Here is a 144,179-nt window from a genome sequence, read left to right on the forward strand (position 1 = left end):
GCCTCACACAACAACTCTCCAGTCCAAAATGTTAATGTGGCTGAGGTGGAGAAACCTTGTTTTGAAAGATAACTGTCTAAGGCAAAAAAAATAGTAACAATGCACTGTGTGTTTATAGCATATGTAAGTGTAGAAGGTACAATAGCAATAGTACAAATTATGGGAGAGAGGGAATGAGACTACAGTATTGTAATGTCCTTATACCACACAGGAAATAATATTCAAGGTAGACTTTGTTAATTAAAGATGTATATTTAAATTGTTTTTTTTTTTTAAGAATATATTTTTTTTAATGTTTATTTATTTTTGAGACAGAGAGAGACAGCATGAACGGGGAAGGGTCAGAGAGAGGGAGACACAGAATCTGAAGCAGGCTCCAGGCTCCGAGCTGTCAGCACAGAGCCCGACGCGGGGCTCGAACTCACGGACCGTGAGACCATGACCTGAGCCGAAGTCGGCCGCTTAACCGACTGAGCCACCCAGGCGCCCCTTAAATTGTTTTAATGAGAGAGAGAGAAAGAGAGAGCACGAATAGGGGAGGGGCAGAGAGAGACGGAGACACAGAATACAAAGCAGACTCCAGGCTCTGAGCTGTTGGCATAGAGCCTGATGCAGGGCTCGAACTCATGAGCCATGAGATCGTGACCTGAGCTGAAGTTGGACGCTTAACGGACTCAACGACTCAGGCACCCTTAAAGATGTATATTTTAAAACCTATGACAACCCCTCAAAAATAATGGGGATAAGTGGAATCACAAAATACACTCAATTAATAAAGAATAAAGCTGAAAAGGAGAGAAAAATTACAGAACAGATGGGACATGTTTGCAAGATGGTAGATCTGAATCCAGCCATTTCAACCATCACATATCACAACCATCACCAATCACATTTTATCGGCCCTCCATTACCTTCATATTAAAACTAAACAAAGACATTACAAGAAGAGAAGAACTTTATGTTAAATCCCTCAGGAACATAGACACAATTATCCTCAACAAAATATTATCAAATTGACCCTAGCAATATTTAAGAAAATGATCCTGTATAATCAACTGGGGTTTATCCCGGGCATGCAATACTTGTTCAATACTGAAAAAAAATTAATCTATGTAACTGAACATGTGAATAGTTTAAGGAGAAAAACCACGTGGTTATATAAATAGATGTAGAAAAAATATTTGACAAAATTCATCATCTGTTCTTGATAAAAAGTCTCAGCAAACTAGTAATAGGCAAAAGGGCATATATAAAAAACCCCACAGCTAACATTATTCTTAAGGATGATAGACTGAATTCTTACCCTGTAAAATCAAGAACAAAGGAAGAATGTCATTCTCACCACTTTTTTAATTTAGTACTAGATGTCTCAGCCGGAACAATAAAGTAATAACAAGAAATAAAAGCTATACAGATTGAAGGAGGAAAGAAAACTTGTCCCTATATGTGGATAACATGCTTATTTATAAAATCTCAAGGAACTTGCAAAAAGGTTTCTAGAACTTAAATGTATAAAAATTGTAGGATACAAAGTCAACACACAAAAATTAGCTCTATTTCTATATGCTAGCAATAATCAATTAGGAACCATAATTTAAAAATGATATCACTTTCAAGACAGTATGTACTGGCACAAAAAAGGACACATAGAACAATGGAACAGAATTAGAAGACCCAGAAGTGAACCTGCAACTATATGGTCAATTAATTTTCAACGAAGCAGGAAAGTATATCCAATAGGAAAAAGTCTCTAAAACAAATGGTGTTGGGAGAACTGAACAGCAATATGCAAAAGAATGAAACTGGACCACTTTCTTACACTATACACAAAAATAAATTCAAAATGGATGAAAGACCTAAATGTGAGATAGGAAATCATTAAAATCCTAGAGGGAAACACCGGCAGTAACCTCTCTGACATTGGCTGTAGCAACTTCTTACTAGATATGTCTCCTGAGACAAAGGAAACAAAAACAAAAATGAACTATTGGGACTTCATCAGAATAAAAAAGTTCTGCACAATGAAGGAAACAGTCAACAAAACTAGAAGGCAACCTATGGCCTTGTTAATTTTAATGGATAAAATTAAGAACACTGGAAACAACAGGCATTGGTGAGGATGCAGAGAAAGGGGAATCCTCTTGCACTGCTGGTGGGGATGCAAACTGGTGAAGCCACTCTGGAAAAAATATAGAGGTTCCTCAAAAAATTAAAAGTAGAACTACCCTATGACCCAGTAATTATACTGCTACCTATTTACCCAAAGGATACAAAAATACTAATTCAAAGGGACACATGAACCCTGATGTTTATAGCAGCATTATTATCTATAATAGTCAAATTTTGGAAAAAGCCCAGATGTCCAGCGATTGACGAATCAGTAAAGAAGATATGGTGTGTGTGTGTATGTGTGTATTATATGTATACAATGGAATATTACTCAAGCATAATAAAGTATGAAATATTTCTATTTTCAATGATGTGGATGGAGCTAGAGAGTATCATGCTAAGTGAAACAAGTCAGAGAAGGACAAATACCATATGATTTCACTCATGTGGAATTTAAGAAAGAAAAAAAATGATCAAAGGGGGGAAAAAGAGGGAGAGGCAATTCAAGAAACAGACTCAACTATAGAGAACAAGCTGAAAGTATTGAGGTGGTGGTGGTGGTGAGGCAATGGGTTAAACAGGTGATGGGGATTAAGGAGGGCATTTGTGATGAGCACCGGGTGTTGTATGTAAGTGCTAAGTCACTAAATTCTATACTTGAAACTAATATTTCACTGTATGTTAACTAGCTGGAATTTAAATGTAAAATCTTGGAAGAAAAAATAAATAAAAATGATATCTCTTACTAAAGCTCCAATAAAATGAAATACTTAGGTATAAATCTAAGAAAACGTATAAAATCCATTCTTGAAGCCTATAAAACACTGATGAAAGAAATAAAAGAAAACCTAAATAAATGGAGAGACATATTGTGCTCGTGATTGGAAGATTCAACATAGTAAAGATGTCAGTTCTCCCTCAAATGATCTATAGATTTAATGAAATACTAGTCACAATCCCAGCAGGATTTTTTCTGCAGATATAGACAAGCTGATTCTAAAATTTATATGTAAAGACCGTGCAACTAAAATAGCTAAAATGATTTTGAATAAGAAGAATAAAATTAGATGAATCTTGTGACCAAATTTTAAGACAATAATTATAGTGACGTATTAGATACGTAAATCAATGAAACAAAAATAGAGCTACACAAATATGGCCGTTTGACTTTGGTTAAAGTGTAAAAGCAATTCAGTGGAGAAAGGATGGTCTTTTCAACAAATTGTGTTGGAAACACTTTTCATTCATATGCAAGAAAAGGAAATTTTACACCAGGAGAATTAATTCAAGTGGATCATAGATCTAAAGGTGAAACTTAAAACTATAAAACTTTTAAAAGAAAATATAGGGGACTCCTGGGAGACTCAGTTGGTTACATGTCTGACTTTGGCTCAGGTCATGATCTTGCGGTTCCTGAGTTTGAGCCCTGCATTGGTCTCTGTGCTGACAGCTCAGAGCCTGGAACCTCCTTCAGATTCTGTGTCTCCCTCTCTCTCTCTCTGCCCTCTCCCCCTTACACTTGCTCTCTCTCTCAAAAGTAAATATTTTTTTTTTAAAGAAGAAAATGTAGGACTACAGGATCCCCTTTTCCCTGTTGTTCTTTTCAGAGGGAAGTATTTTCTCTCATACACCATTGCTGTGATGGTCAGGCTAGCTCAAGCCTAGCAGCTTCCTGACTGGGGCTTGCCGTAGCACCAAGCAGGGAGAATAAAAAGAGGAAAAAATTGGGTATTCCCACATTCTCCATCCCAGAGGGGGCCCTCTTCCCAGTCTTGTAATTAGAGACAGAGGGTTTCTCTTGGAGCTTTTTCTTTCCCCACTTGCTGTGCAGTCACAGGACTCAGGTTGCCCTGGGGCCTCAGCTGGGATATATGGAATGGAAAAAGCCAGGAAATTTGCCACCGTCTGGGTTGGTTTTCAGGATTTGATTTCCCTCACAAGTATGCCTCTTATTTATTATTTACTCGTCAGAGTTCCAAGAGGCTTGCTTTACGTGTCCTGTCCAAAGACTTATAATTTCTGAGGTAGATAGGATAGAATGTTCTTATTTCATCTCCGTGGAACTGGAACCACTAATTCTGCCCTCTGTTTTTTTTTTTTTTTTTTTTTTTTAAACCTAAGAAGTCAGTTTCATTTTGCTGGTGATTGGTAAGAAGTGTGAACCAGCACCGAGATCTATATACGGAGACATAAGGGGGCATTTACTTGAGGCTTCAGGGAGAGTGCTTTCTCCCTGATAGAGAGAGTCATGGAGAAGTTCCACTCTTCTTGTCTGCCATTGGATGCTGTTGTATAATGGTGCCTGGAATCATGGCTGCTATCTTGCATTTCTGAAAGAAAAAAGATTATACAGAAGCCAAATTACAACCAACACACGTCATGGGGCAAATAAGCTGGACCTGGGACATTTATTTATGTGGGATCATAAATTCCTAATTTTGAGTTGATAGCTTAGTTACTGATTAAAAGATTTGACATGTAGGAAAAGACTGATGTTATATTTTAGAACTGTAAAGCCAAAAAAATGAATATATAGCTTCAAAAGAAGTATGGATTATAATAGAATTATTCTGGGGCGCCTGGGTGGCGCAGTCGGTTAAGCGTCCGACTTCAGCCAGGTCACGATCTCGCGGTCCGTGAGTTCGAGCCCCGCGTCAGGCTCTGGGCTGATGGCTCAGAGCCTGGAGCCTGTTTCCGATTCTGTGTCTCCCTCTCTCTCTGCCTCTCCCCCGTTCAGGCTCTGTCTCTCTCTGTCCCAAAAATAAATAAAAAACGTTGAAAAAAAAATTAAAAAAAAGAATTATTCTTGATTCTTTTGTGGACTTGGGGATATGTTACAATTCTATTCTTTATGTTCCTTTATTCACTATTCAAAAATATTAATAGGGTCCACATTACATGCCAGAAATTTGTTCTGGATACTTACAGTACTAAGATAAGCCAGAAATAATTGCTGCTTTTCAGTGGCTTACAGTCCACTAGGGGCTACAGATGTATAAAAGCAAATGCTGTGGTTAAAATGCAGAGGGATATAAACTAATACTGTATATGGAAATATACCAAATTATTTAGGAGCATAAAAGAGCTATTTTTGTGGTATAGTTTTTTCTGTTTTCTGATAATGTATTTTTCTCATATTTGAGTACATTACATTTGTTTCAGTTTTAGATTATTGGGTAGTATACTATGCTTTAGGTTTGATGATGTGAAATTTTGAGGGAATATTTGCTCTTTAGAAATGAGCCCATGATGGACCCTGTATATTGCCTCCTATAGTGTTAAAGTCTTCACAATGAGTTTCGACTATTAACTCAAAGCCAACTCAAATTCTTGTGTATCTAACTTCTTTAAGTGGAGCTCGAATAAGCATATTTTCAGCCATTTACAGTCTGCCGACTTTGTGTGCCCTGCAAAACTGCACCCAGCATCTGCTAGCTGTAGATAAAGCCAACCATGTGGTTAGAAAAGACCCCAAACTGCAGCTGCCCTTTTGAGCTCTCTGACCCAGAGACCTCCCACTTTGCTGCCGGGCAGTATCACCTAGTCACATCTGGCCCCTCATGGATTCTCCCCTCCCTTGTCCTGTTCCCCTTCTGGGAAGTGGCCCCACTCCACTGACTTTGGAAGGTCACCTGCTGTGAAAAACTTTCCCTCCTCTGCAGCACTGTATCTTGTGGTCCTGTTTTTGCCTTGATAAGCCCACAGATCCTCAAACTTACCACGTTTCTCTATTATTTTTATTTTCGTGTTCCTTTTTAAAGGTGTACTCTTTGCAGTTCTCTTCTTTGTATATCCACTGGGCAAATCCTCTCGTTCTTCCTTTCCTTCTGCCCCCAACTCTCCTCCATGAGTCCTTCCATGACCTCATTTTCTGATAATGCAATCTGCTGTCCTTCCTCATCTCCCTGCATTTCCCAATCTCCCTATTTTGTTATATTTCATTATTTTTCTAGTACTTGTCACCTTCTAATATGCTTTACTCGTGTTTAATGTTTATTGTATGGCACACTCTGTTAGAATATTATTTCTTCAGAATTTGAAGATTTGTTTCATTGTCTTTTTCACTTTTAGTGTTGCTGATGACAGAACAAGATGATTCTTATTCCCTTTTAGGTAACCCGGTTTTGCCCCCTAATAGCTTTAAAACAATTTTTTTTAATGTTTGTTTATTTTTGAGAGAGAAGAAAGAGACAGAGCACAAGCGGGGGAGAGGCAGCGAGAGAAGGAGACACAGAATCAGAAGAAGGCTCCAGGCTCTGAGCTGTCAGCACAGAGCCTGACATGGGGCTCGAACCCACAAATGTGAGATCATGACCTGAACCGAAGTCAGACACTTAACCAGCTGAGCCACCCAAGTGCCCTGCCCCTCCCCCTAGTAGCATTTAGATTGTTTTCTTTATCTAGCAGAGTTCTGAATTGCACGGCGTTTTTTATAGATAGTTTTGTTCTTTCTTCCTGCTTGGTACTTAGTAAGAATTTCATTCTGAAGACTTGTGTCTTTTTTCATTTGTGGAAGTTTTCCGTATGTATACACACATACACATAATAATACAGCATGCACATACACATACATATCATTCTCTATGTGTAAATACGATACAATACACACATATATATAATACATACATGCATCATTTTCTCTCCATGTGAATATAATGTATATCCCCATCTACATGCCTATAAAATTCTGTGTATATTATATATACTTCTTTCCTCCCTGCCATTGTAGAGCTTATAGATCTATTTCCCATGCAACTCAAGCCTTATCTCATATTTTTCACCTCTTTTCGGTTGTGTTCATTTTTTTAAATGCTTTGTGGAAGAATTCTTTAGTTCAGTTTGATTTTATCTATTATACTATTTTGCCTATCTGTTGAGTTTTAAAATTCATATTTTTAATTTCTTGGATCTCTATTTGTGATAGTTTCATAGAACCCTTGTCTTATTTCTCTGAGGGTATTAACAGTCCTCATTTAAAAAGTTTCTTTTCCTTTGTGTTTTGGGCTATTTGTTGAGTTTGGCTCTTTTCTTTTATGGGTATTGATTTTCCTCAAATATTCAGTGATTCTTATTTAGTTGCTCATTTTTATTTGAGATTCTCTTTTTTTGTTTTTGTTTTTGTTTTTGCCTATTTGTGGCTTTGCAAACAGAAACCTATACTCAGGTGTTTGGGGGAAGATGGGGTGTGTAGCCAGGTAGGTTGTGTGTGGCCATAATCTCAGGTGTTGTCACTCAGGGATTATGAGTTATGGTGGAGTGTGGTCATACTCGCTGACTGAGCCAAACTTGAGTCCTGGATCTCCTCGTGAGCTGTGCTCAAACCAGAGCCATTTGCTTCCTTTCCATTCTCTTCTTCCATTGTTGTCTATGTGGAAGTTTAGCATTACTTTGCTCTCTGCTCCTCTGTTTTCAGTTCCAACATTTCTACTCAGACTGTGATTCTCAACTTTGCACACTGGAATCATCTGAGTAGCTTTATAAACCACTGAAGACTTTGTCCTACCCCAGAGATCTTGATTTATTTGGTCTGGGGAGCAGCCTGGCCATGGGGATGTTTTTAAAGTTCCCCAGCTGATTCTAATTTACAGCCAAGGTTGCTAACCATGGTGCAGGGAAGTGGTGTCCTGCAGATCTTCCACGTAAGTGTAGAAAAAGGTTCTTAATGTTTATCCTGGGGCAGAAACCTTTCTTATCTGTTGCTCATTGAGAAGCAGGAAGGAGACTGTCTATATGGCACTTTATGACACATCTCTTTAATTCATCATCTTGTTAGTCCCACAGCCCCTTCTTTTTTGGCTTCTGTTGACTTTAACCTAACTTGAAGTATTTAGAATTGCTTTATGTCCATGGTTGTTTTTATTTTTTCTTAGTTCTTTTCAGCTAGAGTTTCTCTGTCCTTTTACTCTGCTGTCAGCGATGCTTCATTTCTCAAGATTTTTCAAAATTTCTGGTCAACTGATTAACACTATGGGTTTTTCACCACTGTTGTAAATGTTTTAAAAATTATTTTTCTTGTTATTTTGGTGGATTTGAAGAGGACTGGATAGATCATGTTGAAAATTCTATCAAATGTATTCTGTCTTCCAGTTTCACTCTTTGTCTTTTCCCCTAATAGATCTATAAAATGAGGAAAGAGATGTTTTACAATCTTGCACAGTAATTCTATTTTTGTTTTACATAATTTGCTCCTTTTATACAAAGCATAAAGGTTCATGGTTATTACAAATTTTATGTAGATTTTGCCTTTTATGAATATAAAATGGCCCTCTTTTCCATGGGAACCTTTTTGCCATATATTAAATTTTGTTTGAAATAAAAAGGGTCACACTGCTGTCTTTTTAATTTTATTTATCTCATAAGCCTTTTTTCTAGCCTTTAAAAACATTTCTTGTCAACTTAATATGCTTCTTTGAGCTTAAACAGCATATGACCAGATTTTAAAAATCTTTTTTTAATGAGGAATTGAAATAATTTAAATTATCATAACTTGTACACTTGGTCTGGCCTCTGTCATCTTGTTTTATATGTTTATATTTTATTCTTTCTCATTTTTTTCTGGATTTATGTCTTCTACTTTGAGTATTATGCTTTGTTTGATTTTACCTTTTTCCAATGTTCTGAGAGATAAACATCTCTCTTAAAATTTTTGTCTCTTGGCTTTTGGAAAATGATATTTAATCTATTATTAATCATTTTTTTCAATCAGTTCTTATTTGTGAATAACTGAAACTGACTTGGGTTAAATTAGGCAGAAAAGGGATTTTTTCAGAAGGAAGAGGAGGTGTTCACAGAATTTTTTTTTTTAATGTTTATTCTTGAGAGAGACAGCATGAGCCAGGGAGGAGCAGAGAGAGGGAGACATAGAATCCGAAGCAGGTTCCAGGCTCTGAGCTGTTAGCACAGAGCCCGACGCAGGGCTCGAACCCACGAACCGGGAGATCATGACCTGAGCTGAAGTTGGATGCTTGGCCAACTGAGCCACCCAGGCACCTGGAGGTGTTCACAAAATTGATGGGAAGGAGGACAGGCAGGAAGGATCCACTGGCACCCAGTCCACAGGGCAGGCCACACCCCAGAACCAGTAGCCTTCTGAATGCCTCTGCTGCTGGTACGTTCTCTGTGTTTCCTTAACACTCCCGCCACACACTTCCTCACTTACCTGTACTGCTACCCTTCAGGACACTAGACTCTCCAGCTGCCTCTGCCAGATAACTTCCGGGTGGCCTCTGCTTCTGGGCATTGTTTGCTTCACATTATTGTCCTAAACAGGAGCACTCGCTGGGCTGAGCTTAGCTCTCCAGGCTATCACAGAGCTGAAAGATGTTTGAGAGGGAAAGTTCTGGCCTTTTCTGCTCTGTGCAGAGGCAAGGTCCTGCTTACACCATTCACCATGTCCCAGAAATCTGGGATGGTCCTCTTCAGTTTTATCAACGTCTCAGTATTTTGTAAATGATGACCAAACTAAAAAGTTAATTACTGCTTATACACACTTCATGAAATACAGGGGTAAAGAGAGAGGAAAGGAGGGGTGCCTGGGTGGCTCAGCCAGTTTAATTGGTTAAGCACTGGACTCTTGATATTGGCTCTGGTTGTGATCTCGTGGATGCAGTCTTCTGGTGGTGAAATTGAGCTCTGCATTGGGATCTGTGCTGAGAGTAGAGTCTGCTTGGGATTCTCTCCCTTCCCTTCCCCTGCTCATACCCTCTCTCTCTCTAAATAAACTTACAAAAAAAGAGAGAGGAAAGGAAAAGGAAGTTGGTTAAAATAAGGATAGAAATTATGATTTTTATTTCATTGGTTGGTCTTATGACTGTAGCTCAGCACTGTCCACTATGAGTTTCTGTAACCGCAGAAATGCTTTCTACCTTAATTGTTGAATACAGGAGCCACTAGCCACATGTGGTCAGGGAATACTTAAAATGTGGCTAGTGGAGCTGAGAAACTAATATTTTAATGTATTTGATTCAAATTAATTTAGATTTAGATAGCCATATGTGGCTGATGGCTACAACATTGTACAGCACAGCTATAAATAAAATTATGTTCCCTTTCCCTTCATCCATACCTGAGTGAATTATTTGGGCTCTTTCCCAGTCCAGCTCTTTGTCTAATTTCAGGATAACCCTGAAAGCTGGCTACTCTTGTCTGCATAGGGTTTAGTAGTCATCCACTTAGAACTGACCATGGAACATGTTAGGAGAAGGTTCAACTGTATTCTTCTCTATACTTATGGAGAAAGACCGTTCTTACTTGCTTTTTATCATTAGTGTGTCAATTACCAGGCAATACTGTAACAACTTACTTTACCTATTTATCCAGTGGCATAGGGAGGACAAATAGCCTGATAGTAATTTAACAAGATGGTTATCTCTTTCCTTGCAAACAAACATTCAATACTGTGGATAACAGAGTTATGAGATGAGAATGTGTCAAGTTTTTGCAAGTACATTATTCGATATAATTCTTGGAGGTACAACAACACCTGCCATCCCTGATAGATGTTCTGACTCTAGAACAAACAGCATTCATGATATCCTTAAGGACTATGCTCTAACCTGGCAAAGTATTGTCTCTCAGCTGGAGTGACTCAGTCTTCCACGGCTCACTACAGTGTTCTGTAAGCTCAGCTGTTTTCAGATGATGAGATACCAGTAGTTGTTTTATTGCTTTTTTCCTTCACTGTAAAGAGAGTTCCTTGCTCTGAAACAATGTTATGTGGGACACCATGTTTTTTATAAGACATTCATTAGGGGTAGTATTTGTACAAGTATAGGAAGGAGGGAAAACCAACCCAAATCTTAATAAGTAACATCAAATTGGTACCTTTACCAGAAAGGAAGTTTTCCAATATAGTTTACTTTGTTTGTTTGTTTATTTATTTATTTATTTATTTATTTTTCAACGTTTATTTATTTTTGGGACAGAGAGAGACAGAGCATGAACGGGGAGGGGCAGAGAGAGAGGGAGACACAGAATCGGAAACAGGCTCCAGGCTCTGAGCCATCAGCCCAGAGCCTGATGCGGGGCTCGAACTCCAGGACCGCGAGATCGTGACCTGGCTGAAGTCGGACGCTTAACCGACTGTGCCACCCAGGCGCCCCCAATATAGTTTACTTTGTATGAGGCAAATGGCTGGCCCATGTGTATAGTATTATGCTGGGGACTCAGGCTTGGTCTTCTAGCAGGATAGCTGAACAAAGGATAGCTGGTCAGCCTTTGTAATGGGAAGTCCATATTGATGGACCCACACATAGTTTCATACATGCTACCATAAACTGGAGGTGCATTTAAAGTGGGAAGAGGGGGCTGGCTGTCTACGTGATCACTGAATGGATCCTTGACAGTGGACACTCAGGCTGAATACAAATACTCTCCCCTTCTGGGCCTTTCCTGAAACCCCTCTAGAATAGCAAATGAAATTAGAGTTAAATCTGCTTAAGTTTTGATAATCTACTTTAATTCTCTAAGCCCAAGACATCTTCAGCAGGGTCTTCTTTCTTGCTTCCTAATATTACTACCATGCCTCTGGAATTTAGTGCCCAGTGTGGCCTCTGTCACCCTCAGATCTTCCAATTTTCTTTAAAATTAGGAAACTTTTTTTTTTTTTGCATCATCTTCCAACAGTCTCCCTGCTGCATAAAAAATGTGTCTTGCATGCTTCTCTGAGATGCTTATATTCCCTTTGCTCTTGAATATAATGGGGTCTTTGTGAAGGGGGTGTCTTCTGGGAGCTATGCAGAAGATGGAATGATGCAATGAAAAGGCAGGTTACCCATTCTAAAGGCTTTCAGCATTCCACTTTTCAAGCTCCTTGAATTTCTCCTACATCATACCAAAGGAATTTTGAGGTCTCTCGAATCCATTTGTTGAGCATCCACATGTGAGCCTAGAGTTTAGTTGACAAAATAGGCAAATAACTATGGAACCATTCGGATGCTTAAGCTATTATTACCAAGACTACAGAATGCCAGTAGTGATAACTATATTAATAAATACAGCCTGATCCAATGTCGTCTTCCTTCTTTGTCCAAGTACTGTCTAAATCCATTTACACATATATTCCTTATTAAAAAAAAATCAATTTAAATAGGCAAAGTCCTGCAGTGTGTGGGTTGTGTTTGGAAGCAAGCAAGTTCCTCCTCAGCTTGATTTTGACTTTGTAATTAGATCCCTAGGACATACTTAGATATGATTCATATGAAAGGCCTGGGGAACCTGAGGCAAGGGAAATACACCATTTTTTAAATAATGTGTGCAGAGCTATATCAAACCAGACACTGAGGGTTCTTCTGTCTGGCAAAGAAGGGTTGCCGTAAGTGAATGATTCTGAGTAAAGAGTTCTCTAAATAGTTCCACCTGTCACCATTCCAGGTCTTGAGACTGCAGAATTTCTTGACCTATGCTTTAATTTTACATAAAAGAGATAGTGACACTGAGAATTCAACCAATAACTGTATTTACAGCTTTTGGGAGCAAACTGTGTTTTGTGTTTTATGACCTTTATATCACAGCCACAGGAAATAAGAGATTCTTTTAACACAGTAACAGAATATCTCTAAGTTTCATAAGAGTCTTAATCCAAAAAGTTAGATTGTCATTCTCTTTCTTGACCCCATTAGGTGCCACCTGAAGCCATTTTAAACTGTCCCTTCTTTGTGTCAGTTTCTGCAGATTTGAAGTTCTGAGAAGGTGCAAATGATTGCCTCAGTCCACAAGGTAGCCGTTACATTCTAGAGGGAGCCAACAACTTGCCTTCACATCTCCTGTCGTGGGAGGTAAACTCCTATTTCTTCCCGCGTATGGATTTCCTAAGCACAGAGAAAATGGCTTAGTTGTTGGAAATCTAAAAAAAAATTCAACTACTTTTATTTATGAAAGTTAGGAACAAAACACTATTTCTGGTCTCCCCTGTAAACCGTGAAGAACACTAATTGTTACTGTTCTTTACTTTGTCTCCTCCTTTCCTAAATCTGGGTTTAAAATCAAAACTGTTACTACTGAGTTGTTATGTTTTTAAAAAACTAATTTCCTTTAAGGATATATTTGGATATTTCTATTAATTTTAAAAACAAATTTCAGAGTTTCTGAGTGTGTAAGTGGTTTCAAAGCATATGGTGATTGTTTTATAACACAACTTCTCTTCTCCAAGCAGTACATTTAATTAACCTTTCAGTCAGTACCAATAAATCTGTAAGCAATTATTTTCAAGAAGGTTTTTTTTCCAACTTTTATTTTTTGAAAACTTCAATCCCATAGATATGCTGAAAGCATGCTCCAGGTGAATACCTAAATAAATTTCACCTTGATTCACCAAATTACCATATTTGCATTCTTTCTTTTTTTTTTATTTATGAGAGACACAGACAGCATGAGTGGGGATGGGCAGAGAGAGAGAGGGAGACACAGAATCCAAAGGAGGCTCCAGGCTCTGATCTGTCAGCACAGAGCTTGACCTGGGGCTTGAATTTGCAAACCACAAGATCATGACATGAGCCTAAGTCAGATGCTTAACCGACTGAGCCACCCAGGCGATCCATGCATTCTTTCTTTCTATATGTGTATGTACATATATGCACATAGATTTTTTTCCTGAGCCATTTCAAAGTAAATTGGGTCATCATGATACTTTACTCCTAAATACTTAAGCATATGCATCCAGTTCATGAGAAATGCACTTCTCCTACATCCATAAAATGATCACATTGGGTGCTATATGTTCTGACCTCTCGGACATGATTCTGTTTGTGGTTTGATAGATTTTGATGTGGGTTAAAAAGGGTTTACCAGGGAGACCAACTTTTGACAAATACCATGAGAAGCGCCATGGACCTGCTCCCAAGTGAAACTGGTGAAAATTATTAAAATAATAACAATAGCAACAACAAAACAAACAACTATGTAAATTTTCTGAAAATGATCCTAAGGACATACAACTAATGAATAAACAGCTATTCAGTAACATTCTATAAAAATTCAGTAAAAAAAGGTGAATGTCTGTGGTATTTGGACCCAGATCCTTTTCTTTCTCCCCCTCCCTGCTCATTGAGAGGGAAACTCCACTCTGGACCAGTGCAGCCAAAACATAGGGCTTTTTTCCCCCAAGCATCCAGTGAGAGGGCCTTACCTGTTGCTAAGTTCTGAATGAGTGTGGAGAGAGATGGGGGTTCCCTTCTTACGCCAGCCCTAACTCATAGAACAGAGGCTCTATCATAAGTGAGGCACCCCTGAAAGCACTGGGGCCTGATTTTCCTGTGTCCTAGTGTGTAAGGCACTGGTTCTATGCTCAGAGGGTAAGCGGAGAAGTTGGGGTTTACTGCACAGTTGTGCATAGCGTACCTGCCAAATGCTTAGTTCCTAAAGTTGAGTCACTCAGAAACACATCACTGTCTCCACACCCAGTTCGAGGTCCCTGTGTCAAAGAAGAGAGAAACAGGTCATAAAAGAGATACCTCCTGGTCTCTTCTACAAGGGACTGATTTCATTTGAAGTAGAGCATGGAGAAGTTGGAGCATAAGGGAACTCTCAAAAACAGTGGAGGTTGGGTTGAAAGACAGTTGGGAAGAGAGTGGTAAATTCCATGATGATACAGCCTGTGAAATAAATACATTCCTAGATTAACAAAACCCAAGAGCATTTGAATGCAGCACACTCACCCTACAAGATAACACTAAAGGGATTTCTTCAGGCTGAAAGTAAGTGACTCTAGATAGTAATTTGTTTTTTTTTTTTTTTTCAACGTTTATTTATTTTTGGGACAGAGAGAGACAGAGCATGAACGGGGGAGGGGCAGAGACAGAGGGAGACACAGAATCGGAAACAGGCTCCAGGCTCTGAGCCATCAGCCCAGAGCCCAACGCGGGGCTCGAACTCACAGACCGCGAGATCGTGACCTGGCTGAAGTCGGACGCTTAACCGACTGCGCCACCCAGGCGCCCCTCTAGATAGTAATTTGAATTCACACAAAAAAACAAAGAGCAACAGTAAAGGTGAGCAGGTAATTACAAAATATAGTGTAACTGCCTATGTCTTCTCTTTTATTACCTGATTTAAGAAGCAATTGTACAAAATATGTGTGTAATGTATTCTTGGGCCTATAACATGTAGAAATGTGATACATTTGTCTGTAATAGCACAAAAGAAGCGAGTGGGAGCAGAGGCCTTTTGGGCTAGGTAAATTATTCCACATGGTAATTTGAACCCAAAATACAATGGAGAAAACCAGAAATGATAAACAGGAAGGCTAATATAATAAGACTAAAAATATAGATTTCCTTCCTTTCTTCTCTCAGCTCTTTCAAAAAACCCCAGATCATATAAAGTAATAATTATAATATTGAGTTGTTGAGTTTGTCATATTGACAGATGTAATATGTATAGCAATAACACAACCAAAAGTAGGAAAATTCAAAGAGCTGTATAAGAGTGACATTTCTATATTATACTGAAATTAGTATAAATTTGAAGTTGATTCTCATAAAGCACATATGAAAACCTATGGCAACCACTAAAGAAATAATTATAGTGAAAAAATTTAAAACATTTTTTTTTAATTTTTATTTTTTTTAATTTTTTTTTTCAACGTTTATTTATTTTTGGGACAGAGAGAGACAGAGCATGAACAGGGGAGGGGCAGAGAGAGAGAGGGAGACACAGAATCGGAAACAGGCTCCAGGCTCTGAGCCATCAGCCCAGAGCCTGACGTGGGGCTCGAACTCAGGGATCGCGAGATCGTGACCTGGCTGAAGTCGGACGTTTAACTGACTGCGCCACCCAGGCGCCCCAAAATTTAAACATTTAAATGCATCATTAGAAAATATCTGCTTAACGCAAAAGAAATCCAGTAAAGGAAAACTAGAGGAAGCAAAAGACATGAGATTCATTGAAAACAAAAAGTAAAATGATGAATATAAATCTAACTGTATAATAACAGTACATGTGAATGGAATAGGTAATCCAATCAAAAAATAAGACTGGATAAAAAGCAAGGTCCAACTATGTACTATCTAAAGGAAACACACTTTAGATTCAAAGACATAAAGAGATTGAAACTAAATGGGTAGAAAAAGATCTATTATGCAAATAGCAGCCATAAGCAAGGTTGAGTAGCCATACAAGTATCAGATAGAATAGACTTTTTATTTTTTATCTTTTTAATGTTTGGCTATTTCTAAGAGAGAGAGAAACAGAGTGTGAGCGGGAGAGGGGCAGAGAGGGAGACACAGAGTCCGAAGCGTGCTCCAGGCTGTGAGCTGTCAGCACATAGCCCGATGTGGAGCTCGAACTCATGAACCGCGAGATCATGACCTGAGCCGAGGTTGGACTCTCACCCGACTGAGCCACGCAGGCACCCCATCAGATAGAATAGACTTTAAAAAAACAAACTAAAATGTTACTAGAGAGAAAGTGGGGGATTTTATAGGGATGAAAGGCTCAATCTATCAGGAAAGTACAATAGTTATCAAAAGTGTTTCATTGGTTTTGAGAAATTTTTTTCCCAATATCTGATTAAATATGGCTTTTAACCCATTTTCTCTCTTTCTTCTGGGACTTCACTTATTTTTTTAGGTCTTCATGAGTCCCATTTGTGTCTAGCTCTCTTTTCTGTGTTTTCCATTCTTCTACCCTCCCACCCCCTGCCCCATTTCTGCTTTAGTTTGATTATTTTCTATTGATGTGTTTTCCATGTGACAGATCTTATATTCTGCTGTGTTACAATGTGTTACTGAACCTAGCTAACAAGTTCTTAACTTTTAGATAGCCTTTTTATGTTTTAATTTTTGTTTTTTTTTAGTTCTAGAATTTCCATCTGATCCTTCTTTATAGTTTAAATGTATTGATGAATTACCTATTTTAAACCTCTCCATTTTCCTCTAGTTTCTTGGACATATTAATCATTGTCATTTTTGAGGCTACTGATTGGCTCAGTTGGTTGAGCATCCGACTTTAGCTCTGGTCATGATCTCGTGGTTCATGAGTTCAATCCCCATGTTGGGCTCATGTTGTCAGAATGGAGCCCACTTCTGATCCTCTGTTCTCCTCTTTCTCTGCCCCCCCCCCCCACATGCTCTCTCTCAAAAATAAATAAAAACATTTTTAAAAAGTAAACATAGTCATTTTAAAATCCTTGTTGTCTGACTTAAAATTGGGATCACCCTGGGGTGCCTGGGTGGCTCAGTCGGTTAAGTGTCCAACTTCAACTCAGGTTATGATCTCATGGTTCCTGGGTTTGAACCCTGTGTTGGGCTGTGTGCTGACTGCTTGCTCAGAGCCTGGAGGCTGCTTCAGATTATGTGTCTCCTTCTCTTTCTACCCCTCCCTTGCTTGCGTTCTGTCTCCCAAAAATAAATAAATGTAAAAAAAAATTTTTTTTTTTTAAATTGGGATTACCCTGTAGGTCTGTTTCTATTAGTCACTTTTCTCTTACTCTTTGACAAATGAAGGGATATTTGAATGAATGGCAGACACTGTTAGGTAAAAGAAATGTAGAGGCTTCAGATTTTTGGGAGGCTTACTCCTCCTCTGGACAGAGTGGTGATGAATTGCCTTAATTCAACAAGGAAATGTGATGAGTCATGGGAGCCTGGCCCTGCATATTTTCATCTAGAATTCTGGTATTTTTTTAGGGGGCACTCTTTTTTGTGGGTCTCAAATTCTAATCTTTGTGTTATGAGACTGACAAAAGAGCTCTGTTTTGCTCTTCAGAGGCTTTCTACTTATGTTTTTGTCTCTTGCCACATAATGCTTGAGCGTTCACTACCCGTTTGGGGGGAAAAACCTGCCAATGCTTGACACTTCCCCAGTTTCCCTAAAACTCTTCTGATTTATCCTTCCTCTGCAGTAGCACTACCCCAGGTGTTGCACTGGGATCTTCAAGAGCCTCATCTCTTGCCTGTATTCAAATCCCCCAGGGTAAAAGCAACTGCAGAAGCCAGTAAACTTCTCTGTTCCTTTCTTTCTAGAATATTAGTTCATTTAATTCTTGTTGCCTCAGAAACTCTCTTCTGCTTTCAAAATACAGCTTTTGTGTTCCATTTGGATTTTCTAGCTCTAGATGGTAGCACAGGTCTTTGGACAAATGTTACTGCCTACCTGGAAGTGAGAGAATCTTTATATAGTACGTATTTTTTTTTAATGTTTATTTATTTTTGAGAGAGAGAGTGAGAGAGAGCATGAATGGAGGAGGAGCAGAGAAAGAGGGAGAGGATCCCAAGTAGGCTCTAGGCTGTCAGTAGAGCAGTTCAGAGTCTGATGTGGGGCTTGAACTCAGGAACTGTGAGATCAAGACCTGAGCTGAAGTCAGATGCTCAACTGACTGAGCCAGTCAGGTGCCCCAGTATGTATTTTAGAATATCTTTCTGCTTATTCATGCTTGAGTTGCAGTGTAGCTGATTTCAGAATTTTGGGCACATACTATTTTTGAAGCTACAAATATAATCTCATTTTGTTACCATTTTGGCATTTAGAGTTTGATGAGAGTGATTTTTATTCCTTTTGTGAATAAACCCATTTAAAAAACCTGTTTTTAAAGATTTATTTATCTCAGTGAAAATAATATATACTTTTCTAAGATGTCTCTTTATGTGAGTCTCTTTTTAGACTTTTCTTTTCAACTTTGAACAGTTTGTGATAAGCTCTTTACACTAAGTTTCCTTGACAGTTGAGTGAGGTGTTTTTCAGTTGAGCTTTAGTTTTGGCTTTTTTTCTAGTTGCTGTGACTATTGTGGGGTCTTCCTAAGAATTCCTGAAACTTTTATCTTCAATCCCTATTTCCTTTATTCTTATTTTTATCTTCTCCATCAACCTTTTTTTTTTTTCATTTTGGATCTTTGTATTGTATTTTGAAAAATTTATTATTTCTATTTGACTAGAGTTTTCCAAGTTTAGTCTTATGCTTCGTTGACTCAATTTGCATTTAAATCCTAATATTGTGATTTATCTTCCATAATATTATACTACATTGTGTCTTTTTCCTTCTTTTCTATTTATATTAGTTTTTTATTCTTGTTTTTTTTTTCTTTATCTGGATTTATGCTACTGTTGCATAGAAGTCATGGATTCTACTAAGTATGACAAACATAATTTTTTTCTCTTTAGCAAATCATTTTCAGAGATTTGTTATACTTGTACAATTTTGGGGTGATCTTTACTTTCATTGCAGTATTTTAAAAATAAACTTTATCAAGGTATAGTTTACATTTGTTAAAATGTATTCATTTTAAATGAGCACTTCATTGGCTTTGTCTGTTGTATATGTCCATATATCCAACACCACAATTAAGAAATGGAATCCTTACACTTCCCTAAAAATTCTTTGTATTTTTCTTTTGTAGTCAGTACCCTAGACATCTATCTTATGGAATCACTGATTTGATTTATATCACTATAGATTAGTTTTGTTTATTCAAGAATTTCATAAAAATTGAATAATCTTGTATGTACTTTTCTTCCTAGCTACTTTTGCCCAGGCTATCATTTAAAAAATTCATTCATGTTACATATATCAGTGGTTTGCTTCTTTTTATCACTGAGTATCCACTGTGTGCATGTAATACAATATGTTTGTCTGTTCTTGCTATTAATGGAATATTCACATTCCCCCTCCAAATTGATGTGTTGAAACCCTAATCCCATTGTGGTGGTATTTGGAGATGGGGCCTGTGGCGGGTGATTAGGTTTAGATGACGTCATTAGAATGGGGTTCCTATAATGTAAGAAGAGGTAGAGACCAGAACTCTCTCTCTATCATGTTAGGATATATAGCAAGAAAGTGACTATGGCTATCTGTAAGTAAGGAAGAGGGCCCTCACCAAAAACTGGACCATGCTGGCCATCTGCATTTGGACTTCTCAACCTCCAAAACTCTAAGAAATAAATTTGTTTAGGCAACCTAGTCTATACTATTATGTTATAGCAGCCTGAGCAGACTAAGACATTTCTCCTAGTGATGGATGCTTGAGTTGTTTCCGGTTTGCAGCCATTATGAATAAAATTGCTACAAGCGTTCATATATCAGCTTCCTTTTGTTCATGTTAACTTTTTAAGTCCTTGTACGTATTTATAATCACTATTATAAAGTCCCTGCCTGCTTATTCAGTCATTTCTGTCTTTTCCTTGTCCATTTTTGCTAAGTGACTTTTCTCTTGGATAGGGTGACATTTTTCTGTTGTTCTACAGGTGGCATAATTTTCATTTAGATGTTGGACTTTGCTGAGTGTCTGGACCCCCACCCTCTGCCTTCCTTTAAAGATTTTGGAATTTTTCTATGTCATGAAGTTAATTTACTTTCTAGATCATCTTCATACTCTTAAGATTTATTTCTGGGTTTTTGTAGTGTATGCAAGGTCACCTTTACTCTGGGGCTGTTTTAGCCTTACCCCTAGGTATGGACTTTCTGCAGTCTCTGCAAGTGCTCCTGTAGTTCAGCTTTCTCATTTCCAGTGGGTGTTTTCTCCTGGATACTTTTCTTCACCCAGCTTCCTCATCTCCCCCTTGCACATTGTAGGTCACCATATAGGCAAAGACTCAGGGAAGCTTTTCTGCAGCGTTCTGCAGTTCCCTGTCTACAGAATTCCTCTTCAGTGCTTCATACCACATGAATGAGCTGCCCCAACCTCCTTCGACTCTGATCTCCATTTCCGCAGCTCACAGAGACTGCTCATCTCTGCCTCGTTTTCCTTTCCTTCTTCCAAAGTCCAACAAACGTCTCCAGGTGGAAAGCTGCGGAATCATAGGGCTCACCTCTTGTGTTTCCCTTCCTCCAGAGAACACACTCCTGGGATGCTGGTTATCCAATGTCTGACAATAGTTGTTACATATATCGTGTCCAGACTTCTAGAGGTTTATGATAGGAAACCTAGTCTGGTACCGGTACTTCATCATGTCTGAAAGCAAAAGTCTTATTGTAGTATTTTCAGGAGGTATTTTTAAATTAAAAATTTTATCTAATTATTTTAAAACAAGAAATTATTAATTTTCACGATTTTTTTTGCAGTCCAAGTAAATGATTTGCTGTGGTACCACTCTTTGTTCTTTTGAAGAATGGCTAAAACCTCTTCTCATATAAATAGTTACACAGCAAATTGATTTTACCATCCTTAGTGAAAGTCTCAGTGATTACTTGTCTTGCAGAGAATATTGCTGGGCTTGACTACATGAAATATTATAATCCACAGATCCAGAGCTTTGGCATTATGAATAAATCTTGCGTGAAGCTCTGTGGGTCCCAGAATGTCAGGGATCTTCCTCTTTTTATTCAGAGGGAAATTTTCATTGCTCTTCTTTCAGAGCTATGAAGTAAGACTTTCCCTTTCTCTCTTTCTGAATAATGTGTCTGAAGATGTTATATCTGATATTGCTTCAGCAAATTTGGCCTCATGACAGTAGGTAGAAGGATAGGAGAGATTCATCAGTGATGCATCACGGCAAATCACCATTGCCCTGAAGAATCAAAGTAACCCTGAAATGCATACACTCTTTATATTTTTGAAGTTACAGTAGTCATTTTCCTATATTTGTTGTTTAAAGCATTTTGAATTTTCTGTTACTTGCTGTTGGGAAAGGCTGTTTTCTGCATGTGGTCTTTCAACACCCGGACACATAAGTATGGGCCTTGAGCCTGAGACACTTCCTTACCAAGAGATAAAGAGCCCATACAGCCCGTGCCAGGCTTATTGCCTTGTGTGGGAATATCCCTGTTTCTAGCTCAGTATATACTCCTTTGTTCTGTTTAAGCATGTATGTCAGTGGCCTTCAGGCATGCCCTCAGCTTCTGTCAGTGTTTCAGATTCCACATGGGAAGGGTGAGGTCCTTGCATTGCAGTATGAGAAGGGTACGTGTAGGTAAATTGCCCTGCATTAGCTACCGTGAGCGACCCATGATTAAACCTAGTATTGCTTTGTCTCTTTTCTATGTAAGTAAAGCATTGTTTCATCCAATGCTTGACTGCATTGGGTCTTCCTTGGGAAGTCTGGTACCAGATACAATGTGTACGAGCGTTTGGAATCCTCTCTTGGGATTGGTGACTGGGACATGATGTTCTGTTGGACAAGCGCAAACAAAAGGCATCCTAACAATCAGAATATTTAGTTGGGTTAAACACTCCTATTGCAGTTTATTGCTGCTAATTCCCCTTTCCTCTTCTAATAAAATTCTTGCCTGGCTGCTTTTTAAAATATCTGACTAGATGGATAAGAATTTAGTGATCCTTTACTATGTATCAAGTACTTTTCCAACCACTGTACATGTATTGAATCATTCAGTCCTCAAAATGACCTAATAAAAGTTAATGCTACTATTATCCCCCTTTACAGTTTAGGAAGCTGCGAGCTTTCCCAAAGTTGCATTGATTGCCAGTAGGTGTGGAGTCGGGATTTGAACGTAGGCTCTCTGTTTCCAAAGGCTGAGGTTTTAACCACAACGCTACTCTATGAAATGCTTGCTTTTGTTGATTCACTATATTGTGGATATACTCTCACAACAGTATTGTCAATTGCCTCAGTGCATTCAGTCATTTGGATATTATGCTGTATTTAATTTACACCCCCCCTTTGTGCATTTTTTTTCTATTTTTTTCTTTCAATTAGTGACCTGCCATGTATATCATTATATATTATTTTAGAAAGTCTATGTAATTATTTCTTTTCTTTTTAAAATTTTTTTAATATTTATTCATTTTTGAAAGACAGAGAGCACAAGCAGGGGTGGGGCAGAGAGAGAAGGGGACACAGAATCTGAAGCAGGCTCCAGGCTCTGAGCTGTCAGTACAGAGCCCAACACAGGGCTCGAACTCACAAACCACGAGATCACTACCTGAGCGAAGTCGGACGCTCAACTGACTGAGCCACCCAGGCGCCCCTCTGTAATTACTTCTTTAGAAAAATTTTTAGAAGCAGGACATCTTGAACTAATGGCCAGTATATTTTAAGTTGAAAATCACAAAGTTGGACTCCAAAAAATATTTATCAATTTATATTTCTACCAGGAGTATATCTTCTTTGATATTTTAGCACAAAGTTTGGGAAGCATTGCCATTTAAACTAGAAATACCTTTAATTGGTTTTTCATATGGATTTTTCTGTTCCTAATTACTTTATTTCTCAAGGTGATTTTTCTCCCCACCCCCCCCGCCTTGTATAGTACCTATGAGAATTGTATATTTTTAACATAGATTTGAGGTTTTGTTTTGTTTTTTGAAAGAGACAAAGCGCGTGTGTGGCAGGGGAGGGGCAGAGAGAGAATCTTAAGCAGGCTCCACGCTCAGTGCAGAGCTCAGTGGTGGGCTCAATTCCTGGACTGTGAGATCATGACTGAGCTGAAATCAAGAGTCAGACACTCAACTGACTGAGCTACCCAGGTGCCCCCATATAATTTGAATTTTAAAGGATTATTCTGTGAACTTGCCGTGTATTTAAGTTTTTTTTTTTTTTTTCCCTGAGACCATGAGACCTTACTAAGATTTTCACTTGATAGGGACATTAATGAGGGAAGTAATTACTTAGATATTGTGGTTGAAAATGCTATTAGAAAGTAAAAAATGTTTTGGGGCTGGAATCACTTAATTTGGCAACTTACTTAGATCTCATTAACTAGTTTCCTGTTTTCTTACTTTTTGTAAGTTTAGATATCATAGTGACATTTAAACTCATGTTCATAAAGGAAAGCAACTGAACAAGTCCAAATAGTTTATATTATTATTAATAATAGCATGGTTTAAGTTAAGGGATTTTTTTTTTTTTTTTTACTGACATTTCATCCTGTTTTCACAGATATATTGCCACGTAAGGACTTCTCTTTCATACCGGTGGTGAAGTTGGCTCAGTTAACAGTTTTAAAAACTAATACCTGTGATCACAGAATTGATTCTTACCTAAACTAACAAATTTCCCCAAACTGTTTATGGATTACTAAGACAATATTTTCTTCTTTATTTTCAGCTGTTAGAAAGCAAGCTTTAGGGTGAAGTAGAACCAGCATAAATGAAGGTAACTACAAAGTTAATATTGATTATGCCTTTTTCCCTACCTGTCTTTCAGATTATTTTCTTTGCATGTCTCATATCTCTTGTCCCTGCTTATGCAAGGCACTCTCTCTTGCTCTAGGCTTCTCACTGTTTTGAGACATAAAAGGGAACATCAAAGCCTTTTATCGTGTGAATTTCAGATCTAAGTGTACACTGATAATATTGAAGGACTCAGTGTCACACCAGGCTTGTGAGTTTAGTTCAGCAGTGCCCTTCATTTGTACTGATCGTAACATTTCATCCCTGCCTGAATCTCAGATGATAACTACTGATGAGAGACTTTGGATTCATCGTTGGAGTCAGAAAATCCCAGATAGTGTCTTTTCTTGGGATATTTTATTCTACTTTTTGAAAACATTCTGAACAAACATACTTTTCTGGAAATATGATGCCTAGGAATGTAGATCATACTGGGAAAAATCATAATGAATAGTAGAAAGCTCTAGTCACATTGTGCTTTTGTGCTATTAGATTGTATATAAGGTTATTTACTTCTTAAGGTGAAGAAGTAAGCTAGTCAAAAAATAGCTCTCTGTGTCTCAAATTGATGAACTTCAGGGGCACCTGGGTGGCTCAGTTGGTTATGCATCCGACTTCGGCTCAGGTCATGATCTCACAGCTTGTGAGTTCAAGCCCCACATGGGGCTCTGTGTTGACAGCTCAAAATCTGGAGCCTGCTTTGGATTCTGTGCCTCTCTTTGCCCCTCCCCCACTCGTGCTCTGTCTCTTTCTCTGTCTGTATCTCAAAAATAAATAAACATTAAAAAAATTGATGAACTTTAAAGTTTGAGATGCTCTAGTCAAATATCTTGCTTCAGAAGGTGTTGTTTATATTCCAGTCATTTTTACTATTATTCGTATTGTATATATTTCATGTTTTTAGAAATGAAAGTGTTATTGGTTATATTCTTATAACACTTATAAATGCTGATGCAAAACTAGCCAAGGTGTGATATCTTTACAAATTAAGTTCTAAATTAAAAAAACAAGAGGTCTGTGTTTTTGAACTTTCCCAAGGGAGTATTCTTAGGTAATTTATTCATTTACTGTTCCTTATAAAGACTGAAAGTTTTCTCTGTTTATAATTTGTGGTTTCTGTTGTCATATCTGCAGGATTAGGGAAGTTGCCCCAAATCTTCCCTTACTTCTGACATTAACTGTAAATTTGGGGCTACCCAAGAACATCTGCAGAGTTGATAATTTGCTAGAAAGATTCACAGGACTTGCTGAAAACTGTTAGACTCATGCTTAGAGTTTATCACAGTGAAAAGAAACATACTAAATGCAGCCAAGGAAAGAGACACATGGGACAGAGTACAGGAGAGCTCACAATGCAGCGCTGCTGGTTGTCCTCTCCCAACAGAGTCATGGCAGTATTAGCTCCACCTAGGATGATCGGTAACATTAGGCACAGAGCATTGTCAGCTGTGTGTATGTTGTTACGTGTTCCTCTGGAACATTGAGCCTTGGTGTCTAGGGTTTTTAATGGGGCTTGGTTATGTAGACATGGTTGACTAACCTCAATCTTCAGCCCCTCTGGAGGTTGAGCTGATACCATATTACCCAAAGCCTGCACCACAAGTCACAAGGCTGGACTATTGGTGGTTGCTGGGGTTCAGATAAACAAGGACACTCTTATCAGTGAGGACATGCCAATGGCTTAGAGCTTGCTTCTCAGGAGTGAAGGGCAGAGGCAAGACCACTCATTGAGCAAGGTTAAATTTTTTGTACTACACACTCATCAAATTTAACAGCTATCTTTTCAAACACTTGAATGGATAGTGAAGGATGCTTCCCATATATTAGGGGTAGGAATAGTGTGTGTCATTTCAGGAAGGTGACAGGGGTGTGGTTTGTGTGTAGGTTAGGATGAGTCAGCTGCTGTCTGGACCTGTAGGTAGTTTTGAGGCCACCAACAGAAGCATTTATCCTTTGGCCAATACTAGGGTGGTTGCCATCAAAGGTCAAGAGCCTACAGCATGCCTACATTATTCATAAGACAATAAAGAAACCTTTCTGAAAGCATATTAGAGTAAATTCTATGGATAGGGTAGCATATTTGCTTAAGAATTAAGAAAAAAGTAATATCAGTTTTATATTCTACTTAAGCATATTTCCATTTGTTTGAGAAAACACCTCCATTATTTAGCTATGAATCAACTTTTTGAGTGAACAGTGAAGGATCAGATAGACAAATGTGTTCCTAAAGTTTTTATGGGTAGAATTCTACAACAGAGACCTGTTTGTTCCTCACAGTTTTTTCTGGTTCTGCGAATATTTTATGTCATCTCTCTCAGAGCTTCTCTCTCCTATTAGATGAGAAGACGTACACCAGGCCGTGTCCTGCAGTCTTAGCCATCTTGATTCAGCACAGCTCCATCCTTCCAGTTGCTCAGGCCAAAAACCTTTAGTTACTATTGCTGCATAACAAATCACTATAGCCTTACTGAATTAAAACAAGACCCACAATTCTATAGATCAGAAATCTGGGCATGGTATGTATGGACTGTCTCCTCAGGGTCTCACAAGGCCAACAAACTCAAGCTACATTTTCATCCACAGAATGGAGTTTTCTCCCAAGCTCATTCAGGTGGTTGACAGAATTTGGTTACTTGTGGTTATAGAACTGAAGCCATTTTCTTGTTGGATATTTGCCATAGTTTACTCACTCTGAGCTCTTAGAGGCCTTTCTCAGGTCCTAACCATGTGGTGCTCTTACAAGATGGCAGTTTACTTCTTCTGCCTGGTATTTTCTAGTCTGTTAAGATGGACTTTTTATATAATGTCACATACTTACTATAGTGACTATCCAGTTATCTTTGTCATTTAATGCAACCTAATCAAATGAATAATTGTCCATCATATTCATAGTTCCTGTCCACACTCAAGATGTGGAGATTATTCAGGGTTTATGTACCAGGAGATGGGAATCTGAGAGTCACCTTAGAATGCTCACTTTCTCATCTTTGTATTGTATTATTTAATTAAATAATCACATGTTGCTGGAGGACCAACTTTGAAAGAAAAAAATTTAGGAAGTAAAAATAAGCCAGAGACTTGAAGCATCCAAAATTTGTAGAGGAAAGAAAATTTTAAAGTTCAGTGTATCCAAAAAGTTAGGAAAGGAGAAAACAGGAAACAAATAAATTGCATGGTTAAAAAACAAAATAAGATGGTAGAAATAAATTCATATCTATCAATAACACCACAGTGTTCATTATCAAACCTGCTATGAATAGGAAGAGATTCTTTCACTGGATAATAGAATGCAATCCAGGGGCACCTGGGTGGCTCAGTAGGTTGAGCATCTGATTTCGGTTCAGGTCATCATCTTAAGGTTCATGAGTTCAAGCCTTGCATTGGGCTCGCTGCTGTCAGTCAGCACAGAGCCTGCTTCAGATCCTCTGTCCACAACCCCTACCCCCCCCCCCCCACCCTTCCCCTGCTCACGCTCTCTCTCTCAAAAATAAAACATTAAAAAAAATGCAATCCAATTACATGCAGTTTAAAAAGTTCCTCTGAAATGTAGTGATAGGGAAAGGTTTATCCACCAATTAATTGAGCTAATGTTTATGCAAGATGGTTTCTAAATACTTTCAGCAAATCCAAGTCCCTTCCCTCATGAAGTTCACATTATAGTGGGGGGTGTTGATAATAAACAAATACACCATATAATATGTTAGGGAGTGATCAGTACTACAAAGCATAGAGCAGAATAAAGGGATATAGTGTAGTTTGGTGGGTGGGAGGGCCCTCACCTTTCACATGGGCTGTTCAGGGATACCTGTGTGAGATAATGGGATCTGAATGGCTTGAAAGAATGAACCATGTGGGTATCCGAAAGCAGAGTGAACATAGAGACCTTGAGATGGGATTGTGCTTTGTGTGTTTGAGTAGCAGCAGGTTGGTAATGTGGCAGAAGCAGAAAAGGCAAAGGAGGAGGTGCTGGGGGGAGAGAATGGCAGGGGGCAGATCATGTAGGCTTTAAATGAAAAAGAAATGGCTGGAGAAATTTATTGAGCACTTATTTTGTACCATACTTAGTACTTAGTTGTAGAAATACTCATTGTAGACAACACGTACGGGTCTTGTTTTCTTGAATCTTTTGCTGAATCTTCTGTGAAATATCATAGTCATAAAACCATAACAGTACCTTGCCCTCTTTGAAAATGGTGGGTTTGCTCAAGCTCACCCAGGGCCATGAAAACTACTAAATTCTTTATTTCTTTCCCTCCATCTTCTTTCAAAACTATGATCTTTTGTTTCCTGTTTCAAGAGTTACAATTAATTAGTTTATTTTCTTGTGTTGAGAACTTTCAGGACTTTTTCTTTTGGCAACTTTCAGGTGTGCACCACAATATTATTAAGTATAGTCATCATGCTGTGACTTACATCCCCTTGACATATTTATTTTATAATAGGAAATTTGTGCCTCTTGACCCCTTTCACCCATTTTGCCTATCCCCAACTGTCCTGCCTCTTAGGAATCACCATTCTGTTTTTATCTGTGAGGTGTGTTTTGTTTGTTTGCTTCTTAGATCCCATATAGAAATGAAATCATACGATATTTGTCTTTCTCTGATTTATTTCACTTAGCACAATTCTCTCAAGGTTCATCCATATTGCAAATGGCAAGAATGCATTCTTTTTTGTGGCTCAGTAGTATTCCATTGTGTATATATACCACATCTTCTTTATTCATTCATCAATCAGTGGACACTGAGGTTGTTTCCATATCTTGGCTATTGTAAATAATGCAGCAATGAGCATAGGGGTAATTACAGTTCTAATTAAAGTTTTTGTTCAGATAAATATCTAGTAGTGGAATTGGTAGGTCTTATGGTATTTCTATTTTTAATTTTTTGAGGAACTTCCAAACTGTTTTCCATGGTGGCTGCACCAATTTACATTCCTTCAAACCGTGAATGAGGTTCCTTCTTTTCCACAGCCTTGCCAACACTTTTTTGATAATAGTTATTCTAACATGTATAAGGTGATATCCATTGTGGGTTTGATGTACATTTTCTTGATGATTAGCAATATTGACAATTTTTCATGTGTCTGTTGGCCATTTGTCTTCTTTGGAAAATGTCTATTGAAATCCTTTGCCCTGTTTTAAATTGGATTGTTTGGGTTTTTTTCCTTTTGACTTTATGAGTTTTTATTTTTATTTTTTACCTTTTAACTTTATTTTTTAATTTTTAAAAAATATTTCTAATGTTTACTTATTTTTGAGAGAGAGAGAGAGGGAGTGAGCAAGTGGAGGAAGGGCAGAGAGAAGGGGAGACACAGAATCTGATGCAGGGCTCGAACTCATGAACCATGAGATCATGACCTGAGCTGAAGTTGGACACTTAGCTGACTGAGCCACCCAAGTGCCCCCCCTTTTAACTTTATTTTTAAATTCAAGTAAAACATACAGTGTTATATTAGTTTATTTTGGATTATTAATCCCTTGGATTATTAATCCCTTACCAGATACATGATTTCCAAATATTTTTTCCCACTCAGTAGAGTGCCTTTTCATTTGTTAATGGTTTCCTTTCCTGTTTGTGCAGAAGCTTTTTATTTTGATGTCATTTCTTTTGTTTATTTTTGCTTTTGTTGCCTTTGTTTTTGGAGTTGGATCCAAAAAATCATTGCAAAGACTGATATAAAGGAGCTTACTATCTATGTTTTCTTTTAGGAGTTTTATGGTTTCACATCTTACATTCAAGTCTTTAATCCATTTTGAGTTAATATTTGTATGTGGTGCAAGATAGTAGTCTAATTTCATTCTTTTGCATGTGGCTGTCAAATTTTCCACTACCATTGATTGAAGAGACTGTCTTTCCCCCCCCACCCCCCGCCATTGTATTTAGAAAGAGCGAAAGAGAGAGGGAGAGAGAGAGAGCGCCCGTGAGTTGGGGAGAGGGGCAGGAGGAGATGGAGAGAATCTTAAGCAGGCTTCATGCTCAGCACAGAGCCCAACGTGGGGCTTGATCTCATGACTGTGAGATCATGACCTGAGCCAAAATCAAGAGTCAGACACTCAACTGACTGAGCCACCCAACTTCTTGGTATGTTGCATTTCCATTTTTTGTTTGTCTCAAGATATTTTTTGATCCCATCATTGATCAGTTGGTTGTCTGGTAGCATGGTGTTTAATTTTGACATATTTGTGATTTTTCCAGTTTTTTTTACTGAAGTACATATACAGTGCTATATTAATTTCAGGTGTACAAAATAACGATTCAACAATTCTATTACTCAGCGCTCAGCACAGTAACTCTTCTCTCAGTCTTCTTTATGTAATTCAGCATCCCCCTTCCTATGCCTGCCCTCTAGCAACTACCAGCTTGTTCTCTGTATTTAAAAATCTGTTTTTTTTTGTTTCTTTTTTCTTTCTTCATTTTTTTTTGTTTCTTAAATTCCATATATGAGTGAAATCATATGGTATTTGTCTTTGTGTGACTGACTTATCTCACTTAGCATTATACCCTCTAGGTGCATCCATGTTTGCAAATGGCAAGATATTCTTTTTTATGGTTGACTAATATTCTATTGCATATATACACCCCTCATCTTCTCTATTCATTCATCTATGGATGGCCCCTTAGGTTGTTTACACATCTTGGCTATTGTAAATAATACTGAAATAAACATAGGGGTGCATATGTCTTTTTGAATTAGTGTTTTCATATTTTTTGGGTATAAATACCCAGTAGGGAAATTACTGGGTCATATGGTAATTCTATTTTTGATTTTTGGAGGAAACTTTATACTGTTTCCCACAGTGATTGTACCAATTTGCATTCCCACCAACAGTGCATGAGGGTTCATTTTTATCCACATTCTTGCCAACACTTGTTATTTTTTTATATTTCGGTTGTAGCCACTCTGACAGTGGAACATGGTATTTCATTGTGGCTTCTTCTTATAGTTGATTTCTAGTTTCATATCATTGTGGTTGGGAAAAATGGTTAATGTGATTTCAGTCTTCATAAATGCATTGAGACTTATTTTGTGGCCTAACATCTGACCTATCCTGGGGAATTTTCCATAGGCAATTGAAAAGAATATGTATTCTGCTTTTGGATGGAATATTCTCTGTATATCTACTAAGTCCATATGGTTTAATGTATCCTTTAAGACCAGTGTTTTCTTGTTGATTTTCTGTCTGGATGATCTATCCATTGATGTAAGCAGGCATTATAGTCTTCTCTTATTATTGTATTACTGTCAATTTCTCGCTTTTTTTCTGTTCATATTTGCTTTATGTATTTAGGTACTCTTATGTTGGGTGCATAAATATTTACAAATTTTGTATTATTTTATTGGATTAACCCCTTTGTAATTATGCAATACCCTTCCTTGTCTTTTATTACAGTCTTGGTTTTAAAGTGTGTTTTGTTGGGGCGCCTGGGTGGCGCAGTCGGTTAAGCATCCAACTTCAGCCAGGTCATGATCTCGCGTTCTGTGAGTTCGAGCCCCGCGTCGGGCTCTGGGCTGATGGCTCAGAGCCTGGAGCCTGTTTCCGATTCTGTGTCTCCCTCTCTCTCTGCCCCTCCCCCGTTCATGCTCTGTCTCTCTCTGTCCCAAAAATAAATAAACGTTGAAAAAAAAAAATTAAAAAAAAAATAAAGTGTGTTTTGTCTAAGTGTAGCTGCTTCAGTTTTCTTTTGGTTTCCATTTGCATGGAACATCTTTTTCTGTCCCTTCACTTACAGTCTGTGTGACCTCTGTTTGATACTTTTGTATATTTTCTCTTTGTTGAGCTTCTCACTGTGTTCATTCTTCTCCTAAGTTTGGTGAGCATTTTTATAATCATTACTTTGAACTCTTTTTTAGATAAATTATCTGTTTCATGAAGTTTTTTACCCTGAGTTTTTAATCTTACTCTTTCATTTGGAACATCTTCCTCTGTTTCCTCATTTTGCATGACTCTCTGTGTTTGTTTCTATGTTTTAAGTGGGACATCTACCTCTCCCAGTCTTGGGGGAGTGGTTTTGTGTAGGAGATGAAGCTTGTTGTTCAACATTTTTGGTTGTTTCTTGAACTTTTGTGGTGGTCTAAGCAGTCTGATTTATTTTTGATCTGTCCTGGGTGTTGCGAGTCAGCAGAGACCTGTCTGCGTTTCAAAGGGAGGGTCTTAGCACCTAGTTTCAGGCTGATTGGAAACCATACCCTCAGGTTGCAGCTTTTAAAATATGCCAAAATATGTAGTCCTGTAGGACTGCAATTGTAAACCCTGTTGGCCTCCCCTCCACGTTATCTGGAGGTGTTCCTAGGTGACAGTTGCAAAAATCGGGGCTCCAGAGGAGTGTATAAGCTCCTTTCTGGGAGGTACCAGCAAGCTGTAGTGAGGCCAAGGGAAAGCACAAAGATGATGTACCTGGGCCTACCTACATTCCCTGAGAGAACCTCCATAGGTTCTAGATTTGTGGCAAACCTGAAGCCTGCTTCTCAGGATAAAACTCCAGGACATGTAAGTAGGCCTTTTTCCCAGGAAGGCTGGGGTGTGTTCAGTCTGCTATCTGTGTCGTGTCCTGGAGGTGGGAGCCTGCCAAGAACTCTCTGATTGTTACAGTCCTCCGGGACGTTGGAACAAAAACCACCTAATCACCAGAGCCAGGTGATTTAGGAGAGGCCCTTTTGTGGTTTGTGCACACCTGTAGGCTTCTTTGAGGTAGGTGGGGAGTGCAGGAACTGTTTGGCTTTAGCCGATCATCGGGAGAGTGAATGAATTGTGTGCACCTGCTGGCGCTAATGTACAGAAAGTGCAGAAATGATGCCAGCCAGCACCTCCATTCTCAGGGGTCCTGACAGGCTCTTGCTCCTCTGGCAGACACTTTAAGGATCTCCTTCACAAATAGGCTAGGGATCTTTCAAACGGCTGCTTTGTGCTGTGCCCCAAGGCAATTGAGTCTGCATGTAAGCACTTTAAGAGAGGTATATTATTTCCCTACAGTATTTTGGGCTTCCTAGATGTAAGCCCCATTGTTTTTCAAAGTCAGATGTTTTGGGGTCTCATCACCCTGATGCAGATCTCAAGGGTTGAGGTGACTGTTTGGTGGCCAAATCCCTTGTTCCTCAGGAAGAGGCTCCCACATTTGGAGATCCCTTCTGACGATGGGTCCCTGCACGGGCAGGGCAGGGGGGCGGGGGGGGGGGGTGGGGAGATGGGATTCTGTCAAGACTGCATCTCTGCCTTTGCTACCCATCCCACCATGGCCCTTTTGTCTTTTGTTGTTAGAAAGCTGCTCCATATGTAGCTGTCAGTTTGGTATGTCCATGGGAGGAGATAAGTTTAGGATCTTTCTAAACTTGCCAACTTGGACCATCCCCTCAAGAATTAAATTTGAAATATTTCATGGCTGGGCAATTTTTGGTCTGTCTTTTGTGATGAATCACTGACCATTCAACAATACAACAACTTCTGGCTATTTTGTGTTCCCCAGCAGCAAGTTTGCCAAACAGCACTTTGCATGACAAACCACATTTTATCTATGTGCATCTGAGCTTTCTAAATAATCTTCGCAAAGCATCTATTTATACCGCAAAGTTTCCAAATGTTTGTTTCAATTGTTGAGGGGAAAAGTATTGGTTTGGAGGGCAGTAGAATTGGTCGTTTTCGCTACCCATTTTGCATGTGTTTCACTCCATTAAGTCTAGGCTTGTGACATTTAGAAAAGGATTTATTTGTCACAATTCAACTGCAAATAGGACATTCCCTTGTGAGTGTTTTTGAAAATGTATGGCAACCCCTCCAGTGCTTCATTTGGCTGTGTAGAGATTGCCAAAACCCATTGCTTTCAGATTTTTGCTGAATGCATTCAGCAGGACACCTTCTCTTTATTACTGAGCATTTAAAACTCATGAGAAAAAATCGAAGGTCCTGGAGTGGAGGTTCTATGCAGGTGTGGGGAGGAGGCCCTAGATAGAAGCAAGATTCATTCTCCCAATTTGGGGTCAAAACTAAGTGACAACTAATAAGACAGAAAACATATTTATGGGGTGCCTGGGTGGCGCAGTCGGTTAAGCGTCCGACTTCAGCCAGGTCACGATCTCGCGGTCCGTGAGTTCGAGCCCCGCGTCGGGCTCTGGGCTGATGGCTCAGAGCCTGGAGCCTGTTTCCGATTCTGTGTCTCCCTCTCTCTTTGCCCCTCCCCCGTTCATGCTCTGTCTCTCTCTGTCCCAAAAATAAATGTTGAAAAAAAAAAATTAAAAAAAAAAAAAAGAAAACATATTTATGCTTGGTATCCTATGTTTGATCTATTTTATTAGATATATTGAGTCATGTTTGTAAGTAGGCAGAGAAAAATCAAGCTGTGTGTGTGTGTTTACTTAGAGATAGCTTTTGTAATGGGGGATTTTCCTCATTCTTCCCATTAGTAACTGGGAGAGGAGACTGCTTCTTCTCTGATTCTGAAGTTATTTTTTGTTTTGTTTGTTTGTTTTTCCTGTAGAGTTCAATTAGGTTAACTTTGCCCTTCCCTCATTCTATCCTGATGAGCAAATTAGATTAAGTATAATTAGTAACAAGGTTAATTGTGTATGTTCTTTTCAACTCATCTTCTTGGGAGGGAGGAAGCCCTGATCTGGCAAATGTTCTCCACTGCTCTCTCTTCCCACCAGACTATGCCTACCCTATATGGTAGGGCCACATGTGTGTCTGATGATGGAATTCAGTGAACGTGTCTTCCAACCCTGCTGTTTCCCTATAAAGGTTGATATTTCCTTTTCATCTACAGTCTCTTATATTTCAAATTGTTCAGAACCCTGTTTGGGAAGAAAGTTGATATTTATTGGTGCCACCTCAGAGACTTCAACTGCAACCCAAAGGGCCGTTCTGTGGATGTAGAATGCAAAAATCCAGTTATCCACCATCACTACATGAGAGAGACTCCAGTTCAAGCCAATAAGCAAAAATGACAAATTGCAATAATGATTTATCAATGTAAACAATGTCTGCATAAGAGTCTGGCAATATCAATGTAACTAACAGAAAGCTGGTCAGCATTAAACCTATAGAAATGTCTGACCAAAAGAAACCCATATGCTAGTGATAGGGACTCTGATCTCTTTCTGAGAAAAAAACAGACTAATGTGCCTCTTCCTTTTAAATGATTTACTGTGATATTGCCTCAGCAATGAACAGTCCCATGTAACAATTGTTCTCTTAGCTTTCAACTTCCAGAACAGTAGTTGTAATCATTAAGCCTTACTTTGTGTGTGTGTGTGTGTGTGTGTGTGTGTGTGTGTGTGTGCACATGTGTATGTGTATGTTTTAATTCCAGTATAATTAATGTACAATGTTATATTAGTGTCATGTGTACAATATAGTGGTGATTCAGCAATTCTATACATTATTCATTGCTCATCATGATAAGTGTACTCTTAATCTCCTTCATCTATTTCACCCAACTTCCTCACCACCTCTCCTCTGGTGACTATCAGCTTGTTCCTTATAGTTAATCATTGTAGTTTTGATTTGCATTTCCCTGATGATGAGTGATATTGAGCATCTTTTCATGTGTCTGTTGGCCATCTGGATGTCTTCTTTGGAGAAATGTCTGTTCATGTCTTTTGTTCATTTTAATCAGATGATTTGTGTTGTGGGGTTTTCTGTTGTGTAAGTTATTTATATATTTTGGACTAACACCTTATTGGATATATCATTTGTAAATATTTTCTCCCATTCAATAGGTTATTTTTTTGTTGTTGAGATACATAGATACATACCTAGTAAAATGAAATAAACCAACAAGGCACTTTTTTACAGAATATATAGTTGTCAATTGAATGGCTGTCTGAATGAGGTTGAGTGGTAAAGATAGATGGAGGCCATAGTGACCTGAGGCCGGCTGGTGAAGACTTGGTTGTTGGTGGTTAAGGGATGTGACATGTGAGTGAACTGGACATGGGGTGAGTAACACAGTAAATATATGAGTTTTCTTATCTACATTCAAGAAATTGTGTGTTTGGTTTTCTCTTGTGCTCAAGACACCAGAAATTGGTCTGTTTTCCCAAATCCACTGAAGAATAATGTTTACATTTGCAGTATCTTTATTCTAGAGAGTTGTATTCCCCTGATCAAGATACACATTGCTGATTTCTCCCTTGTTCAGCCTGTGAAATTACGGTCAGCCAGGTGGTCATCCTGACTTATTTTACTTGTTATACAAGTAGCATTAACAGAAATGAATGCCTAGCTTTTCAGTTTATGCAGTACAGATGTTGGCTAGTTAAGCTTGCCTATAAATCATATTTTTTCCACAAACTCCAGCATATTCTATTTAGAGTGAGAAACTAATAGAGTTAACCTCTTAACATGCATTAAATCCAGGGTGGTTTCAATTTTTAGCCTGATCAGAGTTTTATCTTTATCTTAATGGCTTCATTAAAGCACAGACAGATATTGAAAAATTCTATGTGCCTTATAAAAATGAACATTCCAAAAGAGTTCTGATTTGCTGAATGCAAACAGCATAAAGACTTGGCTCATTAGATATCAGCCTTCTGTTTTGAACAATGCTTATAGTGAAGTGATACAAAATAAATGGATACATATCCAGACTGTGTGGTTTAATATTCTAATTCTTACTTAACTCTTGGATTGGGGTCCTATTGAATTTTGAAGTGTTGATGGAGAAATCGTATTGATGCAGCTTGGAATGAACAGGTGCAGAAAAGTTTTAATAGGAAGGACTTCTATCTTTATTTCTATAAAAACATACCCCCAGGAAAAAGGATCAGGGTCTATTAACCTAATCACCATTTCCAGACTGTGAGAAGAAAATAGGGCATTATTTTTTAATTTTTTTTTTTGCCACAATGATTAGTTTAAGCTCTCACACTCTGGGTTTCTGAGATGTGGTGTCTGTTTCCATGGGAACAGCAGTGGCAGGCAGCCCCTGAGTTGTCAGGCGCTTCTAATAACCTGGGGGAGCTCCTGTCTGAGTGCTGAGTACTGGCCAACTTCTTCCTCTAGAATCTTTGGTCATTTAGTTACAAGTGACTTCTGAGCCTATAGAGATAACTTGAGATATAGGTTGTTAAAATACTTAAGTTCTGTTGAAATGAGTTATTTTGAAATCATATAGCATATATAAAATACGAGTTATATTGAAATATATAGCATATATATAAATAGTACACATAGCATATATATAAATAGTATATACAAAATATAAATAGTATAAAATATAAAATATATGATATATGATACATATATTATATAAATATGTAATTTTTATGGAAAATTATTTGGAAAAAAATGATTTAAGGAAGACCATATAGTGCAAACAGAGCTCCTGCCCTTGAGAAACTTAAAATTTATCAGATAGTCAAGTTTCCTATATTCCATGCTCAAAATGTAGGATCTTAGAATATATAGGGAATGTTCTAACCACATGCACTTTCTTTATTCCTGATGTGAGCTTCTGCTCTGAACTCTCTTTATTCTATTGAGAACTGGGATATATAAGATAGAAACAAATGTAAATATCTCTGCTTTAAGTCCTTAAGTGTCTCAAGTCTGGGAAAGTCCTTGAGTGGCTAGAACTTTGAGTTCTCTCCTCTAAGCCTTACCCGGGCACTCCTGTTGCTAAGAAGGAAAGCTGTCTCCCCCAGCATGCCCCTCAAACACATCTTGACCCTAAAGAGCCTCTCAGAACTCGTCATCAAAAGCCCTTTGCACCACGAAGACTCTTTAGATTTTACAGTACTCTCATGTAGAACCCCCACACATCCATTTAGATATTAATAAATAGTGAGGACCTGCTATGTGCCAGGCTCTGTGCTAAGAGTGTGGTAGAGACGAAGTCTGCCTTCATGAAGTTTAGAATTTAGTGGGGGAAAAGCTATTACAGAAGCAGACACACAACTCATTACACGATAGATGGACCTGGTGTATTAGGAGATTTCAGGCGTGAGATCTGATTTATGATGGGCGTAAGTTTCATAGGAATTATTCCTACAACCAAGATACAAATACTGAGTCTGAAATGTGTGGGTGGAACAGATTAGGGAGATGATGTCTCCTGGTTTATGGCCTTTCCCCAATTTGTCTCACCTCTTTGTGCCTTTGCTGTCACCTCTGTTGGATATCTTTATGGTGGCCCGTTAGTGCTCTTTCACCACTTTTTGTCATTAATTGCTTAATATATTCCTCTTTGAGGAAGGTGAGGACAGTGGGGAGGGTCTGGAAGCAGCATATAGGCATCCAGCAAGAAAATAACAATCCAAGGGCATCCGCACATTAAACGAACAGCACAGGTGGCAAGGATAGGTGAGGTCAGTGGGTTGAGGTGGCTAAGGAGGGCTTCATGAGAGAAGGACTTGGGCTGGGCCAAGAAATTTCTTCTGCACCCAGCTTCATGGTCTGAGCCAGCAGCTGCCAAGCCCACAGCCCTTCTAGCTGAACTTTCTTCTAGAGAGTGGCAAGGCAAATGTGGTGTTGAGGGTAGCCTGGCTACTGGTCACTGACTGAGAAATCATCAGATGATCCCTGGCAGGTGCATGGCAAGTAATACACTTAATCACATTTTTCTGTGGTAAGTCATTGCATGTGCCACCGGAGAGGATTAGCTCAGCCTGTAAGCTAGCCAGTGTCCCTCCACTTGTCCACACTGATTAACAATTTATGCTGGGTGAGGAGAAATTAATTTTTACCTCATTCACTTTATTGCTTGTGATATCATGGCAGTGACTGTGGACTTTTTGTTTAAACATTTATATTTGTAGGTATTTTTATGTTATCACAAACTCTATTAAATGAACAGGTACATTTTAAATGCTAACATACAGTTGTTAATGAATTAATAATCCTGTGTCTCCAGAAGCCAGATATCTGTTAGAATTAGCTATATAAGCACATGACTCATGAATCCAGGTATTCAGTATTAGAGCTTGGGAATCACCATTTCCACTGGGCTGAGGATTAGCACTGGGAACAAGTTTTCCTTCTTTCCTTCTTTTCCTTTATTTATTTAATAACATGTGCCCTGCTAAATGCTAGAGTACTTGAAGGATGTGAAGGATATATATATATATATATACACACACACACACATACATGTATCTCCTATATGTAATTTTATATACTTGATATCTCTCTATATAATGTATTTAGCATAATATGTAAATATATGTAACATAAGTATGCATTATTAGTTGTAATAGATATCTCTCATCTATTTATAGAAAGACCTCTATATTAGCAAGTTAATAAGCAATAGCAATTTAGTGGTAAGTGTTATATTGGGGCACACGCATGTGTATAGGGGTATAGGAAGGAAGGTTCTCTGGGATCATGCCATTGAAGCAGAGTTCAGAGGGAGATGTAGGTATTAGCTGATGATCTCTGTGTATGAGAAGGCTGGAGAAGACATGAAGTAGATGGTATTTGGGCTAGGGGGAGAATTATATGCCAAGTGTCAAAGGCAAAGGAAAGTATATATTCTTTAACTGTTTATCAGTCAGGATTGAGTTAGGAAGCTGACTATAAATGAGTATTTTAAACAGAGGATACTTGGCATAGAGAATTGGTTTCACAGGTATTAGAGTTCTAAAAGAGCAAACAATGTGACATTGAGGTGGTTCAGAATTAGAAATCACAACCTGTGAGGTTGGTACAAGAGAGTAAAGCAAGCCAGAACCTAGAACATGCAGGGAGAGGGCTGCAGTTTGGAGGGACCCACTTGGTCCTGATGTAGTATCTGTTTTATATGTTGCTGGATTCACTTTGCTAATAATTTATAAAGGATATTTTATGGATTTTTCTGAGGGACATTAGCTTGTAATTTCCTTTGCTTGTCAGATTTTGAATGAGGTTAAGCTGGTTTCATAAAATGAGTTGGGAAGTTTTCCTCCTGTTTTTGGAAAGCGTTCAGAGGAATGGTATTATTTCTTCCTTAAATGTATTACGGAATTCATCAGTGAAGTCACATGGGCCTGGAATTTTCTTTGTGGGAATGCTTTTGGTTAATAACTCAATTTTGCTAATAGATAACAAACTAATATATTTATTATTATTTATATGCATTTTGGTAAATATTGCTGTTCAAAGAATTTACCCATTTTTTTAAAACATTTTTTTAATGTTTATTCCTGAGAGAGAGAGAGAGACAGAGCTTGAGCAGGGAAGGGGCAGAGAGAGACAGGGGGAGACACAGAATCTGAAGCAGACTCCAAGCTCTGAGCTATCAGCACAGAGCCCAATGCAGGGCTCAAACTCACGAACCACAAGATCATGACCTGAGCCGAAGTCAATGCTTAACCCACTGAGCCACCCAGGTGCCCAAGAATTTACCCATTTAATCTGTGTTGTCAAATTTATTAGCATGAGGTTGCTTCCAATATTTCCTTATTATAATTCTAATATCTAACATTTGTAATAAAGTCCCTTCTTTTATTAGTAATGTTGGTTATTTGTATTCTTTTTCCTTAACTGATCTTACTAGGTTGTGTCACTTTTATTAATCTTTTCAAAGAAGCAACTTCTGGCTTTGTTGATTTTTCTCTATTGTATGTCTACTTTTTACTTACCGATTTTTGCTGTTATTTTTGCTACTTGCTTACCTCTACTTCCTATAGGTTTATTTTTTTTATTTTTTATTTTTTTTTAATTTTTTTTTTCAACGTTTATTTATTTTTGGGACAGAGAGAGAGACAGAGCATGAACGGGGGAGGGGCAGAGAGAGAGGGAGACACAGAATCGGAAACAGGCTCCAGGCTCTGAGCTGTCAGCACAGAGCCCGATGCGGGGCTCGAACTCCCGGACCGCGAGATCGTGACCTGGCTGAAGTCGGACGCTTAACCGACTGCGCCACCCAGGCGCCCCTTCCTATAGGTTTAATACTGCTATCTTTAGCTACATTCTTGAGTTAGATGCTTAAATCATTCATTCTGTTTTTCCTCTCAAATGTCTATTTAAAGATAAAAAGTTTCCCATAAGTACTTCTTTAGCTGCATGGCACATGCTATTATCGCCCCTACTTCATTTTAATTCAGTTTAATTCCAGTGTGCTCAGAGAATATATTTGGTATGATTACAGTTCTTTGAAATTTGTTGAGACTTACTTTAGGGCCTAGTATCTATTTTGGTAAATGTTCATATGGATTTGAAAAGCATTCATTTCTTATCCAGATTTATTGAGATATAACTGACACATAACATTGTGTAAGTTAGGGTATACAACTTGCTGATTTGATAAACTCATATACTGCAAAAATGATTACCACCATAGTGTTCGCTAACACCTCTATCACTTCACATAATCACCACTTCTTTTTTTGTAATGAGAACATCTAAAATCTGGTCTCCTAGAAAATATAGTTTTATTAGCTATAATCACCACGCTATACATTACATCCACAGAACTTATTCATCCTGTAACTGGAAGTTTGTACTCTTTTACCAATCCTTTGACCTCCTTATTTCCAACATGACCCATCTCCTGGTAACCACCATTCTATTACCTGTTTCTTTGAGTTTGGCTTTTTTAGATTCTGCATTTTGTTTTCCTTTATCTAATTTATTTCACTTGGCACAATGCCCTCAAGGTCCATCCTTGTTGTCACAAATAGCAGGATTTTCTTCTTTCTCATGGCTGACTAATATTCCATTGTGAGTATACAACATCTTTTTTAGCCATTTATCTGTTGACAGATACAGGTTATTTTGATATCCTTCTTGGCTGTAGTGAAAAATGCTGCAGTGAACGTGGGAATACTGATATCTTTTTGAGGTTGTGTTTTCATTTTCTTTGGATATATGCCTAGCAGTGGAATTGCTGGGTATGGTAGTTCTATTTTTAAATTTTTGAGGAACCTCTATGCTGTTTTCCATAGTAGCTGTACCAATTTACATTCCCATCAACAGGTCACAGGGGTTTTCTTTTTCCACATCCTCTCAAGCACTTGTTATTTCTTGTCTTTCTTTTTTTTTTTTTACTTAAAAAAATTTTTTTAACGTTTATTTATTATTGAGAAACAGAGAGCATGAGCATGGGAGGGGCAGAGAGAAGGGGAGACACAGAATCCGAAGCAGGCTCCAGGCTCTGAGCTGTCAGCACAGAGCCCAATGCGGGGCTCGAACTCACAAATCACAAGATCATGACCTGAGCTGAAGTCGGATGCTTAACCCATTGAGCCACCCAGGTGCCCCTTCTTGTCTTTCTGATGATGGCCAGTCTAACAGGTGTGAGGTGATTTCTCACTGTGGTTTTGATTTACATTTTCCTAATGATTAGTATAGTCAAGTGTCTTTTCCAGTTTGGGACAGTTCTCGGTCATATTTCTTTAAATATACTTTCTGCCCCCTTTTGCACTCTTCTCCTTCTGGGAGTGCAATAATTTGTACATGTTAGTTTTGATGGTATCCCATAGATCATGTAGACTTTCTTCACTCTTTGATTCTTTTTTGTTTTTGTTGCTCTGATATTTTCAATTGATCTTTCTTCCAGCTCACTTGTTTTTCCTCTGCTTGGTCAATATGCTGTTGAAACTGTCTGTTGTTTAGTCATTGTATTCTTAGTAATTCTTTTGTTTAGTCATTGTATTCTTCAGCTCCAAGATTTCTGTATTTTTTCCCCAGTGTTTTCTATATCTTTGTTGTTAAACTTCTCATTTTGTTTTTGTATTATTTTCCTCAAATCATTAAATTGTATCTATGTTTTCTTACAGTTCATTGAGCATCAGTAGAACAATTATTTTGAATTGTCAGGCAATTTCCTGCAGCTTCATTTCTTTGGGCTCAGCTACTGCAAGTTAACTCTATTCCTTTCATGGAGTCATGCTTCTCTGATTCTTAATTATCCATATAGCCTTTCTTAGGTGTTTTACACATTTGAAGAAGCAGTCACGTCTTCCAAACCTCAAGGACTCACTTAGGAAAGGGAAGATTTTTACTTGTGGGTGGAAGCATGTGGGATCATGCTAAGATATTGGGTCTAGTGGTACAGGGCACTCACTGTGTGGTGGCACTGGATCTGAGAGGTGAGATGTCTCTCTTTTTAAAAATATTTATTCATTTTGAGAGAAAGAAAGAGAGTGCATGCATGAGTGAGTGAGCTGGGGAGGGGCAGAGAGAGAGAGGGAGAAAGAGAATCCCAGGCAGGCTCCATGCTCAGTGTGGAGTCCAACACGGGGCTCGATCTCATGACCGTGAGATCACAACTTGAGTTGATATCAAGAGTCAGATGCTCAATCAACGGAGCCACCCAATTGCCCTTGGTGTGACATCTCTTTGGGTCAGGCCACTGAGGTCTACGGCATCAATAACTCTGTAGTCCTTTGTGAGTACCTTGTGGTGTTTGCCATGGCTGTAAGTGCTGTGGTCTCCTCAGTGGTGCCTTCAGGTCCAGTAGTTAGGGACCAGAACAGGTAGTAATAGTGGCTAGATCCTGTGGTAAGGACATACTTTGCTGTGGACACCAGCAGGTACCTGTGTAGAGGCAGGGACCAGTTGTAGACACATGTTATGATGGGGGCCAGGGCAGGCAGCGAGAGCAGGGCCAACTATGGGCACTGAGAGCTGTTGGGGGCAGTCGCCCCTGGGCATGAACATTGTGAAGAGCATCAGGCCAGTGATATGCAAACACACAGCCCTCTATGCTGAGTGGTTGCACATTGATGGGGGTCTAGGATGATGTCAGCTTGTACAGGTACAGGGGCTGGGACTGGCTGCTGGGCCATTTCTGGGGTTGCAACAGGGACTAGAAGGAGGGAGTAGGGAGAGAATAAGGAAGGCTGGCATCAGCAAAAGAGAATACCTGTATGGCCAAGGCTGGTGAAATCTGCTGGGGTCCATGGCATCGGTGCTGGCTGTTGTTCTCTTCAGTGGCAAAAGTTGCTGTATGTGTTTATAGAGCAAGGTGATTGTTCCTGCTGCATGGCTGCTACTGGTAGTCCCTGCTTTTCTTCTTTATTCTTAGACATTTCTATACACCTCAGGTTTTCTGATCTGGATGGTTGAAATTGAAGCATGGTGCCCCACAAGCCTGGGGAAGCTGATTGCTCAGTCTGATCTTCCTCTCCCTGTTAGGGAATCTCTTTCTAGCTGGGGAGTTCCTTTTTTTTTTTTTTTTTTTTTTAATATATGAAATTTACTGTCAAATTGGTTTCCATACAACACCCAGTGCTCATCCCAAAAGGTGCCCTCCTCAATACCCATCACCCACCCTCCCTTCCCTCCCACCCCCCATCAACCCTCAGTTTGTTCTCAGTTTTTAAGAGTCTCTTATGCTTTGGCTCTCTCCCACTCTAACCTCTTTTTTTTTTTTTTCCTTCCCCTCCCCCATGGGTTTCTGTTAAGTTTCTCAGGATCCACATAAGAGTGAAACCATATGGTATCTGTCTTTTTCTGTATGGCTTACTTCACTTAGTATCACACTCTCCAGTTCCATCCACGTTGCTACAAAAGGCCATATTTCATTCTTTCTCATTGCCACGTAGTATTCCATTGTGTATATAAACCACAATTTCTTTATCCATTCATCAGTTGATGGACATTTAGGCTCTTTCCATAATTTGGCTATTGTTGAGAGTGCTGCTATAAACATTGGGGTACAAGTGCGCCTATGCATCAGTACTCTTGTATCCCTTGGATAAATTCCTAGCAGTGCTATTGCTGGATCATAGGGTAGGTCTATTTTTAATTTTCTGAGGAACCTCCACACTGTTTTCCAGAGCGGCTGCACCAATTTGCATTCCCACCAACAGTGCAAGAGGGTTCCCGTTTCTCCACATCCTCTCCAGCATCTGTAGTCTCCTGATTTGTTCATTTTGGCCACTCTGACTGGCGTGAGGTGATATCTGAGTGTGGTTTTGATTTGTACTTCCCTGATAAGGAGCGACGTTGAACATCTTTTCATGTGCCTGTTGGCCATCCGGATGTCTTCTTTAAAGAAGTGTCTATTCATGTTTTCTGCCCATTTCTTCACTGGATTATTTGTTTTTCGGGTGTGGAGTTTGGTGAGCTCTTTATAGATTTTGGATACTAGCCCTTTGTCCGATATGTCATTTGCAAATATCTTTTCCCATTCTGTTGGTTGCCTTTTAGTTTTGGTGGTTGTTTCCTTTGCTGTGCAGAAGCTTTTTATCTTCATAAGGTCCCAGTAATTCACTTTTGCTTTTAATTCCCTTGCCTTTGGGGATGTGTCGAGTAAGAGATTGCTACGGCTGAGGTCAGAGAGGTCTTTTCCTGCTTTCTCCTCTAAGGTTTTGATGGTTTCCTGTCTCACATTCAGGTCCTTTATCCATTTTGAGTTTATTTTTGTGAATGGTGTGAGAAAGTGGTCTAGTTTCAACCTTCTGCATGTTGCTGTTCAGTTCTCCCAGCACCATTTGTTAAAGAGACTGTCTTTTTTCCATTGGATGTTCTTTCCTGCTTTGTCAAAGATGAGTTGGCCATACGTTTGTGGGTCTAGTTCTGGGGTTTCTATTCTATTCCATTGGTCTATGTGTCTGTTTTTGTGCCAATACCATGCTGTCTTGATGATGACAGCTTTGTAGTAGAGGCTAAAGTCTGGGATTGTGATGCCTCCTGCTTTGGTCTTCTTTTTCAAAATTACTTTGGCTATTCGGGGCCTTTTGTGGTTCCATATGAATTTTAGGATTGCTTGTTCTAGTTTCAAGAAGAATGCTGGTGCAATTTTGATTGGGATTGCATTGAATGTGTAGATAGCTTTGGGTAGTATTGACATTTTGACAATATTTATTCTTCCAATCCATGAGCAGGGAATGTCTTTCCATTTCTTTAAATCTTCTTCAATTACCTTCATAAGCTTTCTATAGTTTTCAGCATACAGATCTTTTACATCTTTGGTTAGATTTATTCCTAGGTATTTTATGCTTCTTGGTGCAATTGTGAATGGGATCAGTTTCTTTATTTGTCTTTCTGTTGCTTCATTGTTAGTGTATAAGAATGCAACTGATTTCTGTACATTGATTTTGTATCCTGTAACTTTGCTGAATTCATGTATCAGTTCTAGCAGACTTTTGGTGGAGTCTATCGGATTTTCCATGTATAATATCATGTCATCTGCAAAAAGCGAAAGCTTGACTTCATCTTTGCCAATTTTGATGCCTTTGATTTCCTTTTGTTGTCTGATTGCTGATGCTAGAACTTCCAGCACTATGTTAAACAACAGCGGTGAGAGTGGGCATCCCTGTCGTGTTCCTGATCTCAGGGAAAAAGCTCTCAGTTTTTCCCCGTTGAGGATGATGTTAGCTGTGGGCTTTTCATAAATGGCTTTTATGATCTTTAAGTATGTTCCTTCTATCCCGACTTTCTCAAGGGTTTTTATTAAGAAAGGGTGCTGGATTTTGTCAAAGGCCTTTTCTGCATCGATTGACAGGATCATATGGTTCTTCTCTTTTTCTTTGTTAATGTGATGTATCACGTTGATTGATTTGCGAATGTTGAACCAGCCCTGCATCCCAGGAATGAATCCCACTTGATCATGGTGAATAATTCTTTTTATATGCCGTTGAATTCGATTTGCTAGTATCTTATTGAGAATTTTTGCATCCATATTCATCAGGGATATTGGCCGGTAGTTCTCTTTTTTTACTGGATCTCTGTCTGGTTTAGGAATCAAAGTAATACTGGCTTCATAGAATGAGTCTGGAAGTTTTCCTTCCCTTTCTATTTCTTGGAATAGCTTGAGAAGGATAGGTATTATCTCTGCTTTAAACGTCTGGTAGAACTCCCCTGGGAAGCCATCTGGTCCTGGACTCTTATTTCTTGGGAGATTTTTGATAACCGATTCAATTTCTTCACTGGTTATGGGTCTGTTCAAGCTTTCTATTTCCTCCTGATTGAGTTTTGGAAGAGTGTGGGTGTTTAGGAATTTGTCCATTTCTTCCAGGTTGTCCAATGTGTTGGCATATAATTTTTCATAGTATTCCCTGATAAATGCTTGTATCTCTGAGGGATTGGTTGTAATAATTCCATTTTCATTCATGATTTTATCTATTTGGGTCATCTCCCTTTTCTTTTTGAGAAGCCTGGCTAGAGGTTTGTCAATTTTGTTTATTTTTTCAAAAAACCAACTCTTGGTTTCGTTGATCTGCTCTACAGTTTTTTTAGACTCTATATTGTTTATTTCTGCTCTGATCTTTATTATTTCTCTTCTTCTGCTGGGTTTAGGCTGCCTTTGCTGTTCTGCTTCTATTTCCTTTAGGTGTGCTGTTAGATTTTGTATTTGGGATTTTTCTTGTTTCTTGAGATAGGCCTGGATTGCAATGTATTTTCCTCTCAGGACTGCCTTCGCTGCGTCCCAAAGCGTTTGGATTGTTGTATTTTCATTTTCGTTTGTTTCCATATATTTTTTAATTTCTTCTCTAATTGCCTGGTTGACCCACTCATTCTTTAGTAGGGTGTTCTTTAACCTCCATGCTTTTGGAGGTTTTCCAGACTTTTTCCTGTGGTTGATTTCAAGCTTCATAGCATTGTGGTCTGAAAGTATGCATGGTATAATTTCAATTCTGGTAAACTTATGGAGGGCTGTTTTGTGACCCAGTATATGATCTATCTTGGAGAATGTTCCATGTGCACTCGAGAAGAAAGTATATTCTGTTGCTTTGGGATGCAGAGTTCTAAATATATCTGTCAAGTCCGTCTGATCCAATGTCTCATTCAGGGCCCTTGTTTCTTTATTGACCGTGTGTCTAGATGATCTATCCATTTCTGTAAGTGAGGTGTTAAAGTCCCCTGCAATTACCACATTCTTATCAATAAGGTTGCTTATGTTTGTGAGTAATTGTTTTATATATTTGGGGGCTCCGGTATTCGGCGCATAGACATTTATAATTGTTAGCTCTTCCTGATGGATAGACCCTGTAATTATTATATAATGCCCTTCTTCATCTCTTGTTACAGCCTTTAATTTAAAGTCTAGTTTGTCTGATATAAGTATGGCTACTCCAGCTTTCTTTTGGCTTCCAATAGCATGATAAATAGTTCTCCATCCCCTGACTCTCAATCTAAAGGTGTCCTCAGGTCTAAAATGAGTCTCTTGTAGACAGCAAATAGATGGGTCTTGTTTTTTTATCCATTCTGATACCCTATGTCTTTTGGTTGGCGCATTTAATCCATTTACATTCAGTGTTATTATAGAAGGATACGGGTTTAAAGTCATTGTGATGTCTGTATGTTTTATGCTTGTAGTGATGTCTCTGGTACTTTGTCTCACAGGATCCCCCTTAGGATCTCTTGTAGGGCTGGTTTAGTGGTGACAAATTCCTTCAGTTTTTGTTTGTTTGGGAAGACCTTTATCTCTCCTTCTATTCTAAATGACAGACTTGCTGGATAAAGGATTCTCAGCTGCATATTTTTCCTGTTTAGCACACTGAAAATATCGTGCCAATTCTTTCTGGCCTGCCAAGTTTCAAAAGAGAGATCAGTCACAAGTCTTATAGGTCTCCCTTTATATGTGAGGGCACGTTTATCCCTTGCTGCTTTCAGAATTTTCTCTTTATCCTTGTATTTTGCCAGTTTCACTATGATATGTCGTGCAGAAGATCGATTCAAGTTACGTCTGAAGGGAGTTCTCTGTGCCTCTTGGATTTCAATGCCTTTTTCCTTCCCCAGTTCAGGGAAGTTCTCAGCTATAATTTCTTCAGGTACCCCTTCAGCACCTTTCCCTCTCTCTTCCTCCTCTGGGATACCAATTATGCGTATATTATTTCTTTTTAGTGTATCACTTAGTTCTCTAATTTTCCCCTCATACTCCTGGATTTTTCTATCTCTCTTTCTCTCAGCTTCCTCTTTTTCCATAACTTTATCTTCTAGTTCACCTATTCTCTCCTCTGCCTCTTCAAGCCGAGCTGTCGTCGTTTCCATTTTGTTTTGCATTTCGTTTAAAGCGCTTTTCAGGTCCTCGTGACTGTTCCTTAGTCCCTTGATCTCTGTAGCAAGAGATTCTCTGCTGTCCTCTATACTGTTTTCAAGCCCAGCGATTAATTTTATGACTATTATTCTAAATTCACTTTCTGTTATATTATTTAAATCCTTTTTGATCAGTTCATTAGCTGTTGTTATTTCCTGGAGATTCTTCTGAGGGGAATTCTTCCGTTTGGTCATTTTGGATAGTCCCTGGAGTGGTGAGGACCTGCAGGGCACTTCCCCTGTGCTGTGGTGTATAACTGGAGTTGGTGGGAGGGGCCGCAGTCAGTCCTGATGTCTGCCCCCAGCCCACCGCTGGGGCCACAGCCAGACTGGTGTGTGCCTTCTCTTCCCCTCTCCTAGGGGCGGGATTCACTGTGGGGTGGTGTGGCCCGTCTGGGCTACTTGTACACTGCCAGGCTTGTGGTGCTGGGGATGTGGCATATTAGCTGGGGTGGGTAGGCAAGGTGCATGGGGGCAGGAGGGGCAGGCTTAGCTCGCTTCTCCTTAGGTGATCCACTTCAGGAGGGGCCCTGTGGCAGCGGGAGGGAGTCAGATCCGCTGCCGGAGGTTTGGCTCCGCAGAAGCACAGAGTTGGGTGTTTGCGCGGAGCGAGCAAGTTCCCTGGCAGGAACTGGTACCCTTTGGGATTTTGGCTGGGGGATGGGCGGGGGAGATGGCGCTGGCGAGCGCCTTTGTTCCCCGCCAAGCTGAGCTCTGTCGTCCAGGGGCTCAGCAGTTCTCCCTCCCTTTGTCCTCCAGCCTTCCCGCTTTCCAAGCAGAGCTGTTAACTTATGACCTCCCAGAAGCTAAGTCGCGCTTGCTGTCGGAACACAGTCCGTCAGGCCCCTCCGCTTTTGCCAGCCAGACTCGGTGGCTCTGCTTGGCCGGCGAGCCGCCCCTCCGCCCCGGCTCCCTCCCGCCAGTCCGTGGAGCGCGCACCGCCTCACCGCCCTTCCTACCCTCTTCCGTGGGCCTCTTGTCTGCGCTTGGCTCCGGAGACTCCGTTCTGCTAATCCTCTGGCGGTTTTCTGGGTTATTTAGGCAGGTGTAGGTAGAATCTAAGTGATCAGCAGGACGCGCGGTGAGCCCAGCGTCCTCCTACACCGCCATCTTCCCTCAGGAGTTCCTTTTTGATGCTAAGCAGTGCTGGCTTAGGGGAGGGGATAATGCAGGCAAAATGAAGCTGTCCTCCTCCTCTTTTTGTGTGACTATTCTCAGATTTTTCATTCTATTGTGTGTCCTAAATTTCTTGAGTGGAGTTCAGAACTCTGGTTTTGCTCATGATTAGCTGTTTAATTGTTGTTCTTTGTGGGGTCTCAGGGGCTGGGGTCTCTACCACCTTGGTAATGTTACTTGAAAAGTATTCATTCTTCAATTGTTAGATTATCTATTATCTTAGGTCAAATTGGCTAATTATATTGTTGAAATCTTTTATGTTCTTGCTGAATTTTTGTATTTATGTATTTTGGAGCTAAATTCATGTATATGTTGTTTCTTTTTTTTAATGTTTATTTATTTTTGAGAGAGAGGAAGAGAGAGACAGCATAAGCAGGGGAGGGGCAGAGAGAATTGGAAGCAGGCTCCAAGCTTTTGAGCTGTCAGCAGAGGCCATGTGGGGCTCTAACTCACCCGACTGTGAGGCTATGACCTGAGTCAGCCACTTAACTGACTGAGCCACCCAGGCACCCCTAAATTCATGTATATTTAAACTGTGTTATTAACTGTGTACAAATTCAGACTGTGCTTTCCTTTTTAATTTCTGTTGTGTCACAAAAGTATTGCGTTTTCTCTAGCATTACTTCTTTCTTTCTATTTTGACTGACAAATAATATAACTTTAATGAACCAAAACTCAAAGACGTCTTACATACCAGGATTAACAAATGATATAGCCCATGGACTGGCCAAATCTAGCTAATTTTTGCCAATAAAGTTTTATTGGAACATAGTTACACCCATTGGTTTGTTTATGGTCTTTGTGGCTGGTTTATAGTACAGTTAAGTAGTTCCAACTGAGGCCATACGGCTCACGAAGCCAAAAACATTTATCACCTGACCCCAATTCAAAAAGTCCATAGACCACTGCAATATACAAAGAACAAGGTTAGTAGAATTCTTTTTTAAATTTAAGCTTATTTATTTATTTATTTATTATTTATTTTGAGAGAGACACAGAATGCAAGAGAGGGAGGGGCAGAGAGAGAGGGAGAGAGAGAATCCCAAGCAGACTCTGCACTGTCAGCACAGAGGCTGATGTGGAGCTCAAACTGATGAACTGTGAGACCATGACCTGAGTTGAAGTTGGCTGCTTAACCAACTAAGCCACCCAGGTGCCCCACAGTTATGGATTTTTTAAAGCATTTACCTTGGTTTGGATTTACTGTGTGTGTTTTTTTAAATCTGTTGTGATATTTTTCATTAGTTTTCAGTATTTACAGCTTTTTTTTTTCTGCTTCATTCTTGCTCTTCTCTCTTTTTGGGGCTTTCTCTTTCTCTCTCTTATTTTACCTGATTCCCACACTTTATTCTTAAGTTTCCCCTCCCCCCTTTTCTTTCTACTATTTTCTTTCTCTCTTTTTCAGTTTGGATTTTTTCTATTGATTTGTCTTGTAATTCGTTTGTATCTTCCTCATATGCCATTTAGCACAAACAATGAAATTTAAATATCAGATACTGTATTTTTCAGTTCTAGAAAAATGTGTCTACTTGTTTCTTTTTTTATAGATTCAAATTCTTCATAGTTTTGTCATATTTTTATCTATCTCTTTATATTCTTTCACATTTCCATAAAAGATTAAATATTTTTTTCCCAGCTTTATTGGGATGTAATTGACACATAACATTTTCTAAGTTTAAGATGTACAACATGGTGATTTGATACATTTATATGTTGCAAAATGATTAGCACTATAACATTAGCTATATACCTCTATCACATCATATAATTATCATTATTTTTTTGTGGTAAGAACATTTAAGATTTATTCTCTTAGCAACTTTAGAGTATATAATACATTATTGTTAATTATAATCACAATGCTGTGCATTAGATTCTCAGAACTCATTTATCTTCTAATCCGAAGTTTATACCCTTTGACAAACATCTCTCCATCCTTCTCCTTCCCCCCAGCTGCTGGTAACCACCATTCTATTATTTCTATAAGTTCATTATTTTTAGATTCCACATATAAGTGAGATAAGTGAGTATTTGTCTTTCTTTGTATGGCTTATTTCACTTATCATAATGCCCTCAGTGTTTATGCATATTGTCACAAATGGCAGGATATCTTTTTTCTCATTGCTGAATAATATTCCAGTATGTGTATGTGTGTGTGTGTGTGTCTGTCTTGTCTTTTGTCTTACATTTTCTTTATCCATTCATCCACTGATAAGATCCTGTCACAAATGGCAGGATATCTTTTTTCTCATTGCTGAATAATATTCCAGTATGTGTATGTGTGTGTGTGTGTGTCTGTCTGTCTTTTGTCTTACATTTTCTTTATCCATTCATCCACTGATAAGACACCTTGTTTCCATATCTTAACTACTGTGAGTAATGCTGCAAAAACGTGGAGTGCAAATACCTCTTTGAGGTTCTACTTTCATTTCCATTGGATATATACCCAAAGGTGGGCTTGCTGGATCATAAGGTAGTTCTATTTTAAAGTTTTTGAGGAGCTTCCAAACTGGTTTACATTCCCATCAATTTACATTTCCTTCAGCAGTGCGCTAGGATCCTTTTTTCTCCTCATCCTCATCAATACTTGTTACCCCCTGTCTTCTTGATGACAACAGTTTTAACAGCTGTGAGGTGACGTCTCATTGTGGTTTTGATTTTCATTTCTCTGATGATTGGTGATGATGAACATCTCATGTACCTGTTGGCCATTTATATGTTTTCTTTGGGAAAAATATCTATTTAGTCCTAAGCCCATTTTTTAATTGGATTGATTTTTTGTTACTAAGTTGTGTGAGTTCTTTAAGTGTTTCGCATATTAATCTCTTATCAGAAATGTGGCTTGCAAATATTTTCTCCCATTCTGTAGGTTGCCTTTACAGGTTGCCGATTGCCTCATAAAAGTATATTTTAAGTTTTTGTTTATTGTGATTAATATCTGAATTGTCTTCTCTTTTTTTTCTGTTTACTTGAAGTTACATTTCTCTAACTCTTCCCATACGTAGCAAAGTTTTGTTCTATGACAATATGAGTCAAAGAACCATAGAGGCTGTAGATGATGCTATTTTCCATTAAAGAAAGTGCTCACTTTATTTTGTTAGGTAAATAGTTTGAAGGGCATATCACTTCAGTCTAGTCATGGATGATCTATGTTGGGACTGGGTTAGAGTTTTTCTAAGATCTAGTTTACCTGTGGTTTATCCCTGGGTTAAATCGTTTGTGTGCCTCTGTCTCCTTGGTGTTAACATATTAGGAGGATTCAGTTCTGACGATGGGTGTTTTGAGCATAGCTCTTTAAAAGATTCTTGCCCTAAACAGCTTCAAAATCTTGTAAATGTCTTAAGGGCAACAAGATAAGTCGTAGAATGTACTCTTACCATACTTTTAATCCAAAGAACCAAGAAATTGTGAAAGGTTTTCCTCTGCCTTTCCAGCTTAGCCCCTCCAGTCTTGCATGCTGCCTCAGAACTCCAGAACTGATGCTTCCTAAAAACTGATCTTCTATCTAGGGCTTCTCTAGTTTCTGATACAAGTGAAGCTTCAAAATTTACAACTTCTTTTTTTTTTTTCCTTGATAGAATTCCTCTCCAGAGGCCAGCCTTGATCCTCATGCCTGTTTTGGAACTATTAAGTACCTCAGGAAAGAAAATGGCTGGTGGTTGCCATCTCTCCAAGGAAAGGCTCTTTGGATTCTGAAATTTTAGTTCCAGTCCTTATTGATTCCACACTGTTACAATATTCTTATTTTAAAAAAAATTTAGTTTATTTATTTATTTTGAGAGTGAGAGAGAGAGAGAATATGCACAAGTGGGGGAGGGGCAGAGAAAAGGAGAGACAGAATCCTAAGGAGGCTCCACACTGTCAGTGCAGAGCCCGATACGGGGCTTAAACTCAGGAACTGCAAAGACCATTACCCAAGCTGAGATCAAGAGTGGGACACTTAAACACTTGTACCACCCAGGCATCCCTATGATGTTTTAAACATATAATTTTTTGTAATTTATTTGTTTTTTCTTCCCTAGTTGCAAAGAGGAACACTGACCTGCCATAATCTACTGCATCTTTCCTGGAGGTGAAGTTCATTTTCTGTCAAAGAGAAAAAGACAAGTAAATTCCACAATCTATAAATCCAGTAAGTTTATTTTGGATACCAAGCAAAATCTAGATCATAGTATTTGTAAGGCAGATGGAGAAGTTATTATAAAGGGGGCACCATAAAATATATCTAATACAGGGTCATTGAGAATATATTACTAAGTAGTTACATTTCTTTTTTTTTTTTGTCAAGGTTATAGGAAAAATAGTTATAGGCTATCTGAAATTTAGGAAGACATTTGACAGAGTTTTTTTTATGATATCCTTGTTGTCAAGATGAAGAAATGTGAGGTTGATGCTAATACATTTAGATGGATTTGCACAGTTAAAGGATCATACCCGGTGACTCTGGATGACTTTCTGAAGAGATCGGTGTGAGTTCGAAGAAATGTTTCTGTGAATACAGCACAAAGCTTGTTATCAAGAGCACTCAGTGGCTTTAAAAAAATTCTTTTTTTTCAATGTTTACTTTTGAGAGACAGAAAGACCAAGTGTGAGCAGGAGAGGGGCAGAGAGAGAGGGAGACACAGAATCTGAAGCAGGCTCTAGGCTCTTAGCTGTCAGCACAGAGCCTGATGTAGGGCTTGAACCCATGAACCATGAGCCAAAGTTCAACACTTAACCAACTGAGCCATTCAGGCGCCCCTCTATAGATTTAACAAAAAAAAATTTTTAATGTTTATTTATTTTTGAGAGAGAGAACGTGAGTGGGGGAGGGTCAGAGAGATGGGGGAGACACAGAATCTGAAGCTGGCTCCAGGCTCTTAGCTGTCAGCACAGAGCCTGATGTAGGGCTCAAACCCATGAACCATGAGATCACAACCTGAGCCAAAGGTCAACACTTAACCAACTGAGCCATTCAGGCGCCCCTCTGTAGATTTAACAAAAAAATTTTTTTTAATGTTTATTTATTTTTGAGAGAGAGAGAGTGTGAGTGGGGGAGGGTCAGAGAGATGGGGGAGACACAGAATCTGAAGCTGGCTCCAGGCTCTGAGCTGTCAGCACAGAGTCTGATATGGGGCTCAAACTCACAAATGGCAAGATCATGACCTGAGGCAAAGTCAGATGCTTAACTGACTGAGCCACCCAGGCTCCCCCAAGATCACCTGGTAGATTTTAATCAATGAATTTGACGAAGATAAAGATAGCACACAGATTCTGTAATATCAGAGTGAATTCCAGTAAACTGGAAGAACCAAAATAATTCCAGCAGGCTTCTACAAATAAAGCCTAATGGGTACAAATGTAATATCCTACATTTGAATAAAATAAAAACTGTTAAAATTCAGGCTAAGAGAGACATGGTTTAACAGAAATACATGTTTAAAAATCACTTGGCGGGGGGGGCGCCTGGGTGGCTCAGTAGGTTAAGCGTCCGACTTCGGCTCAGGTCATGATCTCACGGTCCATGAGTTCGAGCCCCATGTCGGGCTCTGTGCTGACAGCTCAGAGCCTGGAGCCTGCTTCGGATTCTGTGTCTCCCTCTCTATCTCTGACTCTCCCCCATTCATGCTCTGTTTCTCTCCGTCTCAAAAATAAATAAACATTAAAAAAAAATTAAAAAAAATAAAAATCACTTGGGAATTATTGTTGGCATGAACTCAGAATGAGTCAATGGTGTGATATGCTGCCAAAAAGGTCAGTATGATTTAGGGCAGCATTTAGTAGAATATAAGGTACAGAGTGAGGCAGCTGATGAATCCGTTGTACTGACTATTCCTTGGACACATGCTGTTGTAATATGTTCTGAGCATCGTAGTTTCAGAGGGGAGCATATCTGAAACTCACCCAGAGGAGAGTAGTCAGGATATAAAGGTGGGGAACATTAAGACAAAAACAGTTGAAAGATACAAGAGTGTCTTACTTGGGGAAGAGAAGGTTTAGGGAGATATGAGAGTTGTCTTCAAATGCATTTGATTGTTTTGTCTTTGAGGTTAGAAGTAGAACAGAAACAGAAAAAGCTTGTATTTCTAACATGAAGCACTTTTTCAAAATAGTTTTACAGGTGTCTGAATTTTGAATCAGGCTGCTTAGCGTAGTCGTGAATATCGAAGACTTCTGAATCAGGAAAAATCAGACACTTTGTCCTTTAAAAGCTCTGTGATTTTTTTTTTTTAATAAGCTCTGTGATTTTACCTCATCTTTCAGACTCTCAGTTTCTTTAATTCTAGTATGGGGACAATAATAATAATAGTACCATGTTTATAGCTATTAGAAGATTACAGGAAATAACTCAGATGAAGTGCTTGCCATGGTGTATGGCACATTTTACATGCCCAATATATGTGAAGCGTACTAAGGTACTGAGATGTGGTAAGAAAAAGAAGAAAACAAACACCCACCTCTTATATTGGCCATGGTTTTACTTCAGGAAGTAGGAAACCAAGTTCCAACTCAGAAATTAGACTTACTGCCTAAAATGTAAGTACCAGGGAAACAGACTTTATCTGATGTTACCTGTAAGTCTACAGACCATGAAAGCTAATTCTAGAAAACTTTTCAGGTGTTATTTTTACATAGGTCTTGTGCTTGGATAAACTCATACAGTGAGTCCATGAAACGTTCCTTCTTGTGGCCAGTGTTTACAGAACGGCACACATGTATGCAAATTTGCATCCTGCATTTTAGTATACACCCCATTTAAAATAACTTACCACTTTTTTTTCCTCAAAGTATATCATGACACACACACATATAATATATAAAATGTGGTTGGAAACTACAAGCAGAGTTTATCTATGTTGCACAGTCTTGCTTAGACAATCACAATCACTTTCTGTAAGAAGCATGGCTCAAAAGTACACTTGTCAGCAAAGATTAATATGATCTTATATCCTCTGAAAAGGATACAGAGCAGTGGTAAGTTGAAATTATGGTGGGAGTGTCAACTGATATTGATATAACCACTGTGGACATTCATTTTGTAATATCTATTAAAATTGAAGAGGAACACACTCTCTGACTCAGCAAAGTGTCTGTGCAGAAAAAGAAACTGATAGGATGTCCCTCATAACATTTGATCTAAATGTTCACCAAGTGGAGATAGAATAAATAAGTTATGATTTAGTCATCTGAATGAAGACTATACCACAATAAGATGAGTAAACTAGAAATACATTTGTAAACATGGATAAATTAAAAAAAAACATTGAGTGAAAAAAACCTTTGTGGAATGATGTGTACAATATGATTCCACTTATACAGAGATTTAACCATAAAGCATTATTAAATAATGTGTATCGTTATAAATATGGAACCAATATATACAGCCATTCATGATAAGGTTTGTTTTGGAGGAAAGTAAGTAGAAGAAGGGGGAGGGATAAAAGGGGGGGCTTAATTCTTTCTGTAATATTTTCTAAAAGAGGTAATTCTAGGGGCGCCTGGGTGGCGCAGTCGGTTAAGCGTCCGACTTCAGCCAGGTCACGATCTCGCGGTCCGTGAGTTCGAGCCCCGCGTCAGGCTCTGGGCTGATGGCTCAGAGCCTGGAGCCTGTTTCCGATTCTGTGTCTCCCTCTCTCTCTGCCCCTCCCCCGTTCATCCTCTGTCTTTCTCTGTCCCCAAAAAAAGAAATAAACGTTGAAAAAAAAATTAAAAAAAAAAAGATAATTCTAAAGCAAATGTGGAATAAAGTTAATATTTGATAAAGCAGGGTTTTAAGTACATAGGAGTTCATTACATTGTTCTTTTCTTATCTGTATGTGTAATATATGTCAGAAAACTTTTTTTTTTTAAGAGAAAAAAAGCTCTCTTTTCCATGCCCTTGCTCATTTTTTCTTAAAATGGCTATGAGAAGGGGCGCCTGGGTGGCACAGTCGGTTAAGCGTCCGACTTCAGCCAGGTCACGATCTCGCGGTCCGTGAGTTCGAGCCCCGCGTCGGGCTCTGGGCTGATGGCTCAGAGCCTGGAGCCTGTTTCTGATTCTGTGTCTCCCTCTCTCTCTGCCCCTCCCCCGTTCATGCTGTGTCTCTCTCTGTCCCAAAAATAAATAAACGTTGAAAAAAAAAAAATTAAAAACAAAATGGCTATGAGAAGTCCTAGGGGCCCATTGGGTGGGCCAAGAAAAAGAAAGAAAGGAAAATCGAGGTCAAAGTGCTATCTAGCAGTTATAAGTACTCAAAGGTCACTTATATATCTAGTGTGGTTTTAAGTAATACAATCGCATCATGTGTTAAGATTCAGAAAGCCTGGTGTGCCTGGGTGGCTCAGCCAGTTGAGTGTCCTACTTCAGCTCAGATCATGATCTCAATATTCAAAGAGTTTGAGCCCTGCTTGGGGGCTCTGTGCTGATAGCTCAGAGCCTGGAGCCTGCTTCGGATTCTATGTCTCCCTCTCTCTGCCCCTTTCCCTCTCACACTCTGTCTCTGTCTGTCTGTCTCTCTCTCTCAAAAATAAGTAAACATTTTTTAAAAATTTTTAAAAGATTCAGAAAGCCTGATGCTGTTCACAGGGAGAGGTTTAATTAAGAATAAGTTTCTGCTGGGGAGGGGCATGAATGATACGTACAGACAAAGGCACAAGGAATGTCTCAGTGGGGGGAGCTTCTGAGGAGGGCCGTGGCAAGCGGGGGTCAGGGTACAAACACTGTGCACTTGGGGAAGTGAATAAAGGTGGTATTAAAGAAGGAATTGCAGATAAGAAAGGTAGGAAGGGCCAATTTGGCAACTTCACACTTTTCCTTGGAGTAATGTGATAAAAACTACTCTAGAAAATCCAACTATCCGAACAAAAACACTTGGAAGTGTGGCTTAATGATTAACAAAGCCCATACTACTTTGATCAGTAGAATTGGGCTTGCCCAAATGTCCAGATAGCAACTTGGTCTTTTCTCCCCAGGGTCCTACTGAGCAGAGAGGGGATCCTGTCCTGTGCTCTCAGGCAGCTGGTGGAGTGAATGCATTCCTAAAGTCAGGGGCTGCAGTTTAATTAGAATCCTTCTTCTGGCTTTTAGTGAGTGACCTTCATTCACTGTCTAGTGTCCTGGGGGAATAATGTTCCGTATTGAGGAAGAAATTGCCCTCTTTTACATGTTTGAAAGGTTTTTGTATTTGAAACAATCCGTCTTGTATGTTTGTGTGTGTGAAGCAGAGTGGTCTTGAGGGCTCACGGTCAGTAGATCTTGTCATATAAAAGCATCATGAGCTCTTAAAAAATGCTATCTAAAAATTAAACTTTTCCTTGAAGTGCCTGGGTGGCTTAGTTGGTTAAGCATCTGACTCTTGGTTTTAGCTCAGGTCATGATCCTACAACTTTTGAGTTTGAGCCCCACGTTGGTGCGGAGCCTGCTTGGGGTTCTCTGTCTCACTCTCTCTCTGTCTCTCAAAAATAAATAAACGTTAAAAAAAAATAAAAATTAGAATTAAACTTCGCCTTAAGTGGTAATGCTAGAGAAAGAAGCTTGGGAATTTAAAGCAGGATTGGGAAGCCTTAGAGTTTAGATGTTTTTCCAGTTTGTATATTGTATGTATGTTAATGTTTAAGGAGGAATGGAAGAATTAGGAGAACATGAAGAGAGCTACAGAGTTGAGGGGGAGTGAAGCTGTGCAAACAATGATAGTGTTGGAAAAGGCTCCTTCGTTCCCTGACATGGGTAGAGGTTTATGCTGTAAAGAATCCCCATGCCATTATTTCTTTTTCTGCTTTAAAGAAAATTTATAGCTTCTTTTGTTTAGCCTGTACTGCCTTCTCCTGGTTGGTCTTGGATTAGCAGCAAGATATAACCAAAATAAAGCTTGTGTGAATGAATCCAGGTGTAACACAGATACTGTGTGCCAGATTACACTGTCCCTCGCTATTTGCTACAATGCTGGTAATATATCCAGGCACCAAGGTGCTGCCTTAGAACATGGTGGTCTTGTTTCATGACTCTTGTCTTTGTGATCCCATGTGTATATTAATAAAATGTCTACTCCAAAATTGAAGAGGGCACATGTGTGCAAACTGAGGTGTCTATGAGTTGCTTACTTCTAAAGCAGAGAGTTATACAGAATGTTAGGCTCTATTAATATTTTTAAGCTTGTGAAGGGACATTTCTTGTGTGCCCTCAGAGTGGATTCTAATTTTTTATCTATGACTTGGCAGGAGTGAAGTGAAGAGGCTAAAACTGTAGTCTCCAGAATCACAAAGAAAAGAAACCAAAAAAAAGGTTATTAGTCCTTTCTCAGTGAGAATTATCCTGCTTAATTGTCAGACAGATTTTGATATTCTGAGAATTACACCTATAAAGTGAAAGAAAAGGGAGAGACTGAGAAAAAAAGAAGCAGAAAGAAAAAACTATTGTATAGCTTTATACATGCACGTGAACACACACATATTTATAACTATTTGTGTCTATATAAAAATGTAAATGTAAATTTACATGTAATGTAAATGTAAAATGTAAATGTAAACTTATGTAAATATAAATATATATATATATATATATATATATATATATATATATATATAGTATCATGTAGGCAATCTACCTGTGAGGAACTTAAAAGATGGAAAGAATTAGGAAATGCTGACACAAAGAAAAATATTGGGGATGAGGAGTGGGGTTGAGGTTGTCTCTAGCCTTCTGTTAGAGCATCCATGCAGTCAGTTACAAGTGCATTAGAGCGAGTGCATGGATGTGGCTGGCCATGAATGAAAGTCTGTGTCCAAATAGTGGAAGCTTGAAAGCTGGAGCCAAGCCAAGAATAAAAAGCAGGTTGTGGCCAACTACACAAACTGAGGTAGAGTAGGAGCTAAGTAAACACTAGGAAAAACCGAAGTGGAAGTCAGAAAGCCAATGTGCTTGTCATATGGGGAAGAAGCCAGTGGAACAGCAGAGAAATCAATCTGGTTCAAATCCCAGAGAAGACTTGAAGTCACAGTGGGAGGAAAAAGTGCATACACTGGGGTGAGGCAGAATTTAACTTCATAGTTTCTTGTATTTCCAAGTGACCCAAGTGACTTTTAATTCCTAGCCCCTTCATGCACAAAGGTTCCACTCCTGGAGAGCCTAAAGCAACCAATGGCTCCAAAGGAATGTTGCAGGTAAGATATTAGCTGTTCTACTGAGGCAAGATTGCTGATAAATATGTGTACATTATATTGTAGGAGTGTGTGTGTGTGTGTGTGTATGTATAAAATCATTATGTCCAAGTAAAAGGTTGGATCACTTTGGTTTGTTTTGGTTTCTTTTAAGTAGTTATTTTTGTATTTAAAGTCTCGAAAAGAACTCCACTCATGTACTTTTAAACCAGAAATAAAGGTTGACATATTGACCTAGGTAAACTAGGAATAAACAATAGAGGCATAATAAGATAAGGTCCCCAGGATCAAACCTCAAACCTGGTGGCTCAACAGTCTGATATCTTTGCTAAGAATTGGTTTATGATCAGAGACTATTTCCACCAAATAAATGATAAGGACAAAAAGATCACCAAAGACACTCTACAGCAGTATGATTACCTATTATTCCTTAAAATACAAAGATATAGGGAAGACTCATCTGTAGTTTGGTTTAAACGAAGCCTAGAACTCAGTAAATATTAGCTGACAATGATGACATGAAAATCCTTTTGATTGTTCCAGACATAACAAACCAAACCTCATAGCCTTTCTTAGAGACAAAATGAAAGCTACAATAACTAATGAAGAAAAGTCAAGCCAAACAATGAAAAAATGATCCCAGTTAAAGTACATGACCAAGCAGGTGGTTTCAGTTTGAGTAGGAATATTTGGTAGCTAGGAGCAAGATGAAAATGGAGTATTAGCAATTGTCATTTTCCTTCATAGTTAAGATACGAGAAACCAATGAGATATTCCATAGCCAGAGAAGGCACAGCCTCTAATTCTAAGAGCCAATTTATTTTACTCTAATTGGAGAGGTTGGAAAGACTTGAGCTTGTTATTTTAAATGTCTTTTGCTATTAAACTGTGGTTAGGAAATCTGCTCAGCCAAAATGATGCTAAAAGAGCATTAAGTTTATGAGTCACGAAAGCCAGAATGATGCCAATTAGTTTCCTGCACTTTAGCATGATAGAAGTCTTTAATATACAATGGGACACTGCTTTAAAATTGATACAAGACAGGAGATCAGAATCTTGGCTTTTCTCCCCACCTTGATTATCGACCAAGTATAAGGTTAGATGAGCTATTGTGTTGATTTATTTGAAAGATTCTTCTTCTGTAGAATGAGGTTAACAATGGGTACATTTGGGTCTCGAGGGGCCACAGAGCTGGTTATTGTCTCTTCAGAGTGAAGTCTTTTATGTATAAGCAGCAGGAATGAAAGCAATGCAGATCTGACTTCCTCTTAGGCCCTTATTCAACTTTCCCTCTTCCCTCCCTTCCACCCTTCCTTTCTTCCTCCATCCCCACCCAGTATTCCTAATCCTCCTCCTCCTCCTCCTCCCATTTTTACCTTTCAAAATTATCTACAAAATGCAGTTTAACCTAATTCCATCTGGCCCCAATATTCTAAGTGGGAAATGGCATCATAGGCTATGGAAGGCTCATGCCTTAAAGCATTAATTTGTTCAAATTAAATACTTACATGCATGGATTTCCGGGAGCCCTGGAGGTTATTAACAGTCTGTACCCTCAATGTTTTTCCATTTGTTTGTTTTTTTTTTTTTTTCCCTGTCCCACCTATTATTCCACAGCATTCAGAAAAGAGCCTTGTATCACTTGTGAAGCATCAGTCAAGTGCCCAGGAGAGTATCTGGCTACTAGGCCAATGAGTCTTACATAGTACTTCTCTTAACAGAAAATTTAAAAGGCAAAGGATTTTCTTAGATCTCTGTCATCAGAGTGGAGGAAATGGCAACTTTAAAAAAGAAAACTTTTAACGTTTATTTATTTTTGGGGGTGGGGGGGAGGAAGGGGCGGAGAGAGAGGGAGACACTGAATCTGAAGCAGGCTCCAGGTTCCAGCTGTCAGCACTGAGCCCACAAAAACCCGACGCAGGGCTAGAACTCACAAACTGTGAGATCATGACCTGAGCTGAAGTCAGATGCTTAACTGACTGAATTACCCAGGAGCCCTGGAAATACATTTTTTAATGTGCTTTTTGCGCCAACTGTAAAAGCAATATATATTCATTTAATGAAATGTGTACAATGCAAAATAGTACAAAAAGGCAGAAAAGACCATTATAATCTCACAACTGAGGGAAAACCCTTCTTGATCTTATGTCATGTTTCCTTCCAGTTTTTAAAATAATTTTCATCTTTTGGGGGCACCTGGCTGTCTCAGTTGGTTACGTGTCTGACTCTTGATTTCGGCTCAGGTCATGATCTCACTGTTCATGGGTTCGAGCCCGTGTTGGGCTCTCCACTGACAGGGAGAAGCCTGCTTGGGATTCCCTTTGTCTTCCCCCCCACCCCTCTCAAAATAAATAAATAAGATCATTTTCGTTTTTTGGATAGAATCATACACTACACACTGGTATCTTGCTTTCGTCACTTTATATTATATATCAAACATTTTTCCTGTTATTAAAAATTTTTAGTAAATTTTATTTTTAGAGATAGTAAATAATTCCACCATGTAGATGGTTCATAATTTACTTATCCATTTTCTAATTCTGAATATTTAGATTGTTTTTATTTTTATATTATAAAAACTAACCATTTTTATGCATATATCTTGTGACATTACTGAGACTCCTATCTGTAAATGCAGACTTACTTGAATCAAAATTTATAAATATCAAGACTTTTGATACATGTTATCAAGCTGCTCTTAAGAAAGGTAGAAACATCTATTTGAGATGTATTAACACCATGGTTTTTCACTGGTGTATTAATTTACAATTTTATTATTTCTAAAGTTGAATGTATGTTTTTTTGTTTTCTTATATTTATTGGATCTTTTCATTTCTTCTTTTGTGAATTGCCTATTTGTATTCCTGACCCAATTTTCTTTTGGGTGTTCAACTTGTTCTTATTAATTTTGTAAGTCATATATTTATCAGAGATAATATACTTGTTAAATACATATTTGTCTCAAATACGTATTGCCTCAGTTTGTTAAACTTTGATTGTTTTGGATTTTTAAAATAGTTTTTGTAGTTGCCTATAGACAAATAAAAATTTACATATGTATGTAGTTGTCCTTACAAAGCCCTCCTCCAGCCCAGTGTTTGGCAATCATTAGTCTAAAACTATTGGCTTAAAAATAAAATGTTTATTTTGAGAGAGTAAGAGATCACATGTGCATGAGTGTGAGTGCATGGAGCAGGGGAGGGACAGAGAGAGAGAGAGAGAGAGAGAGAGAGGGAGAGATACACGGAGGGAGAGAGAGAGAGAGAGAGAGAGAGAGAGAGAGAGAGAGAGAGAGAGGGAGAGATACACGGAGGGAGAGAGAGAGAGAGAGAGAGAGAGAGAGAGAGAGAGAGAGAGAGAGAGAGGGAGAGATACACGGAGGGAGAGAGGGAATCCCAAGCAGGCTCAGCACTCTCAGTGCGAAACCCCATACAGGGCTCAGTCTCCCGAATTGTGAGATCATGACCTGAGCCAAAATCAAGAGCCAGATGCTTAACAGACTGAGCCACCCAGGCACCCCTAAGAGTATTGACTTTTGAGAAGAATGTTATGGCTTGATGTCTTAGATGGATATTCTTCTTTATATTACTAAAGTATTATTCTGTAGTTGGTTTTCAAGAATTTTATTAGGAAAAGAGATAATTTGGCCCCATGCCTTTCTAGCATATTTGGAGATGCTTATATAGTTTTTCTTTTTTGACTTAATGATGTGGTGATTCAAGGTAATAGATTTCTCTATGTTGAAACATCTCGGCATTCTTAGAGTATACCTTTGCTTAATCACAATTCTTTATTCTTTTAATATTCTTTGTATTTGATTTGCCAGTATTTTAATCTAAGATTTTCCTAGATATCCACAAGGAAATTGATCTGTAGTTGCTTTGTCAGATTTTAATATCTGGATAAGGAATATGTTTGTTCCATAAAGTGATTTGAGAAGACAGCCACATTTTTCTATGGTCTATAATTATTTTCTCCTTAAAATTTTTGATTGATGAAACAATTAGGTCAGGTATCCTTGGAGGGATGGATCAGGGGACAATTTTATACCTTTTCCACACCTTCCAGTTTCTTCTGCAAATAATATTTTCAGGCTTCAATATCTTTCGGAGTTGGTTTTATTAATTATATTTTCCTCCCCCACCACCAGCCCCCCGCCCCACTTTATTTATTGGTGCTTTCAGCAATATTGATTACCTGTTTTGTACCAGACACTATTTGTGGTCAGAACAGTAGGAAGAACAAAGGAAGACAGAGGTGAACTGGACATAAAGAGTTCTCATTGCAGTTCTGGTTCCTTGGGACATGGACTCAGAGGAACCTTTGACATTTGTGTGTGGAGTACACTGTGACTGTGGGGGCCAGCAACTGGGCAGAAGGAGGAATGAACTGTGATACAGTGGCAACAGAGGCTTCAGCTGATGCTCTAGGGTGCTCTAGGGCTGGGATGGCTCTTCAGAGTTTCCCCACTTGACCAGTCATCACATGCATGTGCTGCCCCCAGGAAGGGAAGTGTGACTTTGGGTGAGGGGGCTCCTTTGGGCCTTGCACAAATCCAGCTACTGGACATGGCCTCCATATGCATTTATATTTCTGGCAGTGGGTGAGATGGGTGCCCCACTCCTGAAGGCGGGGGTGGGGGGTCTCCTCCTTGATTCTATATTGATTGATGGTTACAACTGCAGCATTATTTGTACTGTTTAAGAACCCTCCTGTTTACTGTGATTTTGTCCCATTAACCATCCAATGTTTTGTTGTCTTTTCAGCCATTCTCTCTTTCTCTCTCCCTCCCCATCCTAGTCCCACCCCCTGCTTATCCTGCTTGGAGGTTTGTCTATTTTATCAGTATTTTGGAAGAACTGTCCAAAATTAGATTTATTTATCAATTTTACCAGATGCTGTATCTTTAAGATCTTCTTTTGTCTTTGTTATTTCTTTTTCCTACTTCATTTTATTATTTCCCTCATATCTAGAGTTGAAAGCTTAGCTTATTTAATCACTTCACTTTTAATAAGAAATATGTTAAAAACAAATTTTCCTCTGAGTGCATTTTAGACAGTATTCTTTACATTTGTATAAGTATAGTTTTCACCATTATTTTTACATTGTGTACCCATCTCATTTCCTCCTCAGCCTTGAGAGTACTTTAGGAGGAAATTCTAAAATGTCAAAGTAATTCTTTTTCTGCTTTATTTTGTCACAGCCAGAGGAAGTGATCTGTAATATTTCCAAAGCTGGAGATTTCTTAGGATTTTCTCTGTAGCATAATATGCTGAATTGACTACTGCCCTCTCAAAATTCATGTTATTAGAGACCTCAGAGTGTTACCTTCTTTGCAAACAGGGTCTTTGCAGGTATAATTAGTTAATATGAACTCAGATTAAGATAAGCCCTACATCCAATGACTAGTGTCCTTATAAGCAGACCAGGGAACACAGAGACACATAGGTAAGAAGTCCAGGTGAAGACAGAGGCAGAGATTGGAATGATTAATAGCTATGGGATACCAGGGAATGTCACAAATGCTGGCAACCACCAGAACCTAGGAGAAGGCAAGGCAGAATACTCTCCTAGAGCCTTCAGAGATATGCTAAAGGCTCTTGCTAATATTATTTTTAATACTTCCCTTAAATGTGTAATAATTTTTTTCTTATACACAATGGTACAATATTATTTTGGTGCTTAACACTTAATGGAAATTGTATTTTTATTAGTGGTTATTATGGTTAGTAGTGGTATATGGTAGTTGTATTAATTTACATACTATCATTATCCTATACTTGATTTTGTCTCATGTAGTATTTACTTAGAATTACTTTTATCTGCCTTTAATATTTGACCATAGGTAGATTTTTTTGACAAAAATGCTCTACCTGTTCGTAAAAAAAAAAAAAAAATCATCTCATATCAATATGTTTTGGTTGCTTCTATTTTATATGTAAGAGTTCACTCCCCATCTCCCCAATTTTGTAACCAAATAGGAGACTATTTGTCTTTTTATTGGGAAGCTCATACAATGTTCATTTACCTAATACCAGGATCACAGCTGACATATTTGCTATAGTTGGTGTTAATTCTCTTTGTTTTTTGATACCTTAATAGAAATACTTCCCTGGAGTTTCTTTCATTTTCTATTGTCCTTGCTTTTATACTGTCAAATGTTTTGAGAAGTCTATATTTCCATTCCACGAAATTCAAAAGTTTCCTCAAATTGTGTTTAATATGTGATACTTGAAGGGTTTTCTTTTGGGTCCTCCTCTTTGACATATGAAATCTAGGACATCTTTCTTTTCTCCAGTTCCACAGCATCCACTACCTTCTCTGAGTTCTCAGTCTTCTATACTGATGCTCCTTATTTTAGACATTACCAATTGTACTCACATTATTTTTTAAATATCATATATCTTCTCTTTGAGGACGTATTTTGCTTTACAACTTTATATCCAGACTTAAAATTAGACTTCTTAGACTTAATATCTCTTTTTAACAGGCCTTAAGGGACCCTATTAGCTCTGTTCTCTTGGTCAGTTGGAGTGCTTCAAGGAATTTCTTTAGAGATGTGTGTTTTCTGAGTCTTTTTCCATGGCTGAAATGCTTTATATTTTGAACTTCAATGATAGCTTGAATTTTGCGTAATTTAGTCCTGACATTTAATATTGCAGAAGAGAAGTAAGAGATTAGGCTGATTTTTATTTTTCTGTAAGAGGTGGTGGGAGGTGGGAAAGAGGTAAGAGGTGGTTAAATGAATTCTATCATTATCATTGTTCTTGCTGCTCTAAAATGCTATCACGAAATTGTTAGGTGTAACATTACTTTGATTTTATTGGAAAATAGTAGCCTCTTTTGATTTGCATATACTGGACTTCTGTATGTTTAGAAACATTTTCTTCTACTGGGTTGCTGTTACATTTTCTTCCTTTTGTTTGAGGTTCTTCTCCAGAGACAACTATTTCTTTCTATGAGACATCTCTCATAGAAAGTACCATATGATGTCACCTTTCTCTTCATCTTTTATATTGTCCATATTCTCTACAATTATTTTAATCTGCTTATAGTTTTATTTTGCATGCTGACATGTCTTTTTGAGTTTGGCTTTCACCTTTTTACCTTGAATTTTTCCATCTATTCTTAGTCCACTGCCCTCCATGTGGGATTTAGTTAATTGTTTGTATTTTGTGTTTAGTTTCTTGAATGTTTCTGATTGTTTTTAAAAAGGTTTTATTTTTGAGACAGAAAGAGAGTGAGAGAGAGTAAGCTGGGGAAGGGCAGGGGGTTGGTGGGGAGAGAGGATCTGAAGCAGGCTCCACCCTGACATCAGTAAGCCTGAGGCAGGGCTCAAACCCAAGAACCATGAGACCATGACCTGAGCCAAAGTTGGATGCTTAACCAGCTGAGCCACCCACATGCCCCTCTGATTGCTTATTGAAAAATCCCTCAGTAAATCCTTATAATGGGCCTATGAAAAAGATATATAAATTATTCTCATAGATAATGAAACTGAGGAACAGACTAGATAAGTAAAGTGCCCTAGGTCACACAGATAGTACTTGATAAGAGTTGGGGTTGAATTCAGAGCAGACTGACTACAGAGCCCTCGTCCTGGCCACGGTCTGATTTTGCTTCTCTACTATTAGAGATACTATAACACATGACTTAAGTATAAGTTATATGGAGATAGAATGGGCGTAAAGGTAGATCTACAAAAGAATTTAAGAGTTTTGAGCATAATATAGTGATTCAATTTGTTAAATGTCCAGAGCAAAAGTGTAAAAATTGATAGAACATTCAAGACAGGGAAATGCTGGAATTAAGATTCAAAAGTCTTTGAAACAAAAGTTTCACTTTTAATTTGCCTGGTGGACCTGTGTTTCCTACATGTGAGATGTTTTAAGTTTTGGAGCCCAAAGGATAAGATAGAGAATTCAGCTCAGGGTTGGGATATGGGAAGTTGAACTAGCAGGGAAGAAAAAGATCCCATAAGAAGCTCTGGGAAGAGCTTTTCTATCTAACGAGGTTGAAACTATTGGCTGCTATGTGAGTGAATACAGATTTGAGGAAAAATATATGCCCAGTGTTTATTTCTTTTCAGTTCAAGATTCCAGTGCTCTGTGGTGAAAATAACACATGTCTGCACTGAAGGGGCAGTCAAATGTAAAAGTCATTAATGCCTCTGGAGTGTGTGTGTGTGTGTGTGTGTGTGTGTGTGTGTGTGTGTGTGTGTCTGTTAAGCAGTGGTGGGAACTCAAGAAGAAAGCTTTGTTTTTGGAGTGTTTTACTTCACCTTATTCTATGTATTAAGAAATATGGAGGGGGCGCCTGGGTGGCGCAGTCAGTTAAGCGTCCGACTTCAGCCAGGTCACGATCTCGCAGTCCGTGAGTTCGAGCCCCGCGTCAGGCTCTGGGCTGATGGCTCAGAGCCTGGAGCCTGTTTCCGATTCTGTGTCTCCCTCTCTCTCTGCCCCTCCCCCGTTCATGCTCTGTCTCTCTCTGTCCCAAAAATAAATAAACGTTGAAAAAAAAAATAAAAAAAAAAAAAAAGAAATATGGAGAAGGCTACAAGCATGTTTTGTCTTGTAGGTAATAACAATGTAATTCCCTTAGACTGGAATGAGGAACACTTGGCATGAGGAACACTTAAAAAAGAAATATTTAGTCTATTGGAGCCCATAATCTGATTAGGACTAATTATATTATCAGTATAAATATAAACGATCATATCATTAGAAACTATAATTGCCTAATAATGACTTGTACTCATGCAGTGATTTTTGTTAAATCTGAGTTCCAGCTATAGGATTATTCTGCCAAATCTAGAGACAGAATTTAGAGTCAATTAGAGTCAAGTCAGTGGCTCTTATTTTTTGGTGGCCCTGAGTAAACTTACCAGTACCATTTCTTCATGAATGGGAGGCCCTGGATTCCTGGCATTCTTATGCTATGTATATTTTATAACAGCCCACTAAAAATTTGGGCACTTTTCCATTCAAATTAAGCTATCCATAGATGAGTACTAAAGGGAAATGACAATAGAGGTATATTAGCATGGAAATTATATTACTCTTCAACATTTTCACAAGGGCCAATTAAAAGAAACTTTTTGCAGATTGAAATTAATCCCCTCACCACCTCAGTAACACACAAACAAACAAGCAAACAAACAAAAACAAAATAAACAAAACCCAGGGACAGGATATTTTTTAGGAATCATACACAAAACTAACAGAGGCACCAAATGTCCTGACAACTTTCTAGCAAGCTCCTCACTAACATGCTGCTCCCCACGAGACCTCTTTTATCTCATCTGCCTCTATTTTTTTATTTGTATGTTTCCTGGAGGAAAGTCTTAGAGATCTTATTTGGGAGACCAGATGTACGGGAGAATAGTTAATTTCTGTCTTTGGAAAATTTGATGGCTAGCAGCCAATCCTTATAGAGAGGAAACAAATGACGTATAGTAAGTTCTGTTTGGAAGACTGCAATTCCCCCATTTTCCTGGTCTATTTATAATATTTTAGTGCTTCCACAGTGACCAAAATGAGACTGGGTCCATAGGAGCCTGACTGCTTGGAGGCATTCTTTGTTCCCAGGTTTTAGGTGTATGAGTTGTTAAAAGAAGACTCCCTGAGGATCTTCCATAATAAGCCCAATTTGGAGGACATCCAGGATGAACCCATACATCGAATTCTGAATTAGAATGGGTAACATTATAGCAAAACTCCAGAGTATTTCCTAGAACATTAAATATTTTTGTCTGGCAGTCACATCGACAAAACCCCAATCTCATTCCAGCCTGATAAAGCTATTTTTGCAGTTGATTACCATGCCAAATATTTTCATTCCTACATGCTCAGTTCCTTTCCTTTCCCACTATTTGTAAACTGCTGGGGAGGTGTGTTAACAACATTGGATTTCAGTGTCACATGAAGTGTAATTAAGGATGGTAGGAGGCAGGAGTTGGGGGAAGGTTGCTTTGTATGTACACTTTTTAAACTCCGCTTTTACTTTTTAAAAAATTCTTTTTATTTATTTTTAAGTGTTTATTTTTTGGGAGAGAGAAAGAGAATGGGAGCAGCGAGGGGTAGAGAGAGAATCTCAAGCAGGCTCCATGCTCAGCATGGAGCTTGTCATGGGCTTGATCCCACAATCACGAGATCATGACCTGAGCAGATATCAAGAGTCAGACGCTTAACCAACTGAGCCACCCAGGCACCCCTAAAATGCTTTTTAAAGAGGTAGATAAGTGTATGAGTTTTGGCTCTAAGTAAAATATTGTTTGAACTCCCATGATTCTGTGGTTGTGTTTTATCAGATAAATGGTGAATTAGTTACCAAGGGTTGCTATAATGAGGTACCACCAACTAGGTAGCTTAAAACAACAGAAAGTTATCCTCTCAGAGTTTTGGAAGCGAGAGGTCTGAAATCAAGGTGGCTAGGGCCATATTCTTCCTGAAGGCTCTAGGGGAGAAGCCTTCCTGGCCTCCTTCCAGCTTCCAGGAGCTGCCAGCCATCCTTGGTGTTCTTTGGCTTGTAGATAAATCACTCAGGCTTGCCTCTTTCCTCACATAGCTGTTTCCTCAGTGTCCAAACTTCCCTCTTCATATAAGGAAACTGGTCATAAATTGGGGCCCATCCTAATCCAGTATGGCGCCATCCTCACGTGATGACATCTGCTGGGATCCTGTTTCCAAATAAGGTCGCATTGTAAGATAGTGGGAGTTAGGACTTCAACATATTTTTGTGGGGGAGGGGGATACAATTCAATAACAAACGGCAAAAGGGAACGTTTTAGGTTTGAATTTGCTCAGAGAAGGGTCCCTGAGCGTTGTGGGATAGTTATCCATCATATTTAGCACTTTTCCCTAGAAGCCTCAGAGAGGTCAGGATGGATGGGCCTGTTTTTTTTTGTTTTGTTTTGTTTTTTTTAATTTTTTTTTTCAACGTTTATTTATTTTTGGGACAGAGAGAGACAGAGCATGAACGGGGGAGGGGCAGAGAGAGAGGGAGACACAGAATCGGAAACAGGCTCCAGGCTCTGAGCCATCAGCCCAGAGCCCGACGCGGGGCTCGAACTCACGGACCGCGAGATCGTGACCTGGCTGAAGTCGGACGCTTAACCGACTGCGCCACCCAGGCGCCCCAGGATGGGCCTGTTTTGCCTTTAAGGTAGGCTGCTGCCCTCTCCCATCATGAAATCCAACACTTTCTAGTTGAGAAATGTGAGAAATGTGTTAGCCCAGAGTCTTCAATAAGTTGCAGAGTTCACACAGCTGATGCTGAATGGCTGAGAGTGAAGTCCACTGTTGACTGACTCCTGGCCTAGGACTCTTCTGTTAATGCTAAGGGGGTGAGCACTGGGTGCACAACAGATCTGCTGATGACCCAGGAGAGCAATGACAGCTTGGGATGCGTCTTATCACACTGTGAATTGATGAAGTTTCTCTTAGTCCACTTTGTGGCTAGGCACCTCAAATGCTTCTCTGAAAGAGGTCACATATAAACAAGATGAATAAAACAAAAGCTCAGGCTGTTATCTCTCGTTTGGGACATGTACATTTTAACGGAACAGACTGGGCTCCATCCCAAACCTGAGGAATCAGTCTCCAAATGAGTCTTGAGAGAATCTATATTTTAGAGCACACCAGGTAACTCACATGATAAGGGCATGTTTGGGAAATATTGGAATAGAGGAATCCTGACTTCTGAAACAGTAAGGAGCAGTATTTCGTGCAGGGATTTTAGGTAAGAATCAGGTAGGATGTTGGGGGTGGGGGTGGGGAAAGTGGAAAATTAATTATTCAGTGCCCTCCAAGGATTGCCAGAGTCAGATGCATAATTCTCTTTGTGCTGAGTTTGAGGCCTGGTGTCTGCCTTAGGAGGGATCCAAAAGAAGCAAGTTCTCTGGGCTCACAGTTCTTCCATCCCTCTTAGGAGAAGAGGAATATATTTAGGTCTGCTTATTAAGTACAGAGCCTGGGGTTTTTGGAGATTGGAGGACCAATTTCATATTGAGGGAGGTTATCAGAGAAAATTCTAGCCTGCCTTTTCTCCTTAGTTATATTACCTGCAGTCAGTGGTTATGCACTCTCTTTTTGTAAAGAGTTGCTCATTATTTGTTTTGTACCTAAAGTTATAATCTAGTGTCTGTGACAGCACATTTGATTGCTTTTAAATTAAGGTGATAGGAAAGGCAAAGAAATGACTAGGGGAAAAAATCTGGAGAACAGATGACAAGATAACAGTGTTTTTGATTCTCTCAAAATAAACTTAGTATTGAAAAATGATCCAAAATCATTTGCTTGAAAACCACACTTACTTTTGAGTAATATTTTTGTGAGATATTTTAAAATCTATTTTTCTTTGAAGGCTGGTATTCTGAAATTGAATTTGAAGTCTACTTAATACCAAAGCATGACATATTTTCTTTTGCCAGGCTTTCTTGTATTTTCTCTTCTGTTTAATTTTTACAAATTTAATTTTCATTATTTCTTCATCTTCAAGATAGAAGTCCCTGTGATTTGTATCTGAATGGGATCCCTAGTAAATAGTGATGCCTGTTCCTTTATTGTTTCCTTTTCTTTATATCTGCTGCCCTTCTTCAGTTTCATCCCATTTAATAACATTTATTAAGGGTCTCCTACATGCCAGCACTGTGCTGGGGCTGACGCATGAGGTGCTCTGCTAAGGAGCACCAGGTCGTGAATGAGAAGGACCTGGAAAGGGATCATGTCAATGTGTTATGAAAGTGACATGTTGTGTACTTTGTTAGGATGCTAGGGGAGCACAGATAAGACCAGTTGGCCATAGTTGGGGGGTCCAGGATGCTTACTGGAACCAATTACACTTGAGCTGAAACATGAAGTATGGGTGTGGGTTAGGTAGACAAGTGGTTGGGTGGAACATTTCACCTATACCCGCTATAGGGAAGAGAAAAGCTTCCTCTACCTTCTTAGGTTCAGTGGTTAGGCCTGAAACAAACAAACAAACAAACAAAAACAAAACAAAAAACCAAAAACAACTAAAAAAGACAGATTAACAAGACAAAAATAGAATTTATTAACATGTGCACTGTGTTTACGTGTCAGAGAACTCAATGATGAGAAACTCAAAGGAGTGGTTAGAATTTGGGCTCATACAATCTTCACAAAGAACAATTAATTTGTAGAGAAGTGATGAGACAAAGGAAGAACGTTCTAGGCTTCGAGGGGCAGCAAAACTGTGGGAAGGTTACTACATGGGGGTGACTAATGAAGTAAAATTTGTGTCTGTCCATGTCCCCACTGAGTTTCTATCTTCTTTATGGCCATGAAGCTTCCCTGCAAGAGGAAAGTTATGGCAACCCTCATTTGGCAGAAGTTTCTCTTCTTAGATAAGGGAAGCTCTGGGAAGTCTTCTTTCTGTATCTGTCAATTCTTTTTTTTTTTTTTTTTTTAAAGTTTATTTTTTATTTGTCTTGAGAGAGAGAGAGCACAAGCAGGGGAGGGGCAGAGAAAGAGAGAGGAGAGAGAGAGAGAATCCCAAGCAGGCCCCATGCTGTCAGCATGGAGCCCAATGTGGGGCTCAAACTCATGAGCTGTGAGCTCATGACCGAGCCAAAACCAAAAGTTGGATGCTTAACCAACTGAGCCACCCAGGCACCCCTGTATCTGTTAATTCTCATTTGCCTCCTTTTCAAAATAATTCTTACACCCACGTGGCATATTTTGGGGTGGCATATTGTGATTTCCTACATCACATGCTCCACCTTGGAATTCATGCTGCAATGGATAATCTGTTCCTGTATAAGCCACACCCTCCACTGATTACATTCCATCCTATCCTCTTACTTTTTCAGAGACTTTGGTCCTGCAGTTGGTCCTTCTCCATCCTGCAGTAGCAATTCATACTACCTGCTGGGTCTTCTGCATAAGAATGCAAATATGGCGCAATATCTCCTTTCTTTCAAGACAAAACAAAACTTTCTTGACCCACATCTTCCCCTAGCTACTGTCTCATTTTTCTGCTTCTTTTTGCAGCCAAACTCCTTTTTATACTTGATACTTATACTTTTTATACTTTTATACTGACACTGATACTAATACAGTGTCACCAACTACCTCCCATAAGGCCAAAGTGAATGGTCAATTCTCAGTATCAACTTACTTAGCATCAGACGTTGCTGTAGTAGATCAATTTTGTATATATATTCTTTCCTCATCTTCCAGGATGTCATGTACTCCTGGTTTTTTATCCCGAGACTCAGGATGACCACTGAAAATCAGTCTTTTTTTTTTTTCTTTTTTTTTCTGATTTTACCTTCTGTTCTGATCTGAATGTGCAGTCTTGGCCTTCTCTACTCTATTTCATTTATTTTTTTTTTAAGTGAAGATTTTTAAAAATTTAAATGTTCATCTATGAGAGAGTGAGTGTGAGTGGGGAGGGACAAAGAGAGGAGGACAGAGGATCCGGAGCCGGCTCAATGCTGACAGCAGAAATCCCGATGTGGGGCTTGAACTCAGGAACCACGAGATCATGACTGAGCTCAGGAACCACGAGATCATGACTGAGCTGAAGTTGGACACTCATCTGACTGTGCCACTCTATTTATACTTATCTCAGTAACTGAATAAATACCGTCTCTGATGACAAACAAATATATATCTCTAGATGGTACTGTGCTAGTTAATACTTAGTAACCAGCTCTCTAGGGAAAATAAAGCTCAAATTTGAAGCATTTGCCAATTACCGTGGTGTAAATACTCCCACCATGACAGATTTCAAGCTCCCTCCGTGATGACGCTGAATGGGGATTTGGGAAGAAATGTGAAGACACATAGATGTAAATAATCTCAAGAGTGTAGATCATAGCAAAATGTAGTAAAGTAACTAGAAAGCCATGAGTTTTGAGTATCTATTACCTATGTTTTTAATATAATTTAATTATAAGTTGATCTTAATTTTTTTAATTTAAATTTATTTTTTATTTAAATTCAAGTTAGTTAGCACACAGTGTAGTCTTGGTTTCAGGAGTAGAACCCAGTGATTCATCTCTTACATAAGACACCCAGTGCTCATCCCCACAAGTGCCTGTCACCCATTTCCCATTTACCCCATCCCTCCACCCAGCTCCCCTTCAGCAACTCTTAGTTTGTTCTCTGTATTTAAGAGTCTCTTATGGTTTGCCTCTCTCTCTGTTTTTATCTTATTTTTCCTTCCTTTCCTATATGTTCATCTGTTGTGTTTCTTAAATTCCACATAGGAGTGAAATAATATGAAGTTTGTCTTTCTCTGACTGACTTATTTTACTTAGCATAATACACTCTAGTTCCATGCACATTGTTGCTAATGGCAAGATTTCATTCATTAGTCTGGTTTCTCTTCAGATCATATAAATCTTTTGCCTTTTAATTTAATTTTTAAAAGTGGTTGTGTTTAACACCTGGTTTATAAAATTCTTTGAGAATTGGTATGAGTCCGCTTCTACACGGTGTTGTCTGGAGCCTCGTGTTTTTTTCGGGCTCATATCTGTGAGGTGCTGTCGACTACTGCCTGCCTTATGTGACCACCTTGGCTCAACCATAGGCTTCTCAGAATTAAAATGTCACAAGTAAACCTCTGGGCTTAAAATCACAGATTTTAAAATCCTCCTAGTTCTAACAAACCAAAAGCTTAGAAATTTCATCCTTGAAATTTCTTTCTCACTTACACCCCCTTGTCAAATCTAAGGTAATTTCCATGGGTATTACTTTAAAACATATCCCAGTTGTGACTTTGTATCACATCCACAGCTCCCATTCAAGTACAAGTCCACCCTCCTCCCCTACCCAGAGTACTAATAGACTTCCGAGTGTTTGCTTCAACTCTTTCCCTACAGTCTTGTCACTTCACAGGGGAGAGAATATAAATGTGATCATCGTATTCCAGTGCTGAAAACTTCCACCACCATTCTCTGCATTATATAGTGTGCCTTCCCCCCTGTTTTGGTAGATGAAAACTTCATGCTCCCATGTGAAGTTGGTCTCTCTCCTGTTCTATTGGAACCTCTCCCTGTTCACTTACTCAAGCACAGTGCTCTGGTAATTATGTGATGTCTAATATTATCATTTTTCCTCTCTACAACATTAGCTTCATCAGCCTACAAACAAACAAACAAACAAAATAACATAAAGCAAAAGCAAAAGCAAGCAGTGGCCAACTTTCTTGTTTATTTCAGTGTTGCCATAGGAATTGGCAATGATCCCTGGGACTATGTTTCTCTTCAGCTCATGTCGACAAGGTTCCCAAGACTTCTGTTCTCTGGGGAAAATGATTTGGGAGTTTGTGTCTGAATGGAATTTCCCTGGGATTGTGTCCTAGAGTGGACTTGTGACTTCAAATACCATAATGGCCTTTGTGGCAATGCCATCTCCGGGGAAAAGTTTGGTAATGTGAGTCTTATTTTAGAGACTAGGCCTTGGTATCTTGTCCATGCTATAGCTTTGGGTTCCCAGCCTTCTCATTTTCCTTTTTAAGATGATTGATTAAGAGGCAAGGACATGGTCTTTGGCAAGGTGTAAGGTGGCAGGCAGCAGGCTGGGTCTAGGAAAGGCAAAACCAGCAAGATCACCATTGCTGAGGGTGGGCAAGTGTGATCAGTTTGATATTACTTTCAGTCTTAACTCACAAAACCATTCCTTTTGGTGGCTAAGTAGGGCTTCGGAATCTTGTTCATTGTAATCTTCATTATGTATTTGATATAATTCTTTGGATTCCATATTTCCTTTCCCTTCTCAAAATCTAGTTAGACTTCAAAGTTCAGGTTATAATTTTTTAAATTATATAATGAAAGCTTTGTAACTATTGTTTTATTGATTACCACTCGAGAGGTAGCTAAAATAGATATTAACTTTCCTATTTTATTATCCCCAAATCAGAAAAAATTTAATTACATATAAATACATAAAAATTACATATAAATACATAAAAATGTTTCTGGTGGACAGTGCTGTTTCAGACTATGCTAGAATTGTTTCTTTCCTAGGAATAGGATTGTCTTTTAGGGTGTGTTTACATACAAGGTAGAAAAGCTATGTAACCATGGGCCACACCACAAGTACCTTCAAATCCTTTGAAGCAATGTGAGACTTTTATTTTTGAAATAAAAGTTAAACTATACCACCTCCAAACTGTATTTCTCTCTCTCAGAGCCTAGACTTCTCTATTCATGTGCATACCAGACCTCTCCCCCTGGATATCTAACAGACTCATCTGAACTTTCACTTGTGCTCCCTCCCCCTCAAACCTGATCCAAACCTTTGTTCTTTCCCGTATTAGTGAATGAGGACTCCTTTATAGCTATACTGGTCTTTTTGCTGTTCCTCAGACATGCCACACATCCTTCCTTAGGCCTGTATGCATGGCTGCTCTCTTAGTATGGAATGCTCTGTATCCATATTTTATCATGGCTCATTCTCTCAATTCCTCCCAGTTTTTGTCAAATATCACCTTCTTGGTAAGGCCTACCCTGACCACCCTATTTAAGATCATAGCTATTCCCCAAACTTTTTTCCAGTTTTTTCTACCCTACTTCTTTCAACACACCGCATAATTTACTTTATCCTTTATTTTCTTCTCTCCCATAGAAAGGAAGCTCAGTGAGGAAAGGAATTTTTTTCATTTTTTGCTTATTGCTGTATCTCCAGTGCACAGAACACTGCTCAGTAAAAGTAGACACACAGTAAATATTTGTTGAGCTGAATGAATGAATGAATAAGTGATTTTTTCTTATAAACTAAAATAAAATTCAAACATGTATTACAAAGGCCTACATGATCTGACTTTGACATCCTCTGACCTCACTTCCTACATGCCTCTATTGGTTCACTCCAGTTCTTTTTGCTGTTCTCTGTTTTATTAAGGTAGTTCCTGCCTCAGCTTTTACACTGGCTGTTACCTTTGGCTATGACTGGTGTATTACCTCCTCAAAGTGGCCTGCTCCAGTATTCCCATCTAAAATGGAGCCCCTCCTCTTCATTAAATGCTATTGAACCCTGCTTCATTTTTCTTCACTGTACTTATCACTTACTGAAATTACATTATTTATTTATATGTTTACTTATTTACTTGTACACTTGTTTTTACCTTTTTCCCTAATAGATTGTAAATGTAGTAAGGTCAGGGATTTTGTCTTTGTTACACATGAGGTCTGACACAAAGTCTACTTAGTGTTAGTGAAGGTGTGAATGCATTAATACATGAATTAATACATAAACACAGAAAACAGAACTATAGAGAAATGGATGTAATAAGTTAGAGCAGTCTGATATGGACTGAACATTTGTGTCCCCTCCAAATTCCTATGTTGAACCCTGCCCCCCAATGTGATGGTGTTAGGAAGTGGGGCCTTTGGGATGTGATTAGGATTAGATGAGGTCATGAGCAGGGAGCCCTCATGAATGGGATGCGTGCCCTTATGTAAGTCATGGGAAAGCTTGCCTCCTGTCTGTGCTCTCTGCCATCTGAGGATACAACATGAAGTTGGCAGTCTGCAACCCGGAAAAGGCTCTCCCAAGTAACTTGACTATGCCTGGCACCCTGATCTTGATTTCCAGCCTCTAGCACTGTGAGAAATAAATTTCCATCATTCATAAGGCAGCCATTCTGTGGTATTTCATCATAACGGCCTGAGCTGTCTGGGACACAGTCTCTGAGGGGAAGTGCAAAGAAGTTTGTATTGTATTCCTAAGCACACGGGGACAACCGATTCCTGCTAAAGAGAAAATGGACATAGCCAAATATATAACTTAGTTATGTACTGTGACAAAGACAAGACTGAAAGAAGGAAGGATAATGCACTGTTTCATTGCCAGGGGAATAAGAGCTTTAATAAAGGTGAAGTGTTTTAGTGGGAATAAAGAAGAATGGCTAGTGTTGAGAAGTATTTAGGAGTTAAATGACAGAAGTTGGTAGAATATGGAGGATGAGGAAGCAGGACAGGTCCAGGGGAAGAACAAATTCTGATATGGCAGCTATGTTTACAGCTGGGTCATTACCTGAGATAAAGAATAGAGTAGGGGGCAGAAGGTGGTGAATTGGACTTTAGAAATATTGAGCTGTTGGGGTATCTGGGTGGCTCAGCCAGGTAAGCGTGTGACTTCAGCTCAGGTCATGACCTCACAGTTCGTGGGTTTGAGCCCCACATCAGTCTCTGTGCTGACAGCTCAGAGCCTGGAGCATGCTTCGAATTCTATGTTATCCTCTCTGTCTGCCCCTCCCCCACTCATGTGTGCTCGTTCTCTCTCTCCCTCTCTCTCAAAAATAAACATTAAAAAAATAATAAAAAGAAATGTTGAGTTGTTGGTGCCCAATTATTATTTCTGTGGTAATGTAGCTCAGGAAATAAGCTAGGGTTTAGTCATCAGCATTTATCAGTGGTTTCTTAATACATAAAAATGTATACAATTATCTATGCAAAGATGTGAAACAAAGGGTATTCAGCCTTTGTTATTGTGGCACATTTTCAACAATTAAAATTTCTGGCAGTATACATATATTTTTAAAAAGAGATATTGGCCTTTTTTTTGTAGTGTTTTTATCTGGTTTTGATATCCCATAGTGCTGTCCTCATTGAATGAATTTGGAAGTTTTCCTGCCTGTTCCATTTGTTGCAATAGCTTGAGAAGAATAGATATTAATTCTTGTTTATATGTTTGGTAGAATTCACCTGTGAATTCTAAGAGGGGGCGGGTCTGATGGAGAATGAGGGGGTAGAGCATGTGGTGTTAGCAAGGTTTTTACAAGTTTGTTGTGGGAGGGCACCTGCAGTGGCCTGGGAAAACTCCCGCCCAGGGTGGGTTGGAGGGTGTGGGCTCACAGAAGAGGGCAGGGGTCAGGTTAGTAAGCTAGGTGGAGTGTTTGCACTGCCCTGCTTCCTACATGTGTCCCTGAATCTAAGCTGGAGAATGGGACAGGTGAATGGTGCCCGTCAGCTCTTTTGTTCTTGGAGTGGTGTCACCAGGATCCCTGCCTCTCCAGTGCAAGTTTTGAGATTAGTAAATAGATCTTCCTGTGTACTTCAGGCGATTTTCAAACCACTGCTCCCACATTGTATTTCCAAGGGGCATGCTGTTGTGCTCCTCTTTATGGGTGGGAACGCATTTTCCTATCCCTTTCCTGCTCTCCCAGAGCCAGGCCTGCTGATTTTTGAAGTTCTAGATGTTAAGCCACATGATTGTAGAAATTCTCAAAGTTAAACCCCTTCTGGGTTTTAAAAAAAATTTTTTTTCAATGTTTATTTATTTTTGAGAGACAGAGAGTGAGGTGGGAAGGGGCAGAGAGAAAGGGAGATACAGAGTCTGAAGCAGGCTCCAGGCTCTGAGCTGTCAGCACAGAGCCCGACGTGCGGCTCAAACCCACAAACCATGAGATCATGACCTGAGCTGAAGTTGGATGCTTAACCAACTGAGCCACCCAGGTGTAGCCCTAAACCCCTTCTGTTTTTAAGGCTAAATATTATGGAGATTCATCTTCCCGGTGCAGGTCCCCAGTGTTTGAGGTACTGGGCATGGAGAGTTCCCCTCTCCCTTCTCTGTGCCTATGGCATCCCTCCCTCCCATGGATGGTCCCCTGGGTCAGTTTGGCTCCTGACCATGTCTCAACCTTTCCTACCTTTTTGATGTGGCCTCTTTTCTATACTTAGCTGCAGAGAATCTGTTCTGCCAGTCTGTGGGTCATTTTCTGTTTTTTTTTTTTTTTACTGAGAGGGGTGTTATCCAGGTGTATCTATGGGAAGAAGTGAGCTTGGGATCCTCCTACTCTGCCATTTTCAGAAGTCCTCAGAATTTATCTGTAAATAATACATTTTTTTTTTACAGTCTGTGTAAGAGCCTTCCAACAGTGTACTTCTCAGTTCCTTACCACTTTTTGTGATCTTGTTTTTTGTCTTTTACTTCTTTAAATCCCACAAGTAGATTGCTCTTATTGTTTGAAACAGTTACCTTTTAGAAAAGACAGCATGCAAGTTTTAGTGATGTCTTAAGCTTTAGTAACATAATATAAATGCTTCAAATTGACAAAAAAGACATTTCAAAGATTAAGAACTTAAAGTGTCAATGTGATTCTTGTTAAAATTCAATATAACCATCATCTAGGCTACTCATCATTTTAGCCTGATTTGGAATTTGAAAAAATTTTTTTACTCTCTGCTGCTCAGTAATCAAAACGTTCAGTGACCATTTGTAATCTCAGACTTAAAATCATTCAAAGAAAATGTTTTGGTAGCTACATGATATCTACGTGGTAATTATGGAGTGATCTAATGAAATTATCTTTTCTTTGTGGGACCTGAAGAAAAAGCCTAATGAAAATTAATCAGGTGATTGAGATGGCCAAACGGGACACCTCTCCTACCCATTTATCTAGAAATGGTCATATACAAAAAATTAAAAATAAAAAATTCACAAACCTAAATAAACATTCAGATTTAAATCAATACACTTTCAAAGGAGTCATTTGTAACTGTGTAACACTTATTCTTGTGAAATTATTGAAGCTTAATACTGCTCTAAGAGTTTTGTGATGCCATGTGTATGTAAAAAAGATACTATTTTAAATGGTACAAAATAACCCCCCCCCCCAAAAAAAAACCTTGCTTTCTGTGGGGAATTCAAATCTTTATATAATACCAGTATAAGCTTGAAAGTCACAGAAGTGGTGGTTTCCCATCCAATTTGCCTATTTGGTCTATGCAGAAGACGGTCATAAAGGATAATAGTGGATTATCATAAACTTAGGTGTGAGCCTGCATTGTAGGTATACTTACAATTATGGTTTTGTTGCTGGAATAAATCCACACATTTCTAAGCACCTGGTATATGGCTATTGATCTAGTGAATGCTTGGTCTATTTATTCCTATTAGTAAGCAGTATACCCTCACTGTCATATACCTTAGGGCTTCTCTTCAGCCCTGTGGCATTAGGTAGTATTCAGTGACCTTGATCCCTTCTTCATTCTATAGGATATCACACTGCTCTAGAAGTCTTAGTTTCCAAGGAGAAATATTGCTACCAGGAGATACGGCAATGGTTTTTTAAAATTTATGGGCAAAGAATGGGTTACTACATTGGCTGGGATGAGTGATAATGATTATTAGGGAAAACTTGGATTGTGACTACATTGCAGCAGTAAGGAAGAAAATGGCTGAGAGGAGATCTCTTGGGGTGCTTCTTAATACTCTCAAACCCTGGGATTAAGGTCAATATAAAGCTATAGCAATGAATACTGGCATTATTACTAAGGTCCAGAACCTTCCAGGATTAAAAGTTTGGGTCACCCTATTGGGCAAGGGACCAGTTATATGAGGCGCTTACTAAGGGCAAAGAGAATATGGAACGGATAGTGGAAGAAAGAAGTAATAAATATCAGCTATGGCTAATTGCAGAAATAGGAACTATAACAATTATGTGCATTTCCTTCTATTTTTTAAAAAAATTTAAAGAGAAATGTTATTCATTTCTTATTTCTGAGAGAGAGAGAGAGAGAGCGAGCGAGCGCACAAGCTGGGTAGGGGCAGAGACAGAGAAGGAAACACAGAATCAAAAATAGGCTCCAGGCTCTGAGCTTTCAGCACAGAGCCCAATGCGAGGCTCGAACCCACAAACTGGGAGATGATGACCTGAGCTGAAGTCGGACACTTAACCGACTGAGCCACCCAGGTGCCCCTCCTTCTACTTTTGATATAAATATCAAAAACCGTTTCTTTTTTCTTTTTTCTTTTTACCTTCTACTATCTGACATAAATTGTGTTAATAATAACATATCTCATACGGTAATTATCTACAGTGGACTATTACCCAGCCATCAAGAGGAATGAAATCTTTACATTTGCAACAACATGGGTGGAACTAGAATGTATTATGCTAAGCAAAATAAGTCAGACAAAGACAAATACCATATGATTTCACTCGTGAAATTTAGGAAACAAAACAGATGAACACATGGAAAGGGAAAAAAAAAATAGAGAAGGAACAAACCGTAAGAGATGGAGAGTTGAGAACAAACTGAGGGTTGATGGAGGGAGGTGGGCAGGGAATGGGCTAAATGAGTGATAGGTATTAAGGAGGGCACTTGTGATGAGCCCTGGATGTTGTATGTAAGTGATGAATCACTAAATTCTCCTGAAACCAATATTACACTGTATGTTAACTAACTAGAATTTAAGTAAAAATTGAGAAAAAAATTAAAAACGACATGAAAGATTCTCTAAGGGAAAAAATAATAACTTATATCTCAGTTTTAAGTTACAAAAGATCAAAGGGGGAGAGGGACTGTGACTTAGAAGAGGAATAGCTCTCATCCAAAGATGGATAAAGGACTTTGCATCCTCTTTTGGAGAGAAAATCAATGTGACTTTCCATTGTATAAGGTACAGTTGCCTTGCGATTTGCATTATGTTGCGGCTTTTTGTTTAACTTGGAAGTTTAGTATGATTGAAAGAGGTATATATGGACAAGGAATGGATTGTGTTCATTTCAGAATTTCCTTCAGTTCTTAAATAACTTGGGCCACAAAAGACACTTTGCATTTGAATTGGAAAAATAGAGGTAAAAGGAGAGCCATCTTAATTGAGTAATTTTTTAAATGTCTGAACAGTTGGTTATAGGGTAAGATGTACTATTGTGGTTCACCTGTGTGTGTTGTGTGGCAGCAGTGGGTCCTAGGGTCATGGTTTCTTTTGCTCCTCCTGGAGCCTCCTTTTTGACCAGGTGCATGTTTAGCCCATGATGAGGGCACCTGTTTCTCCAGCAAGGCACTCCCACTATCAAAATGGAAGGTTGCAGGTCAGTCTCATAGCTTGCCTTCCTGCTTTATGTTCATCCTTATTTTTCTTCTTAATGCTGATACTGCAGACTTCATCCTTCAGCGGAAGACACACGAGCAACTTACTGTGGAACTAGCTCCCATAATTGCACATGGTCAAATGTCTATAATAACACATTTCTGATCAAACTCTGGCTGATAATGTTGTTTGATGCATTACCCAAAATGTATTTTCATGACAAGAAATTCACATTTCTTTGACATACACATCATTTATAAACTGATTTCCGAATCTCCAGTACTGAAAATAGTGACTTTAGTGTTCCTGGGTTTGTTTGTTTTGTTTTTGTTTTTGGTCTGTTTGTTTTGTTTTGTTTACCTTACAGCCATAAGAGACACTTAGGGTTTGGGATTATGTGACCACACTATAAGATATAGTGCCAAACGGGCTTTGGATAAAGAAGCTGCTAGGGCCAACAAGGCCCAGAGGATTAAGAGTAAAAATGTAAAAGTTAATATGGAAAAAGATAATGTGAAAGGATATGGATGTTTCATTTCATCTTCTCTCCATATTAAAAAAAAAAATCCCTCTTAACTGCACCAGTTTCTTTTCACGGCCTTTGACAGGTAGAGTTGGCAGGGGCTCTGGGATCATCTGGTATAAGTCCATAATTTTCAGGTGAGAGCCCCAGGCAGGACAGTAAAGGGCCTGTGGTCAAATACGCCATAGTAAGGAGTCCTGTTGACTCTCCATTTCTCAAACAGGACAGGAAGCTGCTGAAACAAAAGCATCGGAAGCCCATACTTTATCAAAATACAATTTGAGTTTGTGGTGAGGAAGACAAGAATAATAAACAGTGATTTCATAAAGTTAAAGTAGAGAATTCTGACTCCCATCAGTGATATAGTTAATAGAAATTCACCCAAAAGGCATGTCTTTTGTAGGTTGATGGGTCATGAGAGAGAAGATAGGAGATCATAAGGGAAGGTAAGAAAGCCAACCTTTTAGATGAAGAATTATGAGTATTCTTTAACTTTTTCTTTTAAAAATATTAGGTTTTCTGTTTCATGTGCTTACATGCAGTCTTTATTCTAAACTATTTTTCTTTGTACACACACATAGGAAATGACTTAAGGATTTATATCCTCTGTAGTTTTACTAAGACTGTGAAAATCAGATTTTGAGATCACTTTTATTTGAGCTCGTAGTTCACAATTTTGAACCCTGTCTCTTTCAGAATTTTTATTCTGATTGTTTTAGTAAGGGCTTTAATTGGTCATACTCTGTTTTGTTTTATTAACTTTGATTTTAATGTCTACAGAAATGTATTATTATATAGTCTTTTCAAATGCTAACTTTATTATGTATCAGTTTGTAGGAGATTTACAAAATGACTCCAGAAAAACCTGGCAGCAAATTCTTCATTCATTGGCAACCTTAAATGTAAATTTATTGGGCCAAAATAATAATTCCTTATCTGATCTTAAGTCTTGGCTCTGAATAAAGTAGATTATTTACAATTAATAAGTAAATAGTAGGAACATTCCTTTTAAAAGGTGCTTGTAGTCCATCCAGCTGGGATCATATCAAGTATAGGAAAAAAGTTAATATAGGAATGTAGATTGCAGTCATGAGTAGGAAAGAAAAAGTAGGCTGCACAACTGGGCATCCTCAAAGAACAGAGTATGGTATGTTCATGATGGTGGAGGGCGGAGAGCAATAGTAACTTTTGGATGTATCACAGAACATTAATTATATGCAAAACAATTTATTATTTCATATATAGAAGTATGAATGTTGTAAATAGTGTGTTACTAGCTTGAATTTAATGAAGGGACTTAATGGAAGAATTGAACTAGAACATATATATTAAATACAATTTATGTGTCAGACATTATGCTACTTACATATTTCACATAATCATTATAAAAATGTGATACATTACCATGGACTGGAAATAGTCATTAGCTGAAGAATAATAGTTTAATGAAAAGACTAGAAGAATTGAACCAGATGGGGTATTCAGAGAAGAAAAACTTCATGGAATAATTTAAGTGGTAATTTGAAGGAAGAAGATAAAATAGTTTTCCAAAGAGAAAATATCTGGAAATATAGAATAAGGTAATTCAAAATCTGGAAAGCGGAGACTTTGCTTGCTTGCCTGCTTGCTTTATTTATTTATTTATTTATTTAAATTTTTTTAAATGTTTATTTATTTTTGAGAGGGAGAGAGAGGCAGAGTGTAAGCAGGGCAGGGGCGGAGAGAGAGGGAGACACATAATCTGAAGCAGACTCCAGGCTCAGAGCAGTCTGCACAGAGCCTGACATGGAGCTCAAACCCATGGACCACGAAATCATGACCTGAGCTGAAGTCGGACACTTACCTGGCTAAGCCACCTAGGTGTCTGCCCCCCTCCCCTTTGTTTTTTACACTTGATCTTAGCCAAAAGGCCGAGAAGCGATCACCTTTTGTTTTTTAAATTGCAGGGACTTTGTTTTAGTACAGAGAAGTAAATAGATACGTATTTATGGATTATGGCTGGTAGAATATACACTGTGACCAGAGCAGAGCTACAAGAGGGAGGTACAGGTACTTCTGGGATGTTTGAACAGATGCAAAAATACAAGTTCTTAAATTTTCCTGGTCAAACAATCTTATATTTATAGATTCACATTACTGTTGTAAAATAACCAAAATCCATAGGATTTTTTTTCAAGTTTATTTATTTTGAGAGAGAGAGGAAGAGAGAGCACAAGCAGGGGAGGGGCAGAGAGAGAGGAGAGAGAATCCCAAGCAGGCTCCGTGCTGTCGTGCAGAGCCCAATGCTAGGCTCAATCCCATGAACTGTGAGATCATGACCTGAGCCAAAGTCAAGAGTCAGATGCTTGACTGACTAGCTACTCAGGCACCCCACTGTAAGATTACTTCTTAAGCAAGTTATTGAGGGTTGTTAAAAATTGGTGAAAAATTAGCCTATTTCACAATTTCTTGAGGTTTTTGACTTTTCTCCTAGGTTTCATGAAATTGCCACACATCATTGAAAAACTACTTGTGTACATGGGCACATATTTATTGCTTGAATTCCCATAAAAGTATAAAATCATCAAAATGTTAGGTTAATTTAGCATCAAATATAATCTACCACTTAATTAAATAAGAAAAATCTTACAATTATCTTAGTAGATGGAGAAAGACTTCTCCATTCATTAATGGTAGAAATTCTTAGCAAGTTCAAAGCTTAGAAGGAAACTTCCTCAACCTGAAAAAGATTTTTATGGAAAACCCACAGCAAACATTACAATTAATGAGTAAATACTATGAACATTCCTTTTAAAATAGAAACAAGACACAGATGGTTACCACATGCATTTTTTATTTTTCTTCCTCCTTCTTCCTTTTCTTCTCCTCTCCCTCCCTCCTATTTCTCATTTCCTTCTTCTTTTTTCTCTTTTTTCTCTTTCTAGCTCTCCAAGTCTTTCTCTTTTTTCTTTTTCAGTATTGTATTGGAGTTCTGAGATTGTCCAAGAAGACAAGAAATCAAAGCCATTGGAATATGAAAATAAGACATATTTGTAATTATTTATAGATGATATAATTACATAGAAAATCCCTAATAATATATAAATTATTACAAACATACAATAACATACAGATTATCAGAATTAATAATAATGTTTAGCAGTAATACAATATTGGATATAACAGCAGTATTTAAACCCAACTGCATATCTATACACAAGGACAAATAATTAGAAAATATATGAAAAAAAGATACCATTTACAAGAGCAATAAAAATACTGTCAGAATAATAAATCAAATAAAGATATACAGTACCTCAATGAAGAAAATCTAGAAAACTTAGATAGTTTAAAGAAGACCTAACTAAATGAATAGATACATCATGTTTATTGGTAGAAAGACCAATTATATAAAGGTCTTAACTCCTTGTATATTTATATTTTTTTCAGTGCAATTCGATATCTATTCCAAACATTAATTTTCACCTAATTAAATAAGATAATTCTAAAATGTATGTGGAAGAAGTAAGGGACAAGAATAGTCAATACATACCTAAAGAAACAAAATAAAAGGGCTTATTATAACACTTCAGTAATTAAGAATGAATGGATATATAGATCAATGAAATAGAATACAAAGTTTAGAAATTAACTCATTTAGGAAAATGAAACATTTGGGGAGGTGGCATTGCAGATTACTGAGAAAATAACTGTTTCATTAAGTCACTTGGGGCAATTCATTATTTATCTGGAAAAAAATATAATTGGATATCTACCTCATGCCATATATGAAATTCAATTCCAGGCATGATTAGAACTTAAATATGAAAAACAAAACTTTAAAAATTTTAGAGAATATATATCTAAGAATATTTTAGGAGGGAAGAATTTCTTCAGCAATCATATTATAGCATTGTCTCAAAATGAAAAGATTGATACATTTTACTCAATAAAGACCTTCTGTTCATTTGAAGAGACCTTAAATAATGTATAAAATATGAGCACCAAATTGGATGATGACATTTGTAACACTTTTAACTAACCGAGGATTAATATCCAGAATATATAAATAACTCCTACGTTTCAATAGAAAAAGACAGGGATGTATGAAGGAAGTGGCAGACATATTAGTCGTCCGAAACTGGTTGTTTTTTGGTCCATATGTATATTATTTTTATCCCTTAAAAATGCTTTATTGAGATATAATTCACATAACATGCAATTCACCCATTTGAAGCATACAATCCAGTGGTTTTTAGTATATTCACAGTTGTGTAACCATTGCCACAATATATTTTAGAATGTTATTATCCCCCAGAAAGAAAGCTGATACTCTCATTTCACCCGTCTCCATCTCCAGTACCCCCATCCTGATGCAATCACTATTCTTTCTGTCTCTGTAGATTTGCTTGTTCGGGAAATTTCATATAAAAAGGACCATACAATAATATGTGGTCTTTTGTGCCTGATTCCTTTAATGTAGCATAATATTTTCACTGTGCTATAGTGTATATCAGTAGTTCATTCTTATTTATTGATGAAAAATATTCCATTTTATAGATATATCTCATTTTTCCATTCATCCCTTGATGGACCCTTGATTATTTCCACATTTTAGCTGCTCTTGTATGTAGCAATGTACATGTTTTTGTGTGAATATATCCTTTTATTTCTATTGGGTCTATACCTATATGGAGGAGTAGAGATCATATGGTAACTCTGTGTTTAATCTGAGGAGCTGCCAGAGTGTTTTCCAAAGTGACTTTGCCATCTTATATTCCCACCAGCAGGGCTCTGATTTCTCCACATCCTCATGGACACTTGTTATTATCTATCCTTCTGATGATGGCCATCCTAGGAGATGTGAAGTGGTATCTCACTAGGGTTTTGATTTGCATTTCCCTGGTGGTTAAGGATGTTGAACATCTTTTTGTGGGTTTTTTGGCCATTTGTATATCTTCTTTGGTGAAATATACATTCTTTTCAAATACAGACTATCTACTAATATAAATTTTTAGGACAGGCAGTAAATATGAGGAAAAGAAATTTTTAAAGTTCATGAAGACAGTTACTTAGCTTAACTATGAATGGCAGTAGAGAAAGGAAATAACTCAAAGAACATGACTGTTGAAGACAAGACAAATAGTTTGATTCAGTGTTTGTTTTTAATGCCACTGTGGTAATTCTAGACTGTGGACAGTTTGAGTGGGAAGAGTGAGGGAGGTGCAGTGAGGGACAGTAATGGGGACAATGAACCTGGGGCCGGATTGAGTTTATTGCAAAATAGAGGAGAATGATTGAATGAAAGAGAATTACTTTGTCTGGATTAATGTTGGAAATAGGTTCTTGAAGGTACAAAAGGAAAGCACAGAGGCCTTTGGGTAAGCAGACTTACTCCCCTTGTCAATCAATGTCACTTTTTGCTTCCTTCTTACCCAGAGACCTTACTGCTCCACATTCCAAGGAACAAGCTAAAAAAAAAAAAAAAAAAGAAAAAGAAAAAAGAAAAGAAAGAAAAAGGAAAAAAAAAAAACACCCAAATAGTTGGGGAGAAAAATCACCTAATTCACAAAAAGCCCCTCAAGATTGTTTATGTAAACACAGTTTCAACGAAACCACTTCCCTCTTTTAAACACACAAAAAGACCTTATTAAAAATGAGTTTACTTTAAGAAACCCATGCATGAATTATATGAAGAACTGAATCAATGAAGGGTGAAATTAAAAGAAACGTATTCAAATAAAGATATCTAGTATAAGTGAGAAGAAATATGGTTCAAATTCTAAGTTTTATAAAAATTACCTTTATATTATAATACAGCTATCAAAATGATCTCAGTTGGGGTTTTGTTCTTGTTTTTTAATGTTTTAGCATATGAAGATAAAGAGGAATTTGATTTACATGTACAGGGGAAATCCAAGCTATGGGAAGTACAGTGTGACCTTCAGTAGATACATGTGCACGTGCTGGTATTAAGCTGTGGCCTAATTCCAGCCCCATCCTTGTATCTTCTGTCTGTGACGCTGGATCTGGGACTCTGTGAATCATGTTTCTCTTTTGCCTGTCAGGTTCTGCCACTTGGGGGGTGGTAGTGGCCTGCAGCAAGGCTGAAGGAGGAAGAAGTGCATTCACTTCTTCCTGTTTGCTTCATCTTTTCAGTGAGGTCCCGCAACTGTTTTTCATCCCAGCAGTGATGGTTTTTCCAGTAGCAACCATTGGTTTCAGTTTGTTGTTTTGAAGACATTTCTAGAACTAGTCTTCCTACATTCCTTTTACGACACCAGCATTAGCCAGCGACCACCCCATCCAGAGCAGTCTGAGCTCCAGCTCTAAGAAGTCAAGCTTCTAAGCTGTAATAATTCTAACCTCTTGTCTTTGTTCTCTCTGTCCTAGGAGTGATAGATGCTTTCAACAGTTGCATCGCCCATGATATTTTATTTTATTTTATTTTATTTTTTTTTAAATTTTTTTTTCGACGTTTATTTATTTTTGGGGACAGAGAGAGACAGAGCATGAACGGGGGAGGGTCAGAGAGAGAGGGAGACACAGAATCGGAAACAGGCTCCAGGCTCTGAGCCATCAGCCCAGAGCCCGACGCGGGGCTCGAACTCACGGACCGCGAGATCGTGACCTGGCGGAAGTCGGACGCTTAACCGACTGCGCCACCCAGGCGCCCCGCCCATGATATTTTAGTACAATTGACCCTTGAACAACATGGGAGTTAGGAGTGAAAACCGTACCTCCTCAGTTGAAAATCTGTACATAATTTTGACTCCCCCAAAACTTAACTACTAAAAGCCTCCTGTTGAATGGAAGACTTACCCATAATATAAGTAGTCGGTTAACACATATTTTGTATGTTTTAGGTATTATATACTGTATTCTTATAATAAAGTAAGCTAGAAAATGTCATTAAGAAAATCATTTGGAAGAGAAAAAGATTTATAGTATTGTACTGAAAGAAAAAAACCCTGCATATAAGTGGACATCTGCAGTTCAAACCTGTTCTATTCAAGGGTCAACTGTATTCTCTCTTCTACCTTTTCCGTTCTTCAATATCTGGCTAGTTAGCAATTCTTTATATTAAATTATCTCCACAGAAGTGACTATTTTGGCTTCCATTTTAGATCTTAAGTGGATCCTTACTGAATGACTATATATGCATTCATTCAGTTTCCCAGAACATAATAGAGAGAGAGAGAAAGAGAGAGAGAGAGATAATATTATTTAACACACTTTGGTATGAAGTTAGAAGTTTCGTTTGTATGTTTGTCAGTGAAAATTACCCCTACTTGCCTTTCCTAGTACTATGTTTTTCTGATTTTGATATTAGTATTATGTTAGCTTTACAGAATGAGTTAGGAAGCTTATTATGGTTTTTTATAAAATTAATTAAATTACTTAAATTAAGTAATTAATTTTTTTAAGAAGTTTTTATTTATTTATTTTTGAGAGACAGCAAGTGAGCAGGGGAAAAGCAGAGAGAGAGGGAGAGAGAGAATCCCAAGCAGGTTCTGCACCGGCAACGTGAAGCCCGATCATGACCTGAGCCTAAACCAAGAGTCAGATGCTTAACCGACTGAGCCACCCAAGCACCCCAATTACTTAATTTTTATTAAGACTTTTTTTTTGGAGCAGTTCAAAGTTCACAGCAAAATTAAGTGGAAGGTACAGAGCTTTCTCATGTAACTCCTGTCCTCACATACACAGTCTCCCCTTTATCAACATTCCCCATCAGATCTGTACACTTGTTACAGTAGATGAACCTGCATTGACATGCCATAATCACCTAAAATCCATAGTTTACCTCATGGTTCCCTCTTGGTGTTGCTCATTGTATGGGTTTGGACAAATGTTCAGTGACATGTATCAATATGGGATCATACAGAGAATTTTCACTGCCCTGAAAGTCCTCTGTGCTCCACCTATTTATCCTTCCTCCTCCCCAACACGGATCTTCTTACTGTTTTGCCTTTTCCAGAATGTCATATAAGTGGAATCACACAGTTAGTAGACTTTTCAGATTGAATTCCTTCATTTCTTATGGTTCTTGAAATAATTTGTATAAATTGGAATTATCTGTCCCTTTAAAGGTATATGAAATTCATGTGTAATCCACCTGGGTCTTGTACAGTTTTTAAGTTGCTTTTTTGACTGACATTCCAATTTCTTAATCTTTTTATATCTATTTTTTCTTGAGCCAATTTTGAGAATTTTTATTTTCTTAAAATAGTGTCCATTTTCATCTAGATAAGTGTAGTATCTTTTATAAATGTTTAAACTTATCTGATTCTAGTTCATTCACAAAATTGTTAATTTACATTATATTTTGAAATATTTCCCAAATATTTAAAAATGGTCCATCTTTGCAAAAAAAATCACCTGTTGGTTCATCGATAAACTTTTTTTCCTTTTTTTCCTTTTTTTTTCTTTTTTCTCTTTTTTTTCTTTTTTCTCTTTTTTTTTCTTTTTTAAGTAGGCTCTATGCCCAGCATGGGACTCAAACTCAACCCTGAGATCAAAGGTCACATACTTTACTGACTGAGCCAGTCAGGCACCCCTATCAATAAACTTATTTTCTAATTTTATTAGTGCCTTTATAAAAAAAAAAAAAAAAAAAACCTCTACTGATTCTGCCCAATTTTCTGATAGTTTTCTTAGTTAATTGAAAGTTTAGTTCAACAGTTTTCCATTTTTCTTATTAATTTCACTTCGGTGTAATGCTGTGGGTGTGCCCTTTTTTTTCATTCCTGTGCTCCCGGTAGTTCTATACAGGTCATAATTTTCATTCCATTTCCCATTTGACCTAAGAGTAATTTTGAATGTGATGAACTATTTCCAATTATTTAAGTGATTTTGGTGGAAGGGCTGTGCTACCATTTTTTTGGTTGAGATTATTAATTTACATTTTTTCTTGTACTACTCTTGGTGGGTGGTTATGATTTCCACTTTTGAGAATTTGTTGGAATTTTCTTTGTGGCTTAATACACAGTGAATTTTTGTTAATGTGTCTTTGAAAAAAAGTATGGAATGTTGTGTATAATATTTTATATGTCCCAATTTAAAGTTTTTTGTCTCCTTGTTTGTCAGTTTTTTTAGACAGCTTTGTTAAGCATCTTCCTTTTAAGGTATTTTTATTACTCATATCTATTTTTTTACACAAATTCCAAAGTTGTTTTTTTTTTTTTTTTTTTTTTTTAGCTACTTACCAATTTGTAACTATTGTGTTTTCTTTCTGGAGTCTTCCTTTAATTAAGGAAGCATTTAATATTTTTGTATTAACTTTTCCTTTGTCTTATATTCTTGTTACAATTTGGCTAATGTGTATTTTTCCATACTATACTTTAGGTTTTTCTGTGTGCTTTCATTCTATGGATATGTATGATAAACAGTTTACAGAGAGCTTTACTTTTTCAACCTAATCCATGAGTTGCTGTCTTTTAATAGATGAGTTTAATCCTGGCATATGTATTATACCTAATGATTCATTTAACTTTTTCATGCAGTTTCATTTTGTTTTCTATTTATCTCACCTGTTATATATTTCTCTTTACCTCCTTATAGGCTTTTGTAAGATTGAAGACTTTTTTTCCCTTCTTTTTCCCTCACTCTAATGTTTTGGAAGACGATTCTATTCTGAGTAATTATGCCTAAATTTCTATCATAGAAACATGTATTTCTCACCTAAAGTTTGATGATTCAGAATTTCAGTCTTCCTCATTAATCAGACAGGTACCTGCTCACGTTTCTACTTTTTATATATTTTGGAATTTTAGTTTGATTGTTATTGCAGTTTTATTGTCATATCCCATCAGCACATTTAGACAACTCTAAATGCGCTTTTGTTGTTCAACATTACTCTTTGAATCTCACTATTTTTTTCTGGTATTTTTAATCTTTTTCCCTTTTCTTTTTCTTTTTTTCCCCTCTCTCTGCATCTTCCAGACATTTTTTTCAAACAGCATTTGTAGGTGATAAATCATGTCAGTCTGTCTCCTTCTGTAACTTCTATAGATTGGAAATTCTGTATTTATCCATGTGGTTAATTGGTATTTCTACAGTCAAAATTTCAATCTCCTTGGCTTCTTGTTGATTTTTAGGATAAAATACTCTCTTGTATCTTTTGGGGAATATTATCTATAATGATCAGAAGTCCTGTCCTACTCAGACTATAAGTTTTTTTTTTCTTTGCATGTAAAGTTTTTCTCTTTGTTAAATTTCATATTGCCTTTCATGGTGTTGGCTTTCTTTAAGTATTTGATGATTCTTGCATATCTTTATAACTAAAAGTCTCTATTAAACTGAGAAAAGACTGCTTCTTTTTCTCCAGCCTGCTTGATGGGAGGGACAAGGCCAGTTTTTGTGATAAGAAGTAGAAGGAATCTGTGTCCCCCCAAGGCTCACTATTCTCTTGGGTGTTGGCAGGTGCCTGAGACACCACTCTGTCCTTCCATTATCATCTGTCACTCATGCTCACCTAAAGGAGGATTTTCTTGTTTCTATTGCCTGGTCCCTGGGCAGGTTGAGGGGAGCAGCACAGAGGAGGATGATAAGTATGTTTTGGACCTTTTTCTGCTTCTAGTATCTGCCACCTTCAAATGGGTGGCCCTGGTGCTTCTCTTGTCTTTGCAGGTTCCCTCTCTCCTCTCTTAATTGTATCTTGGGCTCTGGCTTCCTTCTTCAGTCCAGTCCTTTGTGTTCTGCCTTATGTGGGGGGTTTCGTGATGTCTCCCTTCTTTGTTTTCTACTGTTGAGGTGGATTCTGTGTGTGTGTGCTGTGTGTGTGTGTGTGTGTGTGTGTGTGTGTGTGTGTGTGTGTGTGTGTATTTTCTGGCTTGTTAAAGGGATTTTTGCCAGAAGGGGAGGCAGCATGTATGCTCAGCCCACCATCATGAGCTGGGATCACCCTTCCCTTCTTAAGACAGTTTTCTTCAGGCAGAAAGAGCAAAAGTCGGTGGTCTGTTCAACATCCTACTTACATTGTTTTGTGCTTGGCTTTGCTTTTGTTTTTTAACTACAAGTCATAAAGCAGAAGGGTGGTAGCCAGAATTAATCAGCTAGCAGCTATGTAGGGCTATAGTTTTTAGTTATGTTTAGACATTCTGTATTTTCATTTTATGTTCTCACAGTCTAGAAAATGTAAGATAAATCTAGGGCTATATCTGTGTATTTCAGAATATTGAAATGGAGACTAGGTATTGGACAGTTTTCACATCGTCTGCCAACTGGAATGTATTCTTTCCTGTCATTCAACCAAATGAAAATGCAAGACAACAAAAATATTTTTGCAGGGAAGGTAGACCCATCCAGGCAATGTTTTTAAAGTATGAGATCTAATTTGTTTGCATTTTATTTTCTTCCAAATCTACCCCTAAGTTATATTAAAGTTGATATAGACATTCACTAATGATCTCAAGTGAACTTTGCTGATTAGGCTTAAATAGAAAGGCTCCATGTGATGATTGGGAAGTCTTGTTGAAGAAAGCTGCAATATTGGCTAGTTTGTTGGCATGGACTTTACAAAAAGTACCCACGGAATATAATAGAGGATTATGTTGTGTTCAATGGTCTAGCAAGAAAAATTCACACAACTTTTTCTGGGCTGATCCTCTGACATATCAAAATTTAAATAACCTATGAAGCACTGGTGGGTGTGTGCTTTTATTCTAGGAACCTTAATAGATTGTTAAGTGGGTGTTTGCCTCCCCACACACCCACTTCAGATCTTCATTGTCACATGCGACTCTTTTCTCTTCCAATTTTAAAAATCCTTCAGAGATAAGATATTAGATAATATTCATTTCAAAGCTTAATATCCCATGCAACTGGCATTATTTCCAATACCACTTCTCAATATTTTATGCTGCAGGATAAACTTAGTTCTTTTCTTTCCTAGGTGGGTAATAATAATAATAATAATAATAACAACAACAACTACTACTTTTTGGGAATTACTTCTCTACTTATAAATATCTTTGTAAATATGATAATGCACATGGAAGTTATTTATAAACCATAAAGCACTATTCAAAAATATTAATATCTGATGCTGATGTCATTGGTATAATATGTAAACTGCATCATTGATTTTAGGGACTTTGGATAATACAAGTAATGATGAAGTTTGTATGTATGTGTCACTCTCCCTTTCTCTTTTGGTAAGTATATGGGTCTTTCAAATATTGGGAACTGAAATAAAAGATTTTTCTTGGACTTTGCTTCTGAGCACCAGAAAACCTTTCAATAAACAAGTTGATGGTTTCATGTTCCGGCTGGCATGAAGATAAGATGTTGGCATGGCACATCAAAGAGAGTAAGATGTAGGTAAGTTTGATGAATATGAGGAAATAACTAAATGAGAATCAATTGCAATAGTCTTGTGATTAGCAAACACTCTTTTCTGAGGAGCTTGGATCTTCTTAGAGAAAATCAGCTATTTAGCATGGAGTAGTCTGCACTCTCTTTACGCTGTCATAGCCATTAGTCTGAATCTGTCATGTGTCCTCTTCCTTATCTATGACTGGTATCATAGTAGCTCTACCTTTTTGAAAAGCTTCTCATAACAACACATTATAGATTACAAAATCATGGGAGCTCCAAGGGACTTCAGTGTTAATCTAATACTCTTACTTTCCTAAAAAGGAAGCAATCTCAAGTGAATGAGTGATTTATCCCAAGCCAAAAAGCTAGTTGAGGGTTTTTGAATTGGAAGAGACTTTTTAGTTATTTAAATATTTTAGTAAATCAGAAATCTTTGACAATATGTCTGGCAATCATTTTGAGATCTTTCTATGCTAAGAAATTGACTGCTTTTCAGAGCAGAACAGTCTATTTTTGGACCACTCTAATTGTTAGGCAGTCATTGCTTGTAACGAATTGGCCCCTGGGTTCCTGTGACTTCTATAGCTTGACTCTATTAGAGGTGGATTCCCCAGAAAGCAGACTCTCGGAAAGAAATTAGCATGCAGGAGGTTTATTAGGGAATGCCTTTGGTATCAACATTTGTTTGAAGGAAGGGACATCTGTCAGACAGATGTCAATCTGCAGCACAGTTTCAGTGGACTACCCCTCCTGATGTGGCAAGGAATTTAGAAGATGCAGTGACCTGCAATCTGTCTCGAGTTGGAATGAGGTTGCCAAGCCTTTAAGCCTCTATCTATGTCATTTAGTTATTGAATGCCCTGGGATTCGGCGTGTGGTCTTGGTAAAGCAGATTTCTTTTGTTGAGGCAATCCCAAATGGGGCTGACATCTAAGGACTGTTTGTTGGTGGCACTACCAGTGGCTAAACAGAATTCCTTCATTTCTGAAAGGGAGTCTGGGTGGCACCTTATAGCATTCACCACAAATGATAAATTTTGGCATTATCTTATGAATTTCTACTAAAAAGTATCCCTGTTGCCATTGAGTGTGATTGTGTTTATCTATAGAGAAATTTAGGGGAAATGGATATATTAATCTTAAATTCTCTAATTCATTAATATGTTATGCTTTTTTTATTTAAGTCTCCTTTAATTTCAGTTAGCGATTTTTTTGGTGGATATATAAGAAATCATTGCCAAATCCAAGGGCATGAAGATATGTACCTGTTTTCTTCTAAAAGTTCCTTTATTTTTCATTTTCATTTTTTAATGTTTATTTTTGAGAGAGACAGAGACAGAGAGCCAGCAGGGAAAGACAGAGGGAAAGGGAGGCACAGGCAGGAGACACAGCCTCTGAAGCAGGCTCCTAGTTCTGAACTGTCAGTACAGAGCCCGACTCAGGGCTGGAACCCACGAACTGTGAGATCATGACCTGAGCCAAAGTTGGATGCTCAACCAACTGAGCCAGCCAGGCACCCCTCAGTTAGCAGTATTTTGTAGTTTTCAGCATACAAGTCTTAAATACATTTGCACACACTTGTCCTTAAATATGTGATGAATTTTGATGCTATTATAAATGGTGTATTTAACTTTTCATTTAAAAATATTTATCACTAAAGAATATCCAATGGAAAAAAAGTCTCTTCAACAAATGATGTTGAGGAAACTGGAAAGCAACCTGCAAAAGAATGAAACTAGACCACTTTCTTACTTGGTATACAAACTTAAAATGGATTAAGGACCAAAATATGAGACCTGAGGCCATAAAAATCCTAGAGGAGAACACAGACAGTAACTTCTTTGGCATCAGCTGTAGCAGTTTTTTCTAGATATGTCTTCTAAAGCAAGGGAAACAAAAGCAAAAATAAACTATTGGGACTTCATAAAAAAAAAAAAACACTTCTGCACAGCAAAGGAAACCATCAACAAAACTAAAAGGCAACATACAGAATGGGAGAAGATATTTGCAAATGACATTATCCAATAAAGGCTTAGTATCCAAAATATATAAAAATTTATAAAGTTCAACACCCCAAAACCAAATAATCCAATTAAAAATGGGCAGGAGACATGAACAGACATTTCTCCAAAGAAGACATACAGATGGCCAACAGACACATGAAAACATACTCATCATTGCTTATCAGCAGGGAACTGCAAATCAAAACTGTAATGAGATACTACCTCACAAATCAGAAGGGCTAAAATCAAAAACACAAGAAACCACAGATGTTGATGAGGATGTGGAGAAAGGAGAAACCTTTTGTACTGTTGGTGTGAATGCAAGCTGGCACAGCCACTGTGAAAAACAGTAAGGAGTTTCCTCAGAAAGTTAAACATAGAACTACCCTATGATCCAGCAATTGCATTACTGGATATTTACCCAAAGAATAAAAGAACCCACCAATTCAAAGGGATATATGCATCCCTATGTTTACGGCAGTATTATTTACAACAATGAAGATACGGAAGCAGCCCAAGTATCCATCAATTGATAAATGGATAAAGAATATGCGATACACACACACACACACACACACACACACACACACACACACACACACACACACTGGAATATCATTCAGCTATAAAAAAATAAAATCTTACCATTTACAATGATATGAATGGAGTTAGAGAGTATAATGCTAAATGAAATAAGTCAGTCAGAGAAAGACAAATATCACATGATTTCATTCATATGTGGAATTTAAGAAACAAAACAAATGAGCAAAGGGGAAAAAAAAAGAGACAAACCAGAACACAGACTTTTACTGATGGTTACCAGAGGGGAGGTGAGTGGGATGGGGGATGGTGATGGGCATGAAGGAATGCACCTGTCAGTGATGAGCACTGGATGATTAAAATAAAAACTTTAAAAGAATATTTATTGCTAGTGTATAGAAATACAATTGTTGATTTTTGTGTATTGGTCTTATATTCTTACACTTTGCTAAACTCACTTATTAGCATAGTGGATTTTTCAGTAAATTCCTTAGACTTGTCTATGTTCATGATCATATTGTCTGTGAATAGAGATAGTTTCACTTCTTCATTTCTAGTTTGTATGCCTTTATTTCCTTTTGTTGCCATATTTCAATGCCTAGGAGCTGCAATATTATGTGGAATAGAAGTGCTGAGAGCACATATTCTTCCCATGGTCTGAGTCCAGTTGAATAGCATTCAGTTTCTCATTAAGATGTTATTAAATTAGGGGCACCTTGGTGGCTCAGTCAGTTAAGTGTCTGACTTCAGCTCAGGTCATGATCTCGCTGTTCATTGGTTCGAGCCCCTCATTGGGCTCTGTGCCTACAGCTCAGAGCCTGGAGCCTGCTTTGGATCCTGTGTCTCCCTCTCTCTCCTCCCCTCCCATGCTTGTGCTCTGTCTCTGTCTCTCTGTCTCTCAGAAATAAACATTAAAAAAATAAAGATGTTAGTAAATTATAGTAGGTAAATTAATATTCTAGAATAGCAACATGAAAAATAGGCCTTGAGTCAACTGCTAGTTACAGCCCTGTACTCACTTTATCTGCATCATTACTGGGTACAACAGGATTTGGAACAATTTGTAAATAATTGCTTACTTCCTAGCTTTGAAAGAGAGCTTGTTTCACAACCTTATGGAAACTTTTTCCCAAAGTGATGATGAAATAACTAGTTCTTTAGCATGTAGAAGAAGCATAATGTCCTGCAAAAACAATCATGTTGAGGAAAATTAAGTCCATCAGATGTTTATCACTGATGTTCATGCTGAGAGGTTCATGCTTCAAGTAGTCTTCAAACAAGCTTGTCTGGGATCAATCCTTTTTGGCTAACTCCCTTTGGAGAGGATGTTGACATTTAACATTAAATTCGTGAACATATCTCATATTTATATAATATTCAAAGGGCAGCCACTGCTGCACGAAAAAAGCATGAGCGTATTCATGGACTGATTCCTCCACCACCTCCTCTCAACCCATTCCCTGCTTATAGAGGAAGTCAACTTCCTCTGAAAAGTTCCCTCAGCTCATCCGGAACTTTTCAGAATGGTCTCTCGATTGTGCCCAGCAACGATACTGCTCACTTTACAGGCATACTTCATTTTATTGTGCTTCACTTTATTGCATTTTGCAGACATTGTGTTTTTTTTTTTTTTTTTTATAAGCAGAAGGTTTGTGGCAGCCCCATGCTGAGCAGATCTATTGGCGCCATTTTCCAACAGCGTTTGCTCACTTTGTGTCTCTGTGCCACAGCGTGGTAATTCTCAAAACATTTCAAATATTTTTATTATCATACTTTACATGATGATTCTGTGATCAGTAATCTTTGATTATCACTTTTATGATTGTTTTGGGGCTACATGAACTGTGCCTGTATAAGACAAACTTAATCTGTTCTGAGTGTTCTGACTGCTCCACTGTCTGGTCATTCTCCATCTCGCTGTCTGTCCTCAGGCTCCCTGTTCTCTGAAACTTAACGATATTGAAATGAGGTCAGTTAATAACCCTGTCCTGGCCTCTAAGTGTTTAAGTGAAAGGAAGAGACACATGTCTCTCGCTTTAAATCAGAAGCTACAAATTATTAAGTTTAGTGAGAAACGCTTGGCAAAAGCTGAAATAGGCCCAGAGCTAGGCCTCTTGCACCAAACAGCTAGACAAGTTGTGAATGCAAAGGAAGAGTTCTTGAAGGAAATTAAAAGTGCCACTCCACTGAACACATGAAAGATAAGAAACCAAAACTGCCTTCTTGCTGATGTGGAGAGAGTTTTAGTGGTCTGGATACAATATCAAACCAGCTACAACATTCCCTTGGGCCAGAGCCTAATCCAGAGCACAGCCATAACTCTCTTCAATTCTACAAAGGCTGAGAAAGGTGAGGAAGCTGCAGAAGAAAAGTTGGAAGGTAGCAGAGGTTGGTTCATGAGGTTTAAGGAAAGGAGCCATCTCCATAACATAAAAGTACAAAGTGAAGCAGTGAGTGCTGATGTAGAAGCTGCAGCAAGTTATCCAGAAGATCCAGCTGAGATAATTCATGAAGGTGGCTAAACTCAACAATAGATATTCAATGTAGATGAAACAGCCATCTATTTGAAGAAAATACCATCTAAGACTTACATAGCTAGAGAAGCTAGTGCCTCCCTTCAAAGCTTCAATGGTCAGGTCAACTTTCTTGTTAGGAGCTAACACAACTGGTAACTTTAAGTTGAAGCCAGTGCTCAATGACCATTCTGAAAATCTAGAAGTCCTTAAGAATTGTTCTAAATCCACTCTTCCTGTACTCTGTCAATGGAACAACAAAGCCTGGATGACAGTACATCTGTTTACAACATGGTTTACTGAATATTTTAAGCCCACTGTTGAAACTTGCTCAGATAAAAAGATTTCTTTCAAAATATGACTGCTCATTGATAATCTACCTGGTCAAGAGCTCTAACAGAGATGTGCAATGAGATTAATATTGTCTTCATGCCTGTTAAAAGAATATCCGTTCTTCAACCCATAGATGAAGGAGTAATTTTGACTTTCAAGTCTTATTAAGAAATATATTTCATAAGGCTACAGCTCCCATAGATATTGATTCCTCTGGTTGATCTGGGAAGTGTAAATTGAAAACTTTCTGGAAAGGATTCACCATTCTAGATGCCACTAAGAACATTTGTGGCATGAGAAGAACGTTTTTTTCATGGGAGGAGGTCAAAATATCAACACAGGAGTTTGGAAGAAGTTGATTTCAACCCCCATGGAGGAGTCTGAGGGGTTCCAGACTTCAGTGGAGGAAGTCACTGCAGATGTGGTGGAAACAGCAAGAGAACTAGGATTAGAAGGAGAGCCTGAAGATGGGATTGAACTGTTGGAATCTCATGATCAAACTTGATTGGATGAGCAGTTGCTTCTTGTGGATGAACAAAGAAGGTTGTTCTTGAGATGGAATCTACTTCTGGTGAAGTTGCTGTGAAGACCATTGAAATGACAACAAAGGATTTAGAATATGATGTAAATTTAGTTGATGAAGCAGCAGCTGGGTTTGAGAAGATTGGCTCCATTTTTGAAAGAAGTTTTGTGGGTAAAATGATATCCATAGCATTGCATGCTGCAGAGAAATCATTCGTGATGGGAAGGGTCAATGGATGTGGCAAAACTTCATTGTCTCATTTTAGGAGATGACCACAACTACCCCAGCCTTCAGCCACCATGATCATTCAACAGCCATCAGCTATGAGTCAGGACCCTCCACCAGCAAAAAACATTATGTCTCACTGAAGGCTGATGATGGTTAGCATGTTTTTAGCAATCAAGTATATTTTAATTAAGGTATGTACCTTTTTTGAGACATAATGCTGTTGCACACTTAATAGACTACAGTTATGTTTATGTAACTTTTATATGCACTGGGAAACCAAAAAAGTCATTTAACTCACTTTATTGCCATATTCGCTTTATGGTGGTGGTCTTGGAACCACGCCTGTCAGATTTCCGAGATGTGCCTGTGCTACTTCTGCCTTCTCACTTAGTTCTCACTTGGTTGTGCTGGTCCTGCCCCCACTGTGAATTTTGCTGTTTCTGCTGTGGGTACGGTGCACTGATGTTCCCGAAGCACAGTCCTTCAGGTGCTTTCTCTGTGGAAGGTTGCCCTTTATGCCCTCCAGCCTCGTAGTTCCTGAATTCAGCCCCTTCAGCATGTCACTGTCACCCTTCCCTTCACCAGAGCATGTGAAGAGGAGACTGGGAAATTTCTTTATCTCTTCTCTATCTTCACCATTTTTCTGACCTCCTCATACCACAAACAAGCAAACCAAAAAACGCATTTTCTTCCTTTACTCAAAACATTAAAACCACCATGCATATTATTGCACACAAAAGGATACCTGTCAGGGACACCTACAAGCCAATGACAAACACATTTGTCCTCAGTTGGAAACCTGGCAACACAACACTGCCTCCATTGACTACAGTCAGCCAGTTGAGTGTTTCCGTTTGCAAAATCAATCTCGGGATCATTTCCTGAAGATTCAGAGAGCATTCCTGTGGGGGACACTGGAATGAATATGGATCAAAAGCAGAAATGGCATCTTCTCAATGCATTGTATTTAGAACAGCTTGTACTTCAGAGACCTTTTGTTTTGCCTTCATTTTTTCAAATTAATGAAGATCCAGCTCATTATTTTCCAGGACTAAATATTTGTTCACTATATTTAAACAAATAAATACTGGGTGCCTGGCAATTAGCAGTGGACATTTGACTGCAAATGGAAGGGAGCTGATTGTGACACGGTGTGGAGATGAGGAGTCTTCGATTTAATCCTGCACTCAGATTCCCAGACAGTAAAAAATGACACCCTCTCTAGAAACCCAAAGCTGTACATTCATAGGTCTGTATAGGACCAGAGGTAGCACGAGATGTTACTACTTGGAGTCACTTGATTTAATCGCCAATTCCAAGAATGGTATTTAGAGGATGATTGAGAACATGAGCATCTTATTAATATCAAACATGTTCCTTCCCTGCCTTGCTGCTGAGCCCTTCACTCTCCAGCACACTCAGATATTTTCCTGTGTCTCATTTTCACTAAATTTGAAAAACAAAAGCTGGAACAAAGACCATCTCATTATTTAATCATAATTTCTTAAATAAATACCATAGTTATTACTCCTATTTAGAATAACCAGGAGTATAATTATGCCTCCTTCCAAAGAGATAGATTTTCATTTACAAGAAAATTTTTGGAAATCCTCTGCTCATTTATCAAGCTGGAAGTTTTGATGAATAAATCAGAATAAAAAATGGGTTTTTTTTTAGTTTGCTTTAACTCTGTGAAAATTTAATGAACTGATCTGGCTCATAAGGTATGTAAACATGAATATATGTATTTCATTCTTCCATAAAATTTTGGCAACAACGCAGATACAAAAGGCTTAATTCACTCTTTCTTTGCTGCCTCAATTAGAGACTTTAAGCCTATTCCTTCAATCTGCCACTGCGTGAGTCATATCAGGAAATATGAGGAAATCAACATCCTGAAATAACTTGAACTGGGGTTTGGTTAATGGTAAGATGGAGCGGTATCTCACAAAATGAAAGCCTTTTATTAACTGAAGAAAAGAAAACCACTATCGGGCTAGAACTCTTTAAGGAGCTTGAGAAGGATAGCTTCCCCACTTTGGTTGTGGATGTGTCCATGCTGAGAAAAACTGACTCTGCCTAGATCAGATGGCAGGACCTGCTCATTTCCTGCATTTGCTATCACTAACATTTCATTCCCAATTTCATATCTGCTGATTGGTTTCATATCCTCCTCCCTCTTCTCTTCCTGTTAAAATTGGAGCCATTTTTCAAGATTTAACTCAGGTCTTCCCTCTGAAGCCTTTTCTGATCCTCCCGGCTTGATTGAATCTCTTCTTCCTCTTACCTCCAAATAGCATTTCTAATCTGTACTAGTCATTTGACCCTTAATCATATGCTACTTAATATAGTGCATTGCATTTTCAAACCTATTTGTCTGATCTCCTCAGCTAGATTAAAAAGTCTTTTAAGGCAGGGCTGTTGCTTTATGCTTATATGGCCCAATGGCTTGTACAAGGGAAACTATTATGTGTTCATCATCTGGAAACATAGGCCATAATCGTTTTGCACCAGGAGGCCTAGTTTCATTGGGATATAAATGTATCCATGAGGTCTATTCTAATTCATGCTGTTATAGATATGGTCCTGTGGTTAGGCAAACCTAAGTGCAAATCCTAGATCCACCACTTATTAAATGTGAACGTGGACAAGTTTCTTAATTTCTTTAAGCATCAATTTTCTCACCTGGAAAAAAAGGAAATAAAATTGTTGGAAGGAGGAAATTAGATAATGTCTATGAAGCATTTAGCATGGTTCCTGGAATGTAATCAGCACTAAATAATGGCAATTTACTATTAGAAGTGGCATTGGTGTTGAAGCATGGTGACTGCACAGGTCAGTGAGGAAGGAGGGTTGCTTGGGGAGTTGTGGAGCTCATCAGCCAGTGGTCAGAACTCACAGTGTCAACACAGTGGGGTGAACTCACACTTGATGTTAGTCACTGTCAGGGAGGGAGGCAAAGTGTAAATGATCCCCATACCAGCATAAGTTCCTAGCAGTACCAATGCTAGAAGTTCAGCATCTGACCAGTACTGGCTTGGGGTGGTCTTTTTTGTTTGGATTAAGGCTTTGGACAGCATCTGGAATTTCTGAAACAGGACCCGTTTTTCTGAAAAAGCAGATTGGGGAAGGGATGGGCAGGGATTCAGGTGCCTAGTCAAGCAGATAAGGGTTTACTATTTTGTTTGTTTAATGGTAATACTACTTCTTCCAGCAACTGCCTGAAGTGTTTCTTTCTCTCCCTCTTGTTTGTAAAGTCATCCATCATCATTATTCCCATTTTATCTTCATTCTTTCCACCAAGCCAGTGGAGAGGGCTTCCTTTCCCACAGCTCCACCCAAATATCTCCCACCTAGACCATTAATGACCTTATTTCTGGTTCCATGGACTCACCCTTCATCACTCAACAGCTTTGGACTCAATTAATTATGTTCTTATTCCTGAATTTTTGGCTGCTGTCAGACTCTTCAAACTCTCTTGGTATTTCTTTTTCCTTGTCTTCTCCTGCACAGTATTTTTCCAGGTTCTTCTCTCCTGATCTGTTTGTATTTCTCAACATTCTTAGTCCCTTTAATTTCTAACTCTGCACATTGTGCTGTATTGATCTTGCCTTACCCTACCAAGTAATGCTCTCGAGTTCACTAACCACCTTTGTCTGAAGGCTTCTAAACCCTAGTGTTAGTCCACATCTTTTCCCTGAGCTCTGACCTATAAGTCCAGTTGACCACCAGCCATCTCCAACAGTATTCAAAACATAGCACTTCACTTCCCAGCTCTCCAGAGTTTTCTTTCTCCCATGTTCCTTCTTTCGGGGAACAAAATCACCACCCACTCTGTTGTTATTCAAGTTAAACAAATGTGCATCGTCCTTGACATCTCATTTCCTATATCTGATTAACCACCATATTCCAACTCAAGCTTCCAGAACCTATATTTTCCTTCTGGGTAGATATGTCTTGTTTTGTCTTCCATCTGCAAATATACGGATTAGAATGCTTACTTAAAAACTATTCTTTTGTTTTTCTTTCCATCTACCTGTAACCACATAGCTAAATCGATTTTGCCACTTTCCTTTATGTGTGGATTTAGAGAATGTACCCACAAAAGAGCTTCAGTGTATTGATAGTATATAATCAGAGACTCTAATTTTTTTCCCATGGTAAGCCAAATTTATTGTTTGTTAATAACAGTAAATAATGGTAAATAAACTGGACATCATTTGTGTTACAGGCACTGGTGTGCAAGTTGATTATAATCCCAATATCTGTGGAGATTATACCAGTACTATTTGCAGTACTATGACTCAAAGTATTGCTCACAATAAATTTTTATGTTTATTGATATAGAAATTGCATATAATTTAGTAAGTCAAATAGTGTTACAAGCTTATAATGAGAATGTCAGGCAGAGCACTGGATTTCATTGCCAAAAGTGGAGTACCCCACACCAGTTACCGAGCCCAGAGGAGGACTCCCGACCCTTCTGCCACCTGCCTCTTGGTATCAGAGTTGCCAGGGAAAACATAATGCAGTAAAGTGCTAGATAGAACGATGCTTTACTCATACAGGGGAGAGATGGGCCAAGACTCAGCCTCCGTAGTGCACTGTGTGGTCACGTTATCTCTTGGTGAGGAAGTGTTCCAGGCTCAGGGTTTATTTGTATGCAATGGATTGGGGGTCAAAAGATTACACATGTGAGACTGCCTTCCCCAACAAAAGCAACATCCCTTGAACTCGGTCCTCCGAAACTCAATTTTTCATTTCCCAGAGGTAACCATTTTCAGCTTCTTCAGTGGTTTCTTCTAGTGTTGCCTCTATGTATCTAAAAATGCTTATGCTGTGAATTCTTGATTTTAAGCTTCAGGTTTTATTTGTTGATGCCTTATTTTGAGAGTTTTGCTTTCTCATCTCCTTCCTGCTTCCCTGTCCCCCCGACTACTAATATATATTTGTATCATAATCCTCCTAATATATTTGTATCATAATTTCCATTTTATTTTAAGCTTATTCATTTTTGAGAGGGGAGGTAAAGAGAGAGGGGGGCAGAGAATCTGAAGCAGGCTCATGCTATCAGCAATACAAAGCGGGGCTCAAATTAACAAACTGTGAGATCATGACCTGAGCCAAAGTCAGAGGCATAACTAACTGAGCCACCTAGGCACCCCCATTATTTCCATTTTGTTTATTTATTAAAAAAATAAAAAAAAATTTTTTTAACGTTTATTTTTGAGACAGAGAGAGACAGGGCATGAACGGGGGAGGGGCAGAGAGAGAGGGAGACACAGATTCGGAAGCAGGCTCCAGGCTCTGAGCCATCAGCCCAGAGCCCGATGCGGGGCTCGAACTCACGGACTGCGAGATCGTGACCTGAGTTGAAGTCGGATGCTTAACCGACTGAGCCACCCAGGCACCCCTATTTATTTATTACAAAAAAATTTTAATGTTTATTTTTGGAAGAGAGAAAAAGAGACAGAATGTGAGTGGGGGAAGGGCAGAGAGAAAGAGGGAGACATAGAATCAGAAGCAGGCTCCAGGGTACGAGCTGTCAGCCCAGAGCCTGATGCAGGGACTTGAGCTCACAAACTGGGAGACCATGACCTGAGTTGAAGTCAGACGTTAACCAACTGAGACACAGGGGTCCCCATAATTTCCATTTTGAATGAACGCTTACAATTTTTATTATTGTGACTATGGTATAGCTGAGCCCTGTAATGTACTATATTATGTTTTCTTTTTGCTGCAAGTGTTTTTGTTTTCCCTGGTGTTAAATTTTCTTATTTTAATATGTTTTCTTTTTATCTGTTACTAAATCAACCAAATGCTTTGCATGAGAACTATAAACATCTAGGCTGCCTGCATGGCTCAGTCAGTTGAGCTCCCAGCTTTTCATTTCTGCTCAGAATGATCTCATGGTTCCTGTATTCAAGACCCACATTGCATCTGGCTCTGAGCTGACAGCATGAAGCCTGCTTCAGATTCTCTGTTTCCCTTTCTCTCTGCCCCTTCCCCGCTTGAGTTCTCTCTCAAAAATAAATAAACATTAAAAATTAAAAAAAAAAAGGACTATAAACATCTTCTCACCTGGTCAGGTTCATTTTTTTCTTGCAGAATTCCTTGTGGAATCCTCTCTCCTACTCTAATTTTAACTGGTTACATTCTAAGCCTGCCCCAGAGCTATTTTCGTGGGCACTTCCCTTCACTATTTTGGGGAATTCTCTCTGTCTTTCTCTCTGTCTCTCTCTATTTTTTTTTTTTAATATTTATTTATTCTTGAGAGAGAGAGAGAGAGAGAGAACGCAAGCAGGGGAAGATCAGAGAGAGGGAGACAAAGAATCCGAAGCAGGCTCCAGGCTCCAAACTGTCAGCACAGAGCCTGACATGGGGCTTGAAACCACAAACCGTGAGATTATGACCCAAGCCAAAGTCAGATGCTCAACCAACTGAGCCACCCAGGCACCGCTCTCTGCCTTTCTTTTTGATGCATTTTAGGATTACTGGATTTCTTGATAACTGTTTCTTAGATTACACTTCATTTTGGTGAAGCACATTCTCCAACAGCTTTCTGAAAACGGAGTCAAAGAAAATAATATTTTACAGGGACTTGAATGACTGAAACTATGTATTCTATTATCGTATTTGATTAATAGTTTTGCATGATATTGAATTTTAAATAAAAAATTATTTTCTCCCTGAAATTCCAAGGTACTTTCTCATTGTTTTCTATTTCTAGTGTTGCTTCTGAGAAGTTTAATGATTCTTGGATTCCTAATTTTCACAGATGATTTTTTTTTTCTCTGAAACTTTGAGATCTTTCTCTTTGATATTCTGAAGTTTCACAATAATGTGCTGTGGTGTGAGTCTTTCTCATTTGCTTTTGTGAGCCCTGAGAGGGCCATTTAAATCTGGAAACTCACATCCTCATTCTGGAAAATATTTTTATATTACTTCTTTCATAATTTTTTTTCTCCTCTGTTTTCTTACTATTCTTGGTCTTTTTATTCTATCTTCTAGGTTATGTTTTAGATTTTATTTTTCAACCTATCTCTTAATTTTTTAACATTTGCTGTTATATTTTTAATTTCAAAGGATCTTTTTTCACTCATTCATTCATTCATCAGCACCATTGAACCATCACGATATGCCAGAGACCCTTATAGGTGCTAAAGATAAGCACAATTCTCTGCCATTGAGGACCTTACCTTCTCAGGGCTGAAGCCAGACAGGGATTGTAAATACCAAGAGATGAGTGGTGCCACATTTTAAAAAGGAGAGTCAGGGTTTTTAAGCAGAAATTTAAGGGAGATACAGATATTTTTATTTTCTGAAATCTTTTTTTTTAATATAGTCATCTTTTCTAATTTTTTTAATGTTTTATTTTTGAGAATGAGCATGAGCATGGGAGGGGCAGAAAGAGAGGGAGACACAGAATCTGAAGCAGGCTCCATGCTCCGAGCTGTCAACACAGCCTGACGTGGGGCTCGAACCCACAAACCATGAGATTATGACCTGAGCCTACGTTGGACACTTGAGCCACCCAGATGCCCTATAGTCAGTCATCTCTTCTAATTCAAGGGTGTGATTTTTTCCCCCTCATCACTTTCAAGATATTTACTATAGACTTTTTTGAAGTTTTCTTTTGGCCTTTACATATTCTAATTTCTCTTTCCTATGATTTCTATAATTTCCCCCTCCCCCCCCCCCCCACTTTTTTAAATTTGGTCTTTCATTTGGAAGCCCTGCCACAATGTTTGATGATTCTTGGCTGTTAATCGTATTTATCAATGAGGTATGAAAACTGAATTGGAAGCACTATGTATATGTATGCGTCATGAAGATGGGTTGGTTTGTCAACTGTTGGGCCTTATCATGGATTAGGTGGACATGTAACTATTTCTTTAAGCTCTTTTTCTTGAACTGGCTAGTTTCTTCAAAGGGAGCTTTCTCCTGCTGAGACATAGGTACCTTATTGCCAACACTCTGGGGCCAAGTCAATATGTGGATTGTCGCTTAGTTCCCCTATATCTGATGGAGATTCTCTGTCACCTGCAGCTGTACCTACTGTCCTGAAGTCCAGAGCCTCTATAGTTCTATCTCTCCAGAGAAGAGTCTCCAGTTTTCTGTCAGTTTGGGGGAGGGACAGCTATCTGGCATTGTGGGTTTGAGAAGAAAATTACTGATGCATAACTGATTTTTATACTTAGCCTGACTTTTGACCAGTACTCTGTTGTCAGCCCCAACCCACTCTCCTGTCTTGAGAATTATGGTTACTTCGTGGCTCTAGTTCCTGAACTGCTCAAGTGTTCTGAACCATGAGAGACTTTGCTCCCTTTTGACAGCTACCCCTCCCTGCAAAGCTACTGGGATTTTACTTGTCTCTTCTCTACTAATTTATTCACCATTCATCCATCCACACTTCATCTTCCAAAATTATGTCAACATTTTTCATCTACTGTTATTTCAGGACTCCTGTTTTTTGATTCATTTGTTTGTACCTGTTCCTTTTACTTTACTTTTAATGGAGTTTGGTTAGGGAGAAAAGACTAATCTGTACTTTGAACAGGGCTCAACTTCCCTGTTGAACTAGAAGTCTGTAATTAATGATTTAATTCAAATTGCTTGAAAACCTTCTTGCATATGTTAAGTAAGTTTCTCCTTTGGAATGAGAATGGTATTTCATTCTCTATAAATCCTTCAAAATAATTTAATGATTAAGAAAATAGACACATTTCCTTAATATTTCTATATTTGGTTAAATGCTGAAGCTATATATTAGTATTTGCTTGGATCATATTTAAATTGGCTTATTAGGTTCTATTTCAACATTTTGATAATTTGGTTTTCTCTTATTAGAAAGTTTTTTGAATTTAAGATATTAAGGGTATATTAAGATGTGACTTTTAAGTCTAACATTAAAAAGACAAAACAAAACACATTGTTGTAGCAAATGTTATCAGAATTAGCCAAACATTTATATGAAACAAAAAGAAAGAACTCTCTTAGGTTGTCTCCTCTTCTATAATATCTCCTTTCTTCAAATTTATCCTATAATAATAATCTTAAAAAGGTGAAGCTGGATCATGTAATCTTCTAGTTTGAAAATCTTCCCATGGTCCACAGGATGAATATCACCTTTCATTTTCTCCTTGCTTTCGATCCATGCACTTTGTAGCAACCATTGCTAATGATTTCATATTTCTCAGAAACTTTTGACATAACGAATGTCAATAAGTGTTCATTTATTTGGATGCAATAGTAAATGGACTAAGATGGCCTTTGAATGTTCATGGCTGTTTTTAGTTCTGCTGCCTTATTCTCCTGGTGTATTTTTATCTTCTGTGCTAGCAGTAATATTGTTCATATTTTAAGAAAACAATTCTTTTTTTCTGGTCCTTGTTGGGTCAGTGTATGGACTTTGGTGGGAAGGAAGATTTTACTAGTCAAATGGCTCATAAATAGTTGAAATCTGAGCTCTTCTGCTAGATCCCAAGTCTTTCCATGATCCTGAGAGGACCAAAAAAGTAATGATTGATTTTGCTGAATTTGAAATGTTTCTTTCATGTATTTTTCATGTCTTTTTTGCTGCTTATTATAAAATCACATTTTTCATTATTTTAAAATCATCATTATTTCATGCTTCCTTCTGTGTGATTACCCTTGGAATTAGCAATGAGTAGTAGCAGGAGGGACACAGAAGGAAATGGATCATGGTGCTTAAATTGAGAAGAGTGTAAGCAGAGGAGAGAGGAAATGAAACCTAGGAGAATTGGTGGGCAGTCTCAGAAGGAGAGGGATGAGTAGGGAATGAGGACTTCTGAACTGGAAAAGGCAGGTTACCAGCCAAGGAAATCTGGCTCCAGAGAACAATTTATTTTAATTTGCTTCCCTTTTGCTATTTCCTTAACTCAGTAATACTTGGCTTTTCACTGTTACTATGGAGGCATGGTAAGGAAACATAAACTTACTGGTATAAAACAAGAAAAAGCTTATTTATGTGGCAGAAAGACTGGAAAGATCACATTTATTTTCTTCTTACTTTAAGCTCTAATTCCCCATGATGCTTTCCTATGCCCAGAATATTTATTAAGAAAAAAACTTTCGTGATGACATGACAGTGTCATATCGACATTTGGAATTAAATGATCAGTGGGTAATATAAAAAAGGCCAGCGTATGGTAAATTTTGTAATATTTTAAGTCACATTGATGAGACACTTGATAAGAACACAATTTGCTTTCATTCTGGCATCATCGTTTGTTTTGAGTAAAGCTGGAAAACAAATAACATAATTTGCATAATGAAACCATTGAGAGTAAACCTCTGTCATTCATCAGAGGTATCTGTACCATTTTGACTTACAGTTTAAATTCATTCACGTTTATTTCTCTTCTTACCCCAACTAAACAATGCTTCTGATTTATTCTTGCCAGTTAGTGTCATATAAAGTGTTCCACTAGGAGAAGAAACAATTTGTCAAGCAGAAACTATATTAAGTGAAACATTCTCTCTGATATGTTTTTAATTTGTTTTATTCCCATTTTGCTATTCTAATTTTCCCACCTGCCACTGGAGATAAGGGGCAGTTTCATTCTTATTCTCTTGGCTCACTAAGGCCATATGCTCATATCATCAAGGAGGGTCCACCTATCTCCAGCAGGAGGAATGGAAGTCAGCTCAGGAAGGGGGACCCTGCAGTGGGTCTCAGCCGAGAGGTCTGACCATCCACGAATCTGTTACTAGGCTTGGAGGCTCTTTATCTACATTGTTCTAGTGGCTGTGGGAAACTGTAAGAGAAGCACAAAACAGTGTTCTTCTCTAGGCTGATGAAACCTAGTGCTAATTTGGGCTCCTCTGAATACTTTATGTGCATCCTTTATCTTCTTACTCTTCTTTCCTTCCTCCTGCCACATGAGTTTTAAATATAGGATACAGGGACCCGCAAGAAGCCCTTGGGTAGAATTCAAGTGGTCTGTAAAAATTCCATCTTTTCAATTATTAATCACTAGCTGAAATTTAACAGTTCCTTCAATTATATATGTGGGCACAAACCACAGTGGTATTAAGAATATCTGTGACCTTATCACCAATAGAAATTACAGATATTCTCATATCACACTGCAGCTGTTGAGATCTCTGGAAATGCCATTGATGCTTTGTCACTATTTTAAAATTAGAGTAGTTATTAGACCTGCAGACAGAGTTTGTTATTAAATATATTAGTATAGAAGCACATGCTATCATTAAATCATGATTTTTTTCTTTTGATATATTACAATTGTATTTTAATTATCGTCCTTTGTAAACCCAGGCATTTCCTTTTGTATATTAAAAACATTGGCCTGAGAAGTGGTCCATAGACTTCACCAGCTAGCCAAAGGGGCATGAACACACACAAAAAAAGGTAAAGAATCCTCCTTGGTTAACAGATTTGGTACTTCCTTTATTCCTTCATACTTTCAACAGAAAAAGAGGGGGAAAATGAAAAGAAGTTAAATTTATAGGTTTTATTTCAAATATTAAATTGGGAGCAGTTAACTGCATAGAGGCTTCTGAGTTATCAGAGGCTCTACATTTTTCCTTTATATATTCATTATGTTGCTAGTTGAGTTATCCAGTAACTGACCTTCACTATCTTGACAAATCTGTCTGCTGTTGTTTATCAAACTTTTCTGTAATCTGTTATCTTGTAACCTTGGGATACCACTTGACATCCCAGCCTCACTTTTCTTCATTTGCTGGATGCAGGTAATAGTACCTTGTTTGGCTTGTTGTTGTCATTGTGTGTTTATGTGTGAGGGTTATTTTCCTGGCTCATTTTCAGATCTTAAAAATTATTGAATGAATTAAATCGAGTAAGAATATGATTACAGACAACTTGAAAACTATAAAGCATTATAGAAATATACAAATGCCATCAATTATATTATGGATTTTGTAGAATGCTGGGTAACTGACAAATTCTTAAAAGAAAATTCTTGTTAATGAACTGAAAAGTGCTATATCATTGTTGGGTAAGGCACAAAGCCTAAAAATATCAGAAGCAGCACCTTGTGCAATTTCTAAGGGGCGCATGGTACTTAGAAATGTTTTAGCTCTCTATTTTCCAGGATATAATGTACTGCTGTCAATTTCCTGTTAAACACAGCTCTCCCCTGATTAATAGCATAGAACGTTTCCATAGTTAAGGTAGATGACTGAATGAAGGTGGGGTGGGGGGGTGAGGGCCATCAGCATCATTGGGTGCACCCATGATGGCGCTCCCAAGACCATAGTTTCTTCCCCTTAGTTGCTGTCATTTGCCCTTGCAGAGCTGAGAACATATTACACCGGTAGAGTTAAGGAACATACTAGTTCATCCATCATCTTTGTTCTTGCACACGTTATATTTTCAATATGACTAAGAGACCAAATTTTTCAGTAAGTAACAAATGTAAACTTTTCTCGCACTTAATATTGCATGCTGTGGCCAAAATACATGGAAGAAGTTGAGTGTGAATTTCAAAGAGATGGTTGTAATGCAACACCTCTCCTGTCACTTAAATCAACATTGCAGCCAATATATTTTAAACTTTAGGTTGATGGTGATTAACCCAGCATCCCCCATGTGCAAGGCATTTTATACTGGTTTTTATTAGTTACTGCTCACAGCGTCCCTTGGTGGCGCTGCTGTCCCCATTTTGAACTGTTCTGGGAATTTTGATTATGAGACACAGCACCTCCAACCTTCTGTCTCTTAATGTGTAAGGTTAACAGGCTGGGGGAGCAGTGTTTAAAGAATGAAAAGGCTCTGAGGCAGACAGGTAAACATTTTGTTCTCCTCAAGAAATTTCCTAGCCAGCATTCTTATTTCCTTGTTAGCGCATAGTGTGGCATTCATGTTGCCTCCAGACTTCATGTCAGTGTTCTGAGTTCTGTCAAACAGCAGGGTAGGTAGAACACGTTGTGATTGGATGTGTGTCAATAAGCAAAGAAAGAAAGGAAGTAATTCTGAGTTTGTGCATTGACCTTATGGGATGAGGAGAGGCACATACTTTTATCCTAAAACTATCTAAACCAGGAATTAAGAAGAGGGTAACTAGGACATCTTTGGAATTTAGAAAGGTTTGTAGCAAGAAGAATACTCAAAATCAGGGATATTTTAGTTTATCAGAGTTGGGCTTTAATCTTCTTACTAATTCAGTGCAATTTAATGGCAGGATTTGAAAAAATAAACGAAAAGCTATTGTTGACATTCATTGAACAATAAGGAATAAATGAACTTTGAGAAGGTTGCAAGCAGCAAGGAGCATCTGGGAGACATTATCATAGGAGCCCCACTGCCACTGGCTTTCCCCAGTCTGCCATGAAGTCTCTGGTTCACACAGCTTAGAGTCTGAAGACCAGGCTAATACATATTTATTTTTAACATGGTGCTTTTTAAAGTACATTCCTGGTCGAGAGAGATGAGAATGAATAGAGAAGATAAACTTACACTGTATGATTTAAAAGATGTTCACTTTGATACAGGTGGGCCCTGTGCCCTTCATTTCATGGACATTGTGGGCTGTCAGTCAGGACGTGAGTAAAGATCTTCCTTTAGAGAGTAACCACTGTCTGACATTAACTGTGTCTTGATGGAGAGCATAGCATATGAGTTATGAGTTTTGGCCTGTGAGCTGTGAAAGATGACTCAGAAAATATAGCCTTGAGAACTAACTGAGGAAACTCCTCTGGCAGCACTAAGCCCTGAACAGACTCAGCTCATTTCTATTTTTGGCTCCTCTTCAGGTGTCCAGAATGGCACAGCCAGCCACCAACCCCTAATTGCTCCTGTTGTAATGTGTTGATATCTCTGTTATTCTTCATGGGAATATATGGGGCCAGGTAGTGGAAAGCAGGGATATAGGAAAGGAAAAGGGCTAGATTTCAGCAATCTCTATGATAATCACTGGAAAAGGGGTTCAAACTGAGTGTAAAGGAGCAGACAGGTATTAGGGCAAGAGAAGCATTTGGTAAAACCCTGGAAATATTTCTGAGGAGCTTTGGTAGTAACCACATTATAAATATTGAACCATAAGTATAATCTCGAAAGTCCGTATGATGCAACAGAGGCTACAAAGACAGGTAAACAGGAAGAGAACAGGAAGTGATTGAAACTAAGCTTTATAATACTTGTATGCCAACGCTGAATACTCATTTTTCTCTCCTATTATTTACTCAAAGTCTCTTAGGGATGGGAGGAAAAGGTACATGACAATAAGGATTTCAAAAAAGGTCATTAAAGAGAGACAAAGGAATGAGAAAGAATGAAGTCATAGGATTAAAAAAAATTCTTTTTGGCAAGGACCTTAAACACTTTTATCATAAGGACTGAAAATTTTTTTTCTTGGCCACAAAGTTATTGGTAAAATTGAAAATGCCATCTTAAATGCTATGTTACAGAAATAATGATATGGGATTTATATATTTAGATTCACAGTCTATTAGAGGTATAAAGGACACTAAAGATCATTTAATCTACCTCTCATTTTAGAGATGGGCCTAGAGGTTTGGAGGGATATTCCCAAGGTCACAAAGCCAATGAATAGCCACTCAGGAACTTACATTCTGGTTCTTATCTGGGACTAAGGACCACAGCAATTTCTTTTTCTTCTCAGTAAAACTGATGAGGAAAATAAAGTTGTTATGGTTTATTGACTTGATTGAGGCCAGTCGACACATTAGAACCAGACATTTGACTAGAACCAGAATCTCCTCATTTCTGGTCCAGAGCATGTGTTTACTTGATGTGACACCATCAGTGGTTTCATAAATTGGGTTCTTTGGGATGACATGGAGATTAGTGGGCAGACAGCTAAGTAGGGAACTCTCTGGGAAGCAACACCTATGGAATGGAAGAGAAGGAAGCAGAATTGTGCACAGGGAAAAATTGGGCTATGATGCTATCTAATGAAGATCATACATAGGTCATTCAGAGGAATATCTGAGACTGAGATGGGCTTTGGGGATTGTCATGAGTTGGGGCAAATGAGCCAGGCCTTTATAACCTCTGTGATCTGTCTTTATGTGCTACATCCGGGGAGGAGCCATGACCTTGAGCAAGGATGTTCTTTTCAGCCAAGGCACTTTACACAGACAGCTGGCAGCTAGCAGCAGTTCCAGAAGCTGGTAGAATAACATCTTCATTCCTAAAAGGGGCATCTGGCAGCACATCAGTGAACTGCTTGTACCTCTTGGATCCACTTCTTCATATACATACTGAGCATCAATCTTCTAGGATTCCAGTGGGTTTCTTTTCCTGGAGAATTCTTATATGAGTAAGTGTGGTAGGATAAACTAGCATCCCTGATGATACAGCGAGTTTTAAGGTCTCAGGTTATACTCACCATATCTCTCCTCCATTTTCCACTCTAGATTTCCCTCACCCTCTGCTAGTTTTGGTGGCTTTCCTCTTGGCATGATTCTGAACATCCTGAGTCTCTGGTCACTGTTCCTTCTTTAAGCCTTAGTTGCACTAATCCATTTATCATCAAGGTTGGGCAAGTGTATCACATGGATGTCAAACATATCTCTTCCTGCCACCATTGTGTACATGAAGCCTTATGTTCTCCCAATGATCAGGGTTAATTATCACTGCTGAGATGGTGACTCCTTTTTCTGTTATAAGCTTTTCACTTGGCTTGCAAAGCTGAAATGACCAGGTGCTAGCCAAAGCTTATGGTACAGCCTGAATCTTTCTGCTCCCTGTTGGCAACACTTCCCCTTTGAAAAATGGGATTTCAGGTCATACAGTTCCTAGAGTTACAGGAATGGGAAGCACAAATTACCCAAGTGGGTCACTGGGACTGGTGATAAGTGTGACCACTCTTGCTTCCAGGTATCCATTCCTACGCCTATGTATTCCACCACCTGGGGTACAGCATCACATAAAGGTCATTGAATTAGAGTATATAATGCATTTTAGAGGCTGAAGAAGCACCATATTACAGTATTACCTTTAAGCTGGTGCTTCAGCTGTGCTTTCAACAGGTCACTCCTTTACTCCATTGGCTAGCGGGTTTTGCTTGCTTTGGTAGTTGACATGACCAATGATCTCATGGTCATGTGCCAGGTACCAATTCCTGCACCTCCTTTCTTTAAAGTAGACCCCTTGATCTGATGGCATATTATTTAGGATGACACTGGTAAATCAAACACTGTAAATCTTCAGATAGTGGTGCTGACATGCTATGGGCAGAAAAGCCAAATCTAAACCCAGAACATGTGTCTGTTCCTGTCCACATGCCTTACAGCCTCTCTCAAGCTGAAAGGCCCAGTACATTCAACTAGCTACCAAATCGCTGTTTGGTCTCCTATAGAAATGGTGCCATTCTGGGGAATTGTTTTCTGTTTCTAGCAGATTGAACATTCAATGATATCAGTAGCTTGATCAGCCTTGGTAAGTGGAAGGAATGATGTTGAGCCCATGAATAGCTTCTGTCCTTGCCATTATACCTATCTCATTTGTGTGTCCATTGTGCTTGCACTGGGTAGTTTGATAACAGAGACTGGCTGATGTCAGCTAATTAAGTTTGATTGTCTACCTGATTATTTAGTGCCTCTTCCATGATGGGTGCTCTCTTATTGGTATTAAGATTTGATACAAAGATTTTCACAATTCATGTCCATTCCCATAGGTTCATCCAGATCCCTTACCCCAGATCTTCTTTTCCTGCCCTGCCAGTTTTTATTCTTCTTGACCACTGACCTTCTAGTCAAGCCATTTGACACCCCACATAGTCAATGCACATTATAACATCGGGACATTTCCCTTTAAACACAAAAAAACACGACCATATACATTGCCTTCAGCTCTCCCTATTGGGAGGATTTCCCCTTGCCACTGTTGTTAAGAGCCATCTCTAAGTCAGGCTACAATATGGCTCTTATTAATCTCCAGGTTTCACCCACATATCAAGAATATCTATTTGTAACCAAACTTGGATTTTTTTTTCCTGAGAAAAAGCCATATCCAAACTCAGAACATGTGTCTGCTATGGTCCTGCTCATTGCCCATATAAGAGATCCCCCCATCCCATATGATAGATATGAGTTAATGGTCAAGTGCTACAGCAACAACAGTACATAAGCTATCTGTCATGCTGCTTTTTTATGTCTCCTCATCCTGTTAATGCTTGATCTTGGGTGTATAACTTGTGTTTCATGATGTATTGGTCCTGGACTCACCTGACCTCATGGCTTTGTTGTCTGATGGTACCTAGCTCATAATGAGAAGTTCAGGCTTCATGGTTATTTGGGGTCCATGATCAGGCCCTACATTTATGCCTGGACCAGGTAGAATACCAGGCTCTACTTTTCAAAAGATGTATAAATGTTTATTTTAGATGGCATGACCCTACTACAAAACCCTACACCTCTCTGTTGTGACTCTTACATTTGGGCTTGCTATAAACACCATTTAGCAACTTATCCTACCACAAATACTTCTAATGCTTTTCCATTAGAGGGTTATGTTACTCAAGTGACAGGGATACTTGCATCAGCATGCTATACATTATTTTCCTGCTTTGGTTTTTACTCAAAGCTATAAATTGTCTATGCTGCCTGGCATATGATTTGGTACTATATTCCTGGCTATGGAATGTGCTGTCTCCAGACATGGAAAAATCTACTAAGTAGGGTACTTCCTTCTTGTGGTAGGATGTATATGTTGTGATAATCTTTACTTGCTTTGGAGAGGATGTTCCTAAATGCCCAAGACCAAAAATTTTACTGCTAGGGCAGGACCTGAATTTTTGTAGGGTATATCTCCCACCCTCTGGTAAGCATGTATTTTATTTAGGCCTGCAGTATATTTGCCACTTCTTTTTCATCCGGTCCAACTTGCATGATATCTCAGACATAGTTCACCAATGAGATTGTCTATGGGATGCCTGGTCAGTCAAGATATCTTAAAACTATTTTATGACAGGGAAGAAGAGATAACATAGCTCTTGGGCAAGACTGCAAATGTGTATGTTTATCCATTCCAAGTGAATGTGAGCTCTTTCTGATTTTTTAAAAATTATGGTTAGAAGATAATGTGTTTGACAAATCGCTGCTCAATACTATGTGCTCGAGGTCATAGTAATCTGTACTAGCAAAGGTGCCACACTTGACAGGTGGATACAGTTGCGCTACCACTGCTTAGTTGAGTTTGTGCTAATCTATTGTTATTCTTCAGAATGCATCTGGTTTCTTTTAGGTGAGTGCCTGGTGAATTAAATGGAGACATGATGGAGATCATCACCCTTGCATCCCTTAGATTCTTAATAGGAAGCATTAAATATATGCCAGTCTCCCTAGAATGTGATAACTTTTTAGGGAGTGCTTTGAAAAAAATACCTGTGGAAGGGAAGAGGGAAAAAAAAGCAAGATTGGGCAGAAGAAAAGTTAGTGGCCACAGCTGACCCATGGGGAACTTTTGGTGTGGATTGGTCTTGCAGCATTGCCTGAGTTGAGGTAAGGGGGCTCAGTCTTTCTACTCCTGTGTTGACCAATCGTTGGATGTAGGATGTCCAGGGAAGAGGCGTAACTTTGGGCAGCGTAGCTGTCTTCAACCAAGGCACTTCTGTAAGAAGGCTGATGGCTGAGGACTGTTGGCTGCCAGCACTTCCAGCAGCTGGGAGAATAGGTCCTTCAGTCTTGAAGGTGAATCTGGACAGCATATTATGGAATCAACTACCAAATGAAATATGGGATCCCTTACATAATGTGATATGACTTCAAATATAGAATAATATAATTTATTTTTGGAAAAAGAGGCTTTGAGTGATTTGTAGGATATTTGAAGTCAAGGATAGCAAAAAAATATGGGATAGGGCAAAAAAAGAAATGTCATGATTATATTCCAATTAAAGAAGAGTAGCACTGAACATTAGCATACTGAACAGATACAGAACTCAGAAGACAATGGTATTTGTAGACTGATAAATGAGTCTGGAATAAACTACTTCCCATAAATTGCCTAAATGTAGCTCATACTAACATATGAGTTGCCCCAGGCTGACTTCCCTGTTTCACTGGCAAACGAGTGGCACTTCACATTATGAAACTAAGTGCAGTTGAAGTGCATGTTCAAGAACAGGAAGTTCTATAATACTATAGATTGGAATCAATCCATAATTAGTATATTCTTCTACTTAAATATTTGGGCACAGTGATCTTGGACAAGACATTATACAATTAAGGATATGGGTCTGATGTATATTGTTAGACTTAATGTGTTATGTTATTCAAAATTTGAGAAGATGAATTTATTTTTTTATATGAAATTTATTGTTAAATTGGTTTCCGTACAACACCCAGTGCTCATCCCAACAGGTGCCCTCCTCAATTCCTATCACCCACTTTCCCCTCCCTCCCTCCCCCCATCAACCCTCAGTTCTCAGTTTTTTAAGAGTCTCTTATGGTTTGGCTTCCTCCCTCTCTAACTTTTTTTTTCCTTCCCCTCTCCCATGGTCTTCTGTTAAGTTTCTCAGGATCCACATAAGAGTGAAAACATATGGTATCTGCCTTTCTCTGTATGACTTATTTCACTTAGCATCACACTCTCCAGTTCCATCCACGTTGCTACAAAGGGCCATATTTCATTCTTTCTCATTGCCAAGTAGTATTCCATTGTGTATATAACCCACAATTTCTTTACCCATTCATCAGTTGATGGACATTTAGGCTCTTTCCATAATTTGGCTATTGTTGAGAGTGCTGCTATAAACATTGGGGTACATGTGCCCCTATGCATCAGGACTCCTGTATCCCTTGGGTAAACTCCTAGCAGTGCTATTGGTGGGTCATAGGCTAGATCTATTTTTAATTTTTTGAGGAACCTTCACACTGTTTTCCAGAGCAGCTTCACCAGTTTGCATTCCCACCAACAGTGCAAGAAGGTTCCCGTTTCTCCACATCCTCTCCAGCCTCTATAGTCTCCTGATTTGTTCATTTTAGCCACTCTGACTGGCGTGAGGTGATATCTCAGTGTGGTTTTGATTTCTACTTCCCTGATGAGGAGTGACTTTGAGCATCTTTTCATATGTCTGTTGGCCATCTGGATGTCTTCTTTAGACAAGTGTCTATTCATGTTTTCTGCCCATTTCTTCACTGGATTATGTGTTTTTTGGGTGTGGACTTTGGTGAGTTCTTTATAGATTTTGGATACTAGCCGAGAAGATGAATTTAATCAGGGATTAAAAAGTGGTAACTCATTTGAGAGGTCCCTCTCTGACTTCCCCCATTTAGGTAGCACTTTCATTATTCTCTATCTCCTTCCCCTTTTATATATTTTCAGTTATCACTATGTGATATATAATACACAATCTTTATTTGGGGATGGAATGACTGTATCTTCCATCTCCACTTGGAATGTGAATCTCATGGAAACAGAATTTGCTACTCTGTTTATTGCAATGCCACTAACACACAGTGAAGTACCTGACACATGGTACATACTAAATGTAAATGTTGGCTGAAGGATGGACCAATTAATATATGAGTCATACTGTTTAATAAATTTCTCTGCTTTTGGAGTGCATGTTGTTAAAGTTAATGTTGTTAATTAAGTTAAGAATCAATGATTGCTTTGGTGAATTCAGGACTAAAATTGCTGTAACTTTTTCTCTTTGAGAGTTTCTGAAGTTTTGATCAGAAGAGTTGATTATGGCTAACACCTCATTAAACACTCTTGAGTTTCAGCAAAAAGAGACATTCACATTTACTCACTTCTTATTTTATGGCTCTTGATGGCTTCTAAGATGCTATTGCAGCATTGATGAGGATGGTGGTGATGAGGATGATGATGATGGTGGTGGTGGTAATGGTGGTGACAGCAGGTAATGTTTACTGAGCATTTTTTTGCTAGTCACAGTGGTAAGAGTTTGGCGTTCATTAACTAATGTGATGCTCACTAAGACTCTGCAGAACAGTTTATCTTGATGAGAAAATTGAGGTGTAGAGAAGTAAATATCCAAAGCCATACATATGGCTGGTGGTGGAACCAGCATCTGAACTGAGTGAGACGTACACCAAAGCCTGTGATTTTTTTTCTTCAAGTTTTTATTTACGTACCAGTTAGTTGACATACAATCTTAGTTTCTGGTGTACAATATAGTGATTCAAATTTCCATGCAACACCCGGTGCTCATCACAGCAAGTGCACTTCTTAATCCCCATCACCTATTTAACCCATCACCCCTACCCACCTCCCTTCTGGTAACCATCAGTTTCTTTTCCATAGTTAAGGGTCTGTTTCCTGGTTTGCCTCTCTCTTTTTTTTCCCCTTTGCTCATTTGTTTTATTTCTTAAATTCCACATGAATGCAATCATATGGTATTTGTCTTTCTGTGACTGACTTATTTTACTTAGCATTATACTCTCTAGCTCCATTCACATCATTGCAAATGGCAAGATTTCATTCTTTTTTATGGCTGAATAATATTCCATCACACACACACACACACACACCCCATATTTTCTTTATCCATTCATTAGTCAGTAGACATTTGGGCTTTTTCCCAATGGGCTATTATAAATGATGTTGCTATAAACATTGGGGTACATGTATCCCTTTGAATTTGTATTTTTGTATCCTTCAAGTAAATACCTAGTAGTGCAATTGCTGGATGGTGGGGTAGTTCTAATTTTAGTTTTTTGAGGGACCTCCATACTGTTTTCCACCATGGCTGTACCAGTTTGCATTCCCAGCAATAGTGTAAGAGGGTTCCTCTTCCTCCACATCCTCACCAATATCTGTTATTGTGTTGTTGACTTTAGACATTCTGGTAGGTGTGAGGTGGTATCTCTTTATAGTTTTCATTTGTGTCTTCCTTATGATGAGTGATGTTGAGCATCTCTTCACGTGTCTGTTGGCCATGTGCATGTCTTTGGAAAACTGTCTATTCATATATTCTGCCCATTTTTAACTGGATTATTTGTTTTTTGGTGTTGAATTTACAAGTTCTTTATATATTTTGAATACTAACCCTTTATCAAATATGTCGTTTGCAAATATCCTCTCACATTCTATAAGTTGCCTTTTAGTTTTGTTCATTGTTTCTTATGCTGTGCAGAAGGTTTTTATTTTGATGCAGTCCCAATAGTTTATTTTTCAAAGCCTGTGATCTAAACTGCTGTGATATTTTGAGGCAGCAGCAAGGCAAAAGAAAGGGGAGAGAGGAGACATAATATGAAGTATAATAAACCCTGTACTCCCATTTCAAAATTGTGGGTGGGGGAAAAGGCAGGGAGTGTTTGAGGATGGTTCAGAAACACCATCTACGAATAGGTGACCTGAAGGCAGAAAGAAAAATGGCGATGTTGGAACATTATTTGAAGGTTCATAGGAACAGAGGAGAAGGAGATGCTGTCTTTTGAGGGAGACAAGGTAGGATCATAGAAGAAATTCTGTTTCAGTTGAGAGTGAGAAGTGGAGGAAGGATATGCCAGGAAGAAGTCACAACAGTGCTGACATTTTGTCAGAAGTAAGATGTATAGAGTGATGTGTAGTAAGAAATCAGCATAGTAAGAAAATCTGGTGGTTAATTGAATTTCACTTTCTAAGTAGGATATTGTAACAGATTCCATATATAGTGTGTGTGTGTGTGTATACATACACACATATATATACATACATAACATATTACTATGTAGTACTACCTATACTCTTTTCTAAATAGTATATTGGAGTCAGTTGGAAAAATGAATAAAACACAGGAGCCTAAAAAGAAATATACTTCTGGGGCACCTGGATGGCTCAGTCAATTGAATGTTTCACTTTTGATTTTGGATCAGGTCATGATCTCACAGTTCTGTTTGTGGGTTCGAGCCCTGCCTTGGGTTCTGAGCTGTCAGACTGGGATTCTCTCTCTCTCTTCTCCTCTCTCTGCCCCTCCCCCACTCTCTCTCTCTCTCCCTCTCTCTCTCTCTCTCAGAATAAATAAACATTTATAAAAAAGAGAAATACATTTCTTTCAAGAGTTCTATCAAAAGTGCTGGAATGATAGTAGCACTTTATTCCTTCAACAACTTGCATTCTTCACCAGTTGTTTATATTTTCCACATATGTTTTGTCATCTCACATGTAAGTACATATAAAATCATCATCATTGTTATAGTTAGGTCACTAAATCATTTGAGAGTAAATTTCGGATTTCATCACCTACCACAAAATATTTCAGAATGTGTTTTCTAAGATCAAGGACATTATTTTACCCAACCACAATATCAAATTCATAAAGCTTAGCATTGATATGATAATATCACAAATATATAGTACATATTTAAATTTTACCAATTACTCCATTAACATTCTTTATAACATTTTTTCCCAATCTAGGATCCAATGCCAGTATCACATATTGTATATAATTATCATATCTTTGTCTTCTTTAATTTAGAAGATTCACTCAGTCATTTTTGCTTTCATAACATTAGCATTTTGGAAGTAGACAGGCTAGTTGTTTTTTTAGAATGAGCCTCAATATGGATTTGTCTGTTTCCTCATGTAGATTCAGATTGTGTTTTTTGGCCAAGAACGTTATGTATATGATATGCGCTTCTCTGTGAGTCACCTCAGAAGTTTCAATTTGTATAAGTATTGGTGATACTAACTTTGATCACTTGATAAGTTGTTATTAGGATTGTCCATCATAAATAGTAATTCTTCTTTGGAACTAAACAAACTATAAGGAGATACTTTGGAAGTGTGTGAGTATCCCAGGAAACAGTCACAACGTGATTTTGGTACCCCCTGATTCTTGTCTGAGTCAATGATTGTTATATGGTTGGAAATTTTTCAAATCCCTCTCTCATTCCTTCTACAGTTATTAGTTGTCACTTCCCCCCTCATTTTTTGAGCAATTTTTTAACTTTCTGGCACAGTAAGCTAATTCCAGGCTCATCTTATACTTTCTCTCCTCAAACCGTAGAGTTAATAACTTCTCCAAGTAGCCCTGGTTGTTTTACTGGGTCATGGTATCTTGGAACCAAGATTTGGGTGCTGGGTGTGCTCAGTGGTACTGGAGTGCTATTGCATATACATGCATTTTAATGCTAATATGAGACATGTGTTAGTCAACACCAACCAAGTGAACCTTAAGGATACATTATTTGGAGAGTAACCACCAGTTACAAAGAACTCAAATCTAGTTTAAATCATCGTTATAAAAATCTTGTTTGTTATGGGGCATCTGAGTGGTTTAGTCGGTTGAGTGTCTGACTTCAGCTCTGCTCATGATATCATGGTTTGTGTGTTTGGAGCCCTGCATTGGACTCACTGTTGTCAGCACAGAGCCTGCTTCAGATCCTCTGTTTCCCCCCTCTCTTGGTCCCTCCCCTGCTCATGCTCTCTCTCAAAAATAAACATTAAAAAAATCTTATTAGTTTAATCAGCAATTGATAACTTAATAAGCAATTTGTAAAAGTTGCATAATTTTTCAAAGTAATCTTGAGAGAAAGAACTAAAGACCAGTTGGTTGATAACTCAAATTCTATAACCTTAGATTTTTGAGATTGTGTTTTTAAACTCTGGGATGGTATCAAAGTTAATATTTTCATAACACTAACAAAATGGAAGAAGGTACTGAAATAATAAAGAAATCAGGCACATGTTGTTAATGTTCTAGAACAAGATTAAGTCTAAGTATAGTTGTGCATTTTGAAAACATTGTATTTCTCTATGTTTTTTTTACTTATTAACGTGTTTGAAATGTTTAAAAAAATTAAATTTTTAAGTCTATTCTAAATCATTTAAGGGGATTCAGTTATTTTTATAATAATAGTTGAAATATTTAAGGAAGATTAACTTATGAAGTTTATTGGCAATTATTTAATAAATCAAACATTTAAGAAAATATAACGAGGAGTCAGTTTTATCCAAACACAAAAGCCCTTTGATGTTGAACAGCTAAGGAATGGATCAATAGGCCTCGAGGTGGGATCTTGGCAGAGCATCACAATATCCACTACAATTTATATTTTGATTTTCCCTTGAAGAAGAAATAAAATGTCAGAATCTATAGATACATACTATAAACCCGGAGAGGGACCTTAAATATTATACATTTTATAATTTGGACCCTTAACACAAATGACAAAATGCAAACACTCTAAGTATCACTTCCTCAAGGTTCCAAAAATTGGTTAAGATATGTCCCTATGTTTCAGGTTCTTACAGTCTATCCTTCATAGCAATTTTACAATGAAGATTAAGTGGGTGTGTTCTAGACAGTCTGTGTCTCGCTACACATGTGTTACTAAAGTCTACACCAGATATTGCCTCTGAGAAGCCCTAGAAGAAGCAATAAATTACAAATGGAAGCTGATTCTGTTGGTTTCTTCTGCCAAGGTAAAAAAAACCAAAGTGGCTTAATTGGTGAAAACAAAGCTATTGCATAGAAAATAGGGGATACTGGTGGGAACATCACAGTCACTGCCCAGGATAGTTGAAACTAAGTAAAGCCTAGAGGCAGGAAATTGAATCAAGTGACCTGGCACAGTCCCATCAGCCCTTTAGCTATGGAACCAAATTGAGAAAGTATTATTGTTTTTAATTGGTTCCCATTTGACCTTATTAAAAGTTTAAGTGTGCCTTTACTCTAACCTTTTATCCTCTTGACATTTCTTTCTTTGTGTTTTATAGTTTCTTTTGTCTTCCTTCATCATAATTTTCCCTTTATATTGTACTGTTCCCTTCTGGAAAAAAGGGGGCCTATCTCCTTGTCATTTGTTAAAGGTACCAACAGCAAAATATTCTTGAGGATAGAAATTGTCTTTGTTAGCCAAGTTGCTGAAAGAATTATATGAGGCTATTACTTCCCACTTCTGTGAGACCTTGGCATGTATTTTAACAGTAATTGCTTGCAAGTATGTTTGCCTTTATATTGTAAAATGTTTGAGTGCAAGGATATTTCTTTTCATACTTGTTTCCCCAACAGCCTGACAGAGTAAGCTCTCAATAAATATTTGTTGAATGAATTAATAATTGGCTATGTATTGTAATTGTTTATTCAAGTATCCACTTTGTTAGACTGAAGTTAAGGATGGAGATCAAATCTTATTAATCTCTGCACTTCTCCTTCCTGCATATATTCTTCATGTAGTAGGTGCTGAAAATATTGCAGTGAATGAAGGAATGAAGGAAGGAATGAGACTGAGCAAGAGAGACTCTGCATTATTACTTAAAAGTTGTAGAGAAGCTTCTTCTAAAATTACCTTTTTTCCATGCCTGTCAATGACATGACTAATTCCACTTTGTATTTATACACTGTCTGCTACTAAGAAGGCCTCTTGATGAAGTAAGTCCAGAATTTAGTAGGAACTCAAGGTCATTTTATAAATGCAATTACCTCTTCCCAGGATGAGAGCACTGGCTACCTGAAGGGAAAGAAAATGATTAAAGCGAGCAAAGGACACTGAAGAAGGAAAGCTTTGCTACTTTGTGATGTTGCCCTAGGCCAGCCCAGTGTAAGACATGGAGATGGAAGCTGGAAGACATTGAGACAGTCTAGTCTGGTTTGTAAATACTAGAAGTAGAATGGAAATCCGTATACAGCAGTAGCTCTACAGGACTAAGGACGAGAGCAAATAAAACAAGGCAAACACACAAATGAGAAGCTTTGTTTATTCATCAAAGAAACAAACAAAAATATTTTGGGTATGTACAATGCCCTAGGCACTGTCATGGGTACTGTGGACATAGCAATAAACACCAAAACTTTTCACTCTACTAAAAAATTCGTTGGTTTTAGGGGAGATTTATATTGAGTAAATACCACTCCAAAACTCACCTAAAACTATATATTTACAGTTGAAATATCATTGTAAAGGAAAACTGCCTGGTGCTGTGATGCTATAGAAGTGGGACTCATGTCATCTGAAAGGTAAGGGACCATATTTCTGAGGAGGGGTCTTATAACACTTCAGGAGAAAACATAGGCATTAGCAATGCAGAGAGGGAAGGAAGGATATTCTAGATAAAAAGTGAGAAGACTTCAAGGCAGGAAGAATTTGAGCATTTCTGGAACTAAGAGAAGACTCTTGTGGTTAAAGCTTAGTGAGAAATGGAAAGAATGGAACAAATTAATGTTGGAAAGGAAAGCAGAGCTTGGGACACGTTATGACTGGAGGTCAAGGAGTTTGGATTTTATTTTAACAGAAAGACATTGAATAATTTAATCCAATTTATGGGAGAGATCTCACCAATTTATGTTTTTTGAAAAGATGAGTACAGGGGCGCCTGGGTGGCGCAGTCGGTTAAGCGTCCGACTTCAGCCAGGTCACGATCTCGCGGTCCGTGAGTTCGAGCCCCGCGTCGGGCTCTGGGCTGATGGCTCAGAGCCTGGAGCCTGTTTCCGATTCTGTGTCTCCCTCTCTCTCTGCCCCTCCCCCGTTCATGCTGTGTCTCTCTCTGTCCCAAAAATAAATAAACGTTGAAAAAAAAAATTAAAAAAAAAAAAATGAAAAGATGAGTACAAAAGATGGCAAACCAGGGAGCTCACAGAAACATTGGTAACCAACAACATACTGACCAGAATAGCTTTGTGGGAACCCTAGAAACCAGTTAAGGATCTGCAGCAACCTAATAAATTCCCACCTAAGGAAAAGCCACACTCAAAATGGTAGGAAATTTTATGGTGTGTTTGCTTACCTTTGCCTCAATCCCTACTTGCTGTGGTGTAGGAGGAAGACCATCAGTTCCCAATTCTTCGTTCAGAATGGGAAAGAAACTAGAACTTACTTGCGATGTTCTATCTTGTATGGCGCTGCCCAAATGAATGGTCTCTGTCTTGCCTGACTTGGAGCACTTATGGGAGCAATGGAATAGTTTGGCAATCAGGTTGGAGTTTGCTAAAAACACTAGCAGGAATCATGATGCAAAAGAGCATTAGGGATATGAATTTCTTTGGGGCAAGAAATTAGAGGCAGAGGAAAACAATAGAACACCTAAGTCCTTGAAAAAGAAATGGGGTGAAACTCTTAGGGAAATTAGGATATTTAAAAGCAGCCATGAATATAGGGGAATAGGATAAAACACACACACACACACACACACACACACACACACACACACACAGAGCAAAAGATCATAAAGCATACAAAGAAATAGTGAAACATGGCCCATTCAAAAGGGAGAAAAAAAATCTCCAGAAACTGACCCTAAAGAAACACAGGCTTCAGACTTATTTGATAAATATTTTAAAACCACTGTCTTAAATATGCCCAGTAAGATAAAAGAACACAGGGAAGTAATGGAAATAAGGAAAACAAGACATGAACAAGATGAGAATATCAACAAACAGATAGAAATTGTAAAAACAAGCCAAACAAAAATTCCTGAGCTGAAAAATACAACAAAATTAAAATTTTAGAGCATTTAAACAGCAGGCTTGAGCAGGCAGAAGAAATAATTGGCAAAGTTAAAGATAAGTCATTTGAAATTATCAAATCTGAGAACCAAAAAGAGAAAAGAATGAAGAAAAGTGAACAGCGCCTAAGGACTTATAGGACACCACAAGTGGATCAATGTATACATTATGGGAATTTGAGGAGAACAGAGAGAAGAAGGGGCAGAAAGCTTATCTGAAGAAATACTAGTGGCTGGAACATTCGCACATTTGAGGAAAGACATGGAAATAGAATACAAGAGGCACAACAAAGTCCCAGTAGAGTAAACTCAAAAGAGACCCACAAAAAAGATGCAATGTAATCAAACTGTGGAAAGTCAAAAACAAAAATATTGAAAGCATCAAGAGAAAAATTCTTCACATACAAGGGATTCTTGAGATTATGAGTGTATTTCTCAGCAGAAACCCTGCAGACCCAAAGACCATGCAATGTTGTATTGAAAGTGCTGAAAGAAAAAAACCTGTCAACTGAGAATTCTATATATGGCAAAACTGACCTTCAAAAATGACAGAGTAATTAAGATGCTTCCAGAGAAACAAAAGCTGAGGGAGTTAATTACCACTAGACTTGCCCTACAAGAATCGCAAAAGGGATTTCTTCAGGATGAAATAAAAGAGTGCTAGAGAGTAACCCAAAACCATACAATCATATATAATTCTCCAATAAAGGTGAACACATGGAGAAATATGAAAACCTATATTGTTATAATTTTGGTCCAAACTCTACCATTTATTACTTTGTAGAATTTAAAAGATAAGAACATAAAACTAATTATAAATCTATGTTAATATATGCATAATATATAAATGTATAATCTGTGGCAATAATAACAAAGTGGTGGGGGGACAAAGAAGTAAAGGAATAGTGTTTTTGTATGCAACTGAAGTTTAGTTGTTGTCACCTTAAAATAGATTGTTATGGACTTAGGATATTATATGTAATTCCATGGTAACCACAAAGAAAATATCTGTAGAATATATACAAAAGGAAATTACAAGGTAATCAAAATGTGGGCTCCTGGATGATTCAGTCTTTTGAATGTATGACTCTTGATTTGGGCTTGGTCATGATGTCATGGTCATGGGATCAAGCCCATGTAGGGCTCTGTGCTGACAGTGTGGAGCCTGCTTGGGATTCATTCTCTCTCTCTTTCTCTCCCTCCCCCCCCTCTCTTCCCCCTTCCTCTGTTTCTTCCTCTGCCACTCCCCTGCTCATACTCTCTGTCTCTCAAAAAATTTTTTTAAAAAGAAGGTAATCAAAATACGTTATTACAAATATCAACTAAACACAAAAGAATGTAGTAAGGGAGGAAATGAGAGACAGAAAGGCTTCAAGACATACAGAAAAGAACTAACAAAATGGCAATAGTAAGTACTTCCCTCTCAGTAATTATTTTAAATGTAAATGGATTAATCTCTCCAGTCATAAAACACAGATTTATAGATTGACAGAATGGATTTTAAAAAAGGATCTAACTATCTGCTATGAGAGACTCACTTCAGATGTAAGGACATACATAGGTAGAAAGTGAAAGGATGAAAAAAGATATTCCAGGCAAATAGTAACCAAAAGACAATGGGGGTGGCTATATTAACATCAGAAAACATAGACTTTAAATAAAATCCTTACAAGAGACAAAGAAGAACAGTATTTAAAGATGACAAAGGTCAATTCACAAAGAAAATATAGAAATTATAAACATATATGCACCAGCATCAGAGTTCCTAAATAAATGCAACAAAAATAGAATTGAAGGGGGAGACTGACAGCTTATAATTATAGTAGCAGACTTCAATGCCCCATTTTCAATAATAGATAGAACAACCAGAGAGAAAAATCAATAAGGAAAAAGAGTCATTTGAATGACAGTATAGATCAAGCATGCCTAACAGATATATACAGGTCACCCAATGCAGTAACAGCAGAATATACTTTTTTCTCAAATGCACAAAGAACATTTTCCAGGATAGAATTTATGTTAGGCCACAAAACAAGTCTTAATAGATTTTAAAAGATTAAAATCATTCAAAATATCTTTGCTGATCACAAAGAAATGAAAATAGAAATAAGCAACAGAAAGAAAACTGAAAAGTTCATAAATATGTGGAAATTAAACAATATACTGTTAACACCAATAGTCAAAGAAGAAATTATAGGAGATATTAGAAAATATATTGAGAATAACTATAAATGAAAATATAACACAGGAAGAGTTATGGGTTGCAACAAAAATGCAAGAGGTGTTAAGGAGGTTTATACTGTAAACATTTAAATTTTAAAATGTTCTGAAATTAGTAACCTAAATTTACACCTTAAGAAAACAAAAAAAAAAAGAACTAAATATAAGCTGGCATAAGGAAGAAAATAGTAAAGATTGGAGCAGAGGTAAATAAAATAGAGGAAAACAACAGAGAAAAATCACTGAAACCGAGTTGTTTCTTCCAAAGGATCAACAAAATTGACAAAACTTTCGATATATTTACTAAAAATAAAAGATAAAGGCTCAGAAAACTAAAATCAAATGAAAGAGGGAAAATTACAACCAATTTTACAGAAAAAAAGTACTGTGAGCAATTATGCATCAACAAATCGGATAACCTAGATGAATAAATTTCTAGAAACGTACATCCAACCAAGATTGAATCATGGACAAATAGAAAACCTTAACAGATCTATAACTAGTAAGGAAATTGAATTAGTAATCAAAAACACTCAAAGAAAAGTCCAGAACCATATGGCTTCACTGGTGAATTCTACCAAACATTTAAAGAAGAACTAATACCAATCTTTCTCAAAATCTACCAAAAAACTAAAGAGGAGGGAACAATTTCAGACTCATTTGATGAGGACAACATTACCCTGATCATCCAAACCAGACGAAGACAACAAAAGAAAACTACAGACCAATATCCCTGATGAATATTGATGCAAAAATCCTTAACAAAATGTAAGCAAACAGAATTGAACAGCAAATTAAAAGGATTATGCACCATGATGTAGTGGGATTTATTCTTGGATTACAATTATAAGTGAAACATATGTTTAACATACAAAAATGGATCATTGTAATACACTACATTAACAGAATGAAAAAAAGACCCACATCACAATTGGTGGAGAAAAATAGTTTGACAAAATTCAATACGCTTTTCAAAATGAAAACACTTTAAAAAACCTAGTAATAGAAGGAAACTAAGTCAACATAATGAAAGCCGTATTTGAAAGCTCCACAACTGACATCATACTCATTGGTGAAAGACTGAAATCTTTTCCTATAAGATTAAGAAAAAGACAAGGATGTCCTCTGGAACCATTCCTATTCGACATGGTAATAGAAGTCCTAGACAATTCAGCAAAGTTACAGGGTACAAAACTTACACACAAAGTGTATAAATTGGATTTTTCTATATACTTAAACAAGGAGCAATTTGTAAAAGAAATTAAGAAAAAATTACATTTAAAATAGCATCAAGAAAAATAAAAAATCTAATTATCCAAGGAGGTGACAGACTTGATACCAAAAACTACAAAATATTGCTGAAAACACTTAGAAACAAACGAAAAGACATCAATATTCATGGACCAAAAGATTTAATACTATTAAGATGTTGATACTAACCAAAGTAATCTACAGACTCAACGCAATGCATATCAAAACCTTGAAGGTGTTTTTACAAAAACAGAAAAACTCATCATAAAGTTCATATAGAATCTTAGTGGACCCTGAATGCCCAAAATGATCTTGAAAAACAACAAAATATTAGGTCTCACATTTCTTGATTTCAAAATGTATTACAAAGCCACAGTAACCAAAATAATGTGGAACTGGCATAAAGATATATAAACCAATGGAATAGAATACAAAGCCCAGAGATAACCTCTCACATATATGGAAATGAAATGATTTTGACAAGAGTGTCAAGACCATTAAATGAGGAAAGGCTATTCTGTTAAAAAGTGTTGGGAGAAATTGGATATACACATGGAAATAACGAAGTTGAACTCTCATCTTACACCATATACAAAAACTAATTCAAAATGGATCAAAGACCTAAATGTAAAAGCTAGAACTACAAAAGTCTTAGGAAAAAACAAAAACAAAAAGGAGAAGCTTCATGCACGTTGGATTTGGAAAAGATATCTTGGATACAACACCAAAAGGATAGTCAACAAAAGAAAAAACATAGATAAATTGTAGTACATTAAAGTTAAAAATTTCTGTGCACAGAAGGAAAAAAAATCAATGGAATGAAAAGGCAACCCATAGAATGGGAGAAAATATTTTCAAATCATGCACTTGATAAGGAGTTAATATCTAGAATATATAACCGCCCCTGGAACTCAACAAGAAAAAAACCAAACTGATTAAAAAATGGCCAAAGGACTTGAAGGCATTTCTCCAAAGAAGATACACAAGTGGCCAGTAAGCACACAAAAGGATGCTCAAGGTGACTAACCATTATGAAAATGCAAATAAGACCACAATGAGATACCATCTCGTATACATTAAGATGGCTACCATAGAAAACTAGAAAATAACAAGTGTGGTGGGAATGTGGAGAAATTGGCCCACTTGTACACTTTGGTGGGAGTGTAAAATAGTGCAGCTACTATGGAAATTAAAAATATGATTACTGTATGATCCAGAAATTTACTTGTGGGTGTACTATATCCAAAAGAATTGATAGTAGGGTCTCAGAGAGATATTTGTATCCCCAACATTCTTCATAGTAGCCCAAAGGTGGAAGCAGTGCCAAGTGACAGATGAATGGATAAAAAAAATGTGGTATGTACATACAATGAAATGTTATTCAGCTTTAGAAATGAAGGAGATTCTGGGGTGCCTGGGTGGCTCAGTCGGTTAAGCATCTGGCTTCGGCTCAGGTCATGATCTTACGGTTTGTGGATTTGAGCCCCGCGTCGGGCTCTGTGCTGACAGCTCGGAGTCTGGAGCCTGCTTCGGATTCTGTGTCTCCTTCTGTCTCTGTCCCTCCCCTGCTCACATTCTGTCTGTCTGTCTCTCTCTCTCTCAAAAAATAAACATTAAAAAAATTTTAGAAAGAAACGAAGGAGATTCTGACACATGCTATACTGCAGATGGAACCTTGAAGACATACTACGTGAAATAAGCCAGTCACAAAAGACAAATACTGTGATTCCACTTCCATGAGTATCTAGAGTAGGTCAAATTCACAGATAAAGGAAGTAGAATGGTGGTAGCCAGGGACTTAGGGCATGAGAGAAAAAGGAAGTTATTTTTTTAATGGTATTAAATAACAAAAATTCACCAAGTAAATTTAAAGAATTAATTGGCTTTATTAATCAATTCATTGTATGTGGCAGTGGCCCATCTAGTGAGTAGAAGGGAGCTTCAAAGGGCTACAGAAGAGGAAAGGTTTTTAAAGGTAGAGAGCAAGGGGGAAAATGGAAATTATTTGCAAAGAATCTGTTGTTTTAGTAGGGCAAGGCTGCCCTCCTGGAAGAACATAAGGGGTGTATCAGTAAATTTCTTAGAGCTGACCAGGAAATTCCCATGATGAATGGTTAAAAGTTACCTTCCTGGGAGGTTGAAACTTCAGTTAGTTTAGGTTTTAAGTCTTCGTTTACTTGGGGCTTTAACTTAAATGATACCACTTTGGGCCCATGTTTTTGTTGTTGTTGTTTGTTTTGTTTTAAAGTTTATTTGAGAGAGAATCCATGTGTGCATGTGAGTGGGAGACAGAGGAAGGGAGAGGATCCCAAGCAGGCTCTGTGCTGTCACCATGGAGCCCAACGTGGGCCTATCCCATAAACCATCAGAGCATGACCTGAGCCAATTATCAAGAGTCTGACGCTTAATGGACTGAGCCACCCATGCACTCCCGTACTCTCCTTGGTTTTCTTTTTAATGATGGTTACAGAGTTTCAGTTTTGCAAGATGAAAAGAGTCCTGGAGATGGTGGGGACAGCTGCACAACACTGTGAAGGTCCTTGATACCACTGAAATATATACACTTGAAAATGGTTACAATGAGGGGGGCCTGGGTAGTGCAATCAGTGAAGCATTGAACTCTTGATCTCAGCTCAGGTCATGATCTCACTGTTCCTGAGTTCAAACCCCACATCAGGCTCTGTGCTGATGCTGTGGAGCCTGCGTGGGATTCTGTCTCTCCTTCTCTTTGACCCTCCCTTGCATGTACACGCACGTGCTCTCTCTCTCTAAATGAATAAACTTAAATTTTTTTTAAAAAAGTGGTTAAAATGATAGATTTTATGTGTACTTTACCACAATTTTAAAAAATGACTATTAGCTTCCAGTTCACCTACTTTCCTTCCTTCCCCAAAACATATTTGTATTGTAAAAAAAAAAAAAAAAAAAGTACCAAAAAGATTTTAAATGCTAAGAACTAGGGTGTCGTGTAGAGATGTTGGGCCATGTAATTGATGAATATCTTACAAAAAGTAACTTAACTCGCTTAAACTTTTAAAGAGTGACTGAGTAATGACCAACAGATTGGAAGTCTGGGAGCTAATTCTTTTGTCTTTTATAGGAGAAGGTTAATGGATTGTTCTTAAAATTAATAAAATTAGGATGAGTGGTAAGCGGGCCTCATGGTAGTGATGGATTAGGAAACTACATTTTCGTATTGTACCCTTTATTTTTTTTTTGAAAAATTTTTAATGTTTATTTATTTTTGAAAGAGAGAGAGAGAGTGTGGCAGGTGGGGGTGGGGGGAGGCAGAGAGGGGAGGAGACACAGAATCTGAAACAGGCTCCAGGCTCTGAGCTGTCAGCACAGAGTCCGATGTTGGGCTCGAACTCAGGAACCACGAGATCATGACCTGAGCTGAAGTCAGATGCTCAACCACCTGAGCCATCCAGGTGGCGCCCCATACCCTTTATTTTTTCTTAAAGGATTTTTATTCTATGTGTATCCATTGTTCTAATTATAATAATTTAAAACTTTATTGCATAACATAGCAAAGTGTAGTGAATAATATAACATCTTTGTTCCTAACACCTTGATTTATCAAATATGAATATTTAGCATTTGTGCTTCAGATATTTGTTAAGAAAAAAATATAGATACATTTGAAGCCTCTTCCTATTCCCTTTCCTGTCCCTCCCCAGAGGAGATTGGTATTTGTCTTGTGCGGGTGTGTGTGTGTGTGTGTAGTATGAATAGTAAAACACTAAATAGTATTTTTTAAGGTAAAAAATTGATGTAAATGAAATGATACTCTCCATATCACTTGATAATTTCCTTTTTCTGCTTAATGTTATATTTTTGGGAGGAGATGTTATGAGTCCCTGAAGTAAAAATTATGACTTACTGCTACTGGTATTTATTCATAGAGAATGTGTAATTGTGTTAAAATATAAATATATTAATAATCTCTACTGTGTAACTTGTATAAGTAACATTTGATAACCAAACACATTTAAAAACTTTGTATCAAAATTATCATTGAAGTCCTGTTTGGAGACAGGACTTAAAAACATAGGGGTGCCTGGGTGGCGCAGTCGGTTAAGCGCCCGACTTCAGCCAGGTCACGATCTCGCGGTCCGTGAGTTCGAGCCCCGCGTCGGGCTCTGGGCTGATGGCTCAGAGCCTGGAGCCTGTTTCTGATTCTGTGTCTCCCTCTCTCTCTGCCCCTCCCCCGTTCATGCTCTGTCTGTCTCTGTCCCAAAAATAAATAAACGTTGAAAAAAAAAATTAAAAAAAAAAAAAACATGGACAGAAAGGAGGAACCTCCTTTTTTTTAATGATAAAGAACTTTTTTTCTGCTTTAATTGTGTTTGTCTGATTGTATCCAATGCCAATTTTCATAGTGGTATGAAATGCAAATAGTTGTATAACCCATTTGCCAGTTTGTTTTTGCTGAAGAAGTTATTGAAGTCAAATTGAATCATAAGTTTTTTTTCTGCTCAGAAACAGTTTCTGAACTATGGAGAGAAAATGCTCCCAAGGACCTTAATGATTAGGCCCTGGTGGCTATACAGTATTGTAGGTGCTGAGCTTTCATTAGAAATAATACTTGTCCCAGAATATTCTGTGTATCATTTCATTTTGCCTCTTGTACAGTCCTAGGAAATAGACATTATTTCCTCATTATTCAAATAAGGTAATTAGAGCACAGAGGCTTGCGAATCGCCCAAGGTCACATGGTAGAATTGGGACTTAATGCCAGATCTTTCTTCCTCATGAGGCTGTGTTCTATCTCTTCTCTGCCAATGCAGATAAATCTGAAAAAGGGTAAAAGTCTGACTTGGGAAAATAAATTGAGCGCATTTTCTTTTTTTGCTTCTCCATCTGATTTTCATGGAGAGAGTTTGTTGTTGTTTGTGAATAGGCTTCCAGATATTTTTATTGGTCCTGGCTATGTGAGTATTTTCAAGGCTTAAGAAACTGAATGTCTTTTTCAACCAATATTGACAATTTCTATCTGAGATTATCAGCTTTGCCAGAATGTCTCCTTCATCTTCTCCCTATCATACACACACATATTCATTTTATTTCTGTGGCTATTTCTTACCTTCTTCCCTCTTCCCCAACTCCCTTATGTCCAAATTCAATATAGCTCATGGCATTATTATCAGTGGAGGCTTCTTCTGATGTGGTTATCTGTGCTAAATGGGAAAAACAAATGTAAAAAGGTTTTTAAAACTGTGATAAGCTACATATGTCAGAGACCTAGAAATATATATTTCAGTCTGAAGGTTAAGGTCACTTTCACTTATGTGAAGATTACCAGTGATATCAGTGAACAAGAAAACAGATATATTTTCCCCCAGTTTTGTTGATTCCTTGAGAACTTATGCTCAGTATTTTGTTCTTTCTAAATAAAGGGGAAAGAAGGTGAGAAGAGTGTATACATAATGCTTTCATTTGTGTATAAAATAGCAGAAATCCAAGGAACTATTACAACCATGAATTTTTATATTGGCAGGGTTTTTTCCTTCATTTTAAAACTATTAGTTTTCATTGTGTGTAAATTATACCTCAATAAAGTTGATTTCAGAGTTAAAATAAAACAAAAAAAAATTTCACCATTATGCCACTCCTTAAGATCCAGGTAATGGAGCATCAAGACTGGCTGGTAACATATTCAAAAAAGAGACAACTAGGCACTATGCCTTCTGCTGAAAGAACACAGAACTACTGAGAGACCCATCAAAGGCAGGAACCAACATCTGATCAAGCATCTGGATGCCACCTTCAATTTATAGGTAATCCAGCAGCCACAGATATGTTACACTACTCCATGAGGCTTCAGCCAGCAAAATCCATACTGTAAGAGTCTTTCTAGAAAAAACAACTTTTGTCAAATAAATTGTAAGGACAAAGTAGAAGAGATGGGAGGGAAATCTTTAAGTTAAGGTACATATCATATTGAAGGAGGTTATGATTCCTCATCTTCTTTGTATTCGTGGCTTTCATCACCAAACTTTACAATGCTCTTCCAGGAGGGGTTACCTGTTCCAGCCTTTGACATTGGACTTAGACACACTTGGTTTCCCCTATTATTGATATCTTACCTTTATTATGAATAATTAACCAATGTTTATGTGTTATTATTAGCTAATGTCCATAATTACACTTCCTTAGTTTTTGCGTAATGTAGTTTTTCTGTTCTAGGATTCCATTCAGGAAACCACGTTACACACAATTGTTACATGTCCTTTGGATCCTGGTTTGTGGCCATGTCTCAGACTTTCCTCATTTTTTTTTTTTTTTAATATATGAAATTTATTGTCAAATTGGTTTCCATACAACACCCAGTGCTCATCCCAAAAATACTTTCCTCATTTTTGATGAGCTTGATAGATTGGAGGAGTACTGGTCAGGTGTTTTATAGAATGTCCCTACATTGGGTTTACCTGAGGGTTTTCTCATGATTAGATTGGGATTGTGGGTTTTAGGAGGAAGATGACCACATATACCAAGGATACATACTATCAACATGATATCACTGTTAATATTGACTTTGGTTGCCCTGCTGAGATGGTGTTGGCCAGGTTTTTCCGCTGTTAAATTACTCCCTTCGTTTTTTCATACTATATATACTCTGGAAAGAGTCACCATAGAAAGCCACTACTTGAGGAGTGGGAACTTACGCCTTCTCTGCTTGAGGCAGAATGTCTAAATAAATTATTTGGAATTCCTCTGCATGGAAGATTTGTCTGTTTTTACCCCCATTTATTTATTCAATCATTTGTTTATATCAATATGGACTCACAGATGTACTATGGGTTAAGTAATTCAACCCTAATTTATTTTTTTTACTCAAATTCTTCCAGATCTAGCCCCTGGAGCTCTTTTGGTTGGCTCCTGTGTCCCTTAACATATCTCACATCATGGTACATGGGTTTTTGTTTGTTTTAGTTCTTCCTTACTGTTTAGCAGTATAAGATACTACAGGTTCATGCTGTATATTTTCTGTAACAGCCCAAGACCCAGGCACTTTTCTCCTAGAAGCTCTGGTTGCTTCCACTGGAGAATGATAATTAGAAACCAAGATCTGGGTACTAGGTATGGCCATTGCTACTGGGATAATCTTTGCTTCTAGGCCTTCTCAGCTGGCAAAGCAAAGAGATATATGTGTGTACTGTCTATACAGACATATCTACAAATATATCTGTATGTAGCTATCTGTGTCTAAATTAAGCTAAAACACAAATTTATGCTGATGTCTCCAATTCTAATACATGATTACATGGATTTCCATTATTACATTATTACAAAAGTTAGATTCTTTTGTCATACTATGTACTCCATATTAGGTTCCCCTGAATTTCTAAATAATTTATTAAAATTTGCATATAATTAAAGTACACTCTTTGTTCTATAAAATCCTGTGGGTTTCAACAAGTGCATACCTTTACAGTATCATAGATTAGTATCACTGCCCTAAAAATTATCTGTACACCTATTTAATCTTCTCTCACCCCTGAACTCCTATCAATGGCTGATATGTTTACTATCTACACAGTTTTTATTTTTCCAGAGGGTCATAAAGATGGGATCATGCACAGATAACCTTTTCAGACTGTTTTCTTATACTTAGCACCATGCATTTAAGGCTCCTCTTTGCTTTTGTGTGGCTTTATAGCTCTTTTTTTTTTTTTTTTTTTTATCCCTGAACAGTATTCTATATGGAATACTATGATACATGGTTAGTTAGCCATTTACCCATTGAAGGATATCTTGATTGCTTCCAGTTTGGGCGATTATGAATAAAGCTTCTATAAATATTTGCATGAAGTTTTTGTGTGGACGTGTTTTCAAATCAGTGAAAGAGAAAAGTACCTCATAGTACAATTGTAGATCATGTGGTAAAATTAGGTTCAGCTCGGCAAGAATGTGTCAAACTGTCTTCCAAAGTGTCTGTACCACTTTGCATTTTCACCAGTACAGAATGAGAGTTCTTATCATTCCACATCTTTGCCAGCAATTGATATTGTCAATTTTTCAGATTTTAGTCACTCTAATAGATGTGTTGTGCTATCTCATTGTTTGTTTTTTCCAAATTATTATTGAAATTCTAGTTGGTTAACATATAGTGTACTATTGGTTTCAGGAGTGGAATTTAGTGATTCATCACTTATATATAATACCCAGTGTTCAACATAAGTGCCCTCCTTAATACAATCTCCCACCCACCTCCCTCCAACCCTGTTTGTTCTCTATAGTTAAACGTCTCTTATAGTTGCTTCCCTCTCTTCCCCCCACCTT

At 38.1% G+C, this 144,179-nt stretch overlaps 1 pseudogene; it reads left to right on the plus strand.

Moving 5' to 3' along the window:
* The first annotated feature begins 102,417 nt into the window (after positions 1-102,417).
* Positions 102,418-104,272, plus strand: LOC123596336 (annotated as a pseudogene).
* The last annotated feature ends 39,907 nt before the right edge of the window (positions 104,273-144,179 follow it).

This window comes from Leopardus geoffroyi, chromosome B1 (assembly GCF_018350155.1).
Source record: "Leopardus geoffroyi isolate Oge1 chromosome B1, O.geoffroyi_Oge1_pat1.0, whole genome shotgun sequence".
Classification (NCBI taxonomy): domain Eukaryota; kingdom Metazoa; phylum Chordata; class Mammalia; order Carnivora; family Felidae; genus Leopardus; species Leopardus geoffroyi.